Source organism: Daphnia pulex, chromosome 2, assembly GCF_021134715.1.
Source record: "Daphnia pulex isolate KAP4 chromosome 2, ASM2113471v1".
Lineage (NCBI taxonomy): Eukaryota > Metazoa > Arthropoda > Branchiopoda > Diplostraca > Daphniidae > Daphnia > Daphnia pulex.
In genome coordinates this window covers 2266672-2407977 of record NC_060018.1, presented here as the reverse complement: position 1 = coordinate 2407977, position 141306 = coordinate 2266672, and the positions used below count along the sequence as shown (strand labels likewise).

The following is a 141306-nucleotide window of genomic DNA, read 5'->3' as shown; positions in this document are numbered from 1 at the left end:
AATCATCATCACATCTTTGCGCTCGGAGGCCGAAAGCGGATCGCACCAAAAGATTTCTTAGTGTAGCCTACTATTGCACACATAATATCATCCCGTTAAGTGTATAATAACACTAGTTGTATATATATGTGTCTTTTTTCTTTCTTTCTGGTATTTATTTATATATTGCTCTCCGGTGGCTCCGTTGGACTCATCTCGCGCCTTCTGCACTCTTGCCCATCTGCCCTGACAATAATAAACCGAAAAACTTTAAAGGAGACGAAAGAAAAGGGGACGAGCATATATAATATAGAATACAAAACTCGTTTTGATATTTGATTCGCCATCATTGACGACAGCATCGGTCTCGTTGCTCACGGCTCGTAACTTTTGTTTGTCGGCGTTTTCTCTCTGCAGAGATAGAGAGAGAGAGAAACGGAATTACCATGCAAGATGAACCGATGCTTGTGTTACTACCACGAAACCCACCTGTCGTTCATCTGCAGCAAGAGCGCCCAAAAGTCGCGGCGACTCATCAACACGACGGATTTGTTTATTGTTTGGTTAAACATCCTTTTTCTGACGTCTGGTATCTATACGAAGCTGCCGCTGCAAGGCAAACGGAGGAAACGAGCGCAGAGGCGTTAACACAATGCGAGAAGTCATTGGGAACGAGCATGCAGGTCAACGGCTCCCTCGCTCCTCGCTCTATTGAATCGTGTTTATTTATTATTTTTCACGAGTGGAATACAATTGAAGCTGGACACGTAGGCCCTACTGAGAGGCAACAGCAGCAGCAGCAGCAGCAGAGACGAGAATGGAATGTGTGGCGCGTCTGAGCTTCAAGTTGTTGTTGTTGTTTTTCCTTTTTCTTTCCCTATCTCTTTCGCCCCGTTTCTAAGACGCGAGGTCCAGGAGAGTTTGTTATATCCAGTTGTTTGGGCCGGCAGAAAAGCCTGGGGCCGTTTGCGTGCCACAAGACGGAGAAGAAGTAAAGAAAACCATTCCACAGCGTTTGAACCTTTCTTTCTTCTTCTTTTTCTTCAATCAAACAACTCAACATTTTCTCTATTATTCTTCCGTTGTATATACCTTTTTTTTTTCTTTCCAGACTGTTTGGTTTCTTCCTTTCTCCTTCAAATCTTCATCTCATCTCCTTGATGCCTCATTTCTTCCTATATGCCGACTCTTTTATTCAGGACCATATCTCCTTATGGTATACACAACATGTTACAACGAAGGCTGCAGGTCTATATCTCCCCTCGAACGTCAGTTGGTTTTGATTAGTAAAAATGCGGCGAGACTATGTAGTGGAAGGAAACCGCCGTTTGACCGTTGGATATTTAGGCCTATGGTCGCATTAAAACGCTAAAGTCTCAGATAACCTGTTTGGCTGGCCACGGCCCACGAGCCGGGCGACGGTTATGTATTCATCGATGGGTTGCTATGGAATCTCTTTCTGTGTCGGGACCTTTTTTTAGAGATGATGGAGACTTTTGTGGAGTGGCCTTTCCTTATATATTCCACCCCTATATATGAATATGTGCTGGGCTTCAAATAAGTAGCAGAGTTTATTCCTCATTAATTTCTCTCTTGATTTCTATGTTTTCTTTGACTTGTTCTACATGTTTTTATTTCTCCTTTTCCTCTTTGGAGTGGACGCGGAGCTGGTGGTCGGAGTGTATATAGCCTTCCTGCCAAAGAAATGACCCGAGATAACAACCAAACGAGTTAGGAGACACATGAGTGTATAGACGTGACTCCGCGCTCTATACGGAGCAACGGTCGCTTTGCTCACACATGAAAAGGTTTGAGATAACGAATGTAAAAAGCGACCGAAGAAATTCAAAGAAAGCCAATATCTTTGTGCATTTAAGAATGTCTACTTTGTTTTGTTTGTTTTTTTGTTTTTTCAAAAGTCGGAGAAATTGATTATTTTGTTTTCCTGGAAACGGACGACGAGTCAATTGTCTCCCACTAAGGGGCCGGAAAAAAAAGAGAGAGAGATGTATCTCTTTTGTTTTGACTCATATTTTTCTTTAGAATTTTTTTTTTTTTTTTAGAAATTATTTTCCCACGCAATTCATTGCTCGCATGATGGCATGTCTATATGTGTGTTGGTTCTGACGCGGTCGTGTTGTTGTTGTTTTCTGTATATCCCCCGACTCCGTGTCGTGCAGCACGTCTTGTCTTCCATTCTCTTGTTGTTGTTATATTGTTGCTAAGTTGATGTTGGTTGCTAGCCACCGGCCACCACCACCACCACATCTTTTCTCCCTTCTTTTATTTTCCCTTTTTTTTTTACTTTTACAAGAGAGAACACGTTCATAAAAGGAGCAGCAGTCCGTATTTGTGTAATGGTGGTAGTAGTAGTTTCACTTCACGAGTGTCTAGTACATTATAGAAATTCAGTTGACCGAGACGCTGAGAAAAAAACAAAAAACAAAAACAAAAAATACAAGGCTCCTCCCTATCAGCTTGGCCGTCGGTGGGTGGTCGACTAGACAACACGGGGAGGAAAATATAAAAGGGAGTCGTGTGAAAAATTAACAAAAAAAAAAAAACCCAAAAAAATGTACGCCAAACGTGAAAATGGAAAAATCATGTATTTATTATGTCTCTCTACTATCCGCAAACGAAAAGCGACGATATGTCGTCTAGACAGCAGCTCACGCAAGATTACGCCGCGTATGTAAGATGGGGAGGCCGGGGAAACTCACGTGTGTAATACGTTACGTTGACTTATGGTTGCGTCATTAAAAGTGGAAGGATTCTCTTTCGCGGATGTAAGGAGCCGCGCACATCACGACAATCAGAAGAACGGCATGAAATAAGTAATAGGGGCCCGGCAGCGGCCAGCAGCAGTAGCCCCAATGCGAAAGACGAAATCAGTACGGAATAACAAGAGGGTCGCGGCGGTGAATATTGCGCAACATTTCCTCCTCTGGCATATAGCAGCCGAGAAAGGATATTACTATACTCACGTGAAGCACAAGCCAGCAGTAGACACCACGACCATTAGCGCTGATGTGTGTGTGTATAACCGAGGGAAGAGAGATGCGAGCGTTGTCTATAAAATATGGCGAGGCCGCGCGCGGAGTCGATGTAAAGCGAACAACACGCCTTTGCGACACGGAGGCGGATAGGGCCATTCTCCATGCGTGCAGAATGCTTAAAAGATGCACGGCGATCGATAGGAAAGTCGCGCTAGCTCTATAGCCGCCGCCGCCGCCGCTGCTGGATGTGTTATGATGATGGCATATGTGCGTCCCTATTGAAATATTCATTCGATGCGGTCGCACCGAGTGTTTGACCTGCCAAAGATTTCCAAGTCGGAAAAAGCAAGCGAGCCGCCGTCCACACGGCACAGCACAGCACGTGGCGCGGTGGCACAACCGCCGCCGCCGCGGTGTTTTGTTGCCTTTTTTTTTGGGATTTAAATTTTATCGAACCCCCCCAATGAGGACTGGCGCGGTTTCTACCAGCTACTATATACTCGAAATACGTACGAGTAGTAGATCTCAGATGAAATATAAAATAAGAGACCCCCTCTTCTATTTCCTTTTGCGTCTATCGGGTCGTCTACGGAGGCGCTGGCCGTCGCCGCCACCCGCCGCCCGTTGCCCGTTGCGGCCGAAGAAACAATCCGTCGTCTTCGCGCCAGTAGGCGACCCTCTGCTGCTGGCCTGGCCCATGTAGTATTCGCTTCACATAACGAGAGCTATAACTCAAACAGCTCGGTCGGCTAAAAACAATCAAGACCCAAACCGAAAGAAACTCATCATTCACGCACTACCGTGCACCAGCAGCACATTCCGCGCGCTACACCCATCATATTAGTGTATATACATCAGTCTATATATAATGTAGTACATCCGATTTATACCCGCAGATTATTGTTTAGAGTCCTATTATTTAGCCTTTTTGTAGTGCTTTTTGTTTTCTCTCGGAAACTAAACGGCATTTATTCTTATGATACAGATGTGTGTATGGTGTTGTCTTTTTCGCGGGTATGTGCGGCGATGAATCTTTGAGAGTCAACGAGGCTCAACCGAAAACTGCCCCCCTCCCCTCGAGTTTATATTGCGCGACTTCTGCTCGTCCGCCGCCATCACCCCTAGCTCATCTCGAACGATATGATTTCTTGTTATATGCGCAGCACGGGAAACGAGCCGGAGAGTGAGAAGGGGGCTGCGGGCCGGTCGTCTTCCATATGTGACAGAGATGCATAACGTCCGGCATCATCACAGCAGCCACTGCTGGGCTTATACAAAACATGCAGCACAGCAGCAGCAGTACCAACCACCACCAGCAGCTTTTTTTTTTCTTTTTTTCTTTGGGCTTTTTTTCCCGCACTTGGTTACTTCCTTCTCGTTTTTTGTTTATTTATCTTGCCGTCAGCTTTCGGCGCGGCGATAACCGCTAAATAACCGCTGATTAATACATTTGTCAACGAGAAGGGAAAAGAAATATTACGGGTAGATGAGGTGGGGGAGAGGGGCTGAGCGCCAGTAGAGTCGGAGAAATACGAAAACAAACAAACAGAGACAGAATGAGAAATTGGCGAGGGCCGTCGTCGTCACGACTCCCCTCTGTGTCGATTTTGGACCCCCCAACGACTCTCACTTCACTTCCATGAAGTAATTTCACACAACTGCAGCTGAGCGACGGCACACAATAACCACCTCCTCTTTGAACACGTCCTATTATATTTTCGAGCTTTTGTTTTATTCCCCTCTCGTCCCGCTGTATATCTGTCGTATACATTAACTCGCTCTTTTCTGTGTGTGTGTAGTTAAATTCAATGAAGCGTCGCAGGGACGTGTGTCGCCTGCGGTTGCTCCCCCATATGTACGCAATCAAACAAGTCGCAGATATAATAATAATATGCGGCCCTTGTTGTTTTCGTTTTGGCTTTCGCTCATCAAAGACAGACGGCGAAAGAGAGAAGGGAGCTGAAAATTCATCCAATTGGTTGCTGATGAATGATGTCTGCAGGACGACTGCATATCGGATAGTCACGATAACACATTTGCTTCTATGAGAGGGCTGGGTGAGGAACGGCTGCGAGTCGGAGAGACTATAGACGAGGGGAGAAAAGAAGAAAATGGCTATTTAATAACCCCATTTGGAAAATCGTCTGTGGCGGCGCGGGTGATGATGGAGATGGAACTTTAGGGGGGTTCAATGGTTCAGGCCTGTGACCCATCAAATGAAGGAGTTTCTCTTTCCCTCCTCCTCATCAATACCGATTTGCCCGACAACAGTCAGCAGAGCGTCTTAGATTATATTGATGCGCAGCATATGGAATAAGGGCAACTGCCCTAATTTTTTTTTCTTATTTTTCAGTTTATTTTTTTAGTTTATCTCTTTTGTCTTTTTCTTTAATTCCTGCTGGTTATTCTATTCGGTTTTCCGGTTCTGACCTCACTCGCATTCCTCTCGCCCTATCTCACTCTCGGTTGCCTTGCCTCGACTATGGCCGCCTAGAGACGGGCAAGACGTGGCAAAAGAGCCTCAGCCTAGCAACAGCATCTATGACGTCTATATCTTCGTGCTCTTAATTGGATGAAATGCATCAAGACGCGCTCGGTGCTCTCTGACTTTTTTTTTCTTGTGCGCTGCTGTTGCCCCACTTTGTTGCCGTCTCCTTCCATGCCAGCTCTATCCATCTCCATCTTCCCATTTATTCCCCCTTCTATATACAGCACAGGTACTATAGTACGTCTCTAGTGCTGCTGCACGTTGTCATAAGGGCGAAACGCATCACGATGACCCGAGAGTCTTATCAACTTTGATGGATTGAAAGTCATCCGGAAAAAAATTCGTAAGGTTCTTTCTTCTTCTGCTTCTTCCTTGGGTTATTTTTAGTTCGGCTTTCGTGCTGGCTCTAACCGGAGTAGGCTTATATATACGCAATAGGCTATACGCGCAGTTGAAGGGAAAGAAAACGATTAAATAGAAAAAAAAAAGACCAGAGCTTCTCGTTTCGTCCATTTAAATCTTTTGTCGAGTCCCTTCTTTCTTTCTTTTTTCGGTCGTTTACGCTCTTCAATGCTCTTCGGCTTCTTTGTCGATTTGGCTTTTTTTGAAAAGAGGAAGACGAAAATGAAGGAGGAGAAGGAGAAGAAGTGAACAGGCAGCTGCTGTTGCGCGTCTCATCTTGCGTTACGTCAAATAGAAGAGGGACGACGACGAATGGGGAGAATGTAAAGACTCGTGCCCTTGCACACTTTCAACTGCAGTCTCTCTCTCTCCCTCTATACGTATATTGCTTTTCTTTTCTTCGATGTTTTTCTTCCTTTTGTTTTGTTCTTCGGAGACGAGTGAATGTGCCCCTCTCCGCGATCCGCCACAAACCACAACCACCAGCCGCCTACGACCTCCATCAAGGTCCAAAAGCCCAGATGCCGAGAGCTGTCTAAGGTTCGCACCTGCTCCTCAAAAAACCTCTCCCCCCCTTTTCTCCTATAATACACAAGGACTTGGGTCTGCAGCAGCTCCTCCATCTCCCATCGCAACATATAGAAAGCACGCAGCAGACGCTCGCCAGCAGCAGAGAGTTGAAGAAAGTAACTCTCAAATATAGACGATGCTTTGGCTGAGTTGTGTTCATATGGGAGGAAGAGAGGGATAATACGCTCTAAGTCGGTCACGCCGGAAAAAAAACCGGACTTTATCCCTCCTCCTCTACTATGTATTACCTTCCTGAGAAGCGGCAAGGGCGCGGGGGGTTACAAACGAATTTTTAAAAATGTTAAAGTTTTGCGCCAGCTGTCGCACGGACGCGCGCGCGCTGGTGTATACGCCTTCTGCGCCACTCATTTTGGTTGTTGTTGTTGCTGCTGCTGCTGCTATCATTATTATCGTAGCATCCCTTTCTTCCTTCCTTTTCCCTCTGGGAGGTTTACACACAATAACCTTTCGTCCACTCTCAACAACCTTCGTTCCCGAATGGACTCGGAAGAAGGAGAATAAAAGCGAGATCTTGACATACATGCTTCAAGAGACCTTTGGCTGGTGTACGCGACAACAATACACGGTAAACGTTCATCGAGTCCTCGTAATCTCCTGTACATGCTGCCAATGGCAGTTGGCAAACAATCAAATAACTCTTCCTCGTATACGTTTACATCCTTATCAGAGGTGGTCGCCGACTCTTTAAACCACGCGCGGAGAAGAAGAAAATGACCGAAAACAAACATGGGGGGAAGAAAAAGGGAGGTAATAACGTCCCCCACGCCATGATATTTAATTGCTGATGACGGGGTTTCTTCTGTCAAACCACCCAAGAACAACAACAGAGACCAAAAAACAAATGAATTTTTGTGAAAATGACACAATGTCCCATCTTACCTATCCATTAGACCGTTCTCTGATCGTTATTGAATTTGGTGGTAATAACGGTATATAGAAGAGCCCCCAAAACAGTTACTGCGTGCGTCTATCATTATCTTGGATTTTAAAAACAAAAGGAAAAAAAAAAAGGAAAGAAATTGTAAACGGCAGCAGATGGTAAGTATATCTATACACCCAAATGCGTTCCCTTTGGGAGTAAATGTCTGTACACGGTAATGTATCTAAAAAGTCTTATTGTTTCGATGATTCCTCTAATTCCTCCCCCCGTTTCCTTCTTTTCTTAAATAAAGCCTCCGCATGTACATACGTGGTATAGTATAGATCCAGAACGAGGAAACCACCGCATGCGTGTTGGGATTAAATTAGAGTGCAGCACTGGCTGGTGGAAGTTTTCTTTTTTTCTTTTCATTTTTGAAAGGAGAGGTTGCTGTTGTTCTTGTCCATTTTTTTTTGGGGGGGGGGGGGGGTTGTATTTCTCTATCTGTGTCTTTCCAATTAAAATGAAAGCCACACACACAGGTGGTCTCTTTCTCTTTTCTTCAATTCTGCTGCTGGTGCTGTATATACCGTTGGGTCTCCGTTCCGTTGCTTGTTGTTGCTATGCGTCTTTTTTCTCTTGTATTTGGAAGGAAACTGTGAAATCCGGGGACTTCCAAGAAGAGAGCACAACTGGTTCCGGTCACAAAATTGTCTTTGGATAATTTTCTGTGTTTATTTTCCGTTCGATTTCGTGAATTTTTTTTTATTATTATCATTTTTCGTGATTTTTTTCATTTACTTTTTTTTCATTCCTATTTTTGTTCAGTGGGAAGGGTTATTTTCGGCAGGCTATTGACTTTTTGTGGTTTCAAATCATCCTCTTTTTTTTCTATTATTCCAAATAATAATCCGCGCCGCAATCTATAAACGCTAGGAAAACGCAATCAGTTATGCAATATTATTTTTATGCTCTGTGATTCGGCTTCTCTAGCTGAAGCTTACATCATTCGTAGGGCTTTCTGAATCTTATTTAGCGACTCTTTCTATTGGAAGATCGAATCTAATAATACATCCCTAATAACAGGTACTCGGGGTACTCCCCTCCGGTTATTAAGCGCTTCTTCTGTGTGTACACTGTGTTTCTAAACATCCCAAACCCCCCGTGTTCCCCCAGAAGCTTGCGATAATAAATATGCGGCTTCGCGGAATTTCTAAGGACTCCGGGATTCTCTTTCTTTTTATTTCTTTGCCGAAGTTTGAATAATAAAAAGAAATATTTGTCCCAAAATACCCACACCGAAAGGGTACTATATACCACGGCACTAGATGCTGAATAACTAACTAATTCGCGTGCCGTCATTCGATTCGAGTGCTCGTTGGTGTATTCGTTAAGTTTTAGGCCGAAGGCTGTTGCCTCCCTTTTTCTGGCTAATAGCAGCAGCTTTTCCAGTTGAGATTCAAAGAACGTAGACAGACGTAACCATAGAAATCGTATTAACGAAAAGAGAAATGAGCGTATGTATAGAAGCGGGAGAAGACCGGAGAAGACTATGCTGGGTGATGACTGATGATCCATTCGAATTGGCTCCAATATTATACGCTCCTATTACCCAATACAACGTACACCCTAATGGTTTTAGCTACATACAATGTCCTTGTTTAGTTTTTATCCCCTTTTTTCTCGTGTTCTCGCAATAATCCACTTTACTAGATTACATTGTCGATAGATTGGTACCCTAGTCAGTACGACCGTCTAGCCCAGTAAGGAGTGTGTGCTGTGTGTACTTTGTACAGTAAAGGGTGAGAAATCCTACCATACGTACCACGTCCAACCTAAGGCTGCCAGTTTGTTGATCCCTTTTGCGTGACTCTCGGTCTTCTGTCTGGCGTTATCCGATAGGCAACAGCAGAAAAAAGAAATGCGCCAGACATTCACACTAAAAACCCAAACTAGTGTATAGGAAAGCGCACACGTATAGTACGGAAGCGAAAGGACTTTCAAAGTTATTGAATGAGAAAAGAATAATAATATGATCTTCTATGGCTCTCTCTCTGTTTTGTTCTTTCCATTTTATTTTATTTTGTTCTGCTGTTCAAAGTTGTTGTGTAACTGTACTTACGGCCGAGTATACATGTACACCGATGTCATTGCGGTCACAGCACTCCCATCGATCTTATATATGTCTCCACTACATGTCCAGCGTATAATACTTGAGCCGGAATGTCAAGGGGAATATTCATATCAATCGGTATATTGTCCAGCAGCACGTATACAATGTATTATACAAGAGCGTCAACGAAAAGCTCCAAAACAACCGTACGGAAATAAGAAACTTTATTCCGCTATGGGTTGTCTGTTCTGCTGCGCCAGCACTTCCTTCATCGTTTTCTATTTATCTTTCGTGTTTGATTCTTTTTGTTTATTGTGTAGCTGCTGCACTGATCATATATATTTAATTATTTAGTCACCACCATTCATATCGTTCGGTAAAGAAATAAATAGAGAGCTAAAGTATATATCATTATCAAGTACTTGGGTACTATACTGCTCTGCGGATATTAGGGAGAGACGGGATGAATGCAGGGAGGGATGTCATGAGGTTGAGGGACTCGCATGAGCGGAAAGAGAGAAAAGAGAGTTAGTTGCATGATGGTCTTTGCTGGGACAAAAAACGAGTTCTTATGATTTTGTTCCTAAGCTGAAAGCCTTGATGATGTGGCCATCCGCCACAACCACAATATAAAGCGCGGCGTTTGGATAATGTGCCGAAGTTATAATGAGAGCACCAACGAGCTAACGTCCGTTGAGATTTGGGAGTCGTCGAGTCGTGTATAGCCTCTACACACCACTCCAAAATAATTTTTTTAAAAAAAGGAAGCATACCAGCAGCTATTATATGTAGTAGTTCCTTTTGTCGGATCACGCAAATTTAATTTGATGAATCGACCGCAAGTCAGTGTACATTTTGGCATTCGAAGTTTTCCAAGGACGGACTTGGTAAATTTGACAATAAAGAGGAAGACATTTAGAGCGTCTACTGGTTTAGCTTTAATACTATTACGTATATGTAAAGTTCAGGATGTCTTATATCATGATTCTATTAAACAAAAATTACCTTCGATTCTATAAGCGGAGTGCGATGTGTTCTATCTTTTTCGTGTGTTACATACAGATACAGCTATGCACTATCGTTGCCTTGAAAATCCTTCCTGAATAGCTTACAATCGCCTTCGCCCCTATACTTAAACGCAACTTGAAAGACATGATGGGTAAGAGAGAATACAAGACCAATTGGAATTGGCACGCCCGCATAATAAAATCCGCTCAGCAACATATATAGGCATGGTGACTAACACGGCATGTCCGTTTGCTTATAATGTCACTCGACGGCTGAAAAAAAAAGAAATCCTTTTGTTATTCGAGTATGGTGTCTTAGCATATAGTTCTAACTTATATAAGCATGGGTTTCGTTATTATTACCCCACGAACCGAAAGAGGAAGAAAGAAAACGAAGAGAAATGAGAATCAAGAAGGAGCGTGAATATAATAAGAACCCTCCTATATATTTATATAGTATCTCTCTTATAGCTGTGGCTGCAGCACTGCGTCCAGTGGTTTGTGTGTCCGTTTGATTTATACAGTGACTGAGATGGCAATGAGCCGCCAGCCGAGTTTTCTCCCTCAATGTCCATCCGTTTTGATCGTTTTGGTCGCCTTTTCTTTCTTCCGCGTCCTTTTGCCCATGTCATATGCTCCGTTCTGCGCCATGTTTACTGCATATAAATGTATTCATATCTTTTAGAGACACAACAGCACTCGTAATATTAAAGGAGAGAAAGAGAGAGAGAAAGAGAGAAAACACGTCGATATATCATCCATTTATATTACGAATGTATATATGTGGTGCTGTGGCTATATGCATGTACATGGCACACAGGGAGTGGAGTTTGATTACCCGCCTGGACGGCTGTTGCCCGTACGCAGCCATGGTGTCCGTAACGACGTAGTATTTCATTACATCAACCACCACCAGCAGAAATGCGGCCGCGCTATATAGCCGTCTGCGTGGCCGACTGCTGGGCCGCCCGTCTATACTACTCTCTCTCTCTCTCTATGTCTGGGCTTGATATTTGTGTGTGTATCTATCTTATATAGACTGATAGACTATACACATCGGCGCATAGTATAATTGTAGACTTGTAGTCCTGCACCTAATGCACCGATGAGGTTAGCAACGAACCTATAAGAGAAAAAAAACAAGAACAAAAATATACACACGGAGAACTCGACAATGCGCTTTTGTACTTCTTGGTTATACTTGTATAAAACTTATTGGTGTGCGCTGTTGTGTGTGTGTGTTTTTTTCCTATTTATTTTTTTATTTGAGTCGTGTCCTGTTCTTGTTGTTCCTTTTTTTTACGTATTTACTTTGCTCCCGCTGTTGCTCCCCGCTGTTCCCTGCAGTTCCTCCGATAGAAATAAAAGAAACAAGTGGAGGGAACACATAAAAACATAAGTGAATAGTCGTTCCTTCTCTCTGCACGGCCGTGTGACCGAAGATAAAAATCAAGTTGGAACAAACACGGCACACACACATAAACCAGCCACGTTAAAAACAAACAAAATGCGTCTAAGAAATCAAATCAAATCCGCCGCGCCATAGTGAAAACAAATAAAGGTGTGGTCGATTTCATTTTTTTATCATTTTTTTTATTTCTATCGACATCGTATTTATGTAAGGATGCTGATTAGCTGTCAGAAGTAGCTGTTAGAATTTAGAAGAAAATTAGACAAGTGTCGTCTGCTTTCGATTAGTTAAAAATGTCGAAAAAGTTCTAGAGATTATTGGCTTTTGATAACCGTCATACTTCATGCTGTTTGGCGGGTAAATAAAACTACGAATACGAATAGAATGATTGTGGGAGCTATAGAAGAGTTAAACCTGTTGCAATTTGTGAAATGTTACTTCCTGAGTTCTGACTAGCAAATATCATGTAAGCCCCAGGCTGTCGATGCCTGGCATCAGTTTGTTTGCACTATGTAACGTTTTTTTTAAATTTTTTGCAGATTTGAGGCCAGAGCCAGTCATCATAACCACACCACATGCAAGTTTTTCTTGTGCAGTCGTTAAACTGTCACCAGCAACAATCTCAGGATCATCACTTGGGTAATGATTTTCGTTACTTTTACTCCTGCATGACCTGCTAGATATTTTTATGTTGCATTTCCTGCATCAATGCTGTTTATTCCATGTAAACCTTAAATTCTTCCATTTATTAACAATTATAGGGTTTACCCATCAGTGTCTCATTTTCTACTCTTCCTGACTTGTTGTTTCTGTCAATTTTTTTTTTTTCGTAACCCATTTTCTTCTTTTATTTAGATAAAAAGCATCCCTTTGCATTGGAATGCAATCGAATGCATTGGCAATCGAGTTCTCTTTTTCTCCGTGTACGGCTGTTCGCACATGTGAATGTGGGTGTTTCCCGAGGACACCCTTTTGTACCCTATCCCGTCTGGTGGTGTGATTTAACTCTTCAGCCGATGCTGGATGGAGCAACTGTAGATGCCTGGCTGTATTTCCCATGCAAAAAGGTAGGAAAACATTGATCTCTAGTCTTAATTTTGGACAATTTTGGGTGGCGTTGATTATCAATCGTTAAATATTAGTAACAGTGTGTGTTTATTTGTGAGCTAGGCGGTTGAATGCAACTGTTTTCTCTCTCCATTTTTGTTTTTTCTCAGTCAGGGCTAACTAAAAATCTCATTTGTCGATTGACTGCAGATCAGGCTTGTTTTGTTTTTTACCTCACAACTTTTTCTGTGGGTGAACCATCACATTCGAAAATGTTTTAACGTTTGAAGCAAAAGTGCAACAAGACAATTTTTTGACCAAGACCGAGACCTGCCGCAACACTAGCACCTCCTTGTTGTCTCTTATATTCGTCTCTCTCTCTTTCTCCCTCTGTCTGCTGGGTTTGTCTGGTTCATTTGGAATGGGAAGATGCACTCGGTACCCAAACACTTTGAGGAAACAAAGCGGAAGAAACTTCGGGGACAGCACATAGAAAGAGTTGAAAAAGAAAAAGAAAAAAAAGTCGACAGGAGAGCGGAGACGGTAGAGGGATGAACTCAAGTGTTGCGCACTCTTAGATTTCCTCCTCAATCCCGATTTCCGAGTAATCCCTTGTTGTCCAAATGTCAAGGAGATAATACTCCCCCTTATGACCGAGACATTTGTCATCCCACGCAATTTCGCCATGTGACGAGGCGAGGCGCGTAGGAGGGGATCCAACAGCACATAGACTCACCCACCGACTGGAATCTGGATCCCATATTATATTCAAATGGCGTATTTGTCCCAGTCCCCGCGCTAGCGCTCTTTATTGACTACATATTAGGTCTGAAGAACATTAATAACGCCCCCTATAGAAGTACGAAAAGAGTCGATGTTGAACGGTGAATATCAATGAGACAGTCGGCGATGACAGGACTATCAGGTATAGCCAATTAGGGGACGACACGTTCATCTGATGGGAATTTAGCGAGAAAAAGGGGGTTGCGACGACAATTATCTATTCCTCTGCCCGTCCGAGAAAACTCTTGACATTAACGCGCGTCACATGCAAACACAAATTTCGACAGACGGAAAACCCTAAAGAGGTGGCCGGTTCATATGTATACCGTGCGTGCGGCGGACGCATCACGCTTCTTTTTTTTTCGCCCGCCGACTCCGCCACCAACAGACGTCCCCTTGAAACGGAACGAACGAACATCCCCCCTCCCTTTTTCTCTCCGTCTATTTCATGGCTCTGTGATATTGAATGACAAATCCCATCCAGCGGACGACACGACACACGAGACCATCTGGCTCCAGGATGTGTGATGGACGGCAAATAAAGCAAAAGCAAATAATGCTAAAAGGGGGGAGGGCGAGTGAATCCATAATGTAGAGAGAAGAAGAAGAGGAATATATATATCCAAAGTCATCATTCCCCCCCATCCAGCAGCAACTCTTTCCTTTTTTTTTTAACAAATCCGCCAGTTTATATTTTTCTCCTTTCTTTACCGGATATGGCGAAGCGATTGAGTCACCACATCTATAGTAGCGTCTTCATTTGATGTCATCATTGAGATGGTAGATATAGGCCGCCAGCGCTTGTATTGTTAAATCCAATTGTTTGGTAGGACTCAGAATAGGACTGGAGAATTATAAGGAAAGAAATACGAGTTCGTTTTAAAAGGCTGCAAAGGATTTTATTGACCCGATTGAGCTAGACGTCGTAGACTACGTCTTATTCTTCTTTCTCTTGCTGGCACAAAATAAAAAGGGGTTTCACTCGAAGAGACTATTTATATACACTGGGTTATATAGGAGAAAGGGTTGGGTAGGGGGGAAAAATAAAGGGAGGATATAGCGACGACACGCGGAACTTTTTTTTTGGTTTTCTTTTTATTATTATTTGTCTTTCTGCATGGTAAAGGAAGCAGATGAGATCGGAGGTCAACTCGGCGGGCGGTTCTCGCGACGCTACTCCACCCAACCGACCAGACACACACACAGGTTCTCCGGGGCGGCCGGACCGAGTCGATGCGTTTGTGATGCCTGCTTATATATGCGGACAAGACACACACACACACACAAGAATAAGTAAAAGAGGCATATAGCCTAAATCTTTCTCTCTCTCTCTCTACTTCTGTGTGTGTGTGTGTGTGTGAGAGAGAGGGGAGGAAGGTTAGATCCATTGATGACAGTGTATTTAGCCATCCGTAATCCGTTGATGCATCGGCCAAAGAGAAAGAGAGAGGAACTATATAACCCCATATAGCTGGCCTCCCCCAGGAGACGGGAAAAGGGGGGAAACGAGTCAATGCAAAAGAATAGAAATAGAAAGATGAGATTTTTTTTTCCCCATCAAAGCCAGCAGACACACACACACACACACACACACACACACACACGCAGCAGCTAGCAGAGAAAAAGATAGGAGCAAAGATGAAAGGGCGGTTTCAGCTTGTTATCGATCGATATACGTTGCGTAGTACGGCCCCTTATGATGATGACGGGCTGGTGGATTTTTTTTTCCCCCCCCAACTCCGTGTCTGACTGTACTCAACTGTGCTCTATGCGGAATAGCGCAAAGAGCGGAAGAGATGAGAGGACGAGACGGGCGGACAATCGGAAATGAAGCACGCGCGCGCCAGTCGCTAACATCGAAGAGAGCGCAAAAAATATCTAACCCGAAACAAATGGATGGAGCCCCTCTCCGAACGGGAAATATCTTCCACCTAAAAAAGAAGAAAAGAGCGACGAAAGAAGAATCGAGGAATAAGAAAAAAACATCACATCCTCCCCACCCAAACATATAGACGCGGACTATATAGTGTTGCGCATCCCAGTAAGTCTATACGGACTAATTTGTTTACCACAAGTCCTGGCGAAAGAGAGAGCGCGTAAAAATCGAGTCCTACCAAAGGGCTTTACCACATCATATAGCCCATAGCTTTCAAAGAGGACGTCGGTGCGCTCTATTTCTTCTTCTTCTTTCTCGACGATATGTAGGAGGAGGACCAAGAAGAGACGCGGAAGGAAAAAGAACTTGTTTGTTTAGCTGCGCGCTCTCCTCGCCCTTTGCCAGACAGCCACCCAGACGGACGCGTAGAGTTGCGTCGCAGAAAAGAGAGAGAGAGATGGAAGGAGGGGAGGAAGAAACACACGAACCCCTCACAAAAAAAATAGTTCCTATAGGTCGTCGACGAAAGCCATCAATCGATCGGCAGCTCGTATAGACTTGTATATATTGAAGACTCGTCTTCGCTCGTCTTCCGTTTTATTTTTTTCTTCTTCTTTCCCGTCTTTCCACACGACGCTCTGCGCTGTCTGTGACGTGATGTTTCCACATCTCTATAGACGGCGGGCGTCCGATGTCTGGGGGGAGAAAACAAAAATGAGAAATATAACGCAACAGCGCTCGTGTTGCTGAGGCTCCGCTCGTTTGTTTTTTATTTATTGAGCGGGAGGTTCCAATTGGGTACGAGCTACGAGACTAGACGCAAGACTATGTGTGTGCACACAATTATATCTCACGCCGGCCATTCATTCGGTAATACACCTCTGTCTGATGCTTCTGATGATTCCTTCTTGGCTTCCAAGAGGGTCCAGGGGGGTGTTATAAGGGCGGGTTTTCGCAGGGTTTTCGGACAATTTTCGGGTTTTGTGCAAATTTTTATTTGGATCTTGTCCGTCCAGCGTGGGCTCAATTAAATTTGTTGAGACGAACAATTTGATATGAAAATAATCCCGATCATGCGGCGATTAAACCGCTTTTATCTTTTTTTGCGGTTTGGATTTGGGGAAGGGGTCGATTGTTTGGGGTGGGGGGCAGTCGAGGTGGAGAACATACCAAAACAGAAATAGTATTAGATTTCAACGAAAACTTATTCCCTTATCGTTTTTGAGCGGTTTGGATTTTGAAGGGGGAGTTTGATTTTTATTTATTTTAATTATTTCATTTCTAACTTCTATCAAATTATCGATATCGTATTATCGTAAGAATGCTGACTAGAAGAAAATTGGACAACGTCTGCTTTCGTTGAGTTAAAAGTTTCGAAAAAGTCAGAGACAAAGTTCAAGATTTATATTGTTATAGATTTATTTGTTTTGATAACCGTCATACTCCATGCTGTTTAGAGGGTAAATAAAAATAAGAATACAAACAACACGATTGTGGGAGCTATAGAAGAGTTAATCCTGTTCCAAATTTGTGAAATGTTAGTTCCGACTAGCATTTATCATGTGATTACTGTCGATGCATATGGCATCAGTTTGTTAGTACTATGTATAACCTTTTTTCCTTTTTTGCAGATTTGATGCCAGACCCAGCCATCATAACCAAACAATATGCAAGTTTTTCATGTGCAAGTGTTTACCTGTCTCAGCAACAATCTCCGGATCATCCCTTGGGTAATGATTTCCTTTACTTTTATTGACCTGTGAGTGCTGTGACCTACTAGATGTTTGAATGCTGTATTACCTGCATCAATGCAATGTATTACATGTAAACCATTTATTAACAATTAGGGTTAACCCATCAGGTTCTCATTTTTTTAACTTTTCCTGACTTATTGTTTCTTTCAATATTTTTTCGTAACCCATTTTCTATTTCTATTTAGATAAAAAGCATCCCATTGCATTGGAAAACTACTCACGTCAATCGAGTTTCGGATCTCCCTTTTTCCCCTTTCTTGAAATGCCCTCGTGTACGCCTATGTGAATGTAGGTGTATTCACGAGGACACCCTTTTTACCCTATCCCGTCACCTGCCATTTAACTCTTCAGAGGATGGATGGAGCACTTGTGGAATGCCTGGCTGTATTCCCAGGCATAAAGGTAGGACAACATTGATCCCAATTTTTCCTTTTTGGTAATTTTTGGTGGCGTTGGTTATTACTCGTACGGAGTAAGATTATTGCTGAGCTATGCGACTGACTGGGACTGTTTTCTCTTAGCGTTTTTGTAAGGACGAAATTGATCTCTATTTTTCCTTTTTGACAATTTTTTGGTGGCATTGATTATAAACCGTTACGTAGTCACGGAGTATGTTGATTCCTTAAAGCTAGGCGGTTGACTGCCACTGTTTTCTCTTTCCGTTTTTGTTTATTTCTCAGTAAGGATTCACTAAAAATCTCATTTGTCGAACGACTGCAGATCAGGCTTGTTTTGTGTTGTACCTCACTACTTTTTTCTGATGGTAAATCATCCCATTCGAAAATATTTGAACTTTCAAACACTTCAAACATAATTTTTTGACCCATAACAGGGATCTGCCGCCACACCGGCACCTCGTTATTTGGTCTTATTGCTGAGAGATGTTCGTCTAGGTCGGCATCGCCGATCTAATGTCGAGGGGATATATCGAGTCTCCACGGGCGGACGAGTTAGTCCGTATAGACTTGGGTGATGGGTTTGTGTGTGCTATCACAGGTCGTCAAGCTCCCCCCTTTTTTCTTTCCGGATGGACGAGATTCTTTTATTATTATCGGACTAAAAGGACTGAAAGAACCTTCGACGGAGAATGTCAACTATGCCGGGGGAAAAAGTAAAGGGAGAAAATAAGATCGGGGTTCTTTCAGTCACGACCTTTGCGACGCATATATTGGTATAGGGGCAGCAGCCAGTGCCACTGCCTATAACGTCAATTATAACGAAAGGAATTTTTCTCATCGAACGACAAAGGTCCGTATTATATGCAAAGCGAAGAGAAGGAAGACTAGAAATTAGGAGATATAGGAGCTCACTGATCGGTCGCCGCTGGTCTGCGACAAAAGAATGCTGCAGTTCCGTTCCATAAATTTCGAGAAGCGATGAGCTCGTTTGTCACGAACTGAATTTTTGACAAAGATTGGACCTATACGGGGGCAGCTGTCCAGACACAATCTTGATACAAGGTAAATATACGGATCTAAATGCCGTCCGATGTCTGATGGTGAATTCCTTTTGTGAAGGGAAATCTATTGGGCCCGCCGAAAAGGCAAACCACATCTCAATCTGTCCCACAAGATGCCCAGCAGTGAGATGATCCCCAATAACACAAAAGAGAATTCAGGCGACGACACAGAGTGCGGTCCACTTTTTCGGTCCTTCTTCTTCATGGCGAAGACTCTGATGGTATAGACAAACACACGGCCCTTCTCTGCTCATAATTTTGGGGGAATCTTTCAGTTTTGATATCCTAATGGTTTAGTGCCTGGGCTTTTTCCCCGGGGAATCTGTCAATCAGACAAATGAGAGACACGAAAAAAGCAAAGAACACGGAGACCCGCAACACACGCCAGAAAATCGAGACAGCACACACAGCAGCACCATTTGTCCTATAAAGCTCGCACTCGGTCTGAACAAAACATCAGGGACGCTTGATATTCTTTCCGTTCATTTTCTTTTCTCACGACAGGAAAATGATTCCCGATGATCGCCGTTTCTTTTTCTTTTTTCCTACTCTCATGTCAAGTTGTGGTATTATTATTATACATGTCTGCAATGGAAATTTATATACGCTGGGTCCTCGCTGGGTCGGTGGCGGCCGGGTGGTGGCTCATCTTGGCCCATCAGGAGTCCTTGCATCCCGTCGATCTCCCGCTGGTCTACTCTGCTTCTTTTCTTCTCTCTCTTTTGTTTCTGCTGTGCATGCCCAGCAGAAGAGAAGCTTCCCGGCTTTCAGCAGGAGCGTTCGTTCTTTTTTTTTTCTCTCTGCTCAATCCTTTTCTCGTCATTGTCTCTTTGGCTTGGACTGCTGCTCTCAGACTCTTGGAATATGGGGGCTCAAACACGGCTGGGGGGTCTTGTCGCTTCTGCCTCGGCCGTTTTTGTTTTTTTACCAATTTTTCTTTTTTCTGTTTTCTTTCACGACAAATCGAATCAACTGGCTTCATTTATTATATACATATTGATATAGTCTGGCATGGGCAAGGAAGGAGGGCGAGGCGGGGCGAACCTTTAAACATTCACGCATGCTGGGTCCTTTCACCTCCCATTAAACAGCGCGGAGAGGGGCTTGTATGTATACGGCAGCCGCCGCCGCCGTCCCGCGTTTCACTATACAAATTCGATTTACTCCGCACAGACAGACACAGTCAGACAGACACACACACAGCAGAGGCGCATACAAACAAGGGCCGGACTGGATCCCTGATGTAGACGCCAGGATTTGATTTTTCAAATGGCATAAGGGGGGGGGAAGCCCACATATAAATTCGGGAAACTACTATTAGGAAAAGATTTTCGATGCTTGGTTTATCTCTCCTCTTTCAAGGAGCGGGACTATGGCGTTGAAATCAACACATTCAAGGAGCGCCGATGGAACGTCGGACCGAAATGAATGACGAAAAAAAGGGGGGGAAGACGACAGGAAGGAAAGGCTCAATGGTACTTCCTTCTTTTTTCTTCTTTTCGAATGGGAAAAAGCAAATTGGGAATCAAAAAAAAAAAAAAGAGCGCTGCTAAAAGGAGCGCGTGAAAAGAAAAGAGCGAAAAGAGAATCTGGGATTTCATTCACAATCATTCCGGTTCATTTTCAGTCTGGTTGGAATCGAAGAAGAAGGAGGGGGAGAAAAAAAAGTCAAATGAAACTGAGGAGGCAAGGGGTAAAAAAAAAACGAACGGATGGATGGATGGACGGAGAAGAGAAGGAAAGAAGATGGCCGTCTGTGCTCTGCCTTGTATAGTATCATATAGGCCGGGCTCTCTCTTCGGCGTTGGCCTTTGATGATGATCCTTCTCTCTGATGTTTCTGTCTGCCTGTGACGCACGAATCGCGAATTCAATCACCAGAGCTAGTGCACAGTTGAACGCCCCGGCACGTCTATCCGGGATTTCATAATTGCTCTCGCCGCTCTTCTTCTTCTTTTTTTTATCTCGGTGCCATCAAGTCATGACAGGCGTCAAGCAGTGACTTTCTTTCGCCTCCCCTTTTTTTTTTAATTTTTCAAATGGTCTGGTCTGCTGGTATACATCTAGGCTTAGCGCTTCGCTTCCAGGATCTCTCGACAAAAAAACACGGAGCAATATTCATATTAATGATGGCTCGTGTCGCCTTTTACTTCATCTCCCGTCTCCCTCCTCCCGTTGAAAAATCCGAATGAATAAGACAGTGGAAGAAATCAAATCGAGTCTCCTGGGCAAAAAAAAAAAAAGACCAATCATTCTTCCGTTGACTCTGATATCTGCGCGCAGCGTGCTCTACCACCAACTCTATCTAGCGTGAGCGGGCGTATCGATCTGTTGATCTTTGTCGTCGGCTATTATATCTTAGACGCTCTTCTCTCTGTTCGTCCCAAAATTAATTGGCCTCGTTAACGATCTGACCAAAGGCAGCAGCAGCAACAGCAGAAGGGCTCTCTCCGGCGGCGGTAGGAAGCTATTATATAACAACGTTTGAGCGAGCTTGCTGCTGCATCCACCAGGCAACCGACCGACCAAACCAACACAACCACCACCACCACCAGCGTCGAGAGAGACTCTCGCGGCCGCCCGTTCCGACTTATGTATTATACAACCGAGCGACGCGCCTCTTCCTTCCTATTCCTTGATATCTCACCCTATGCTGCCCTAAAGTCTCCTCAACTCTCTCTCTCTCTAGTTCATTCGACCAACTCATTAGTGAACCCATCCGATTCTTTACGACCGCGCAGCGTAAAAATCAGTGCTGCTGCTGCTGCTGCTGCTGAGAGTCCCATATAGACAAGCTAAAGGTATATACATATACATACGGACACGGCCGGGGCGGAGACCTCTACACACAGAGGAATATATAAAGATACCGGTGCTTAAAATATGTGTACAGATAGAGCGTGTATATCTATAGATATACGTATATATTGTTCAGTTAGATACACAAAAGGCCGAGGAATATTTATATATAAAGAAAGACTGCTGGACTATGCGAGGAAACTATAAGAAACTGGTGTAAGATCTCTTGTGTGTGTGTGTGCTGTGCTGCCGTGTTGGGTGGTTTTTTTTTTCTTTCTTTTTCCGCTCGGCTCGTTTATTCTTTACGCATATATTTCAGTCCCCTTCGGTTCCTTCGGAGCACGTCGAACGAGAGGATAGCTGCTGCTCTTGTCCATAAAGAAAGAAAACGACGAAGAGCAGAGAAGAAGACAGAGAAAGACATAAACTACATTAGTTCTTCTTCTTCTTTCTTTTTTTTCTCTTTCGCTCTGAGTAATGCCGATGCCCTCTCACTCTCTTTCTAGTCTCGTTTAAAAAATTGGGGAGTACGTAAGGCGTTTCTTTTTCAGAGGGAATATTCTCCGAAAGATTTTTTTTTTTACCGAACAGATAAAAAGTCCGTCTTGTATGTGTACCGGACCCCCCTGTATATCTTGTTTCTCCATGTGGATCGCTGTCGTTGCTATTACCAAACGAAGACGAAGGAAAAAGTAGATATAACGCTAATGATGTCGGTGTGGGCCTGTACCAGCAGGACGGATCGGTTCAGCTGGTCAATGATCCCGCTGCTGTTGCCACACGGACAGATTTGTGTGATGATTTCCCCCTCCAATTTCTTCTGACTGGGGCTAAAAGGCTAAACATGCCGACAATCTAATGTCTTTCTAGTTTTTGTTTCTGTTTTTTCCCATGGCATATGTGTTGGCCAGCTCTTTTATTCTACGCGTTAGCTAATGTAGATATTGGCTTGGCCAATGATCCGGATGCCGTAGGAGGAGGCCCGAAAAAGGGAGGGAGGGGAGAGACTATGCGGAACTGGGAACTCGGAAAAGAAGAAGGGGGTGACAACGAAAAAAGCAATAAACCTATAATGTACACTAGATGGCTATATTTATACATATGCACTGTTTGTATTATTTCTCCTTGCAGCGTGATATGTGTATATGAGACTGCAGAGACACGGCAACTTCTGAATATATTATTCGTTTCAATATTGAATAGGATATTGAGAAAGAAAAGGAGCGCTATGCAGCTACTAAATATATATATATAGCTATATATAGGTGTGTGTGTGTGTATATATAAACAGTCAGACCGGCAAATGCGTCACAGTGAATAAGAAGTAGGTGTCTGCCGGGGTTGTATATAGCGCGGAGGAATAAGGATCCACCGGGCCGTCAAGTGCGAGTAAATATAAATAGATAACGAATCCGACGAAAAACACCCACAAAAGCGATGAAGAACTCAGCAACAGCAGTGAAGAACATTCACGAGCCAAACGAAATTTTTTATATCCCCCTCCTTTTTTTTTCTTTTTTTTTTTACCTGCCGCCACCGCACACTCCCCGCCTTCCCAACAGAAATAGTGGGCGTGATCTTTTTGAAATTCTTCGAAACCCAATAACCATAAAGTGACGTTGATTTCATTTGATAGATCCCTGGCGGGATCATCCGCGAGTATATTCTAAGAGTCTGGCACACGTGCAGCCGACCAAAAAAAGAAGAGCAGAAGTTTCCGAATGACGCACAACAGCAGCCGCGATAATCCTTAATTCTCGCCATCCATCCATCACGGAAGCCCACACACAGAGTAGATGGGGGAGTGCTACGTATATATACCTTAACTGTAGTAATATGCTCACAGGTTCGAATCAAAAAAGAAAAAGTCGCCAGAGTGTATCGAAATCGACTTGCATATGCATACATCACAGTCTATCTAGCGTTATAGTATACGGTACGCTATTAAGTCTATTACATTAGTTTGTCGGCGAGGTACAACCGGGAGCAGAGAGCCAAATCCGATTTCGGGGCTGCAGCGGTGGCGTTGGCGTACGGTCGACTTTTGGGACGCGAGGCTCGTCATTTTTCCCGTGCTGTTTGGCTACGCTGCTGATGCTCTGCTGGTGTACACATGAAACAAGGAGAGGGGCATTTACTGTACACAGTTAATAGTCTCGTTTACTCCCCCTCCTCATTTTCTATCCGTAATATTCGCGCTGCTGGCCGATGGACTTGTAAGCGGATGATGCTGTATACCGTATGGGCTACATGTATTATCCAGTTTTGCCTCTATATAGACCTTTGCGGTCCTATCAGTCTCCCATGGTGATGCGGGGGGCCATAACTGTTGAATGGGGATGCAAACTGCAATTTTATTGATGTCATCGGGGACGCTGGGCCTGCGCCATTCGACGAAACTTGCCCCCGCGTCACCATATCAAACACTAAAAGACAAAAATATTCTGTGGGGGGGCCGTCCGCGCTTTTGCCCGTCACTTAAAGTGGAGCCCATATAGAGTCCTCATCTCATGAGCACACACACACACACAGCTTGCGTATATGTGGGCGTGTGCGCTCTCTCTCGCTTCTCCCGGTATACACTCGAAAATGCAAATCGCCTGTTTAATGAATCAACAGGCAAGAATGAAACGATGAGAGCCGAGGCTTACTGCATTATTCCATCTACTATATTCGTGTATTCATCATTCTCTCTCCATTTTTTTCTTTTCTTTCATTCTTTCTTTTTTTGGTCTTCGTTAAAAAATTCCCCCGTCGTTTGCCGAGTATGACACACATCACTGTGCTGCCCTATCAGCTCCGCCTATCTTTTTATTCCTCTACTGCTGCTGCGTCTTTATATTCGGTGTGTGGCATATTGCACGGCCGAGAGATGAGAGGCGGGTGGGGCCGCGCCATCACACTTTTATTTGTCTTCCCTTTCCTTTCTATATGCAAAACGCAGTTAAAGATTGATGGAAATGGAAGTAAAAGTTCATGCGCGCGGCTCGGCTGCCGCTGATGCTGCCCGCGGAGACTATGTGCTGCGCGTTTCCCACTTCTGTATTAGATTCATCTGTGCGGCGGGGATATTTAAAACGAGTTGGAAGAGAGATTATTATTCACCTCCGATTTCTATCCGTCTTTCGTCAGTCTATAAACATGTCCGTCCGATGAGGGTCTTCCCTCTTTTCATCTTGTATACAGCTTTACTAGCTTATACCTATATACTGCGTTAAATCAGCTGACGTTCATCTCTTTATACAACAACGCTGCTGTGTCCGCCTGTGTATATCTTCTATACATATAGTAGTTAGAGCTGTCAGCCCGGCGGTGCTGATGGCCAGTTTGGACACAGAATAATGCATGTACATGGGTTTTCTATCAAGTGACTTTTTGGTTTCGATTACGGCTGTATAGCGCACCGCATGTCTACGTAAGGCCGCATCTTGACGTTATATAAGGCAGCAGACTGCCTGTAATGTACGACTTCTCTTCTATATATACGATCGTTCAAAATAATAAATCAACCAACTCGAAACGACGACGATCCATACTGACCGTCTAGACATTTATCGATTTTATCAACGAGTTGGGTTTTTTTTATTCTATTCTTTTAATATATATTTCATCCGGCATTCCTTTGCTGTTGTTTTTTGGTCGTTAAAACAAGAAGAAAGAATTGTTTTGCAATATTTTTCCCCATTTTTCTTTTTAATCCCCCACCCCAGACTCCGCCTTTTTAAAACATTGTGTTTTATTAATAAATGTTCGTGTGCATTGACTATCAAGACTTTTGTTGGCGTGATGTCGGGCAATTACCCACGACGTTTATTTTTGAAAAAATCCATTTGGTTTTTCATGGGATTTTGTCTTTTTTTTGTTGTTGTTTTCTTCTTTTCTTTTTCCTTCGTCGTCTAGCCGCAATGAGGAAAGAGCATCTATTCACTCACCCAACTCGGTCCCCTTCCGAAATTGTTTCTTTTTTACTTTACGGCGTTGCTGTGTGTGTTTTTCTCTCTCCCAAGCCCCAGCCCTTAACCGAGTTTGAAACGACAATTTACACAGACCGGGGGTGTCGAGATAATTTATCGATTTCTTGCCTATGCAACCGCACCGAAAAGCGTTGCCAGACCCTCTTACCCTACACGCCCAAAAGATCAATAAATTAAAAAGCCGTTTCGAATTGGACAAGATCAAATTGCAATGCTGACAGCAACAAAATGAATGTTCCGCCGACAACACGTACACACGTACAGTAGTAGCACATATAGTCGTAGTTCTTTTTTTTTCTTTCGTCGGGATGTTTCGTGTAAGGTGTTGGTTCTCATCGTTTGCTTGTGGTGTCAGTTTGCTTATATTTTCAATTTGTCCGTCGAGTTAACCAAAAAATTAAAAAAAAAAAAAACCTGCGGATGAAGAAAAAAAGAAAATAACAATTTTGGCGTCACGCGAGACCCTTCCCCGCAGGTGACGAAGATAAAACTGTTGCCTGGAAGAAGAAGAAAAAAAAAAACACGGAAAATAGAATCGCGTTTTGTTGTTGCCTACTTTATACAAATCGTTTCGTATATTAAGTATTTGGTTTCGATTCAATTGAGGGAAACATCGCGCCGTGCGATTTCATTCGGCCATCTGCGATCAAACGGACGTTGTCGCAACTTGTCTGTCGCATTTCTCCCATTTTTCTCACGCCCGTCATTGGACCGGCAAACTGAAAACGTTCAGGCGCGGATAGTTTCACTGATCAATCATTAAAGATTCCTCGGGACAAGGTGAGCGAATCGGTCCGTAGCTCACGTTCGGTATTCCCGGAGACAATGTTCATCGATCTATAAAAAAAGAAAATGATTAATATGATCGAGTCCATCCCGAATCTTTTTGGCCTTTCTTCTTTTGTTAAATGTTTTCTTATTGTTGGTCATCACACGGTCGTAGTCGTCGTCGCAGTTTATTACGCCATATTAACAGAGACACAGCGACGGCGTCGAAGAAAGTCAAGCACCGCCTGCGCGGCTCGTGATGATTTTTCAGAGCGTTGGCCGCCCGCTCTCCTTCACAGCTCGAGGAGCTAGCCTTTAAAATGATTATATGGCCTCGCCATCATCACGAGGCCGCCAAACATTTTTCGAATGCTGTTGCCATTTCCATGACTATCAAGTTTTGACGCGAAGTTTTTTATTCCAGCGCTATTGTATTTTGTATGGCTGTAGCGCTGGGAAATTCCCGTTTATTCTTGTTTTCAAGTAACGAACCACGCCCAAATTGTTATGGTAATAATAAAAAAAAAAAAAAGAGAAAAAAAGGCGCAATAAACAACAAGAACAGGATCTCCGTATGGATTGGTTTCCGACTTTCGTAAAAGATACTGCGCGGGGGATTTCCCGCGATATTTCAAAAAGCAATCTAACCAGATTTTTTTGTTTTTGTGTTTTTTTGAAAGGGGAAAAATGCCGAGAGAAAAAGCTCAAGTGAGGAAAATAACAGGATATGCTAAGTGGTTGTCAATGCTTCCTGCGGGTTTGTTGTTCTGCTGTCCCCGTTTGTTCGAACCGTGTCGAAACATTTCCTATTTTCAAGATTAGAGAGAAAGGGAGTATGTACGTATATTATACTATTGGTATAGGAGGTGAAACGCGTTTGTCGATGATTCCCAGACATTAGGAATGTTATGCAGACAGTGATCGAAAAAAAAACTATACACCCGAAACAAAACAAAACAAAATAATAATAAAAAAAAAATCACTGTCTGGCTGTTACGCTCCAATGGGTGTGATGGTCATATTTCATCTTTTGTTTGACATGCAGAGCTCACGAATTGTTTGCCCTCTGTCAGTCGCAATACATCTTCAATTTCCACAATGGACGGATCTAGTTTGAAGAGGCCAAGTTCTTTTTTTTTCTCATTCCGTTCAAGTATGCTGCTGCTGTATTTCTGGGCCTCAGCAGCAGAGCATTCACTGCTGATCGGACGCGGAGAAAAATAAAAGCCCCAAACACAATTCACCCGGGAAGGGCAAGTTGGGCAATGTGAGATGTACAAGTACGAGCAATACTATATATATATATTATACAGTGGGGAAATAAATCAACAGCCGTTTTTTTTTCTGTAGTGTGTGATATACGGCAGGGCTGCCGCCTCTTGTTCCTATATATAATATTACGTGTCTGTAATGCGTTTTTTTTTTCTTTTTTCTCGTTGTAATCCTCTTTTCGATGGCCATCATCGCCCCGTAATGGCGGCAGCTGATGCACCGATGTCGGAGATATAGAAAGGGCGCAGTAAAACGATTGATCATCCACTTGAAAATGCGGTACACACACACAAAAGGAGAATAAATATGTATAGAGGGCGACAGAGGCCAGAAGCAGCCAATTGCAATTAGAACAACAACTACTACACCATTATATTATGTATGGAAAACTATACAGAAGGAAAATCGAACAAAAGAGAGAAAATAAGAAAGAAACAAAAAAATTGGAGAATACAAAAAAGAGAATAAAAACAAGTCGGAAAGTATATAACTACTATATATAGACGAGTACATGTATGCAGCCGACGCGCGGGATCTGATTTCAGCTGGGGGATGTCAATGTCAACCACAAGGGAATGAATTGCCGACCCGACTGCTGTGACTATGGCCTCTCTTCTTTCGCCCCGTATTATAATAATGGACAAATTGTAGACGAGATTGTGTAGCTTTACTTATTCAGTCCGTCAATCGAGACGGCCGCTAGTTCCCAGACCGACGCTCATGCTGCTGGGCAGCCACGCTTCATTGGCCCGTCTCTCAATCCAGAGATGTATATAGCGTAGCCTACATATAGCCCACACAACGCCAACACAGCACGATCGTTCCCGTTAGGAATGAAAAAAATGAAAAAAAAAATAATAATAATAATAATAGTAAAAGCACGCATAGGTTGTACACATTAAAATGTGTTGCTTTTACAAAACGGGGACAACATTTCCAGCAGCCAGTAACAAAAAGCAGCAGCAGTTGTGCCCTGTGTAGTGCGCGCAGCCAGACGAGACGTTAGACAACAGCAGCGACGGCTACAATTCCATGTGGATTGACTCGGATGATGGATGGGCACCCGCTCGAGGGAGCCAGCCTATGGGGCATCTTTTCTCCTTGCAATGGGGTTTTGATAATCACGAGAGAGCGCGCGCATTTTCGACGAAGGGAATCGATTACGACCAGTAAACGAACGCTCCCCTCAAAATAAAACGACGATGATGGAAAGAAAAGAACAACAGCAAAATATGGAAAAGAGATAGCTAGATGAAGATTGTACAATAAAGTGCAGCGATGGGAAAGATACCATCGCTGATGTACCTTGATGCGGAACATGCGTGAAGAGGGAATATATAGCTAAAGATGAGATAATAGCGGGTCCAACTAGTGTACATATCGTCGCAGGCAGCAGCAGCAGCTGGAGAGTTATAGGACCGCGCTGATGGCGGGCAAGTGGACGGACCAGCACCAGGTGTTGGAAACTGGTATATAATACGCCAACATTTTGCCTATATCTTTGACATTGATCTGATTCTTGTACTAAATTCTTTTGCGGGGGAGCTCTGCAGAATTTTGATTTCGAGACCATCAAGTTCCGTCCCGTCGATTTCGCCTTGTCCGATGCGTATCGGTTCACTGTGACAACTCCGTCGCCGAATATACGACTCATGAATTTCTCATTATTCAGATTAAGGTCGTCGATTCTGACGGTTGAAAGGTCACTAGTCCAACTTATTATACCCCGAGTGATGTAATCTTCTATTCTCAAATGAAAAACAAAAACATCTTTTTTCCCTTTCTATCGATTCTAACCCAATCGCAACTTGATCGAACTCGTCGTGCGTATGTGGTGGGTCCCGATTTCAAGATTGTCGACATATTGTTTCCAACCCCTCGTTTTTCTCCGAACCTTTTTCCTTTTTTTTTTCTTTTCTTGTTACTGTTGTTCTGGTATTTGCTTTGTCTTCCGTTGAAGTTTAATTGTCTCTTTTTCCATTAATCGCTCGGCGTTGTTTTACATACAAGTCCTCCTCTTTTATTCTCCTTTTAATGTGAAAGGCCCCATGGTAGGCTGTGCTGATGGTAGAACTGCTGCGACGGTGAACGCGCTCCAATTCTCCGTGTTGTGTCGTTGTTGACATTTATACCGTTATTGTCCTTTGGAAGAGATAGTAAAAAAGCAGCTCACACACACACATTCGAGGAACTCTTAAGAAGACCGAACGAAGAGCAGAGAGAGAGAGAGCAGAAGGTCACAGAGTTATATAGGAATGAAAAAGAAGGACGAGGGGGGAAACCAGTGGATCTGGATTTCACCATCCCATTATTATATTCTTTTGCCGCTGATGGTGGTGGTATAGTTTCTCTCTCTCGATAACTATTACGTGCTTCGTTTTTGTTCTAGGTCGCTGCTGCGACTGTCTGATACGCAGCAGCACTTGCGTCCCCGTTGGTGCGCGCCCAGATGAAGATGGAAAACCCCCAATGAAGAAATACACACACACATTGCTCGGCATCTGCCTTGCTGATGGAGTGCTGATGACGATGCTGGTGCTAGTGGGAGAGGGGGGAGGAAACCAAACCAAACTAAATACAAGACAAATCGATACGAGAATGTTTTTATCGCCCATAGAGTAGCAGGACGTGATGTTGTTTGTTGTTGTTGTTGCTTGCGCCTTCCTCTCTCTCTCTAAACTCTCTCTGTGGGTTTTGTTTGTGTCGTCGTCGTCGTTGCCAAAAATGGAGAACCAAAAGTCGGTCAAGGCTTTTTGGCTCGCGAAAAAACCTCACCGACACACGCGCGCAGACAAGAAAACCCAAACGAAAAAATAAAAAGTTCGGTGGCAACCGCGACGCGCAGCAGCAACCACTTGCCCCGTTCCATATCCGGACAGCGCGCCGTGGCGCACACCGCCGACATTATTATTATTATTATTATAGTGCTATAATTACTAGCTGTGAGAAAATTCGCGTTTTTAGTTTGATCCGTTTCCAAATTCGCATTTTCTCTCGACTTTCAGCTGATGGTGCTCAGTTTTCTATACATATTCGCTTGGCAGAACTTATTTTTTTATTTTTTTATTGTTCAATGTTTTGTTTGGCTTCCTATAGAAATGAAATATACGACAAGAAAAGTGCTGCTGTTGCAACCGATGCCTTTAGAGCGGACGAACTCTTTGGGGTTTTCCGACTGCGGGTCCTCACGCACTCTCGAGCAACAACTGAGCTGCTGCTGTTGGCCAAGGTTGTGCATAAGCACTTGGTTTCTCCGAGCGCGCTCTTGTCTCTCTTTCATTCGCGACATTGACTTTCATTGACACCAATCCGCGCTTCGGTTGGGCTTCAGAATGTAGTTTGATTCCGCAATAGATTCCCGGTTGTATTGTATATGTCGTCGCAACATAACCGAAATGGAAACAAAGTCGAGAGGGAGAAATCGAAACAAACAAATCCAAAAAGAATTTCAAAAAGGGACCACCTTCACGAGAAAGTCGCGGCTCTGTCTAGCTGACGGCCGACCTCTTTGGGTTTCTCCTCACGAGCCAATATAATATATTAGCTGCTATATTTATACATCGAACCTTCCGTTCCCTTTTTTTTTAATCTTTCAGACTCTTATATCTTTTTATATATTTCTTATTTTGAATTTCTTTTGAACGATCAAAGGGCCGCTCCCTCCGGAAAATATTTTTTTGGATTCTATATCCAGAGATTTCCTTGCATATTTTCTTTCGACAAGACATAAGGAGAGAGGACCAGCATCAGCATCAAGGCTGCCAAAAAAAAAAAAAAAATATGTCGGACACGCGGCCCACGTGAGAGAATCTGTCCTCGTTTCCACGCGTCTTATTGAAAAACAACAAGAAAACAAAAACTGCGTTTCAAACATATTTTTTTTTATTTTTTTAAAGGAAGTGTGCTTATGTGCTCTTATTGTTTACAGTTTACACCTCTCCCCCCCTCCCTAGCAGCTCTTATCTCCGCTTGATCTGGAGGAGACAATAGATGTAAAAATGACGGGCAAATAGCCTATGCATACAGCCGTACATTGTCTATTTGTACAGTACATATCCCACGTTTATAGTTTGAAAGAAGAATCAAATACCATGCGAGCGCCTTATCGTCCATCAGTCTATTTTGTAAAAACCCTACATTCATTCATTCATTCATTACAAGGAATTATTCTGTTCTCCCTATTTTCTTTCTCTCACAATTTCGAGTTTAGCGCCTCTCTTTTATATATTGTAGGCTTCGTTTTTCTTTCTTTCATCCCCTCCTAGTTTTACTCGCGCTCAGCCATCAAACGGCAGCCAGACAGGAGGAACAATTCCGATCTCTTATCTCTCACCTTGTAGGCCGCCAAGTATTTATTTACTCCATTATTGAAATGCGCGGTCGAGTGTGATGAGAGGGAAATGTTGGGGAAAAGAGCTCACATCAGCCTTTTATTCTTCTGTCCTCTTGGCTGGTTCTCTTCTTTTTTTTTCTCTCTCTCTCGTCCCCGGTCGTCAGCAATCGCGTCCCAAGTCGTTTGTGGAATTCAAGATGGAAAAAATAAACTTACAGATAACCGAATACAAACAACCAGAAGGAAAAGAAAGGGGAAAATAATACAATCCAAGCGCCACTGCCTAAAGAGTCGGACTGGAATTCGTTTGGGGGAGCCACGTACCGCTCAATCCCATCACACCATCAAAACCCTGAAAGGCGCGCAGGTTTTGAGCAGGTAGCTGTTTAAACCTAATTCCTTATTAGTAAGAAATAGGTCAAATACTATAGGTTATACTATACAATTCGTCTATACGTCGCTATATACACTATCAACACAATCGGCCGAGACGCAGACTACCGAACAGACCAAAAGGAAATGTGGTGATTATATAATAATGAATGCAGACAATTCATTCATTTCTCTTTATCCTAAAATATGTACATCGAACGAAGATTGGACTCCTCCTCCCACGGAATATAGATATCTCTCGATATCCGGCTGTGCATCTTCTCTCTCTCTCTTTATCTTGATGAGTATATATTTGAGTTGTGCAGTACACAAACGCTGACGTCAATAAGTCCCAAGTACACATTGTGAAAGCCGAGAGAGAGATACGACGAATTGAGGGCGATTATAAGAGAGAGTGAATAGAATTGATGGCGACACACGGACAATCCACGCTTGTTGTTGTTTTTTCTCGGGGAAACACAATTGAATGAAATCAGAGTACTGTGAATAGTTATAGTCTCGATCCTTAATGGTTTATAGGTTATACGCACTGTTGCCGCACGTCTTATAGATTTATACAATAGACAATTCGAGAGCGATGGTCACACTTGTTCATTTCGCCGACTGAGCGATGAGCGGCTTTCAAAAGTCCGCCACCAACTTTCGAATCGGACTTGTCGCGCAGCCGGGCGGATATACACGTGAAGCGACAAGCGCCTACACGCATCATGTTACCTACATTGAAATATAAACGCCGTCCGATTTCGCAACTGCAATTTTCCTTTTTCCGACGACCTTCTCGTTTGTACAATGTAGATTCATATACAACATGATTATTATATACCGCCCAAGTCACTTTATTCCGTTTTGTTTAAAAATAACAAACAAAAAACCAGACATTGCGTCTCTTCTTCTGCTGCTCTCTCTCTTTTGTTTTTCTTTGAGCAAATCCTTTTTTCTTTTTTTGAGGTCGGGGGTGTGTGCCGTTCGTGTCTGTCTGGTAGCCTCCGCTATTTCTGCTACCGCAAACACAGCACAAAGATGGGAGTGTCGTGACGTCACCGTTTTGGCGAATCATCGTCTATACATCCTTTCTCATCCATCTGCGAAACCAAATGAAACAAAACTGGGAAGGAAGAAAAGCAAAAGAAATGACGCCGTATTATATGTGCGGCTCTCTCTCTCTCCGCGCCATATAGTAATCGGTTGGTTTTTGTTATTATTACCCCGGGCCGTCATCTTCTTCTTTTAATAACGACCTTTTAAATGGGCACTTGATAGCGGCGCGATGTTGGGCCAACTGCCGAGGGAGGGTGAGAAAAGAAGCAAAGGCGCGGAGAAATAAGCCAATGAAACGTGAAAAGAGTCGAGAGAGAGAAGAGGAAAAGAAATTAAGGAAAATGAAGAGGATATAATGCAGCAGCGATGGTGTGGTGGGGTGCAAAAGGCAATCATCATCATTGTTGATTAGAAATGTTTGATTGATGAGTGGTAAGAGTATAGAGCGCGGAGAGCGCGCTGCTTTCTCCTTCCCTCTCTTTTAGATTCTTTCCTTTTTTTCTTTCATCCATTCCATCCGGACGAATATAATAAACGCCACGGCGCTGGATTTTTGGGTTGATTCTTTTGATATGCCCAACATGTTTTTTTTAAAACAAATTGGAATCAAAAAGGGGAAAATCGATATAAAAGAAGGGCCAAATAAAGGCGAGGTAGATGTGGGTCTAGCGCAACATATCAAACCCCACCTTGCTGCTTCACCAAAAAGCCCCCCTCAACGAAAAAGTCTGTGTCTGTCTGTCTGTCTTTCCGTCTGGCTCGATTTTGTGTTTAACCGTTTCCCCGTGCAGGTGCCTGTTGGTGGTAGTCTGGGATCGGACGAGAGAGGCTAAAAATAGCTGCAACCTCGTCGTAAATCGAAGGCCGTTACGGCGATGGCCCGCTATTCACACACACATTTAAGTATGTATATAAATAAATACACAACATATATTAAAGTAGACATATGGAAAGAAGGAATCCTTTCCCTCTGTCCTCTGTCTGTGTGTCTGTATGGCGTAAGCGCATAGTATAACAGCCGCGCGATGCTCATTGGTGGAGATCAGACCTGACTCTCTGGGGTTTTCTTGGCTTTCCGGAAATTTTTTTATAGGTGCTGGCCGTCTCGCCGGCCGCAGCCTATTTGCGTATCCGATCGTAAAAACGGAACGAAAACAAGACAAAATATGAAATAACGAAAAACACAACAACAACCAACAACAACAACAACAAAAAATGGGCAGGAAGAAACGAAACGAATTTTTTAAAGAAAAAAAAAATAATAATAATAAAAATTAAGGAAACAAAAAATAGAAAAAAAAAAAAGTTTTCCCATTTTTCTTTTATTTTTTAGCTCGTCGAGGTTTTTCTTTTTCTTTTTAGATTTTAATGTTTATTCCTCGGACGCGCTGTAGACCAAACCGCGCCGGCCGACTGTCTTTTTGAGTCGGCAGTCAAAACTCTTGAGCCTCAAGGGAAAGAAAGAGGAGGTGAATGGGTGGGTGGTGTGTGGGGGGTTATGACGGCGACGTCGGCCACAATGACGACGACGACGACGACGATAATAACGAAAACGCCGCGGGAGAACCGTGAGAAACGGGCGTCGTTCGAGCAGCAAATCGCATTCCGCTGCGCATCGCAGTCCCGCGGCCTTTTCCCTCCCCCGTCTCTTTTCTTCTTTTTTTCTTTTTAAAGTTTCATCCGCGTTCTTCGTCGTTCATTATTATTATTTTTTTTTTTGGGTAAATTCATCATGACGCATTTTCATCGTCTTTATCCAATCTCGGATGTAAACACTTGCGTCATCGAACCCCTCGTTCCACATCGTTTTCCTTTTGTTGTATCGCCCGTCCGTCATCAGCGGTTGGAAATTCTCTCTCTATTCTCGTTGATTTTGACCTATGCCGATGCAATATCAATTCAAAATTTATATTGGCATTTCCGATGTAGAACAACACACGAGCGGAAATAGAGCAACCCAAACAAAATAATAAGCGTTCGAGGAAGGTAATAGGTGGGTGGTGGGTGGGCTTTTTTTGGGGGGGGGGACTGGAGTTATATGTACATAATAACAACGATATCGTGTGAAATCGACGAGACTTTGTGCGCGTTGGCCTCCTCCTTTTTTTTTGTTGTGTCTGGGTTGTTGCGCCACCCCAGACGGAATGGTCGTTGACTGTCTATAAAAACGAACGCTTCCTTTTATATTCGGGACTGGTGCGAACTTGCAGACGCTCCAGACGTCCGACAAGGACAAGACGCAACAGACGGGAAGAATAAGAAGAAGAAGAAGGGGGAAAAACCCCGAGAAATAAAGAAAAAAAGAGGGCGAATAAATGTGTATAAATAAAACGGGGATAAAAGGTAGATTTAACGAAAAGCCACAGGTAATAAAAATAAAATGCTGCCATAGCTGTGTGAACGTGATGATGATGAAGAAGAAGAAGAAGAAGAAGAAGAAGAAAAAAAAAAAAGGATTTGGCAAACAGGAAAGAAAAGAAAAGAAATAAAAAATGGATGAACGCGACAATAGTTGGGAGGAGAAGAAGAAGCAACGAACGGCCTCGAAACACGTCATGGTAAAATCCCGCTTCTTTCTGAGCGTCCTCGGAGAAGCTCGTGACGACGCGATATGTTCAATGTCTATACACAACAGAACAAAAAAAAAACCTTTCCCAAGTTCATTCACTTTACACGGCCAACGGTTCTCTCTCTCTCTCTCTTATGTACGTCTATTTATACGTCTACCCGTTTGTTTGTTTTTTCTTCTTCCTCTTTTTCTATTTTGTTTTGATTGCATTTTCGGTTGTTGTTGTTGTTGTTGCTGGCCCACGGAAATACCAGCGAGGCCGAAAACGTTTGCTCAGAGGTGGCAGCACGCTACAGCGTCTCTCGTCCCTCGCCCAGCAACAACAACAACAACAATCTCGTCGTCCCTTCTTCAAAATGTGTTGATATTTTCGTCTAGCCCACCAAGTGTAGAGGAGACGCACGGAGACGAGCCAACGAGACAAAAAAGAAGGTGAAAGGAATGTATGGATGGGTGTGTACTGCTGCATGCGCCTCTTAATGGGTTTTGGGGGGAGTCCATGCACACACAGTTTCGTCTTATCTTGCAGTTTTCCTCTGTTTTAGTGAGGGGGGAAAAGAAGAGAGAGACGGCCAAAATGATGAGGGAAGCAGATAACGGACCAGAGAGAATGAAGGACGGAGGAGAGCAGCGCTAGACAACAATTTCCAGCCAAAACAGCAACAGCCAGCCAAAGCCAAACCAGTATGGGCCAGCCAGTCATGTTGAGGCCCTTTTGCTACAGTCGGAAAATGGGAGGGATGCTCGTCAACGAAGAAGAAGAAGAAGAGGCTGTGGAACGTTAACGAAGAGTCGAAAACATGTTGACTGCGGCTGGCGGATTTTATGCTGGGAAAAAAGAGAGAGAGAGAGAGAGAAGTAGGCTGCTGCTGGCAGCGTGGGTGGAGTCAATGCGTCATCCGTCCCGACCGACATTGAGTCACAGGGCACGCCAGCTAGACCGGCAGAAAAAGGGAACTAAAACTTCAAAGGGCGAGGATCAACTCTCTCGTTCGACTATACCAGCACCACTCCCTTCCGCCATAGTATCCAACTACTTGACTTGGCATCCAGCGCTTGTAGACAGGCAGCAGCCCAATAGGACTCTATATATGGAATGGAAGCAGCAGCAGCAGCAGCAACGTCATATAGAATCCCCCTCCATCCATCCATCTATTCATCCCATATCCAGAGACGACGACGGAAACCAATCGTCTGCTGACGAAGACAGACAACTTGATCCTCGCGACTATGCCGGTCTCGTCACCCGTCAGCTTTATCTTCCCTTTATCCTCCCGCTATCCCTTTATTGATGTTTTAACCCTTTTGGGCCGCTATTAGATGACTAACGTGTCATTCTTTCGACTCCTTCCAGCTCCCGTCAATCTCCGATGGAAAATCACCAAATAAATATATAAACCTGGCGAGAGCGCAGCCCGCATGTTAAGGCTGGAGAAACATAGAAAAGTCACATTCTGGTCACATTTAGGTCTAGACGGGCATATAGTCTCCCTTATATGCATATCCTTCCCTGGCGGATTTAGCCTCTCTTCCATCACTAGTCTATATATCGTAATGCTGTTATGGCTATATAGGCTTCCAAGAAGTCCTGGAGGGTCTTATTGCGGCGGTTCCTCGCAAATTTTTATTTTTATTTTGTTTGTTGTAAGTGGGTTCGGTGTAACTTGATGAGACGAACTATTAGATACTAATATAATCTCGATCCGTTCAGCGGATGTCGAGCGCTGGTGAGAAAAAAAAAAACCCGCTTTAATCGCTTTTGAGCGATTTGGATTTAGGGGGAGGGGTCGATTTTTATCTATCGATATTTTAACAAGCACGGCTAATTAAAAAATTAGTGTCGTCTGCTTGTAAGTTTCGACAAAAGAGGTGAAGTGATTTCTGATTAGTGAATGATATTGATATATCTTTGAAACCAAACGATAATTTCTTTGGAACGTGGTTGCACAAAAAATAGCACAAGAAAATATATAATAGGCTACTAAAATGTGGTCCTCGTGTGAACTCTGGTTTCGGCTCTTAATAGAGTAGCATAATGCACACTGCATGCTTTTTAGCAGGTAAATGAACTTAGAATATGAACAGGAATGATTTTGGAAGCTGAAATAGAACAATTAACTCAATTTACTGTTCTAAATGTGTGTAATGTTATTCATGACTATCATTTATTATCTAAGACCCCTGTCAATGCATGACAGTTTGTTTTTGTAACCTTTTCGTTTGTGCAGATTTTAGACCTGAGCCAGCCATCATAACAACTCAATATGCAAGTTTTGCTTGTGCTGTTATTGCAGGGAAACCTGTCTCCAGCAACAACCTGTCTTCAGCAACAATCTCAGTACTTGGGTAATGATTTTCGTTATCTTTATTTTTTCCTCTTTGACCTGCTAAATATTTTAATGATGCATGAATTGCAGTGAATAACATGTAAACTTTAAATTCTTCTGTTTATTAACAATAAGGGAAATTAATCACCATCTTATTTTCAACTTTTTCTGACTTGTTGTTTCTATAAATATTTTTCGTAACCCATTTTTTATTTTTTATTTAGATAAACATCATTCCCTCTGATTGATTTGAGAAACTAACGATGTCGGTCGAGTTCTTCCCCTTTGTTTAAATCCCCTCTGCCATCGTGTACATCCATGTGAGTGTGGGACTGTGGGTTTATTCAGAGTCTGATGATACCTTTTTCCTATCCGCCTGCTGGATTCAACTTTTCTACGGATGGAGCACTTGTGGATGCCTGGCCGTATTTCCCAGGCTTATTAAAGGTAAAACAAACGTAACTTCTTTCTTCCTGTTTGACTATTTGGTCACATTGATTATAAATCGTGACATTCGTTGTACGATTATTCCAGAGCTAGGCAGTTGATTGGAACAGTTTTTCTCTTGCCGTTTTTTTTTTACTTAGTCAGGTTTTTCTTTTTAAATAACTCAGTTTTAGAACGACTGCAGATCAGGCCCGGTTTTGTACCTCACAACTCTGTCTGTGGGTAAAAAATCAAATTCAAAACTATTTTTGCCACACCGGCACCTACTCGTACACATCTTTGACATCCAATTTACATTACAAGTTTTTTCTTTCCCTTCTTTCTTCTTTCTTAAATTTCCCCTCTTTGGTTTTTTTTTATTAAGACCTACCAAAGAGCTCGTCCAGGCTAACGGGGAAAATACGTCTAGTCCTGTTGCTTCTACGTGATCAAAACGGAGCTAATAGCGGGGAAAGAGGGAACATGTTGTCGCTGCATATAGAATGGGAACCCCTTCTTCATCTATTCTGGTCTAACTTTGATTTTTGATTATATCTTTGGAATGCTTTGTATTCAGCTCCAAGAAAGGAGAATGCGCGCTCACATGGACCGTCACCTCGCCGACTAGACCTCAAAAGACCAAGAATAGGGGGAACAAAATTTAGAGCCCGCCATCGTATATTGTCCATACAAGCGTAATAAAAAGAAGAAGAAAAAAATACGAATCCCAGCAGAGCGCTTGGGCCGCATATTATAATATATTAAGCATTTAACGCAGCGACGATGTATATCCAAAGCGGCTAATTATCAGTTTTTTTTGGGGGGTTAAGCTAAAGGATTCGACCCCCCATCTATCTCTATATCGCGTCCTCTCTCTCAAATTCACAATCTTCTTCTCTCCTATTTTTTCTTGTTCTCATCGCCAGCTTTTGATCTTTTCCCCTTTGATAAGGGGGAAAATAAGAGGGAACGAAGAAAACAGTTAGTCCGTCTAGATACAATGTTTGCATAAATAGCTCATTACAAGGCTGGCGTGCCTGTTTAGAAACTCTGGGAATTATCTAATTCAAGATTTTCCCACTCTCTCTCTTTTTCTTTTCGGAAGAAATCGGGTTGTTTTACGAGTGGATTTACTTGCTCCTATAATACTTCAAGTGTATATACAACGCTCTTCGCTTCTTTTCAATTTGTATCCAGCGCCTTTTTCAGTCTAAAGTGTTGTAAGTGTCGTGTGTAAACACGGTAGGAAGAAAAAGAAAAAAGAGCTCGCGGAGATATTGGGATTCGTATTTTGTGTTGTTGTTGTTTGTTTGCTGCTGCTGCTGTGTCTTCCCAGAAAGAGGAGAGATGTATATTATGTTCATTCTCTCCTTTTCGTTCTTTTCTCGCTCCGTAACAGAATAACAAAACACACACACACAACAACAAAAATACGGGACTCCCCTCCGATGCTGCTGTAAACATCTATCGCAACAGTCTCTCGTCTCTACTCTCTTTTTCTTTCCCCCTTTTCTTCTTCTTCTTCCTCCTTCCATCAGCATAATCGTATTCATCGATTCAAATGCTATTCGCATTCCAGACGGATCAAGAAAAAAAAGAAGAATAAGACGGCGGCGGCGGCGGCGGTGGGCGGGGCGCGGGACATATAGGCTATCGGAAGTGAAGAAGAGGGGCCTTTCTTTATTGTGATTGTTGTTTGCTTGATGGAGACGCCAAATCTATATACATACAGGAGAGGGAGAAAGAGAAAGTGGGAGTAGTAGAAGGATAATATCGTCTCTGATAAACTCCTGTCGAGCGTCAGCAGGGAGAATCCGTCTCCTTGGTGAGCTCTCTCATCCGGAGAAGCGCCAACGCTTGAAATTCCCGAATGAACGAGGTCGATATACTTTAAAGGACGCGTTCACGCATATAGATATACAATGACGTTAGAGCGTCGTCTCAAATACGTCCCGTCCTTCAGAACTATGTAACAAAGAAGATGAAGATAGATGTACAATGTACGTTGCGGGAGGAACCCCGTTGATCCTTAATTGAATTTTTTTGAACTGTTATCAACCCGCCGTATTCTCGAATACTTTGCTCTCTCTCTCTCTGCTCAACAAACTTAAACAAAAACGAATAGATTTTAAAGACGGAGAAAATAAAAATGCAGGACAAACGGAAAAAAGTGGAGGCGGCCCGTAGCCACTTTGAACCTTTATTTAGGCAGAAAACAGGATTTGCCTCTCTTCTATTCGCTGTATGTTGCTTATACGGTGTAGGACTTTCTTCTTTTCAATGGTTCTTTTTTTCCTGCCATAGTTTCATCCCGCGGGAATCGATGAGAATGCCAGAATATAACAACAAAACGGTGGAGAAAAAAAAGGGGAAAGAAGTTGAGGACGAGAAAGACGTCAACTGTCGGCTTTGTATATTTTAAATCCTCTCAGCCATCGGCCGCATTCCCGCACGGATGCTTTACACTAGTCCTATCCCCTATTTGTTTTTTGTTTTTATTTCTCTTCGTTTTAACCCTTGAAAATGCCTTTTTTTTAATTTTTATTTATTTCAACATCGCGCGCCTTGACTTCTTTTGGGTTTGACCAACATTTTTCGTTTGAAAAGGAAAAAAAAATCTGGTTTTCCCGCGCTCTTCGGTTGAGCATCGATCGGCCCAAAAAAGGAAAGAAGCTGAATGAGGAGATTTAAAACGCTGATTGTTGGACCGTGACGGACGAACGGATGGTCGAAAGCTCGGGGTATTTTTTTTGTTTGTTATTGGAATTTATAGGCACACACAAAGACGCACGGTTCTTTTTTTTTCTTCTCCGTTCTTTTCCCTTTAGGTTGCATCATTCTTTATAATTTTTTGAAAATCCTTTTCTGGTTCAAACCGACGAAAAAGACTACGACTTTTTTTGAAATCGTGAATGTATATGCAAGAAGACGGAAGCGGTTGACTAGAAAACGCAGACATTGTGCGCAATGAAATGTTTTCGCTCGCGCGGCGGGAGAACGAGGTGTCAAGAAAATGTAGCGGTGCGGCATTGGCGGCGGCGGCATTGGGAAAGAAGCGGGAATGAATCAGATGGAGACTTTGGTTGGGTGTCGGTAGAGCTGTTGGTGGTCAAAGGAATTCACGTCGTAAATTGAGTGGTTCACAAGTGGGCGCCAGTATAGTTGTAGGTAAAACAGTACAGCCACTTCACTCTATAAATCCTCACGATATTGGATGGGAGGGACGATAGAGAACGAAGCGTCTTGTTAACTTTTTTGTTTTCTCGTTTTCATCTTTTCCTCTTTTTTTTTCATTTGGGTTGTTGTTGCCAACCCTCCAATCTCGTTGTTTGCTACGATATTACGCTTGTGTTTGAAGATTTATTTTGTTTTTCGAACCGTTGCTCAATGGTAACTTGTACGCCATCTAGCGGTGATTGGAGAATGAACGTGGTCTAAACGGCTGCTGGCGGGATTGTTCAACGGTCGTTCGATTGAATCCCGTTTCACGAATCGGTACATGTCATGCCATCTGACGGTCGTTTCGCTCACGACGTTGTAATTCAGCGCACAATTCGTAATTGCGAAATGCTTCCATTCTCGGTATTATTATGTAGGTTTCACTTGAAATGGGCAATTGGATCGATACAGTAGTAGATTAAATTCAGGGCCGCGTTCTATTAACCACATCTCGTCGATCTAGATATTCAACTCCCCCCTCCCTTAATCGAGAACTTGCGCATAATAACGAGCGTCATTGACTAGTGCACGATTTTTCGGAGCTTTCCATCAAAAAGTTGCTTACTCAAAAAATTCCGGTCCAATCCGCCCCCGCCAAAGTTGTTATGTTGAATGATGGAAAATAAAAAACACGCACCTCGCAAGCCATTTTTCATTATCGTGGTAAGGGATGTCACGTGCGGTTGCCCGCACCGAATGCGAGTCGAAGGACGGCCATGTTTCCAGTCGGCGTGAAGCTGTTGCTTTGGAAATTCTTGTCGGGCTTCACCGCCCTTATCAAACGAAAATTGCGTGAATATAAAACTACCGCAAAAATTTTTCCCTTGTCGATTTTCCCGTGTACTACGCACGCAGACATCAAATGGTAGCATCTAGATGATTGTGTGATTGATTCGCTCGGTCCATTCGGTTCATCGCCTTTTGGTCCGCCTTTTACGTGTTCCTGGACTCCGTCCGTGATGCCGGAATGAAAACACCAAAAGACGATTGATGATGGATAGGACTAAATATTTGGCTGTGTGATATTGTCGACGCAGTAATCTACGACGACGGGTCATTGTTCTTCCGTTCGTTGACTTTTTTTTATTTTTTCTCTCTTGAGAACGGTTCACTTTTTATTAGCATCAGCTGCTTTTCGACATTTTCACGTTGCCCGACATACCAGACGTGAGTTGTCGTGAATTTCTTGTGACACTCTAGAAGTTGGTTGATGGTTAACTCGTTAGTGTACAGAAACAAAGCAAATAATGGCCGCTGTCGCACGTGTTTTGCTGTTGATGTCAACGTTAAATACGACGACTGGCTAGCCTTGTCGCCCTGCTAGAGTCTGCATCGTGCGCCAAAAAGGGGCCGACTTGCACCTTTCGCCGACAAAGTTCTCCGCTCCAAAATACACCTCATCAACGGCCGGCCGACGGAGTGACTCTCTCCCACTTCTCTTCAGCGATCGAGGTCAATGGGAAGCCCTCCGAGTTGGGGTCCACGTCGTTTGTCATTCTATACTCGGTATTATTTATAACCACTGAGAAGGCGTCGTGACATTGCCAGTTGCCACTGACGCGGCCTGTCTCCCTCACTTTCGTCCACCCCATTTCTCCCTGCCATAACACAGAGGGGAGACGGACGAAAGGAGCTGGACGGAATGGAGAAAAGGTAAAGAAGGAATCGAAGGAAAGAGTGAGAAAGAGAGAAAGAGAGAGAGAGAAGACATTCCATTTGAGAAAAAATAAAACCAAGATGAGTATGTCCACGAATAGAATCTTTTCTTGGCAAGGCAGCCGTTTACCGATGAAAACGAGAGCCTCTTGGCCGTCTGAAGCGTTGCCGGACGTATCCCGAGCCCGCACCAATAGGGCCGCATGCAGTCAGTCCTCAAACCTCAAACGGTTTGAGCGCCGACATCACAGCCTGCGCTGAGAGACATTTGGTCCGACACCAGCAGCTCAACTCCAACACACGAAAAGTGGGTCAGATTCTTTATCCTGGCCGGCTAGACTAGACTGTCGATTGTTCACCGGAAAAAAAAAAAAAAAAAACTACAAAATTGTTTGTACGTGTGTTATTACAGAAAAGGCGATTGTGCTAGCGTCCGCTCGGCGGCGGTGTGCGATATCCATTCAGACGTTTCCCGTTCCATTTTGGCAATCTCATCAACTCTGCTGCTGGACTGTAGAGATTATCGGCACGCTTTGCCGTGCTGATACGAGCGGCGATTCCAGCATGTCGTTAAGAGGCATTCGATCGCGATTGCGTCAGGGCGGCAGTGGCAGCGGCGGAGGTTGCGATTCCGATCAAGGAAGTCCCTCTAGATCAGCGTCTTTCTTTCAACAGCTGGCGGCTTTTTTGGGTCCCGATGAACCGACTTCCTCGAAAGGATCCTACTCCCAAGAGGTGTTTTTCCATTCTTCTTCTTTTTACATATATGTGTGTGTGTGTTTGGGGTTCTTTTTTTTTTTTTATTTTCCTATCCATTTCCGCTGCGCACATAAACTTTCGCTCGCGTTTTTTTCCGGATAGATATCCGTGTGTTGGCAGTTCCCGTTTTATCTGTTTTGATTGATGATACACACACACCAAACTAATGTATCAACCTACTACGCTTTTTTCTTCTATCTATGTGTCAACAATGCGCGCTGTGTTAAACACATGGGGTGCGGAAGCGCAGGATGACGGCGCCAATCCAGGCGGAACAAACTTGGAAGACCAACTCCTGTCGCTGGTGGTCATGGCCAAGGGTAAATACATATCGTCCCATTTTTCGACCTCATCTCATTTATCAGCGCGTGTATTATATATACGTGTACATGTTCTTCAGTATTGTGTGCTGCATGGTATATAGTTACTTGCGTCATAGATCTTGCAATTTTCGATTCCCGATGAACCGGAATCGAGGTTGATCAGTTGGACGCGGGCTGGAAGGATGCTGGCGTGTTTGTTATTGACTGGCAATATGTAGCAGACTAGCAGTATATACTTCGGGCTTCCTCGAAGAGGGCATGGCAAATCAAAAAGTATATTTATACACGTGTGTTCGAGGTGCGTAGGAGGGAGATCGTCGGCGGCCATGGAGACGGACGCAGCCGGGACTGCCAGTAGCCAATCGGATACGTCGGAACCCAACAGCATCGAGCAAACCAATTTTCAACAGCAGCAACAGCTGAAACAAGGTAAATAAGAGATGACGGAAAAAGTAGAAAAATAATAATTTCATTAGGAGTCGACCTTAATGGTCAAATTAGGAATTCAGTGCGCTCTAAATCAGTTCTAAAATTAGGGCAATCAAAGCAACACTCAAGGCAAATTCATAAACATTTTATACGTTTGAGAAAATGGAAAGGCATGCCGAGTGCTTTTATGTATGCGCGCTCATATTTTATTATTATTATATGTACGTTTTGTAGCCAACGCAAGCCCGGGATCACAGCACAAGACGGTCCATAGATTGGTCAACGAGAGTTCAGTCGATTTAACGGGAAGCGACCGCGATACAGACAAGGAAGGGAGTTTGACGGACTTGAACGACGTTGTCCGCCCTCGCCGTTCGGTGGCCCAGAGTATACGACGCCGAGCGATGCAGTCAGCCAAATCTGGCGCCGAACTCCAGGAACAGCCGTCGAATTCCTGTCCTGGACAAACTCCTCGAAGGTTTGACACATACAAACATTAATCTCGTTCTCTTGTCCGATCGGACTTTGTCCGTTTTCGATCTCGTTATTGAAACGTTATTGTTGCATTCACCCGCCCACCCGATCGGTCCAAATACGCGAACGACGTGTGCCGCTTCCTATCGATCCCAAATCTTCTTTGATGTGATGGCTGACACTGGATCCGTGATGCAGGAACCGGTTTGCTCATCGCGATAAGAGGCGATCCGAGCGCAGCATATCGCTGGATCGTTCCGTCAGAAGCGCCAGCATCCCACCATCCCTGGACAAGGACGACACTGGGTCCACTCTGACAAGTGAGTCTTTTTGACGCAAACACGTACTGCAGCCGTTTGGTCTCACGTCATCTGCCCTATAGGCTCCTGGCTCCTTCTATTCCTTTTCCTTTTCTCTCCATTTTAGATTATTTCCTAGACTTTTGATGTTTATTGGGAAGGATTTTGTTTTGTTTTGTTGCTTCGCACAGGGCGCAGACTTTTTCTTACGTACTTTATTGTCCCTCTCCTCTTAATAACTCTCTTGATTTAATATGTAATCTATTTAATCTCTCACGAGGCGGCGAGCTTATGGATTTTCTCGATGCGCCCGCCCTCTCAACTTTTATTACGCCTCCGTCGTCATCACCCTCCGCACTCATATATTATTCCAGCATGCACGGCCAGTAAGTAGCCTAGACTCTCCCTCTCTCTCTCTCTCTGCCTGCTGGATGCAGTAGATATTGAATATAATAAGTCGGTATATATCACGCTCTCTCCTCGGCAGCAGACTACTGTGCGTTGTAGTCGTATCAAAAGAAACAGATATTAATTACATGGAAGGCAAAGTCGGGATTCGGCTTTGGGTGCGAGCTTTGTTCACGAGTGTAGGACGGAGTTAGCAAGGTCATGAATCATGTGTGTAGGCTGGCTGCTATATACCACACACACACATAGACATAGAGGGTAATAACCTAGGGGGGAAGTCAGGGGGAAATACCTCGAATATCAATTAAGTATGGTAATAATAGAGGCGTGAGCATTCGTCTGAGATGATGTAGTACTCGACTCGACTCTCCGCTCTTTATGCGTCAAAACAAACTCGGCGCGAGAAAGAGATGGGGAGAAAAAAAGGGGACAGTATTGATTCGATCGATTTGTTTTCTTTTGATGTTTGCAATAGGAAATGACGAAATGTCGCAGACGAGTAAGGAGGCTGTTGGCAGTGGAGACACTTCATCCCGGCTGCCTCATCATCGCATCGCCGCCTGGGCTCGCGAGCTGATGGACGATCTCCAATCGATTGAGGATGAAACGGATCAGGGACAGGGTTCGCCCAAAGAGAATAACGCCGATGATCTTGGAGACAGTCTGGCTGTCAAGAGGTAAAATATCAATTTCCATATTTCAAATCTATCCGAGCTGTATCTTTGATGTCCTTTGCGCTCGCGATCCCTGCGAAATGTATACATCTAGTATATGAAAATAACCAATTTCTCTCTCTTTTCTGAACTTGACATGCCGAAGCGAAGGTTGAAGAATAACATTTTGAGATTTGGACGAATCACTGGAGCTATTTCATCCTCTTGCGATTCAATTCAGTCGATCCGCCAATGGCAGTCACCCACAGCTTCCATCTTGTTCCTTCTGGTATGGGAGACCATTTTTCGATTTCTTTTTTTGTTTCGTTTCTCTGCGGTGCCTTTAGATATATATGAAACGTGTTATGTGTCTGAACTAAAGTGAACTGTGAATCAAATTGGATCTCGTGATGGATCGCCGTTCACACTCTGCGAAACTTTTGATCGCCCCCGTTATATTCTGCGTATACGTTTATCTTGGTTCTTCATATATACTTATTCGATCTTATATATTTTTTTATAGGTTTCCTCTTACGCCATATGGCATGGTTTGTTTCTCGTTCTAGTCGTCGCTGCCAGTCTGTGGAAGTTGACGATAAATTACCTCACTTCCCAGTAATTACAAATATATCCTAATCAGTGTGTGTTTCTTGTTGTATAACGAAGACGAATCGATGTAAGCTCAGAGTGTTGTTCCCCTGGCCGTCTGCCTTGAAACTTAGTACTATAATTTAGCTGTTTTTACAAAGTTCGTTGTTCTTTGGTTGAATTGGCAGAGGCTGGCTGCGACACTTTGGCTGGAATATGGGCGGAGATCATCAAGATGCAGACGAGTCGTCCAACGACGGAAACAAATCGTCGACCAGCGTCATCGAAAGTGTTTCCGTCATCCTCCAAGTGGCTAGAAAAGTTCAAAATCAGCTGGGCAACGTCTGCGACGCTGCGGAAAAAATCAAAAAGTCAGTGATGCATATAATAACTTTCTCTCTCTCTTTCTTTACGTGCGCTTTTGATAACTTTTAACTCGATTTCATTCGACTTAATGTTGTATATTTGTTGTTGCGAGTCCCCTCATTTGGACGTGAAATCCGATCAGTGTAGTTCCGTAGTTACACGGGAGATCCCACGGGATCGTCACTGTGGAGGGACACAGAGTATTGAGGGGGAGAGAAGGTAGACGACTGTGATCTCGTCCATCTCTTTTAAGACCGTTGTTAAGTTCGTTGTTAAGGTGACCAACGAGGGCACAAAGAGGATTCTGCTATATGAAAAAGGGGGGAGTTAGTTGTTGTCGGTCGAGCTCGTGATTATATTCCACCATCCAGTTGCTGACTCGACCATCCGAGAAAGAAGCACTGGTCGATGGAGTAGTAACGCAATCGATGGCGGTGGGTGGCTCCATCTCAAGTTTCATGGGTCGTGAGCTGTTCCGACATGCTTTGCCATTTCGTTTATTTCTTTCCGCTTTGCTTGTTCCCGTTTTTGTTGTTGTTGTTGTTGTTGCTGTTGTTGCTGTTGGCGTTTCTCTGTTTTCGAACTGGCCTTAAAATTCCTCGACAGCCGAGTTCCCCGGCGATTATTCGGCAATCCAATTTCTTTTTCATGGGGAACGAAATGTCAGAGATAAAAAAAATTTGCGGAAATGATAGAGCTCGAGACTCGGGGCAGAAATAATGAATGAGAGGCCATTTTTCGAATCAATCCACGTGCCACACCCTTGGCAGTTGATCGATCATTTCAGGTCGTAAATCAATGAACGCGTCATCTTTTGTTGAATTTTTTTACAACAAAAGAGTTCCCCCTCTTTTGTTTCCGCTTAAAAAATAAAAGAAATGAGATGGAAATTCCGTGTTAGATATACTGATGTATAATTCGTTGGTTTCCTTTTACCATTTATTTTTATTTTGTTTTTAACATGTTCAAGTTTGCTCATGTGGCGTCACGAAGCCTCGCGCCGGCTCTACCTGATTCTGTGGCTGGCGCTGCTCGTAACTCTTCTGGTGCCGGCAGCTCAGCTCTCCACCTTCGTTGGCTTCTACCTGCTCTTGAAAGTAATGATAGTTGACTACGTCTTCTTCAAGTTCCCGCGACTACGTGCCAAGTACGACACGTCCTCGCTCATCTGGCAGACGCTGCCCACCGACGCCGACTTGGACGCTCGTCGCAAAGTCGAACAGGTATAAATAACACCCCCCTTTGCCAGTGTGTGTTATTGTCGCTCCTGTCGCCGATTTTGTTGAAAATTCGCATGCGGAAAAATTTTCCGCTGGGTTGAACCCCCCATAACTTGACAATAAGAAATATACATATCCCTTTCTCTCCAAAACAACACAAGGGCTTGCGCAACGCCGCAGCGTCAGCAGCCAATGCAGAGACGCGAACTTTCTGGGAATCTTTCAACCTTCCACCCAACGAGCATCCGCTGTCAGGTATATATACGTCGGATGTGTACAGTCGAGTGTATGTAGTATGTTTCGCAGTGCAGCGCACATTTATAGGCATACTAATGAGCTTATTACAAGTTGTCGGTAGATATATGAGAGCTGGCCGAAACTTTTATTTTATTTATTTTTTTTATTTTGATGTTTTTGAGAGGGAGGTGCACTTTTTCTATATCTTCAATGAAAGCTATAAAAGAAAAAAAGTAACTCCCGTAGTAGTATATTATATATACGTAGTAACTCTATGGATCTCTTTTGTCTTGGCGTTTTCGTGTCGGCACTGCCCTGCACGCACGCTCGATCATCGTCTCCAACACATACATGCAGGATGGCAAAATGGGTTGCGAGCAACACTGGTGAACCGGGACAAATCACTGACGTCGTCCTTTAAGTCCGGCCGGCTCTTTCTCACCCCCAGGTAAATTCCTTCAATCCATTTAAAAAACGAGTTGAAAGTTTTTATGGGAATCGTACGTATATAAAATTATATTGGTTGGTTTTATTTATTTTTTTTAGTTATCTTTGCTTTGAACGGTCCAAGACGCAGCCGGGCAAGAACGTGGTTATTCCGCTGGACAGGATCATTCGTTTGGAAAAGGGCAACCAATACAGCTGGATACCCGGCGGTGGAATGATTATCGAAGTTTTCGTTCAAGGACTAGATCGGGTATAGACGAACGCTTTTCATTGTCCGCCTTTTGCGACAATTATTATTTAGTGTAGACTTTTTTTCCGGCCCCCTTGGGGGGCGGCAGGAACGCGGATGGATGGATGGGTTTGATCGATACATTTCTTTTGTGTGTCTTGCATTATTTTTATACATATATGCGTGTGGCTGGCGTAATCACGCAACACTCTTCACCCCGCCCTCCGTTCACTGCTGCCCGACATTCAAAAAAGGCCTACACTTTCGGCGCCATCATGAACCGTGACGATGTTTTCAATAGCATCCGCGATGCGGCGGAGGGACTCGGCTGCATCTGGCGCGAAGACAACAACAAATCCGGATCGTCATAACTAATCTCCAAAAGACTCGTAAGCCAAAAGACTCGCTGGCACCCAGTGACGGCTCAACATCTTCCTCGAACATCTCCTCTTCTTTCTTCCGATTTCCCTCCCTCCCCCTCGTGTTTTGTAGCATCCGCAGACTAAATGAGCTTATTTATCCCTCCTTCCTCCCTTCTCTCAATATATATACACACACACACACACACACACACACACACACACACACACACACACACACACTACATAATACATCATATGTGTATATATGTATACGTTGTACCCAGTGTAAATACAGAAATTGCAAGGATTCGACGGACGGAAGGGAGCAGAGAGAGCCACAACACGTCTGTTTCCACCCGGAAAGACTAACAATCGCGCACTATATCGCCTTCCTCGTGTCATACGTACACAAAGGGGGAGATGACGCCGCCGACGACCTATGGGCAAAGTTGATGTTGCTGCACTGGTAGACGTACGTACGTACTCGATGTTTCAGAACACGTCGCACTCCCTCCGGCTTCGATCGTGCAGTCTCCTCTCTGTTGGTCGACTTCCCCACGGGCCAGCCTGCTGCCCTGCCAGTCTGCCACACAGTCTGTACTCCTGTGGCGGCCGGAATCGATGACAGACGGAGTAAGAGCAGAGCTTGAGGGGGGATCTTCAGTCAACCAGCTTTTTCTTCTTCCTTCCATCAGCTCCGCCGATATCTGCATTGGACCTTGTTGTTTGAGTCAACATTTGCCTCCCTCGATAGAATTTGGCTTTGCCCTCCTTGCCCTAGCAGCAGGGGCTTATGTAACGTCTGTTCGAATGTAAACCAAGCTCTGTTGAAGGATAGAGTCCCTTCTTTCCTTTCAAGTTCCGTTGCTTTAACTAAGAGCGGCTAGAAGATTTTTTTTGAAAAAGATTTAAACAACAAACTGACCGCCCAGGATGTCCAGGAAAGCCGAAAGCTTAGATGATCTATCCTCCACTCTATCTGTTTTCCCGGCAGCACGTGAACGAACAAGCACTGGCATGTTGTTGTGGGGGCTGGCCGATTGACCTTTCTCGCGGGCGACTAGATAGTCTACCACCACTTTTCATGTTAGTCCACTTTTCAGAGGGTAGAGAGAGAGAGAGAGAGGAATGCCGCGGTATGGGGAAAGTGACGAGAGTTCAGTTGAACGAAGTTTGAACGTCCCATCACGTGAGAGTGTACTGGGTTCGCTTTGATTCCCCCCAACCCCTTTTCTCGCTTGCTCTCTTGCTGTATAGACCGCGGTGTAAAATTCGGAAATTATGGGCGAGATGAGTCTCTCGTCTCTGCCGGCCAATGAGAAACCGACGTGAACTTTATGAAAACAGCCCGGCCAAAATTCCCAATTTGCTGAACTGTCGTTTCTTTACGGCCTACGGTGGTGTGGCGGTGGTGTGCGCATCAAGGGATTTCTTTACAGTTCGGTACTGTTGCTAGGGCTTCCTTGTCACACGGCCAAACGACGTCAACGTGCTGGCGCTCCCGCTCCTACCTCTTTGATGTTGGTTGCCGGGCACTAATTTCCCATACTGGTTCATTTCACCGCGTTTCTATTTAATAAACATGTTTTTTTTTTTCTAAAAACAAAAAAAAAAAACAAAACAGGAAACGGACCAGAGGTCTATCAACACCGATGGAAATGAAACCAAAACGCGGAAACAGTTAACTGCGTTTATAGGTTAACGGAGGATCTTATTGTGGGTTTCATACAAATTTTTACTTTTATCTGGAGTGATATGGAGGGGGTCTCATAATAACTTACGAACGATTTGATACTCAAATAATTCCAATCCAACAGCGAACGTCGAGCGCGGGTGAGAAAACCGCCTTTTTTTGTTTTTTGAGCGGTTTGAATTTAGGGGGAAGTGGAAGGGGGTCGATTTTTAATCATTTCTATCGATACCTTAGACGAGTGTGTCGTCTGCTTTCATTTTTTGAGAAGTTTCAGATCACGTTTTGAGAAATGTACGTGGTTGCACGAAAAATAGGGCAAGAAATAAGATTACAAAAATGTGATCTTCGTGTCAACTGGTGTAGCCGCTCTCCACTCTATGCTGTCTAGCAGGTAAATATAACAAAGAAAACAAATGGAAATTTAAAAGAGTTAAACCTGAACTTCAAATTTGTGAAATGTTAGTGCCATGGCAGTTTGTTTGCACTGAGTAACCTATTCCTTTGTGCAGATTTCAAGCCTGAGCCAGCCATCATAACCACAAGCTATGCAAGTTTTGCTGGTGCTGGTATTGCCAAAAGCTGTCATCTGCAACGATCTCAGAATCATCACTTGGTTGGGTAATGAATTGTGTGACTTTTTTTCCTGTGACCTGCTAATTATTGTAATGATGCATGACTTGCACCAATGCAGTGTAAACCTTAAATTCTCCTGTTTATTAACAATTAGGGTTTAATCAGTGTCTTATTCCCTTGTTGTTTGTGTAAATGTTTATCGTAACCCATTTTTTAATTTTCATTAGATAAACAGCATCCCATTAGAGAAACTACCGATGTCGTTCGAGTTACAGATCTCTTCTTCCCCATCCTGTAAATGTCCTTTACCTTCGTGTACGCCCATTTCTGTGTGGGGGTATTCACGAGTCTGAAGACCTTTTTTGTTATCCCGCCTGGTGTAACATTCAACTTTCCAACAGATGGAGCAATTGTGAATTGCTGGCTTTATTTCCCAGGCTTAAAGGTAGGAAAAATCTATCTCTATTCTTCTTTTTTTACAATCTGTGACTCGCGTTGATTCTAAATCGTTACTGGGTAGACTACGATTATTTTTGAGCTATGTGGTTGACTGGAACTCTTTTCTCTTACCGTTTTTGTTTAGGCTCAATCAGGGTTCATTAAATAATTCATTTGTAGAACGATTGCAGATCAGGCCCGGTTTTATACCTCACAACTTTGTCTATTGATAAACAATCAATTCGAAAATATTTGAACTTCCAACACTTTCAACAAGCAAAGTGCAACTAGAAAACTGTATGACCAAGAGGAACCTGCCGCCACACCGGCAACTCCTCGTTAGGTGAACTATGCCAACCAATAGGATATATAGTGCCGGTGAGTTTTATTTTTCGGTCAAGAAACAAGTCGCAAAGGGAAAGCGAAATTTCAGGTTCTGGACATGTCCGTCAGATTTTCCGCGTAACGAACACTATTTATAGATTAAACAACATGTTTAGAATATCTCTGCTGGGCTATCTGTCTCTGTTTCTCTCCCCGTCTCGCACGCGCGCACTCTTGCATCCGCATTCCGGCACTGGTTAAACAGCAGCATTCGCCTCTCTGCTGCCTCCTTACCATATCGCTCCACTCCGTCTTCTCGTCTGCTGCGTCTAGTCGATGTTATGTTGAAGAGCCAGAGGACTGAGGCAAAAGATGTAGTCCCGTACGGAAGTTGGGAGGGCTATACTTACGTGAGCATCAGCGGATGAACGATCCGCAGGGGATATGAAGAGCTGGTCCGCAGGCAACCGGAATCGCCTGCCAAATGGAATACTGAACCGAAACAAAACGAGGAAACGAGAGAGAGAGAGAAACAGAAATAAAAAGAAAAAGGATTGGGGCGTCGCAAGATGGGCAAATGGCTGCGGCTCGAGTGATATAGAAGCGCCAACTTCTCTTGTAATGACTCTGGGCTCGTGAGTGGAAGCCTAACTAGACAGCACAGAGATAATCAAAGTAATTTCATGGAAGCTAGGAGGACAATTTATGTTATTTGATATTTATTTTTATTCTCCCCTGTAGCGCCCCCCAGTTTCTTTGTTTACCAACGACGGCGCTGTTTTTGTGTTTTCTCGAGCACAGCAGGGCCCTGCTGCTGCTGTTGTCGTCTCGGCAGCACCGGCTTTTCACGGCGCGCAGTGTAGTGCGGACTCTTGATGATGCGCCGTCCTATCGTTCGTTCCTTCGCGTTCGCGTTTACGCGCAGGCGACCCTCCCCCTCTCCTATCTCGACAAGAGGGGGGAGGACGGCAGACATGGAAGCGAGCCCTAAAATAAAAAAAAAAAAAAGAGTCGAAAGGAAATTTTTTAAAAAAAGAAAAAATAAGAAAAAAAGGAGAAAGAAAATGTAAAAGCGAGCGAGTTCGTCTACCGTGCTCGTCAGTTCGCCTGGATCGAAGCTGCGAGTCATCCACGCTTTTATATAGACCAGCACTCTTCTTTTTTTTTCGTCCTCCCCCCGCACACATATACTCCATTACGCTCTCTTACACTCGACTCTCTCTCTCTCTCTCTCCTGCTGCTGCTGCTGCTTCTATGCGTTTTGGGCTGTGTTGGGGTTCATTCAGAAATACTTGCTTGACATCACGCCAGTAGTGGTCGCGCTCATCGACGTTTCGGTTCAGTTCGCTTTTAGCTAGTGCTGCAATTTTTTCGGTGCGGATGTCGTATTAGTGCAGTGCGCTGGTGGAGCTGTTGCATCGTGGACTTCCGGTCTTTCATTGTTCCGTCCCCCCTCCCATTCTCACCACTTTCTTAAACAGTGATTGAAATCATTCCGTCTAGAAATCCCGTCGAATATAGTAGAACGTTTCTGTTTAATTCTTTATAGTAGGCAACAATCTCTTTGCAACTCTACAGCATAAGCGTTGATCCCGTGCCAGTGCCAGTGAACGCTACAGACGACACACATACCAGGACATTATAAATAGAACTCTTCGCTGTCGACTTATCTTTTGTTTCTTTTAACTCGTCTTACGTTGGGGGCGGGGAGTGGTGGAGACGGTAAAAGGTCATTTGGATTGACGTCGCCTTGTATTTATTGCACGGTCGCGTTTCCCGCTATCTCGTCTCAACCAATGTTGTCATCAAATCACCAGGTACCGTACCGGCTTTCGCTTTCACGATTAATAGCTTTCTCCTTCACTCTCTTAAAGAGCTACCCCCTCCTTCCTTGTTTTTGTTGTTGGTCTTCTTTGAAACGGTTTTTTTTTCTTCTTCTTCTACTTGTAAACGCGAAATTGTGCTGTATCGACTTCGTGACAGAACGTAAAGCGCCTTTGACACTCCGCTCGGAATTGCCAAAGAGATTGCCTTTTCCTTTTTTTTTTTTTTAGCTTTTCTCGCAATTCCAAATACTTTGTTATTTAGTTAGCACTTTTTTTCTGTCTTGCCTTTAACCGGCTTTAGCGGTCGATGGGCTGACGTCGTGACAGCACGAGGACCGGGTCTCAGACAGCAGCCAATGTTGACGCGGCGAAAGAACGGCGGGTGCTGGGAGGTTTCAAATGGGGAAGAGGAATAACAGCAACCAAAGTGGGCGTATGTAACACTTTGTTATTGCATGTGTAGGCCTATACGGCCCTCACTGCTGCGGTACATATTATACATAATGAATAAAGCTGAGTGCAGCTGACTCTCGTGTGCGAGCTCATATGACTGCGCCATGTTGTTGTTGGCTTTTGTCTTGGCAATTTTGCTATCATCTTCAAGATGAAAATTGACATTCTGTCGGAGGGATTTATTCACGTTTCCTCTTTATTGGAGAACTCGCGTCGTGTAAGTATCGCTCGTGTCGAGGTGACAAGGTGCGAGGGTGTCGGGGTGTCGGGGTGTATCGTGTCCAAATGAAATTAAATATGTTCTCTTAGCTTCTTATAGAAATCTTCGTGCTTCAAAGGAAGGAGTGGCATCAGATGTGAAAAGAAACTAATTCCACACACAAGAAAGTGGGAAAAGCGAACGACGGAAATAGAAAACACGGCAAACAATTGGAGAGTTTTTGTGTGTTGGTGTGTGTGTGTGTGTGTGCTGTATATTTCAGTTAACGCTTGAGAGCATATCAGCTGATGGTGCACGGACGGTCGCGTTCCGAATACGAGTTGGCTCATTTTCTCATCTACAAACAAGAACAAAAGAGAACAGATGAGAAATAGTTTGCCCCTCTCGTCTCTTTTCTTTTTTCTTCCTCTTATAAGTTTTCAGTTACGTATATTACTTCATATCGCTTTTCCAGTCTCCCGCGCCTCTGTCATCTCCGTCTATTCTCATTCCACTCGCCTCACCATAGAAACATTTAAATATACGCCATTCGGCTTGTGCGCTCGGCCTGCTAGCATTCAGACGTCACTCAACCCAGCTGCTCCCTCCATTTCCGATTTCACGGATTCTCGGCTAACGAAAAGGCGGCGGCGGAGGAAAGTCTCGTCTGTATTGTATAGGCTGGGAAACGAATAGGCTACGAAACTCGACTCCGCCAACTCCCGCCGCCGCGCATACACAGCACCATTACGTCGAATCATTTATCCATGAGGGGAGAACGGGGCGTTTTAGATGAAAAGAGAGGGGGTGGTTACGTCAATTGAAAAAAGGAAAAAAAAAAGGATTCAAAGAAATACAGAGGCAGCACAGGAAATCGGTTTTTATCGGAACTGGTGCAACCGACAAGCGACAACACTTACACAAAAAGAAAAAAAAGAAACGAAATCGATTGCCATCTAGTCATTGTATCGAGAAAGATCTGCACAATAAAACTAAACGAGGATTTAGTTTGGCAATTTATTAACGGTTACATCATCGCTCAGTGTCGACATTTTCGTACCAAGTCGTACCAACCCGGGCCGGAGGAGTATTTTATTTATTCCTCGCGCGCATTTTTATGTCGTTTCATCCGTTCACACGTACGGCTATGTATTGTATGGTGATTATACTGATTGGTATAGTGTGTACCAAGAAGACAACCCAGAGCGTCTCCTCCCCTACCCATGAAAAAAAAAAAAAAAATGAGAAAATGCTGCAGCGTGCGCGTTCGGCATACCGGAACTGATGACTTGATGCAATCATCATCATCCCCTTATTTCCCAATTTTCTGTCTTTATCTCTTTCTCTGTCTCTTTCTTTCTCTCTTTATCTTTCTTATCTTTCTTTCTTTCTCTCTTCGTCGTCGTCGTCGTCTGTGTATCCAGCCCGACGACTGCAGAAATCGCAAGTTCTTTGTCCTGCTGCCCTGTAAGTCACTGCTCATCGTTTTATTCCTTGTCTTTTGTATGGAGGGAAGCAGAAACGGTCGACTTGATTCGGTTTCCACCGGTCATACAATCATGTCGCAAAGTACGTGCTGTATATTGTACGTAGGAGGACTGCGTGCTTTTCGTGCTGAAGACAGTGCATCTTAAATAAAGACATGAATGATGAAGGAAGAAAGTCGTCGAAAATCCGGGAACAGAAGGAAAAGTTTGGCAACCGCGTGGGCTGAGATCACAGCACGGAACCTTTCCGGCTCTCACAGGGACTCTTAAATATATTCCGCAGAGACAAATGGAGAAACAGAGAGAAAAAAACACACAAATTTTATTCATTCATTCGAATCTAGCGTTCTTGAAAGGTGCTGGAGCAGAGATTCTGTCGCTTAGCTACCAACATTGTACAGAACTTTCTTGGTCGACTTTTAACTTTTTGTGAGGACAAATGTCTTCCGCTCTGTTATTGACTCGACTCTTTCTTGGTATTATTTTTGTTTTCGGGATTGGCTTGTGTTACACAAGAAAAGTTGACACGAACATCCACATATGCCGCACATATGTCCGTCTGCAGTAGCTCCGAGCGACAGTGATGCGGCGATACGCCGAGTGTTTTTTGCGGTTGAACGAGCCCTGACTTTTTACACGGACATATTCGACTGTCGCTTGATATCACGAAAGGTTTTTTTTCGGTAAGGCAAAATAGCGTTTAACACAAACTCCAACGACCGCTCGGGCTCACGTTTCGGCTCGGCTACACTCTCGTCTTCGTCTTGTCAGAAAAAGTGAATCATTCTGACAAATAGGGGCTACAAAAAAATCTCGGCCGTCGTGACCCTGTCCGCTCCCGCAAACAACTGTTTGTTTTCTAGGCTGATAAGGCTCAGAAAACTTTCGTTCTCGCGTGCTCGTTCTAATTGTTTGGTGCGGATTACATGTTACTCGAGTACGTACTACTTTGAAGATTCGTGGCTTACTGCAAAACGCCACCCAATTTTTCCAGATCGCGAAGCCCAGATAGGCTAGCTGTGTTGTTCCCATTCTCGCGCTGCGAGGTCGTGGCGTGCCCATTATTCTTGACAAAATCGCCCTTTTGCAGTCTCTTTCTCTCTCTCTCGCCCCCGACCGATAGACCGTTCGAGCATGTCCTTTCACACATTTCACTCTGAGCTCTTATTCATTCCCCTCATTTTCCCTCTCACTCGTATCTTTTTTCTTGTGTGTGTTACGGGTCGATCAGTTTTACAGTTTGGACAGAAAGAAAAAGAAAGAAATGCGTACCGCTTGCGGTTTTCTCGGAACAGACTTGAGTGTTCTTTGTTCCCCACTTGAATGGGCAAGGCATATTGTACTAGCAATAAATACTCATAAAGCCGGTCACTTCTGACAATCTTTTATGAGAAATATTTGCCGCGTTTGACCATTATTGCTGTCAAAGATCAATATACACTCGGGAGGGCCAGGCAGGCCAGGGACGTCAAGGGCGTACAGAGTTATATCGAGTTGCGTTCTCTTTCACTCTTGTCGTCTAACGCGAAGTTCATGGGGCCGGCGGCCTGTGCATTTTCGCACGCACCGCGTGACATTCTTCTCCTCTGGCCGACATCCATCACCTGTTGGCTAGGCTGGGTCCGTGACTCGCTAAAGACTAACAGAATCGGTAAAAGGGAGGGATAAAAAAAAATGACCCCGAAAAAAACAAAAAAACAATTACTTTGTTCGTGAGTGATACCCGTCAAGGTATTCGGGCAATCACAAATAAAAAAATCCCTCCTCAATTTTTACAAATAATTCGGATTGCGTGATATCTGTTACGTGCGGCAGCTGGTGGATTCCAAGAATCCATCTTAAACCACCTTGTAAACAAGATGTAATAATTCCACGACTTTATCGTGACCGAGATAATTTCTATTAATGTAATCGTAGACTTTTACTTGCATGGTCATTTTCGCTTCGGGTAAGTGGAGAACAGAATCGTCCTCTCGATAATCTAATTCTCCATTACAGACGGAATAGATTGAAGTGATCCCGGTCTCTTGATGCCGCATCCTTTTTCGACTTAAAAACAAAAAGAAAAAAACTTGACGGCCGGATGAGAAACGAGGAGGCGTCTTGAAGACAATAACACACTGACCTGATTCACAGAAAGCTATATAGCTTGTTTTGATATTCGTCCGCTGTACCATGTGATTTTCGCCGACCTTCATCAGGCCGCTCCCATAGTGTACGCGCCGCTCCTCAGTTAGTTAGTTGGGTTCAGTCTTTGAACTCGGTCACCTGGAACCACAGCCAGAAGAGAAAGTGTCTTTGGTTTTGGGTTTTTCTTTTTTTTACGTTGATGTCAGCTTCACGTGATTCGGCTTCCTCCCTCAGCGTGTCTGCAACGCACGCTATATACACTGCCTGATTCTAAAATCTAGACCTGTCGTGGCCAAGGATCGTTGTTTTTGTTTTTGTTTTTTCTCCCTTTTTTCTTCCCGCAATAAAACAGAGAGCCACTCAACGTCAGTTTGACGTCATTACATGAAATGTGATGTACGGCTGGTTCTTGTTTCCAATCGGCGCTGCAAAAGCAATGCCAATTAACCGCATGGGAAGAAGAGTCGGCAACTAGATCAAGGTCTTGCCACGCCGGAGCCGCAAATAATCAAGATTGACGTTCAAAACACCAGACGTACTAGAGAAAGGCGAAATAAACGAATGGCAAAAGGGAGGCAAAGGAACTATGTGGGAGCTCCTTGTGCTGCAGAGTCGTCTCTCGTGGAGGAATAATCAGCAAAAAGTAATTAAAAACTGTTGTTAGTGTAAAAAGTTTAATTTCTTACGGACAATTTTTAATTGGAATGAGTCGTTTTGGGATCACCGTGCAGATACTTCAAACACAAGGAAATTTTCCTTAATAAAACAATAGTTTTAAGTGTAGGTATTCTTCTACGATATTATAATTGTTTGGTTGTTGGGCGCACTGCATCAGTTGGTTTGTTGCGTCGTTAGATTATTGTTTTGCGGCCCATCTGTACCAGGCTATCAGTTGTTTAGAGTAAACCGTATGTGCTGTCTGAGAGCTGACATTGAATTGTCTTCTCTGTGCAACTCGTATCAAGTGCTGCTGCCACAGCACATTCTGAATACTCAGAAGCCTTATCCTCGGGGAAAATCTAGATTAACATCCGAAATCAAAACGAGAACAGCAAGCAAAACCCCCCAAAAAGAACGCCGGAAAATCAACCGAAAAAAAAAAGAACTTTGTTCCCTTGTCTGTGTGTTTTTCCGTCTATTTAAAAAAATTTAAAACAAACAAAAGATTATAGAGTTCGAGGGGAAGTACTTTATACCTGACTCGATCTGATAAGAAAAGCTCAGCGGCTGCCTGATGAGTCGCTGCGCTTCAGTTGCTTCGTGAACCCTGGCGTCGAGTGTGCAAGCTCTCCTTAAACTGTCCGTCTCTCGCTTCCAAGTTGTAAGAAACTCATTTTGCTTTTTTCCTCGGCTTTCCTCGTTGGCTTTTTCTTTCCCCCATTCGTTTGACTCAAGAGCGGTTTGTGGGCAACCCGTGACGGTAGTGGTTTTCACGATACGCGCCTTTGAGACAGCTGTATACACACGACAGCATAGTACTATATACAGCGTGCAGTCCCGATCAATAGCTGGGTGTAGGGGTGGGTTGAAAGCGAGCACGGACGAGTGGAGTAAAACTTAAGCTGGACATATTCTTGTTTCCTAGAGGGACAAGAAAAGGTTACGACGTCCATTGATCAAACGGTATTGAATCAACACGTAGCGTGTAGTGAACGTAAACTGAAACCCGACAAAAAGGTTACATGGTGTTGGCGGCGGAATGCATTCGCTTTTCTTCGCAACGCGTGAATTAATGCCATTAATTGTTTTAAAAACATGACGATAAAGAAAACCGTTTGTCCTCTAATGTGTGTTGTTTCGTCTGGCTCCATGAATAAGATAAACCCGTCATATGGCATCTGTGACTCATTACTTATGAAATGTTATCTAGCTTGGAAAGGCGATTAAGCGCATAGCAATTGAGCAATCCTACGCACACGTTTTTTTTTCTCCACAGGGCATTTTTATCTTTTTTTTTTCCTATAACTCTATTTCTCTTTTCAATGTTCTCATACATCAATTATATTTTGCTTCGTTTGTTTTACAGAATCATAGAGATCGAGGGTGAAGATGGTTCCGCGAGCGCCGCTCTCTAAACTGGCGGCCGGCCTCTTCTTCATCAGTTTCCTCATTTACGTAGTCATCATCACTCGGCTGGAAGGCGGCCAGTTTGGCCATGTTGCTGATCCGGCTTCCTTCAGTTCCCGAATGCTCATGAATCATCCGGCCAGCGGTTCGGGAGATGGCAGCATTCTACACGAAACCATCTCAAATTCAGGTGTCATCACTGCTATTGACAATATGGTCAACCAAATTGGCACGGCAGGGACGGAATTGACCGAAAATCGGGTCAAAGATATCAGTAATGAAATCGCAAAGCAGATCGCCGATTACGTCGTCCAGAAACTCGGCAAAACCGCCACAAACAGCAATGTGTGCTACGGCTGCTGGAAGCACGGCAACACCACCGGTATCCAATACATTCTTAAATTTTTTGTTAAAAATCTAATCTATCTAGAAAATCACGGTAGATATTTAATTAGAGTCCTCCTCCCTATTTCTAGATTTGCCCGTTATCTATCTGGTGACACCGACTTACAGGAGACCCGAACAGATTCCGGATCTGACACGATTGGCCCAGACGCTGCTCAACGTGCCAGCCGTCCACTGGATCGTCGTCGAAGATAGCAGCACTCTCTCCCCTGCCATCGCTTCCCTTCTGAAACGCTATGGAATACCACATACGCATCTTAAAGGTATACATTATAAGGCTGTGCTCCATTTACTCGAATGCTCTAAACTTAATAGAAGCATTCACTTGGGAATTAAATAAATTCGGTTTGTTCTGGCGGAACGGGGAGGAGGCAACTCCACCTATTTATCGATAATGTGGGTAAACGAAACGGAGCACCGCGTATGAACAAAGAGGGCGTTTTTAAACGACATGTGATCCTTGCCCGAGTTAGTCCACAGCACCGAAGGCTGAATGTATATATGCATACACTGTTTGCCACATCTTTAGCAAACATTTGGTGTCCTTCGTACACCGTTATCCGTTAAGATTAGGAAAAAAAAACTGATAGAGAATATTGGGTGTGACGTGTGTTGTGAGAAAAAGCGCAAACATACCATCTTGTTGGTTTTTGACTTTTTACCATGTCCAATTGTGCGATTTCAGCTCAAATGCCTGAAAAATATAAAAAATCGAAGCTCAAGCCACGAGGGGTCGCCAACCGGAACGCGGCGCTCGACTGGGTGCGTAGCAATTGCAAATCGGGCGTGGTTTACTTTGCGGACGACGACAACACCTACGACATCAGACTTTTCGAAGAGGTATTTGAATATGCTTTGTTAACATTTCGTGACACGTCAGAGTTGTTTTTAAAAATTACGAATGGTTCTCCTCGACGTCCCGACTCTCGACATTTAATCCACGCCATAACACATTGCCTAATAATAACACCTCGGTGTCGGTTTTCTTCTTCGCCAAAACTCTCCGACAGATGCGGTTCACCAAGAAAGTGTCGATGTGGCCAGTGGGGCTTGTGACCAAAGTTGGCTTGAGCTCGCCCGTCGTTAACGAGAAAGGCGTCGTCGTCGACTTTTTTGACGGCTGGATGGCCAATCGAAAGTTCCCCGTGGACATGGCTGGATTCGCCGTCAGCGTGCAGCTCGTCCTCGAGGTATCAATCAATGACTCTTGAAGCCAACTAAGCTCTAATAAGCTAATGAGTACGACGTGCTCACCACTTATACACCAAATTCTTTTTTTTTTTTTTTTTTTTTTTTTTTTTTTTTTTTTTTTTTTTTTGGGATTTATTTAGAAATCCGATGTGTACATGCCTTACGTTCCCGGTCACGAAGAGGACGGCTTCCTAAAGAAACTCGATATCACGCCCGCTGATATTGAACCAAAAGCGGATCGGTGCACTCAAGTGCGTATAAATATCAGACCCTCATTTTCTATCCCCACTAAACTATATTTAATGAAAAAAGCAATATCGCCTTTTTCTCTTCTTATTATTCGGGCGACTAATTTAAATAATGAATTTATGTCCGATCGCGTGGACGCCAACCAACTAGATCTTCGTTTGGCACACGCAGACCAAATCCAACAGCCCGGCTAACAGGACAACGGCGGCCGGAAAACGGTACAAAGGAACGAACATTGACATGTTGCAGGAATGGATCGTCTGAGATTGGCGCTTCCCGGTGCCGCCGAACTCAAATTGCTGCTCGCGTGTTTATCTGAATGTGTGAGTGTGTGTTAGCGTGTGTGGGTGTGTGTTGAGAAAAAGAAAAAAGTTGAAAGAGAAATCATCTTTTCCATATCTCACGGAGGTGATGAAAATAAGACCGTCGTGACGAATAGAGAGAGAGAGAGAGAAGGAGAGAAAAGGGTATTATACATATATATACGAACGAGCAGATTTTGTGCGTGATATGCGGTTTCCAGATTCTATCTGATGTCGCAAAAGCAGACCCCCTCCTCACTATTAGCCCCATACCAAATCCGCAGGAGCAAGCCATTCGTCTTCCCACTGCTCTCTCATTCTCTTTTTATCGATTCTTACATATATATACGCTGCCGTCTCTCATTCACTTACGCCCTGCATCTTTTCTCGTTCCGCTGTTCTTCCTTTCCATACATCCACCATATCTCATTTAAACTGGAACTCGGTCCGTCGGGGGGTGGGTTTCCAATTTTTTAACTCTTTTAAAAAAGAAATTAATTCATCCTCTGGTTCCTTATTGAATAGCCTTTATATCTTGTACTATATATTCTATCTGTCCTTGTAGCTCTTCAGCCAAGTCCTCACATCTTCAATAGATTCCCCCCCCCCCTGTCCCTGCTGACACTGCAGTACTTCCCATTCAACCCCCTTTGGAACATGTTCAAAAAGTGTCTCCTCCTTCATCCCTCTATTATTCAGTGTGCCTATACATGTACATATTTCCCTACATGCAGTTTTGCGACATTTTTGGGCTTCTTCTTCTTTTTGATATGACAGTATATCTACCTGTAGTCTTCTACCAATGCATGATATTGAAATATATTCAAAGTGAAGCTTGGAATTCACAATCCAAAAACACCTTCCGGTTGCATTTGTATCGTATTTTTTTTTTCAATATCAAAAGAATTTGGGATTACAAGGAGTAGGGAGGATTGAAGTATGATGTAGATTATTTCCTTTTGGCTTCCTAGAGGTTCGGGTCCTGGAGGGTCTTATTGTGGCGGTTTCGGTCGGAGGGTTTTATTTTGTCTGTGATAGGAAGGCTCAGTTATAACTTGATGAGACGAACTATTAGAACTATTACATACTAAAATAATTCCGATCCGTCCCGCCGATGTCGAGCGCGGTGAGAAAACCGCTTTTATCGTTTTTGAGCGGTTTATGAATTTAAGGGGAGGGGTCGATATTTAATAATTTCTATCGATATTTAAGCCAAAAGCTGAAAAGCATGGCCAGAGGAAGTCGTCTGCTTCGTTTTGTTAACAATAAGTTCGACAAGTGAGACGAAGTTCAACATTTCAAAGAAAACTGAACGAAAACTTTTTGGGAAACGTACGTGGCTGCAAGAAATATAGCCCAACAAACAAAATTACAAAAATGTGGTCGTCGTGTTATTAACTCTGATCACGTCTCGTTATAGAATCGCTTAATTCACACTCCATGCTCTTTAGCAGGTAAATAAAACTAAGATACTAAGAGAATGATTATGGGAGCTGAAATAGAAGAGTTAATTCCAAATTTTTGAAATGTGACTACAGTGACTAGCATTTGTCATGTAAGCCCCCTGTCGATTCATGGCAGTTTGTTTTCACTATGAGTCCATATAGTCTTCTTCGAGTACATATTTTCCTTTGTGCAGACTTGAGGCCTGAGCCAGCCATCATGACAACACAATATGCAAGTTTTGCTTGTGCTATTATTGACGTGTCATTAACAACAATTTCAGAAACATCACTTGGGACCTGTGTCACTTTTATTCCTGTGACAGTCTGCTAAATATTTTAATGATGCATAACTTGCACAACTGCAATGTGTTAGGCTACATGGATACCTCAATTCTCCCATTTTTTTTAAATTAGGTTACCACTGTATTGTTTTCAACTATTCCTAGTTCCTTGTTGTTTGTGTAAATATTTTTCGTAACCCATTTTTTATTTTTATTTAGATAAACAGCATCCCTTTGGATCAACTACCGATGTCGGTCGAGTTACGATCTCTTCTTTCCCTTCCTGTAAATGTCCTTTACTCTCGTGTACACCCATGTGAGTGTGGGCGTATTCACGAGGACCCCCTTTTTGCTATCCCGCCTGGTGGATTCAACTTTTCAGCGGATGGAGCACTTTTGCGGATGCCTGGCCGTTTTTCCAAGGCTTAAAGGTAGGACAAATCTATATTCATTCTTCCTGTTTTGCCATTTGGTGTCGTTGATTATAAATCGTGACATCTGGAGTAAGATTATTTCTGAGCTATGCTGTTGAATGGAACTTTGGCTGGAACGTTTTCTCTTGCCGTTTTTGTTGACTCAGCCGTTTTTTAAAAATAACTCATTTATAGAACGATTGCAAATCAGATCAATTAAATTCAAAAATATTTTAAAAACGCTTCAAGCAGAGTGTAACTAGAAAATTTTACGACCGAGAGGGACCTGCCGCCGCCACAGCAGCAACTCCTCTATGATACGTTATGCTGCTGTATAGAACAATGTTGATAGCTAGGTTAGGAATGAGGAACAGTAGGAAAGATCAAGGGGTTGTCTTGATGTTTTCCCCTTCGTTTGCTCCCTCTCTCGAGAGCTTGCTGCCGCTCGTGATTGAGCTTTTGAGTCCCAAGTTCTACTGATCTTGGCAACTTCCTTTGATTTTTCATTTTCTTATTGTTTCTTTTTCTTGTTGCACACAAGTCGAACTGAATCTAGCGTTTATATCGCGCGTGCAAGAACAGCAATAGCAAAGCTCGTGCATGATTCGTTTAGTACTCGTATTGATTTTGTTCCCGTTGCGAGCGCGTCTCTTGCAGTTGCTTTGTTGTGTGTCGTGCCGAGTTCCGACGATGACGGCGGTATACGTTGTCTGGCCGCCACAACAGTAGTATAACGTCAATAAAAATAGGAAAACATCGTTATACCATATAATACGGACGTCTTTGGATCCCGCTATATCATAATTGGCTACTAGATGATATTACAGAACTGGTAGTATAGCTTTTTGTTTTCTAGCGACAATATTATACCAGCCCAATTTCTGTATACTTATGTACTCAATGCCTTCTTGGCTTTTACCCTATTCACCGCCAGCAGTAGTACTTGTAAAACCCGTTTCTAAAGAGTATAGTTATATGGGGGATTGAGGCGAAAAGCAAAAGTGAGACGGACGACCAGACTGTACAGCCACCGAGCGCGAGTTGACTTTGCTGGCTTTCATTTTCTGATGTTCGATTCAGCGGGAGCGTGAACAATACGACGGCGAATATCCGGTGCAATTGGTGCTACCAGTCAGCACTCTTGCTGGTATAGTAAAAGTCGTCGCCTTCTCCAGTGATCCTTCCCTTATCTATCCTATACTGGCCGCTTCTTCTTCTTCGTTCCTATAAAACCCGGCTCCCCCTCCCGCTTTTGTTGATTCTCCGCAGCATAGACAAGAATAAAAGGCGAAAATATCATCAATGCGTCTTTCCGTACTGCGAATTCTCTCTCCCTGTTTCGTCATCTTTTATATTTTGCCTGCCTCTTTGTGATATGGCGTTCTGCTGCCCCATCTGTAGTTTGACAAAGAGAGCTTAGCAAAGCTACTAAAGACAGAAAGAAAGAGAGGGGGGAATCGACACAGATATACATATTCAGCAGTATTGCATTGCAGTAGTCAGTCTTAGATTTCCTTTCTAAAACAACACGAGGTCGCGCTGCAAACCTACAATCCTAAATCTAGAGTGTAACGTATAACGAAGGTTACGTGCTTTTTTAATATTCACAAAAACGTTTTTTTTTTTTTTTTGCTGCCAATTTGTCTTTTTTTCTAATTTATTTCAGCGTATTCGTATTTGGGGTTGCTGTTAAGTGGAACATTAAATAGAACTCCTCTCGCGAATTGTGCTTAATGCAAAATACCGGTATACTTTTTTTCATTTTTGGAATTTGTATAGTTTCAATCTCGACTGTTCAATGTCTGATGGGTTACACCCCGATGACTAAGATAATATCTGTGCGATTCGGTGAGAGGCAAAAGAAGTGAGCGGAATTTTATCTGTCTGCTTTGATTTACAAATGTATGAATCCGTTTATTTCAGTCAGAGAATTGTTGCGATAGTAAAAGCTCCCAAAAGGACGAAGGCCAAAAAGAGAAACACTAAGCCGTCGGTTCGGTAATAGTTGATTGCAAATCGGGCAACGCTCTCTGTCTCTTTTCTACATTACTTCTCTGCTTTTCTATATAGTTTATTCTCATACCCGTTGGGTCCTATTTTGGAACCCAGTCTTTCAGCGGAACTGTCGTCAGTTGCTAGACTAGAACCATCATACTGACAGAGCCGAACAAGCTCATCCGAGAAGTTCATCCATGTGTTGAGATCTCGGCCGTCTATTTCGGCAGCCGTGAATGATTAATGGCGCGTTGGTTCCTTCCTGTCGCTTTCCGCTGATCGATTGGAGTCAAACTCTTGAAATGTTCGAATTTGCACGAAAAAACGCGTCGCGCTGCGATAGCTCGTGAATCCGACAAAACGACAGACAGGTCCTTCTTTTATCACACACTGCGTGGTCTCTCCATGAACTCTAGGGCCTTGTCAATCGAATCCATCCGATCTTGATCCGATGCCAATCCAGCGGTTTCACGATTCCAGGGCGATTCAACCGGCATTTACGTCAGAACTTCTTTTCACGAATGAGCCGTTAACTACCCGAGCGAAGATCTTCCATCTCCTGGGCCATCTCGATCAAGCTCAGAGCGCTTCTCGGTTTTCATCGATCAATTTCTGAAGGGATGAGTATACCCTCTTGAAGTGGCTCGTTGTCGTAATATGAACAGCGTGTAATAACTCGCTCCAGGTTTTGGCCTCTAAACACCACCCAGCCCACCCCCTCCTTCGAGCGTCAACTAAAGCGGTTAATCGATCACAATCATGTTCAACCAAAGCCGGCGATGCATACAAGTATAAAGACTAGGCCATGATGTAAGTACTGTACTTTCTTTTGCGTTATTTAACGAAAAACAACGAGCTGACCTTCACGAAAACATATTTCAGAGCTCCGACACCGGCAGGACGTTGTTTCACACATAGCAATTGGAACCGAAATATACATGGCAACAGCTGAAAGTATACACCAATCTAGTATTAATAGAAAGGGAAAACTGGATTTTTAAAGCCAAAAACTCTATTTCTTCTTTGGGTTATAATGTAATTGGAATTGATCGTCGGACGATGGGACCACGCCCCGGAGGCGCAGTACCGCAACTCGGTCACAAATCCTCAGCGATGTGGGTTACAGCGTTTCAAGCTATAAGCCAAAGACCGCCAAAGTATATATTTTGCCAATGCTGTTGCTCCAAAAGATATTGAACTCGGGGAGTAACAGAACTATAAAGCTACGATAACACTTGAAGATCACTGACGTAAAAGAAAAAAAAAAAAAATCCCCCGCGGTTATTCTGTATTCGGTTTACCATTGGTAAACACCACCCTCGATCGATACAATTCTTGTTAGCGTGTGTGTCTCACCAAGCCACTGGTTAATCTAGAGAAGCCTGCCCTTTTTCTTACTTTTTGGCCGGCGACAGGACTATTGAAACGATGACGGTTCAATCAACTCGTCACTTCCTTCCATTGAGTAATAAATATACCGAGAGCGTTCCATCTACGGCCACTTCGTCGTCGGCAGTCATCGCCATATCACACACTTTATACGAGCGAGAGAGGAAAAAATAATGGGAATTGGAAGAGAAAAGAAAAAGAACGAGAAAGAAAAACGAGGTGAAAGTAATCATCGTCTTCGTCAAATGTAAATAAAACCTATAACTGTAATGGATCTTCAAAGGGATCTTTTTCTTTTCTCGTCCTTTTTTTTGTGGCTTTCCTTTCCACATCGGCCTTCAAACACAATTTGTTCAAAGTGTATTTTTATTTTTCCCGCGATGCTGGGAAAAATAGAACTACCATGGAAAAATTCAATGGAATTGAAAAATGTGATCGCTCGAGGAGAAACGGCAACACCCGAATCCTATAGCGATGGCATTCTAAATGATTATTTTGAGATGAGATGGCGGTGGCTTTTGAAGGACAGCTTGGAAAACAATTCGGAAACTTAATTATTCTTCGACGAAACATGTTAGCTATTCGCTTTTTCATGACTGAAGTGGAAAAATCCGACTTATGCCATGTATTATGTTCTAGGATGTTGTTTGGCTTCCTAATCCTTGATACATATATAATAAGGAATGTTCAAAACATATTTCCAGGACCGCACGCATATATTTGTAATACAGGAAATCCTTTTTGGTTATTCAGTGAGGTTTTAATTCGAAAAACGCGAAATAATAATTAAAGAAATCCCAATCATTTAATTTGATTTTAAGTAAAATTTGTAAAAATAGAGCACGTCCTTCATTCAAAACTGTTATTGGCATACTATAAAATTCTGCAGTTATTAGTTGATTATGTTCTTCGATTCCAGTTTCGTATTAATAACTCTGCACATAAAAACCTTAAGAGTTCATAAAACAGCTCTTTCGGTTGATTCGGTATACAGTTCAGTGATCTAGACTGTTACGGCTCGACGAAAGCCAAACGATACACACGTACATACTCCCGTCATTCGTGCCTACTTTGTTTCTTAGCTCAGTAGCCCGAATACTCTTTTTCTCTCAAATCTACCACGAACGATTAAGCATGAAAAATCTAAAATCTGATCCACAGTTTTCATTTGTTGGATGAAGCTAAGTGTAGCAAACGTATCGACCGTCGAGAAATGGCTGGCTATTGGTTTTTTATGTCAAACTGATGTGATTATTGCTCCTTGCATCTAGGATAAAAAATCACAGCCAAGTTAGAATCATGGTGTGCGATTATCGTTGTTGAGAATAAGTTCCAGCTGACTTAGGTAGCGTCCATAAATTACGTTACGCACTAGGGAAGGGGGTCATGAATTTTGTGACGGACGTGGGATAGGGGTATTTTTTGGTTTGTTTAATTGGTGGGATGGGGGTATGAAAAATGTTGCGTCACGACCTACAGTCTGATGAAAAACTTTTCTTTTTCTTACAAATTTTCGAAAATTGTTTTTTAACAGTTTCTTGGTTGAAATGGGAGGTAGGGTGGTTTATTGTTACGTTATTTTCAAGGTTGCCTTTCTGACAAAAGCCAGCGAAGAAGGGAGGGGGTTCAAAGTTGCCAAATTTTGCGTGACGAAAATTTTGGGCGTCTAGGATGTAGTCGTCAACTTACCTGCATGTGCAGTGCTTACTGTGTCAGTCTTTGTGGCCTATTCTAGCGGTATTCGAGCATAAAAGAAAGATGGCGTTAAAAAAAAGTTTTATGACAGTCAAGAAAGTAAATATTGTTTGCCAAAACGAGTGAGATTTATTATTGCCTTGTAATATAGACTTTGCTTTGTGTGACCGTTATAGCGTCGTATCCGTATTGCTTCGACCTTCGTGCGTGAATTGGTCATTTCCGTTAAAGGTAAGAATAATTTTTTAATACAGGCACGTGCCCTTGTCGGTTATTCTTTATTCTCGAATTGTCACCCACCGACTATTTTTGAGACGTCAGTACGTGTAAATGTCTCCTGAGCTCTTGAAATCCTTATCTTGACTGTTTATGGTATACACTACCAAAGCATTGTTAGTGGCTATATTTTATTGCTACTTTTGTGACAGCCACTTTATATTTAAGTTACTAGGAACTCTCAACTGCAGAACGTCCACACTCCACAGTCTTTGTCTTTTTCGTGTGTATAAGAAGCGAAACGCTGTTGCTGAAATGACGTGATACATTATTGCTTAGCATTTCATTTCACAAAATGTCCTTGTGTCGCGAAGTACACTAGGCTTGTGATCGTTAGATATTCTATGCTTTATTTCTTCTCAGCTCCGGTGCCGGCTGGCCTTATATTAAATGAGGCAACAAAGACAAAATTTTGACGTTGAGTTAGAATTTGTTTTTATATGTCCGGAATTAGTCCGTTAAAAGTTGAATACTTCTTGACGTTACTTAGCAGGCCACAGTATTTGAAATAAATATTAGATATCCGAAAAACTTTCCCCGTTTATTATCACTACTCGAAAAGTAGAAGACAAGCAAGTTTGTTTCCTAATGACTAACCGTAAGACAGGTTGTAAAGTGTCGACAGAAAATGAAGAAATTTGAATTGCGCAATCGAGCTGTGCTTTGTATAAACGGTAATTTTGCGCCAGATTTCGTCGTACGTACGGTGTATTTTAGTTCGATTTCAAATTGTGGTAACACGCGAATACAGCAACCTCTATACGTTTCCAAAATAAATTGTGCGGGAGCAATGACATTGTTTTACTGTCGACACTTTTAAAAGTACATTTGCATGCAGTAAAAGGGTGTTTACTCAATATCCTTCACCACCATTATTGCATAAAAATGACCCCAGCATTGCAAAAACTTCTTCGCACGGCTAAATCGAGACAAATAGCATAGAATGTAATGAGCTTGAACGTAGTACTCGATTTTACTCTTTTCGTACCCTTTCTTACTTATTATTTAGACAAGATGGGTTTCATGCACCTGACGAAATGGTTCTATTAGAGAGCACTTTCCGATTTATGTAGAATATTTTAAAAGAATGTTTTACTTACCCAATTTTCTTTGTGAAGAAAAATCAGATTTTAAAACAAATTATATTTTAAATTATATTATATATTTTGTTTTAATATTTTGGTCTCAACAGATTTTTTGAAAATAATTTATTGCGTAATACGGTGTGTAGATATTTCTTCAGACACACCTTCCCTTATTAAGAGTCGAGAATTCCTTTTAAATTCATATCTAACTACCGGAATATAATCAATGTCGTCTACATTTTTATCGATCGCTCTACATCGTTCGTCATAATTGGATTAGCCTACATTATTTTTTTTTGGTCGTGAAATCTCTGACGAAACAAGTCAATCCAGCTATTGTTCTCATTCCGGAAAGAAATTTCGGGAATGTCACAAATCACAACCTTATGTAATCTGTGCTCCTTTAGCGACTAAACATACAAACTTTAGCTTAGCTCTGATTTCCCCCTCGTTTTTATCACCAACTGGAAAATGAATTCTAGTTCATGGTATCAATATTTACTATATGTGTCATTAAACATGAAATTTATTTGTAAGATATTAAATACTTATCCGGTTTGAACGTGGGAATTCTTCTCGATTCATTTTTACTATGGAAACGTGGTAAACAGTAAAACCTACTTTTTTATGTAGGTTACTATAACGGTACAATTTCTAATTTAGTTTAAGATGAGCATTTTTTGTTGTCAGCCGCTGTTTATTAGTTATCACATGTAAGCGTCCCTAGCGACTGCACGTGGATACAAGCTTAATAAGGGGTTTATTGGTTATTCTCAGCGTCTTCCCGGGAATTGCTTCTTACGACCTTCAGTATCGGGATACGCCCATCCCTTGAATAACTCAATATAGAAGTGAGCCATTGTCATTTTTAATCGTCGGGAATCTACACCAGATTGCGGATTGTCTTCTGAGTAGACAAACACTTTCGTTTTTTACAAGCAGTGTTTCGATTAGATATATCCATTTAAACAGATATGGGAGATTTCTTGTTTAGATGAACATCATGTGTGACCTTATTTTATGTCCGTGAAGAATTCTCTTCCTTGTCCGAGTTTTTACCTCTCATTCAATTCGTAACTTGTTTGTTTGATTGCCTGAAGCTGGGGCGTGTAATCGGCACTCAGCAACTTAACTAATAAGGAACGCGAGCGTGAATTTTTGGTCATCCATTGCCAAATTTATTTTAAAAGCTCAATCTCAAATAAGTGCAACATATACGTCTCAGACGTTACGAAGGTTGTTCATATACCACTTGATCCTTAGGCGAAGGCGAGCCAGTAAAATTGTTTTTGCCTTTCATTCACTCTACTGCTCGACTGCTCCATCACTTCCATGTTCTTGTCTCCGATTCCTCTGATTTATGCATTTCGATCTTAGAATGCAGCGATGCACTTTTTTGTATATGGTCACGATTGTTCGGAATATGTGATTAGGCATCTCACGATAGTAGAAAGACCGGCCTTGGCGTTTGAATTTGCTGGCCTTGGCAGCGTGAAGGGAGGTAACAGAGATGCCTTTTTTTTTACACCGCAATAGACAAAAGAATAGTTAAAAAAATCCTTGGGTAGCAAATGCCGAACTTTCCATGATGGGGAGGTCTTCGTCCCAAGAACCCAAAGGCGTTAGCCTAGTCTACTTTCACTGTATAGGATTTAGCTGCCAGATCTGCGCACGTCTCGGTCATTTGATTGTTTGTCATTCTCCGTGCTTGATCACGAACAAGTCGCGCCCGTTCAAGTGAAATAAGGTGTACCGTGTTTTCTTTTAGACTGTCTTGCCGACAACTGGATTATTTCTCTTCATCAACATGAAACTAACCGCCAGCTTATTTGTCGTTTCGTTGTTTGTGATTGTCTGCGCCCAACCTGACCGGCCGAGGACTAGAGCCATTTCAAGAGGTGAGATTACATTTAGTGGCAATGCTAACTTTGGCGAGACGTCTAGAATTAGATCTAGAGTCGGTGTTGATGCTAGAATCAGTAGAGTTGATGCTAAACCTAGCAATGTCGAATCTAAGCCAAGATTTACCGCCAAACCCAGAGAAACTAGAGTCGAACCTAAACCTAATGTTCCAGCTAAACCTAATGTCGAAGCTAAACCAAGATTTACTGCCAAACCCAGAGACGCTAGAGTCGAAACTAAACCCAGAGAAACTAGAGTTGATCAACCTAAACCAAGATTCGAAGCTAAACCTATTAGAATCGAACCTAAACCTAATGTCGAGGCTAAGCCAAGATTCACCGCTAAACCAAAAGCCGAAGACAAGCCAGTCCTCGAAGTAAAACCAAAAGTCGAAGAAAGGTTTATAGAAGAGGATTTCCCCATTGAAGAAGATGGCACTAAGGATAAGGAAGAACCTAGCCTCCAAACCGAAGGTAAACCATCGATCGATGTCGATGACAACACTGTGACAGGTTAGTTGCTTTTTTTGCCAACATTTGAAGGTAAGTTTTTTAAATGTTGAACTTACATGTATGTTTCTCTTTTCGAAGGTAACCCATCCACTGAAGTCAGGGGTAACGTTATGACAGGTTAGTTTCGGCTGCCAAAATATTTTTTGGAGGCTATCATAAACTTATCAATGCGTTACTTTTCCAAATTTTTTATGGACTTCGTTAAGGCAATCCATTGGTTGACGTCAGTAACGCAGCAGCAGGTTAATTTTAAATTTTTTAATACTTCGGATGCAAAATATTGAATTTTTTCTTCCCAACCAGTCAACGGAAGTAACTGTCAACAAAACGATTTACTCAACCGCTTATTACTACGAGTGCTTTTAAGCTCTATGATGACGACAACCACCCAGAATCCTCTAATGGAAAATATCAACCGTCTGTTTAACATAAATCCGACTTCGACGAGTCCAACAACAGTGATTACTTCCACAGCCGTTTCAACTGTCACTCAGCTCTTCTCTACTATTGTCAATGTATTGGAAACCAACAATTACGCTTCTTCATATTTTACTGAGAGAATGAATGGATGATAATAGTTTCGTGAACTCCGATAGGTGATGTTCAGAAACCGGAAATTACCGACAACAATCTATTCCAGCTCAACTCTAGTGGTGACGGAGATCCAAACAGTAACCTCCACCTTCTCTTCGGTGGAACCTTCCGCTCTTTTCCGCTTTAAGCGAGATACTGAACTAGTTGACGAAAACCAACTGCAATCTTCACTTCTTGAATCAACCTCAGTCTCCAAACTGAGAATAGAACCAACACAGCCGTTGTCCACATCATCCGACTTTGCTTCCCACCGTGATGCAATGGAACCGGCAATTGATATTGGTAATGTCACTTACAGTGAGCAATCTTTGACAAATCCATTAATTTTTACGACCTGTTTAATAGATCGTTTAATGGCCGCACTTAATCATCCCGATATCCGGGAAGCCTGGAATAATTTCTTACAAGTTTTGTTTAGATTTTTGGAATGAGGCATAAGCATTGAGAATATATCACCTCTGCACAAAATATGAAAAAAAAAAACAACGAAAAAAAACAAAAAAAAATATATAAATAAAATAAAAACAACAAAAATACCGATTATAAAACTATTAATAGAACTGGAAGTAGATGATAGAATGTTTTTTACGTACTAGTACTTCGATTGGTCAAAATGGAAGTAACATTGTGGGCATATTTTTTGTTCTCGACAAAGTTGGAGTCCAGCCCACGTTGTTGAGCGGAAGCTTTAGTTGTCCAAACAACTTTCACTCATTGAATTTTTTCCTGATTGTAGCCTCTTTCTTGATTCTGCTGTTGGAGGTCAACCTTTTAGGTTAACGGACCGTGACGGCCCTTCTCCAGGGTTCGAATGAATGGTTTCAGGCAAATTCTTCTCATTGATACCTCATTCATAAAATTTAATAATCTCAAAATAACTGATTGAAAGACTCCTTAAACAACTTTTTTTTATTTGAATCGAACTGAAAGCCCGAAATATAATGTTTTTATTGAAAATCGAGCCACACGCAAATGGTGCTGTAAACAGAAAAAATATCAAGTGAAAGTTTCCATAGTTGCAACTTGCAAGAGAATGTTTCATACGAAACTATAAATATTTTAAAGAATGCTGCCAACGATTGCCTAGGGCCTCTCGCATCCCGGTTTACCGGCAACTAGCAACCTCTGTCTGCAGGCACTGTCTGACATAACGGTCACGAAGGGAGCGCACCTGGAAAGAAAGAAATATCCCTTTCCATTTTACTGCAACGCTAAAGTTCAGTAATCGGTTTCACGAATAATTCCAGATTAAATGGAACATATTTGAAATTGTAAATAGAATTTACACCTTGCACCAATTTAAAAATTTTATTACTCTATTGTTAGCTGGATACCTTAAATGACGAGTATTGTTCATGACAAATTGAGCGTATCTATCACGTCATGCTGTGTTTGACAAACATTTAATAATAAATGCATTTGGGTGGTACATCTTACGATCTTACGCTTATCACGACTCATTTATTTTACAAGAAAATATGTGCTGCGTAGTAGATCCTACATAACTTTGGAATCACGGGAAATTTACAGATTAGAAACGTTGGTAAAGGCAGCGTGTAAAACGCCGTCTTTTTACATTCGCTAACTAGCGGCTTTGATCCGGCTTCGATGACGTAAACTTTATATCGTGTATTCTTCGCATGCCACGAAAGGTGACTGCCCTGTTTATTTCGTTTAAGGGCGTGGAGCCTAGTAGATTTTCTGTCTTGTTTATAGCTTTCAGATACCTTTAGTTGTTTAGAGAATTCTGTTTTAAAAACGTCTGAATTCTTTACTGAACCGTCTAGAAAGTGAAGTTTAAACGAATTTTCGGTTTTCATTTTTTCCCCATCCTAATTCAATTGTCAAGCCGCCATAGCTTGATGTTTCTTCTTATTTTGTATGTATTTGTCTTTCCTTTTACCCCAATTTGCAGGAGTTATTATTATTATTATTATTATATGATTAATCCCAGATACTGACATGCTGATTGCTGAGTTGAGTAGTTGACAATGGTTATTGCTTGGACACTGGCTGTGGACATCTGGCGGCCAGATTTGTTTTCAATTTCGGGGCATAAGCTACTAGCCCTTTAGCCCCTACCTTCTTCTTGGTTCCCTGTCAGATGAAGCGTGGGTTTCGAGAGTAAGGATGTTCTTCGTTGGTTTCTTTTTTTTCTGTTAGCTGGGTATGTCTTATTGTCTTCGTGAGGAAGAAATATTTGCCATTTGTTTCCGAGACGCTTGACTTCAAAGTGTATTCCAAATTCATTACGGAATTAAGGTGTCGATCTACATTTTCAGCCATTAAATGTAATTGGTAATGCTAGTTTGGATTTCTTAAATTCAATTAATCTTTGACGTCTCTGTCTGAATTTACAGGTAATCTGGCATATAATTTCATTTGGCCAAATATGATGACGTGGGTCGAAACTGCTGTCCAATTTGTCGAAATGTCGGCCATATTGTTAGCTGTACGTCTCATTTCGTGCAGAAACAATTCAGAGCTAGTGAAGTAATATTGTTGATCAATCTCTCTGCAATAATGCAATAGGTTTTATTAGTTGATTTTCAGGTCAGAGATGGAGATCGCTTTTCTCAACTGTTGCAGAAACTTAGAACACGACAAAGTCTGAGCTTCATGGCTGTCGTATCATTAATGTGGTTTTGTTGCAGCCAGCTGGTGAAAAGTGTGATCGAGATCCGTTGAGCTGCAGCTGCTGCATGCAGTTAATCGAGCTGGTGTTATCCAGTGTCACTGCAGGAAAACTTCTTGAATTGGTAATTTGATAGATATTATTGGTTGTAACTTTGGAAGTCTTGTGTTTTTTTTTTTATTTGTTTTGCATTCAACTGACAAGTTTAACTCTTATGTGATGTAGAAAATTAAGGGTAATATTTCTTCCTTATAATTGTTTCTTCAAATATAGCTGCATTGTTGGTCAGCTTTCATTGAGTTAACAATTTCCTTCCAATCAAACTAGAAAAAAATTCTCACTTCAGTATTACCAAGTTTATAACACATTAGAAGTATATGTACAGAATTCTTTTTTGGTTACTTTTTCAATTGAAATTATTGTTAATTTTAAATTAAGTAAATTTCATTATTGGTACCCTTTTTCACATTTTAAAATGTTATTGTTTCATTAATGTTATTTTACTTTGTAGGAGTTCATGGCCAGTTGGAGCTGTTTACGTTGTTGCTGTTTGGTGTCCAGTGGTTTTGCAGTCCCTTTCCAGTTGAGAGATGCTCTGAAATGGAGTTTGTGCAGACTTGCAGTTCAACATCACACTTAAATGTGTCATTTATCTATGTTGGTGTCCATGCAGTATATGCAGTGTTGAACGGTTGGGTAAAATAGTTCATGCTGCCTGATGGCTGTCGGCCTTATTTTATCGGTTGCATTTTTTCGAAATGTCATCTCTTGCTACCTGTATCGGCGTTTAGGTAATGCTTGATGTTTCGTTCAGTTATTGACTTTTAATCAAAATCTCTATTCTTTTTTCAGTTGAATCGTTTGCTGCCGTTGCATAGACTTGATCCATTGGTAAAACTGAGGAGAGGTTGCTGAAATTCAAGACTCGTCAATAAATTATGTAGATGTAGAAAAATTACAAGTGCATATCTGGGCTCCCTTCTTTTCTGTGCCCCGTTTCCCTAACTAACCACTAACCAACGCCCGCCGGTGGTCACTCACCCGCTGTGAAACCAGGAGGAGGGGAGGGCTCTGGTTGAACGGGGACTTGGAAGGCGCATGATCCGACGAAAACTTTTTGAGGGTCATGAGTCTAACCCGGAAGCCTATTATGACTAATCGCTCCCCAGTAAAACTTGCCTCGCACTCTTCTCTCTTCTTCCATTTCCAGGTAATCTCCCTGGATCTACGCCGACACTGCATGTGCGAGTTTTTTTAGCAAGCAATCCGCCACCCAATTTGACAAAAAGTGATAGTTTGTTTTCACGGAAATTTCGTCAGACGGTTACAAAATTTCTATTTCAACAATCTCATGTAGAAATTTGCATCTAGTCTACTGGTGCAAATTGTGATTCTAAGCTTGATTAATTTAGGTGATGTGTTGAAAGCAAATGTGGGTAGCTAAACAATTGAACTAATCCACTTTTTATGAATATTTTGGTTTTAGATAACTTTGTTGTTTTTAGATTTTCTTGTGATCTATCTTCAAAATATTCTGAAAAAAGCGAATTAGTTCAATTTATTGGCTACTCACAATTTTTTTAACACATCTCCTATTTTTTTAACACATCTCCTAAATAATCAAGCTTAAAGAATCGCAATTTGCACCAGTAGACTAGATGCAAATTTCTACATGAGATTGTTGAACTAGAAATTTTTTAACCGTCTGTCGCAATTTTCGAGAAAACAAACTATCACTTTTTGTCAAATTGGGTGGCGAATTACTTGCTAAAAAGGCTCGCACAATAACAATTGACTCGTACCGGACGCTTTGTTTAATGAATTTTTTATTTTGTAAGTGTTTCAGAATAAATATGAGTTCTACATGTTACATAAGTGTTTTATTTTTTCAACAATAACATTTACATATTACAGATATTTGTGGGGTAACGGGGGTTTAAGGAATGGATGTTGGTGGAAGTTATGGGGTTTAAGGAATGGATGTTGGTGGAAGTTATGGGGTTTAAGGAATGGGTGTTGGTGGTAGTTATGGGGTGTGAGGAATAGATGTGGTTTTATGGGTAGGCTTAGGTATATGGATGTGATAGACAAAGGTTTTATTTTTACCTTATTAAAACAAACCACGACTTCTTCTAGTTAATGAAAATCAATTGCCCCCCCCCCCAATCTCCTCCTCGCTGATTTTCCAATCGCGAAGGCATGTTTATTATTTGCTCAACGTAAAAATTCCCCGTATTACTATTTTTTTCATTCTCAACATATCAACGGTTACTTCATAGACGCAAATAGCAATTAAACAAAATACTGGATGTAACTTATGTAGCACAACACCAGCGATTCAACACCAAGGAACTTTTCTGTTCCTTTTCAACATATAAACGGTTTAACAACATTAAAACTGGATGTAACTTTTGTGCAGAACACCAGCAGTCCGGCACCAAAGAACAGCAACAGCATAACTCGATGCAAAAAATCTTTCACCAGTATAGGCTGCAACAGCCATATTGGACAGCAACATCACTGCTACGTAAACATAAACCTATGACCAAAATGAAATTAATGTTTGATCAATGGAAATGTTGTATACAATTTAAAAAAAATCACTTCAAATGGAGTTCACCCAAATATTCTATGGCAACACTATCTGATAACTATAGTTTAAACCAAAATTTACATGAAACCACAAACTAGATGACTCATTTAAGATTTCAATACAAATCCATTTGAAATTTGTAGTGCTCTGCAGCGAAACAAAAACATTCTTCTACAGTATCTGCCTATCTTGTTAACCAATTCCTCTTAAACAATCCATTACTCAATTTACATATGATCGAAGGAAAGAGCTGTTGACATGATGAAATCCCCAAATGTTAAAATTAAACAATCTAAGCAATTATAGTAGTCCAAGCATGATACTTCCCAAGTTAGAACTTATAATTTTTATCAAATTACCATTTCAAGTAGTCTTTTTGCAGTTCTACTAGATGTCCAACATTTCGGCAACCACAATGCAGCATGATCCAGCGTCAACTCAGATATGGCTGATCCCAGAAGACTTAAAGCATGGGACTCTCCCACACTCCAGGACAACATCAGCACCAAAGACTGCATGCAACAGCTCAATTTAATCACACCTTTCACTGGATGACTGCAACCAATCCATGTGCACATTAGACTGCAACAAAGAAGCACAGACTTCACCTGGCTATTGAAAAACAAAATCAAGTTCAAATTACCAATTCAAGAAGTTTTCCTGCACTTACACTTGGGATAGCACCAGCTCGATTAACTGCATGCAGCAGCTGCAGCTCAACAGATCTTGATCACACTTTTCACCAGCTGGCTGCAACAAAACCACATTAATGATACGACAGCCATGAAGCTCAGACTTTGTCGTGTTCTAAGTTTCTGCAACAGTTGAGAAAAGCGATCTCCATCTCTGACCTGAAAATCAACTAATAAAACCTATTGCATTATTGCAGAGAGATTGATCAACAATATTACTTCACTAGCTCTGAATTGTTTCTGCACGAAATGAGACGTACAGCTAACAATATGGCCGACATTTCGACAAATTGGACAGCAGTTTCGACCCACGTCATCATATTTGGCCAAATGAAATTATATGCCAGATTACCTGTAAATTCAGACAGAGACGTCAAAGATTAATTGAATTTAAGAAATCCAAACTAGCATTACCAATTACATTTAATGGCTGAAAATGTAGATCGACACCTTAATTCCGTAATGAATTTGGAATACACTTTGAAGTCAAGCGTCTCGGAAACAAATGGCAAATATTTCTTCCTCACGAAGACAATAAGACATACCCAGCTAACAGAAAAAAAAGAAACCAACGAAGAACATCCTTACTCTCGAAACCCACGCTTCATCTGACAGGGAACCAAGAAGAAGGTAGGGGCTAAAGGGCTAGTAGCTTATGCCCCGAAATTGAAAACAAATCTGGCCGCCAGATGTCCACAGCCAGTGTCCAAGCAATAACCATTGTCAACTATCACAGCATGTCAGTATCTGCGTTACCAAGCAGCAAAGGGCTTTTTGTGATTTTTTTTCCATTTAAAAAATCAAAATAACATGTGACCTATAAAAGTTTGGAAAAAAATTTTACATTATAATAAATCCGACTAAATCTACAAACGACTAATATCCTTTTCATTAAGGACTTAAGGTTTAGTTCAAATTAAAATATCTAGCCTGTGTCACTGTGTGTGCTTATAAACAGCATCACCACCATGGTTGCATGGTACATGGTGCACCATAATTGCATTACACTTGGTCTCTGAATTTCGAATTTAAAAAAAACTTAAGTCAACACGTACAATAACACTGCGCCACTACTTGTCCAAAAACCTTCAATAGATCGAGTTGCTGTTGCACACGAATGAAGTTTAGGTATTTTACCCGGAAGTTTTCTTTAAATACCTTATCTCCCTGGTCGTAGTCAATCAAGGCAGTGTCTCCCCCCGTCTTGATTTACTGTATGTGCAAGTCAGCAAAGCATAGCCATTTTTGCTTACGGCCAGTGATGATTCGGTGGAATGTAAACGTTGGAGATGTATGAAAAATTTTTAAATTGATCAACATGTTTCAAGCATTAAACAACTAGTAGAACACACTAATATGGGATCAATTTTGGGCAAGACTTTTGGGAAACAATTGCAAACAAGAAACTGAGTGGGCCGCTGTACATGGCTAAAATTTTCACGTAAAACTAACCAATCAAGTTAATGAACACAATTTTAAATATCAAAATTACGTTTATTTCTACGAATTAGTATTGCCAAAATGGCGTCCGGAAAATTTTGTTGAGGCATATGATTAAAGAACGTTCCGTTAAATGTAGTCAATGCACACAGTCACTTACACTTAATTTGTTTGTTCACATAAGAACATCGTTTTATAACACTTTGGCTGATGTAAGAAACGTCATGCTGTACACTGTACAACCAAAAAAAGATAGGGAAAGTGAGACATATTTTTAAACAGCATTGAGTTAGTTTGTTGTCGATAGCGCTGTCATCCGCTAAACATATAAAAATATGTTCCGAGTTGCCTCCCCTTATTTCCCTAGGGATTTCTCAAGAACTCAAGTATCCCCACAATAGTGAAGAATTGCGTTATCTCCGTGCCGATGCCAGTCTAAATTTTGTCGATCAACTTTGGCATGATCCATGCATCCAACAAAAGCTTCATAGTACGGGGAAGGCAAGCCGGGAGGGAGTATTGAGCTGCCGCCTGCATCCAATTGATACAATTAATGAACAACCTAGCTACAGAATGTAAAAATCTTCAAATTTAAAGAGAGGCAGTACCAATCCAAAGTTTCCCGTTGCTGTTGAGGATAGTGGCGCCAGGATCAGCCGTAACACGAATCGGTTTTTCTCCGTCTACAGCGATGCTTCCTAAACGTTTCTTACGTTCGACGACAACCGTATGCCAATGACCGTCACTTACATTCACCTTCATGAAAAGGAAATCAGTTAAAATTCACAACACCAAAAATTATGTGTGACAACTTACCATTGATCTGGCGGAGAGAAACGAAGATTGTTTTCCCAAATTAAAACTGAGCTCCAATCGCGAATGAACGATAGCTAAGGCAAAATAGTCGGCTTGTAGCGAATGGCCCCGACTCAGCCACAGAATCAGCCCATTTTCTGCTTCCGTTCGGAAACGTAACTCAAACTTGTTGGACCGCTGACTCTTGCCACTAAAACGAATACATTTTTTCATGCAAATACAAACAAATCAATATCCACAGAAAATATTGGCAAATAGAAACCAATTGGTCACCTCTCATTAGTATAAACATAGTGCACATCATAAATGACATCATCTAAGCCTTCGAGAGTAGTGTTAGCATTGTTAGTATACTCTGAGAGCTCATCAGAAGAATTGTTAGTCATCCACAAGTTTTGCGTTGTTAGCCAAGAAAAATGAGATAAATCCAGAGTTCTAGAAGAAAAACCTTTAGACAATCAAAAACGGAAGAAGAAGGACTTCTAAGACAGAAGAACAAAACTACCGAGAGAAGCAACAATGTAGCAACAACTTACACATCTTTCAATTGATTGGGATATTTCAAAAAAGTTTTCCCATCAAACTTGATCGGGCGTGTAATTTCCGCGGTGTCAGTGCCTGCAACATTATGAGTATTATATCGATGTTGAATTAGAACAGACAAATTAAATGATCTCTTTATCTATTTACGTACGTTTTTCGCATCGTTTTCCGAGAAATCCCGACTGACATTTGCAAACGAAACTAGCCAAAAGTGGTTGGCATACGCCACCATTCTGACAGGGTGACGATGAATCTTTACCGCTGGTAGGATAAGCGAAGATCCGGGAGGACGATGGGTGAGTGGCGGGCATGTGACCGCATGGTGGGCCTCTGTAGACGGCCACATTATGCTGTTCCATTTCACTCTCCATCAATTTTTCAAAAACCTCGCCATTAACAATAACTCTCTGAACGGCCCCTTGCAAGTTTTCCAACTTTGGTACGTCACGAGGCAACGTTAAATTATGTCTGAAAATTATGACTCGATTAGTAGAAGATAAATAAGAATAACTGCATCTGATAGTTTACCTTAGCCCTCCAATAAATAGAGGAATATCTAAGTTCAACTCGGAAAGAGGTCCTAAAGAACGTCCTTCACTCGTAGCACCATCATCTAAACGGATACTGGCTTCTTTACCGCGCCTGCTTACTAAAACTCGGTGCCAATTGAACAAAGTGACCCGTTCAGAGGAACTAAAAAAAAAACAACAATAAAACTTTGGCTTAATTCCAGTTCTTTTCTAGTTAAATAGATTTTTGGAGCTACGTGACAATGCCGGCCCCGCTGCCTAGATCCCAACGGAATTGTACGCGGCCGCCAATCAGCGCTAGCCAGATGAAGTCTCCACGGCCGTTTTCATCACGTGCCGAATAGGCAAGCATTCCATCAGATGAGCGACTGAGGAACCAAACCTCCAAATCTAAGTTCTGACTGACTTGAAAGGAACGCGCCACTGAAACGTAACTGGAAGCTGACGTCGGTGAATGCACTATATTAAATTCTGGAACAAGAATCTCATGTTTCATTCCGTCATCTGGCAAAGATAGAACGAAAAAAGCTTCCATTTAATTAAGTAGAATAGTATGGAGATAGTAGATAACCTACGCTGATCGCAGAGAAATCCTTTCTTTCCGGGAGGGCATTTGCAAGTAAAACGATTCTTTGAACTGACGCAAGTAGAGCCGTCGCCGCAAGGAGAGCTAGCGCAGAGGTCAAGAGCACTTTCGCACGTGAATCCTTAATTTCAACAGAATGTGCAATGAAATGTTAAAAAGTAGTCCAGAAATATTAGATTTTGTCTGATGTACCTGTGAATTCCGGCCGGCACACGCAAGTGTAATTTTCGCCAGTCTTCCATACACAAGTGCCCTGGTTGGCGCATGGTGTTTTCCAGCAAGGATTCTCGCCGCATTGTGTTATGCCATTCATTTTTACCACGGTCGATACGGTTGACTTGTTTATACCGTCAATTGCGTTTCCCCGTCGTTTGTTTTCGTCAAACTGTCGACCTCGTCGAGACACTTTTCGTCCTTCTGGAGGAACACGGAAAATCACCGAGCGACGACCAAGTTTTACCCGACGCATACAGCCCACGAATCCCGAGCCCGTCCCAATGCGATCATAAGTTCTGTGCAAAAAAATAAGAGACAACTTTGGTGTCAGCCAAACTTTCAAGGCTAAAGCAGCTACGCTCAATTATGGATGTGTACCTGGCTGTGGCCAGATGAGAAGGTACGGCTCCGAGAAAGGAGTTGGTATCTAAGTCAAGAGTAGAATGTTCTCCGGGTGACGTGGTAGCAACATCTTCGTCATCATCCAAGCGAAGCCAACCGTCTTGTCGGTAGCGCTGTGCCACAACACGATGCCAATGACCCAGCCGAATCGGTTGCAGGGAGCGAAGTACGATTGGTCCATTACCGAGATTGAAACGTAATTCTACGTGCCTACAGTAAACAAATTAGAGAAGCCACGTATAATCAAATAAATAAGGAAACAACACAATTCATTATTAATTACCCCGCTATGATTGCCAGCGAGATGTAGTCAGCGTCAAAATCTTTCCTCTGCTGCGCGTACAACAGGATACCATCCGTCAACAGACTCTTAAACTCGATTTCCATTGCGAACTTGTCCTGGGCTTTCATTTTCTTCAGCTCGACGAATGATTGACCATGAAAGGCAGGTGTCTCAGCTGGAACAATTTCTTCGTCTATAATTTCAAAATGGATAGGGTTTTGTTAAACAACTAAACGTATAGTAAAAATTTGCATTTCCATTCACCTGATTGAGAAAGGGCGCGCTCACAAAGCGATCCGGTTCTTTCAGCTGGACAAACACAGACAAAGGATTCCATGCCCAATGGTTGGCAAGTTCCGCCACCCAAACAAGGAAACGAAGAGCAGGAAGATATTTTGGCTGGTCCAAATTCTTCTATTCCGGAAACTGTTGCGACGTTGGCTGTGCATGAATACAAAGAAAACCATCATTAAATAGTTCACGAAGATTTCTTGCAATTTAACGATAAATGACCTACCGACGCAAGATTTGCTGTTCGAATCTTCGGCAAATCCATCCGAACACTTGCAGACTCCAAATAAGCAGCCACTATTTGATATCAACTTGCACTGGCTATCATCGATGCAAGATTCCCCCAGATATCCATGGACGTGGACGCTAGCTGCCGTGGGCCTCCAGACCGGCTGCGAAAAACCGTAGTACTCATTGGCCTTTTGCGAGCCGACTTGACTGAGAGAAACGATGTCACGACGACCCCAATCGAGTAGGGCCACGTCCGTCTCTTGCACATGGCGAGTTGCCTTCGAAACAGCCATTTCCGACTCGGCAGCCATAAGCGGCGAAATGCCAGCCGAAGTATGAATAATATCGTCAGAGCAAGGGCCTTCATAGGCCATGACAACGTTGAGTTGTTTGCGGCAAGCAGCCAATCGAAGGTCGCACTCCGATCCGTAACTAACGCCGTCCGATCCGCAAACTGTCTGCTCGGCGCTACTGGCCACTGGACAGTCCATGGGACACACGCAAACTGCCTGACCCTGCAAGTCTTGGCAGATGGCACCAAAACGGCAAGTCAGATCAGAGCAGTGACGTGATTCACTTTCAAGCGCGTCGTCGGGTCCGCTTCCTGTACCGCCGTTTCCACCGCACCCTCCTGGCACTTTGTCCACCAACTGTCCGTCCTGACAACGATCACATTTAAGGCCAACGACATTTGCTCGACAGACGCAACGCCCTGTCATTTGTTCGCAGTCGGCACGAATCGATCCCAGTCGATGACAATCGCAAGCTGCAACGCAACAAAGAACAAATGAATAAGAAATGAAGAGGAAAACTCATTAATAATCAAAAAGCTCAAAGTAGAACATATGGAAGGATGGATTAAATCTGCTGTTCCGTATTAGGAATTGGTAACGGCAGAAAATATCGTTTCTTTTTTCTCTTTCGTTCGGCTTCATTAGTCATTTATAGCAAATCCATCTCCGGCATTAATGTCCAAAATATTGAGGTCACATTCGAAGAGAAAAGTAAAGGTACATTGACGTCGTGCAAGTGGAAGATGGTAAACTTACGTTCGCAACCGTTGGCATTTGTTCCAATAGAGTGGATGCCCCAGTACCCCGAGAGACATCGATCGCAACTCCTGCCGCCCACTCCAGCCAGACAGCGGCACTGCAACGTGACTGGGTCGCAAGCTCCATCCAAAGACCCTGAAATTTTTGAAGACCAGTAAAATTAATACTCAGCGCTCAACCACAGACGTAGAAACCCGCACAGCATACGTGTAAGAAATGAATGAGCAACTCCTAGAGCTAGTGTTATCTTATGTACCTTGCTTGTTGCAGTGGCATTTTCGAGCAACTGTATGGTGAGGGGGATTCGAAAGGGATGTAGACGAATCGTGATAGTCTGAAGCGGCCAAAATTAAATCAGCCGGAGGAGTCGGGCAAGGTCCCGTGTGAAGTACCTGCAGCACTAGCCCATGATCGCATGCAGCACGCTGCATATGGCACTCTGTTAAGTAGGTACGACCATCGCTGGCGCAAATTCCCACGTCGCCGACACTCTGCGGGTCCGATGGTTCAATAGGGGAAGGGCAGTTGGTTGGACACACGCAGATTCCGTCCTCGCATCGGGCATTGTGTTCGCAGTGAACTCTTTTACACAAATCTTAAAAAAAAACACCAATAATTAAGATGCGACACAAAGGAGGCGAATCGTAACGAATAATTAAGTAGAACTTACCACAGTCGCCTTTCGAAGCCACGACGATGAACTGTTGATTACGGCAAGCGGCCTGCTTTAACTCGCACTCATTACGGTAAGTGATGCCGTCTGTGCCACAGACTTCGGTAATGGCCATCTATAAGCAGTATTCATAGAGGAAACCAAAAAGAAATGAAAAGTAACCAAAAACTTTTGTTAATAAATTATTGTGACAGGAAATTTCGGGCGTGGGTTCCGTCTGTCATCGTCAATCCTTTTTTTACGTGGAATGTGTGAAGTTCAAAACATACCTTGGCGCAAGCTTTGGGACAGACACACTCGGCTCGGCCCATTTCGTCCGTTTCGCAAGTGGCGTAGAAATCGCATCTCTTCTTATCGCAGCCGTCTGCAAGAAAAGTTTAAAAGAGTTCGTCAGTAAAACATAGAGAAAGAGAACGTATCATGCGACTATGCGTATAAGTGGAAGAAGAACAAAGGCACATGTAAGGCACAATTGTACATCATAAAGGTCGTGAGATTAAATCGGCCGAATGCGTGTGACATGAGAACGACAACGAAAATCAGCTAAGAAACTAAAAAAAGAAAAGAAATACTTTAGATTTCAAAGAAAAACAAAAAATTCGTCTTGAACGTACAAGTCTAAACTTAATTCCATATTGCAAATAAGTTATGTATAACCACATACACGAGCACAGAATGAAATGAAAATAGCCAAGTTTTGGGGGAAAGTTCTCTTGCAGAATAGTTGCAAAACTTGTAAAGAATTATTTTGAGTTTATTTAATTTCTTATCTGCACAAAATTTACTAAGGTTAGTTTGCTGAGGTAGTCATCTACTGCGGTCTACTGTTCATCAAAGTTATACGAGCCTATGCAGTGTCACGACAACTAAAATAGAACTTTGATCAATGCACGACAACAAGTACTTTGTGGGTGTCGTTACCTGCTTGTTTCGTGTCGTCAATCAAATCTGCAGCGTACGCGTCAGATCAGAAAAGAATTTAGAAGTTATGAGAATAGCAATAAAAGACACTATGAAGGAGAGACAGAGTTTGACATAGTTCCTGTGTAGACCGTGAATGCATACGCATATAGAAACAAAATTACCATTACAATGTAGTTCGGATGAAAGCCAATAACAAAATTGAAAAATCACATTGTCGTGAATGGGACGCGCACTGAGAAGAACAAAGAGCTTCACTAGCGACACAGGGAAAATCTCTCTCTCTCTCTCTTTCTTGCACGTGTTTGGGTTAATGGTTAATTTAGCAGCAACATCTTTACTAAGCAAATAGAATATATTGACTTACTGCAAAGGCCCTTGTAGACAATAGAGAGGCTCTTGTTGTGGCGACAGGACTCGTAGCGCAGACGGCACGGGTTCGTGTAGGTAACACCGTCCGTGCCGCAAACGGGATCCCACTCGCCGCCGCATAGCGGACAGTGGCAACTCGGCTGACCCGATGCAGTTTCGACGCAATATCCGCTCGTTGGGCACTGGAAATTGCTGCACGCCTCTGAAGAACCTAAAAAATAAAATAGTAAAAAAAAGACAAAATTTAATCCAATTAAATCTCCTGCCTTGTGCCGTCCTTTTACTTTGTGTGTGCCTTCAGTTGGAAAAGACCATGAACAGTTGAAAAGAAGAATGAGAGATCCCCCACACGTTCGTTTGAACAGTGTCCGTATTTCAGAATTGCGGAAGAAAAACTAACAGAATCAGAATGGAAACTACTGTCTGTCCCCTCTATATGTGGAACGAATGGCATGCCGCCGAGCACATAATCGTATTGTCGTTAGGCATACAGGGATTTCAGCTTTTTAACAAACAGGAGCAAAAAGGTTAAATTTCTTTTCTTTTTTTTTAGTTATCTCCTTTCCCTGGCCCTCATACGTAACAGTTCCTGCTCACGGCAAGAACGAGATGCGTAGGAGGTTTTCCGGCCCTACTTCTTAAATAAAAGGTCAACTTAAAAATAACGAAAGTACCGCAAAGGCCCCAATTTCAAAATAAGGCAGACGGTTGCGTGCCAGTACGGCTGCAAACTTACCACAAACTCCTTCGTACAGCAACTTGATGCTTCGCTTCTGCAAACAGGATTCGCGCTCGAGCTCGCAGTTGGATGAATACGTCAGCTGATCCGAACCGCACACGGGCCGATGGATGGGCGGGCAAGGTCCCTTGCACAGGCATTGAGGCATTCCTTTCTCGTCGACTTGGCATTCTTCGTCAGGTTCGCAACCGGCCTTACTGCATGGGTGCACACCTGTCATGGTGCGGATAAAACCAACGAGGAAAAAAATCAAACACGATCCTTTATAGTAATCATCTATAGAGTGAGCGATATTATTGTCACGCTGTATAGCGGAAGGACAGCCAAGCTTAGGTCAGGAATTAGCGAAGAAAACGGACCCAAAACGAAACGAATAAAAGCTAACCGTCGCCGTCCAATAGCACAGGACTTTGGAACAGGTTCTCCGCACTAATCCGATTGGGTAACTCTTTGTCTATTTTTAAGAAAATTTGGATTTCCTCATGCCGCATCTTCGGTTCTGATGGCAAACAGGATTAGGCAACAGTATTCCCAGATTGCGTGCAATGTGTCAGATGGGGTCGACGGCTATTTCCCTCTGCATGTTTTTTGGTTGCCTTCCATTTCAAATACATGACACGATAAAGGCATGACAACGAAACGAAATATTCGGACTCGTTCACCCGGGGTACGTCCACCAAAACCGAGACTTATTTTTTTCACAATCTTAAAAAGATCACTTGAAAACCGCTGTACTCCAAGGTTTCTACAAGAGAATTTCTGTTTCCCCCAGTTCTAACACTTTCGTCGACCATGGTGAGGACGGTAAGGAGCTTGAAGTTTCGGTCTTATTAAGCTGATTACAACGTACGTAAGTTTTACATGTTTCCTCGCGGTGAAATCATAAGTTTTTTATGGTGAAAATCTTGACAGTTTCGAGAGGTTAACCCATACGTACCCGATTCACAGAGGCCCTTGTAAAGAATGCGCAAGTGTCGTTGAGACCGGCATGCTTCTTGTTGCAGGTGACATTGCGAACTGTAACTCCTTCCGTCTGATCCGCATACAGGCTGGAAATCCGACGGACACGTATCGCCGCATCGGCAATGAGGTTTCCTTTCCGAGTCCAAAACGCAAACGGAAGGCGACAGGCATTCCACCGAAGCGCACGGATCTGTTTGTGTTCAAACGAATAATATTTTCCTCCGTCAAGTGCGCTGTAGAACGTGATGACAATCGACTCAAACGGAAATCAATAAAGATACTTTGTCCGGTTGGCAACACTGCCGTGAACGACTCACCGCAAGATCCTTGAAATTTGACGGCAATCATCCGGTTTGCCAAGCAGGAGCTCTTGTGCAGTTCACACATGTTGGCGTAATCTTTGCCATCGACACCGCAGATGGGCCGCGAACCGACACTGTCACCATAGCTCGAGCACCTGAAGTGAAAGATGTAGAGATAATTTTGTCATATAAAACAATATAAATGCTAGTGTTTACTAAAAAGTAAACAAGTTTTATGATGGAAATAATACAGACGACAACGACGGAAGTTACAGAAAAAGATTTTAATAATAAAAGGCATGTGGGTAGTTGTAGGACGGAAGGAAGATGAGGCGATATCCCCCGCGATCGTTGCAAAGCCGTCGTCAAAATTCGATGAATTCGTGAGAATGCAATGACGTCTTTCTATCGAGCAGTCGAGTCGAGTAGCAGTAGGAAGAGATTGTCGAAGGGAGGCCTGAATTATTTGACTTTATCATGCACGCTGTGTGTGTGTGTGTGTGTGTGTGTGTCGAAGTGGTAGTTCGTGTGGGAGGGACACATTCATTGGGGAAACATATCCAATACGGCAGCAACCCAAAAGGATAAAGGCAACACGAAAAAGTAAAGGTGCGTCTGCCCGGCTTAGGGGCACCGATCAATAAACATGTACTAGCCTGGCGGCCTCGTTTTCCCCCTCTCTCTCTCTCTCTCTCTCTCTCTCTCTCTCTCTCTCTCGCTCTGGTTCCTATTTCTTATTTTTCTATTGCCTCGATCCAATCATCAACCATCTATGACGTTAGATATATTGCAAAAAACTGGTAATCAATTTGGATGCTGTTGCTGTTTGGTGCTATTCGTTATTTCTGCTACACTCCATGACGTTTCTATTTTCTTGTTTAAGTTGCCGTTGAATGAGTGTACACTAAGTCAGGGTGGGTGGCTCCGGCTCACGACAGCGGATGATCTATCAATTTTTGGCATGTCGCTGAACAGCAAGGAACGTCGGTCGATCGACGGAAAACGAACGTGAATATGTGTGTCTCCCGTACTTTTAATGTTGTGGGAGGGACCTAACCTGATTCCCTATTCAAATCCGTGCGATTCCAACTCCAACGTAGTAGCGCGCCATCCTTTTCAAACGGTAAAAAAATCATCTGACTGATAAAGAGACAAAATTGAAAGGTTGGCTGAATTTCTTCTGGTTGTCATATGAACGTTTGGCCAGAAATGGCAAAAAATGTTTACTAACTTAATAAAACAAAATCCTGAGCAAAAGATTGCTTTTCGTGAATCGGTGAGAAAGCGAACCAGAAATAAATCGAAAAAAAAAGTTTCCCTTGAAAATGTTCACTGAAAAAAAAAAAAACTTTGATCTTTGGATGCCGGTAAGCCAAGAGAAGATGATGGGATTACTTGGGCTTCCTGTTTTCAGTCCGCCGCGCCCGTCACCACGGGAAAGACTTGGCGAGTAAAAAGGAAACTCCGTCGAACCCGTACCTAACACGGGCGAATAGAGAACTTAAAGAGCGCTCTTAATCTTAAAACAAACACGACTATTGCCTAAACCCAATAATTCAGTGTTGTTTTTCCGTGTACATCATAGCTGCTTTAATCGCAAAAAGGCAGTAAACTTTTGATAGACGATGTACCGTTTGAATGTATTATAACAATTCCAGATGTTGTCAATAAGCGTTCGCCTGCACTACCTTCCTTTGTGATTTCACATATCAGATTGTCGATTCGTCGAAACGTAATCAAACATTGGATGATTCAAGATAGCGGAGGACGTGTTTATTACTATTTCCGCTTCCCCTTCGTCATAGCGACGCTGCCGGGAGAGAGTAGAAAGTTAAATAAAAAGAAAAAAAAGGGCAAAGTTACGGGAGCTCCAAAACATTTCCGTTCCGTTGGGTTTATCAACTACCGTTAGGCCATCAAGGGAACTCTGCTGTCGAATCGGATCGATCCCGAGCGTTGATACGCGTCACACGTACTTCGCGACATTGGCATGGAAGTTTTCAAGGAAAACGTTCGTGAGATATTCTGGAAAAAAAAAGACTGTACCAAGTACAACGAGTTGGTGACGGGAAAAAAAATCTTCCTTTGCTCTTTTCCTTTCATCTTTTTTTTCCCCGGTCATTTCTTTTCTCACTTTCACGAAACGAAAGATATACTACAGAATTTAAAAAGAAGCAAAAGGGGGATAAAGAAGCGTTGATACTACACAACCTGGATAAAAGTAAGCCATAAAGCTTACAATTGAGGAGGTATTCATCTTGCAGGGGAATAGTAATAGGCGAAACCGAATTCAAATAGTACCCACCTCTTGCAATTCTTCCTCTTTCTTTCGTCGTGACGTTTACGTAAAAGTCGTGTAACAAGGAACGAGGGAGTCGGAAGGAAAGGAAAAAAAAAAGATTCCAAACCCTTCGAAATTGATGGGAAACGAGGTCTAGAACAAACACCTAGATGGCTACTCTATAGATTCGATCCTTTTGGGAGTGTATTTTTCGGCGTAACCACTCAACGATATTACCGCGTTGCCTCTCTTCCCAAACTTGATTTAAAAAAACAGCGCTTCACGAGAATGGTGCGTTGCGGTACGAGAAGCTCTACAACGATTGATTGTTTTCCTCTCCATCGACCCTGGGATTTTTGTTTTCGCGAATGGTTGCATTGGCTAGCTGTCATATAAACTAAAAACTATCGTCGATATTCGGATTAGATCCATGCACGGTGACGCGAGCTTCACCGGAGCACTTCCTTCTCCAAATGTCATTTAGAATAAAAATAACTTCTTTTGTAATAGGAATTTAAAAGAAAAGAAAGGAAACGCAAATTCAATTCCGACGAATGAAAGAAATCAACGAACGGAAAATATTTTTACAGACAAAAGGAGAGGGAAAATGTGATGTAAAAATAAACACTTGTAGATGATACATAAATCAATATTTTGAAAGGAAGCCGTGAAAACGCTAACGCTAATCTGCGTACAAGAGGTGATGACAAAAATGTCAACATATCGTATCCTGTATTACTATTTATAATTGGAGCCCTACGGCTTACCAACTACAGTGCGATGTGTCCAACTTTACACAACAACCACTCGTAACTTGGGAAACGAACATGACAGTCAATGCGAAATTGAAGGTACAAAATAGTCAAGACTTACTTGGTTGGGCACTGGCAGGTGGCTGAACTGGCGTCAGGGGTAGCAATGCATTTGGCTCCTGGTGGGCACTTGAGGTCGGCGCAAGGGTCCGGTTTGTCTGCGGGAAACAGGTAACACGAATCAGTTGGACGGCTAAAAAACATAAGGACGGCTGCCCAGCCACTGAAGCACGTCCAACACAGAAGGAATGACAAAAGAGCACGGAACGGAGCAGCCTTGGACACCAACATAGTCCGGCACCGATCAACACGTTTCTCGGGAGATTTTGTTTTGTTTTTCCACGAAAAGACAGCTCCGACAATCTAACACGCACTCATCGGCGAACGCGACCGCCGCGACAGAACGTTCACCAACGACGAACAGTCTGCGCCGGAGACAGTTGAAGATCGAAAAGAAAAAGGACGACGGAGAAAATGCCAGAGAAACGCGATACCAATAAAAAAAAAAAAATCTCGTCACATTCAATGCCGGTGGGTTTTTCGAATAGGTTTAGGAGTAACGAACTGATCCGTAGGCCGGCCGCTTTGCTTCTGGGGAAGTTAGGGAGTGCACAAGTAGAATTCACTTTTTTATTCCGACTTCACCTTCTTCCTTCGTCTTTGTCGGCGTTCAAGTTTCTTTTAAGTTACTTTTCTCTCTTTTAGAATTTGTTAAGACTCGAATCAAATATCGATCCAGTGCGGTGTCGCTACTAACAACAGAGAATCAAAACAAAAAGTAGGATCGACTAGGAGAAGAAATTACGAAAAGTGCACAAGAACGAAAACAAATGAAGGGAAACGATCGCGACGTTGTGCAAGTTAAAATGTAGTCCCTCGTCCACATGACACGATTGCTGGATCGTTTCTTCTGCCCGTGTGGATGTTCGTCGTCAAAAAAGGGGGGGGGGATCGTTTTTCAATGGATGAATGATTCTGGAAATGTCGGTTTTCAGTCCATTTTCCTGGAAACGGCTCCCACGAGAAACTTTTTTTTTATGCGGTGACCTATTCCTGTTGAGGCTTGTAACCTAAAAAGAAATACACGCGAGCGTCAACAAGTTCCAGAGCGTATAGACGACACAAGATTCAAGAGTTCCAACTTGCTCTTTGCCGAACAGAGAGCCGTTGATTGCGCGGTGAGACCATGCCCAGCAAACGAACGCGCATCGAACTCGGTGAGCCGGGTCGCTTCGTTCGGGTTGAGCCGACTTACTAGACTAACGGCTGCCTTTCCTTTACCCACACACTAGGTCGGTCTTCCCCCGGCTCTTTTGTTTTGTTTTTTTGTTTTCGTCCCTTTTTTTTATTATTTTTGGCGTTCCTGTCACGAAAGGACCGGGGATGTGCGCGCGCGCGCGCACTAGGCAGCCCGCACGGTGCACAAGAGAAATGGAGCGTGAATAAAGACGGACGTTTCTGGCGGACAAGCGATGTGTGCGTTAAAGATTTCAAAAGTTGAAGGCGGGAGATGGGAGGAGGAGGAGGGAGGTTGGCGTCAACGGTGCCGTCGTTCAAACAATATGAGGTGTCCTCCTTGCAGTCAAGTGTCTTTTGTTGGGAGAGGGTTTCACATGGGGATAGTTGGTGAGAGAGAGAAGGCCTGTCTACTTGGCCGTTCTAGACAGACACACACACACATGTGTACGCGTACAGAAAACAAAACACTCCTTTACACCCGACAATAGCTCCGTCGGGTGCGATTCTCGGACCCCGCCCGAGCTCAACCCTTTACTTTATTCACTCCCGCCTTCATGAAGGAAAGCAGCAGTTCTTTGTCCACCCAACCCCCCAACCCTCTCCTTTAACCTCATACATACATCACGCGGGAATTGCTGGCAGTTGGGTGGCGCTAAAAAGAGGCAACCAGACTGGGAAAGCTAGTGAACGCTTCAATTCCTTTATCGCCCTGCGTAAGTCGTCGATGTATACATCGTCGACGATGTGCGCACAACTCACAACTGGCATGGAAACACAAAGAAACCTCTTCAACACTGGGGCGATTTATGGGCCCGCATACACAGTATATCTAGCAGATAGACTGTCTACTCTGTTTCCCAGCAATTTCAAAAGTTGGCGCTTATTTCCTTCTAGGCGATCGAGTGCGTAGTATGTGAGAAAAGAATCGCTGAATAAAAAAAAAAGCGGCTAGCACTCGACAGCCGATATCTTTTTATCGGATTACTGCACACATCATCAGGAGCAATCGAGCTAGGAGAGCTAGTTTCCAAACTGGCGATGCTCCGCAAACCAATACTCTGCAGACAAGATATCTAGTCCCCCCCCCCCCCCAACACACACACACACAATTCAAGTGGATTCCACCCGAGAGAACAGTGGCATCGATTGCTTTTTCCCTCCTTATCCCAATGTTCCGTGTCGTCTAATCCCATTCGATATTGGCGCACGTTTCGTTTGATTTTTCGGCCCACGCCCTATTTTATCTCAATTCTCGGTGGACCGGCCAAAGCCAATGTTGACGAAAAGCCTGCGAAAAGCTTGCGGTCTGAACACACCCTGGGCTGAGATAACAAACTCGGAAAAGGTTGAATGTGTTAAGACTTAAGGTGTTGCGGGATTGGCACTATCTTTTTTTTTCCTTCGTTTTTAGAAGAAAACGCTTCGACTTTTAGAAGAAAAACAAAACGTCGAGCGCGTGAGCCGCATTGGGGGTACAATCGATTAATGCGATGCGGTACAGGGAAAGGGTGTGAAGACTGTCGGGCGGAGTTGATGTTATTATCGCAGGCTAATTACTGAGCGCCGGTTTCTTTGGTGTGGGTATAAAGGATTAGTTCCTGTCAGTGTTACTGCTCTTCTCTTTCGGTCGTATTGCGATCATTAAGACGACGTGATAAAGAGAAAGAAAAGAGACAAGGATCACTAAGTTCTCTGATCGAGAGAGAGAGCGAGAGTGGGAAGCTGGCTATATACAAGACGGGAGTTGCGGTATACATTATACAAAGAAATTAAGACGCCCGACCGTATTAGTACCGCCACGAGGACAGAAACAAAGTACTGTGTATATGTACTCTGCTAGTCTCTTTGCCGCATTTCTTCGACTCTTGGTCCCGTTTTCTTTGTCTAACAGCACGCCGTCTTAGCCCTTTTTTTCTCCCCCCTGATAAGTGAAGTAGAAGGAGGGAAGGGCAATCTTCGGCATGATTGAATCATCAGCTGAGACGGGCAGAGGAGGCGGTGGTGTGCTGGATGCGACTTGCGAGCGGAAGAAGCCGGCTTGGCCAGATTGAGATTTTCCATTATTATTCCCATCAAGACCAAGCCTTGTTTCCCCCCTTCCTTGCTCGACCTCCAATGATGTTCCCACTCACTAAGTCGCCATAAATTCCCCAGCTGATGAGGAACAACACAGAATTAAGAGAAGATATAAAAGAAGATCCTGATAAATGTTGGAAAAAAGACGGGTAACTTCCAGATTTAGAAGTACGGTCTGGTAAATAATAGCCAAAAAATCCAACTTCATCCCAAAAGTAAGGATTTTCATAGCCAAGGGGAATTAACGTCGTTGAGCCGGGGCCTTTTTCTCATTAGGATGAGCAACGCAAAATGGCGAGTCTTAAGTTGACAGACAAAAAAAGAAAACGTCAGCCAGAAAGTTGAAAATAACTGGACCGCAATTCTTTTTAAATTCTTCATCCTCTCATCTTTCATTAGAATTCCACGCGAATCACGTTTGACTCGATTACGTTAGGTCTAGCGAGACCAGGGGAAACAAGACTAGTTTTGACTACTGTCGTGACTACGTCAGTGAGCAGACAAAAGTTCCTGAATATGAAACAAACAAACAACAAAGTCAGCCCACAGAAATGTGAGTAGGATGATGAATCCTGTTTGGAGATATCCTTTTGTTGCCGATATTATGTTGAGGTTTAACTTAACTAAAATTGTTGCTCGCTAGTCGCTGAAGGAGATATTTGATGCGTTAGTGCATTAAGTACTCGGATTCCTGAACGAAATTGCTATCATGTGCGCATTGTACGGAAGTACACGCTAGAGATTCTGATGGAGGGTCGAAGAACAATAAATACAACAGTAGGGATATATGTTGGTTTTGAGCTTATTCGAGTATGCCATCGAGTTGAATAAATTGAGTCTCATCTTCTTTTGTTTCCCGTGGTCCGTAAATACCCACCCTCCCCGTTCTCTTGTCTCTCTCACTTATTCAGAAGGACCATAGGATCTCGATCAAAGGGAATTTACGGGGTGGAAAACTTTGTGATTGCGTCCTGCATCACAACACAGCACCAGACAATTGGTAACGCACCGTAAACAACCCCCAATAAGATTCTGCTGGAGTCACGGTAAAATTGACTCATAGGAATAAAGTTGATGACGTCGTTCGCCAAACGAGAATTGTAATCGTGTTATTCTGAGTAATTCAAGTGAGCTCAGCAGATATTGCGTTCTTGGTTCGTTAAAAAACAAAACAAAAAAATTCTAAGTGCTAGTTTAAATAAAATAACATCGCTTACTAATCAATACCAGCACCTTCTTTTTGCCTTCTGGTGCACCCAAAAGAGTTCAAGGGAATTTAGTCGCGTTCAAACCGATGATAAGAATAAAAGAAATTTCGAATGAAAAGAAAAATCTAAATTTAAAAAAAAAACTATAAAAATTAATGGATCACGACTAACCATCAAGCACAGCAACCGGAGATGCAGCAGAAGCAGCTCGACTGTCGAATGGAACATCTGCAAAGGCAAGAAAGAGAATATAAGTTAAAACAAATTGAATCAATTATTTCAAACTGATATTCATATGCTGGCAATCAAGATAAAAGGGTATCCATTGAATGAAACCGTCTCAGTTAGAAACAAGTGCCAGATGATTTAGTATTTTAAAAACGAAGCAACTGGGACGTGAAATGTTCTTTTTTCTTATTCTTGAACGCTTTACTCTTATTTCCTCGGGTAAAATTTCGATCTGGCATTTTCAATGTTCACGTTCCGAGGCTCAAGGAAACTCACACCATAAGACTCATAATCATGTCAAGTTCGGTCTACTTGTTCCCACTTCAACAAATTTCGAGTAGACGCAATAGGTTCACGCAATCGTTGCGCTCATATCCTTGAAATTGAATTGTCGATTCTGAAGAGGCAAACAAACCAAACGGAAGCGATATTTTGTAACTCACCGTCTCTTTCACTCGAGAGTTTCCAGAAAACAAATAAACAAAAATGGAAATAAACTCGGGGAAACGTTTACTCTCATGCTACGTGACGTTCAAAACAAACAAGGAAACTTAATAACGAAAGACGACGTGTACGTGCATTGTTCCATGTTGGGAGAGAACGGACGTTTGAAGTGAAACCAAGCAGCGCTTCTCGACAGATAACAGAATAGCAGAGTTCAATAAAGAACATGGACGTTCCTATACCGTTGTTGATGTACGAAATAACAGCATTTCACAACATCCGAAAAAAATTGGTGAAATCAATACGTGTCACTCTTTTGTCCCTTGGTCATATTAAAATGCAAAACTAATACAAAAAAATAGGACAGGGATCAAGGCGTTGCTTAAAACAAAATAGAATACTGCGATTCTCGTGCGCAATTTCAAGTGCATCATGACTAAGCGAATTCTCGCGTCACTTTTTCTCTGCAGCGTGGCGTTATTGACCCACCATCGATTCACTGACACGTTCTAGATGACAAAACAAAGCCAAAGAAAAAATGAAATGGATGGATCCCATCCCACGCACCAAAAGATGGCATTTTTGGGTGATTGAGATTTTTTGAAGAAATCTGTGCAGCGCTATACCGTCGACGTTCGATAAAACTCACGGGCTCCCCCTCTTCCAAGAGTAGTGAGGTGACAAAAAGTGGCACTGAAAGGTAGCTAATCCAATTACCTACGCGTCACCGACAAGACCGTGGAGTTAAAGACGCGCGCGCCTCACCGCCCAAAAAGAATCGTGGGCGGACATGAATACGTCACGCTTTTGAAAATGACTTAACAAGGTACAAACGGAACGCATGGAAAGTGAAATACCAACAAACTTAGTTCACTATCGAGCAGAATAAGACAACAAAAAGGCACAAAGCTCAGCGAAAGTCTCCGATACTAATTAAGGATGAAAAAGGGAAATATTTGTCGCTGGTTTCGTACGTTTCTTTTATGTTGGGCCCCCCAGTTATTCCTCTCTTTCGGTATCGACCGAACGAAAAGCAAAGTCTTGCTTCTCGTTTCTACCTTGCTTTTTTGTTTTGCTATTCAATAAAGAAAACTCGTAGAAATAAGGGAAGAAATCGGCGTAGGAGGAGTGCAAGTTAATTAGACATTCCTTTGTAGAGGGTTTCAAAACACTCCCTTTTCTAACGCTATATCCTCCATAAAATATCAAAAGAATAAAAACGATGGGCTTCTTTGTTGTTGTTTCTAAAGGACGAAATCATTCCAGTACTGACCAGCTCTCGTAGACCAATAGCTGGGCCAATAACAAAAGGTTGGGGGAAAAAGTAAACTCTCATCGATCAAAAACCTCGGCTCGAAGGAGCCAAACGATGCGACCTCCCACTGTGAGAAGTGAATCGAACTCGATGGTCGACGGCGACGTCGCGCACTCGAACGGTTCGCACAGCAAAAGAAAACGTCAAAAAGTGAATCCAAGTGACGAGTGAAAAAGTACAAAGTACAGCACAAAAGAGTCAACTGTTCGCCGAATCGGCGACTAAGTGGAACATTCACTACATTTGCGCATACAATATACGAACTACTATAGGGCCTGAAAAATCCAAAAAAAAAAAAAAGGAAATAATAAACGATGGGCAGATGGGGAATAAAGGATGGAGCGCAGCGGGTGGTACAAATTGGACCATTAACTTCATCTGCATAGTGATTGTTCACCCGACAAGGGGGAACATAGGTAACTCCCCTTTCGTTCCATCTTTTCAACGTCTAAACTCTGAAATCCTGGGTATTACCAGGTGATAGATCCAAGAGACTCTTTTTTTTCTGGTTCTTAACCAATCACCATTCAAAATGCGATCCAATTGTGTCGCTGAGGGCGGTTGGTTGTAAAGTTACATAAATCGGCAATTGTTGGAAACCTCTCTGTCCCACCGCCGTCTTTCATTGATTCATCGATTGACGTTTAGAGAGCTACATATACGTACATTGTTAATTGAAAAAAAGGTTGCCTAGGGATTTTTAGTGGAGTGAGAGAAGTGTATACGTAGGAGTCTGTGATTGACGACGTCACGCTGAGTGAAGAGAGCAAGAAAACAAGAACAAGTAGAACCAGAAAGGATTTTGTTTTTTTCCTTCTTCTTTTCCCCTCTTCAAATCACGTTGGTGTTCTGTCGTCGAGACTTGACGTGGCAGCAAAGCAGATGGATAAGGTCGTGATCGATGGAAACAAAGAAAGGCAAGCATACTATATGCACGGGAATCTGCATGGGTTGTCTGGTTGGCAGACACGAGCAGATCAAACCGCAAGTTGATGGATGGTTCGATCGCACCATCGACCACCTGCCGATACGCTCACGAAACATGGCAACTCATTTTCTTTTTGCCAAAAAGAAACAAAACTCTTGTGGCAGCGCTCGTATGTATCTTCATATCCTTTCCCCTTCAAATAATGGATTCATCATGGGAAATGTATGTGCAGGGTGTAGTAGGTACAGCTGGGAGCACACACACAAAAAGTAAGGAGCAAATAACGAGGGTTACTTGTTCCTTTTATGTCAGCAGGAGGACAAGATTGGAGCAAACAATAGCGGGCGATCTAGGCCCTGCCACCAGCGGCCGCGGGGGCTACAAACTCCCATGTTGCGAAGACAAGAAGAATCAAAGTCACGTGGAGTGGGGGGTTACGTTTTTATTTATTTGGAATAAGAAGACGAAAATTGAAAGGGGAAGAAATGTCTGGACGCGGATTGATGTATTGTCCAGATGGCTGCGCTATAACCCCGTTGCCCCCCTGCCAGCAAATCAATGGTCTAGTCTTATCTATAGGATTTGTATGTTTTTGTTTTTTTCCTTTTTCAATTCTTTTCCTTGGATTTTGTGCGTGCTTTGTTTCTTCCCCTTTCAAAGAGTGCCTATACCTCCGATGGATGTTACACAAGATCCTCCCACTGTAATTCTTCGTGGGGCCAAGACGGAAGAAGAGACTGCCAAGACGCTGTGCAATCAGCAGCAGTTCCACTGGCGTTGAAAGGTCGCCAGTCGGAACTGTCAGCTCCCGCTCATATTCTCCGATAAATGGGAAGAAAGCTCATGTTCATCCGTCCAGCACTCTGGCCGGATGCAGCGGCCCTTACATCCGTATAGTGGTGGCCGTAAATACAAACGAAAACGACGATTGTGTATACGACTCACCAAATAATCTTTTATGATGATATTTTGTCTTCAACCTCCTCCCGGTTCGGGAATTTTTCTTCTTTTTTTTTAATAGTCGAGACTGACGGCGTTTTTGTAAAACAAAACAGGCGAAACCAACGGGGAGAAAAAAAATAAGAAACTGACGCTGATTAAAAAACGCGATGGCGCGTAAGGCGTGCCCATATTCGGTCACGGGTGCCAAACGCCCTCGTCGTGATTGTTTCTATCTTCTCTCATGATTTATCTGTACACGGTAATAACAAACACAAGTGGGGCCACTGAATTCGTTCTTTTTTTTTTGCAACCCACAGGCCTCTCCAGATTGAAATGAAGAAACACGGAATTTAAACCGGTTTTTTTATTATTATTATTCTCCCCCTCTCGCTCTTTTGAAATCACCGCGGCGTGAGACGGTGATTGCGGCGACGATGAATCACGGTGGCAATCCTCCTCATCCGTCGTCGCTTCCATTTCGATCATCTCTCCTAGAGACATGTGTCAGCGTGCGGACGGCTTCCACACATATATCTGTACCTATGGCGAAGTTCTGATTCATTTGAAACTCGAATGAAGCTCGTTTCCCCGAGGTGATTCGCACACGCCGGAAGCCGTTAAAGAGGGGCGTGATGGAGTACGTGAAGCAGAGAGTATTGTGGAAAGAGATAGAGAGGCGTAGGAAGGAGACTGCCTTTTCAAACTCAAGTATGATAATTCACTTCGTCTTCCCCTCACTCATTTGACTCGGTACCCCATGCATTTCGGGGCGCTTCACGTGTACACGGAGGAAGTTATTCCTCACACATTTAATCAATAACGACGCGCGTACGGTTGGAAACTGTCGTTCCGAATTAACGACTATGTTTACGTCCAAGCGAAATTATCTTCATGGCCAAATCATTCCAAACTACAATCAAAACATCTACTGGAGAGGTCGCGTTGGGTTCTTTTCGTGTGTGAATGTATAAATGACAAGTGAAGGTTGGGCAGCCGTTGCGTAATTTTCGTTTCTTTTCCCCATATTTTCCCGTGTAACTGCTTTCATAAATACTGTGACTTTTGGAGACGGAGAAGACGACAAGGACCCGAAGAATAACAAGAAAATAACGAAACACGGCTCGAGCCGACGGGGTGGATGCCTTCACTACTGCGAAGGTAATGGATTTCCTCGTAAAAACACCCTTGTTTTATTTGAGTTGAGCCTTAAACCCAAGTTCAAAATCATGTTACGAAGGCATGGTAATGGCTAGAAAAGCGATAAAATTGAGAAAATACAAGAAGAAAAAGGAAAGACGCAAGGGAAACGAAACTAGGCGGGCTCTGATCTCTCCCTCGTTCATTCTCGCGATGTTATTTAAACTCCACTCGTTTGATGATGAGAGAAGCTCATCCCCAAAAATTACCTACAGCACAAAGGAAGGCAGTTAAATAATAATAGTAGCACGTCAATAAGAAATGAAGTAGAACTTCTTCTCCGGAGCTAGACTGCATGGCTAAAACAGAAGTTTCGACTTTAGTCCATTCAAAGAAGAAAATATTAAGAAAGCTTAGCAACGGTTATATCGGGTAGAAGTGTACATGTACACTCTCAATGTTTTTGTTTTTTTTCGTTCTTTTCCTCTCATCAATATGTATTTATTTCTCGTGATCGGTTCGTTATATATTATCAATGCCGTGGAAGATGACTCGGCCGGCTGTTGCACGCGCGGCCCCGTCAATTATATGGGAGGCAACGGGCCGCCATCTCCCGACGTCATTAGAATGATGCCCGGGCCCATTATTGACACGCCATGACAACTCCATCATCAGATAAACGTCGGCCGGGCGGTCAGCCGATACAAACATCGCCTGTATCCAACAGTCAGTTCCAAGTGTTCCGGGCTCTTTCTACCATTCTTCCAACCCACTTGATTCTTTCTGATGGATTCCAGTCTCTCAAAGTGGGATTGAATTTCCAGTTCTTTTTTTATTATTATTATTTTCTGGCCGTTTGATCGAATTGATGCCAACGGGCAGTTGATGGGTGGAGCTCATTCGGAGAGGGGGGGGGGGAGAAATTTCAAAGTTTTATAGAAAAGTCAGCTGTCCGAATACCTTCAACATTAAACAAGAGGACGTCTAGCGCCGTTAGCACTTGATCCATCCACACGCCCAAATAACCTGTTGCAGCATCGGCCATCCAAAACGTATTGGCATCCGTAGTCGAAAAAGAAAGCGGTCGTTCTATCGATGCCTATGCCCACCGTTCATCGAGTATTGAAGGTCTTAACTTTAATCTTTTAGGGAATAATATAACAGCCGACTGCGAGTGCCAACAGCACCAAATCATGGGAGAGAAATTGAGCTAGCGCCGTGAAAAGATTAGCGATATTAGGACAGGAATAGTAGCGCTTATTTGTCAAAGGAGAATATTAAACACGGTTGTTCCTGAGACACATACGAGCCATAAACGAAGAATGCGAACAGAAAAAAAAACACGGGAATAAAGATTAGTCCGTTTGGACGATGCCATCTACAGGGTCGGTAAGCAAGTGAGGCGTGGGACGGGGGGCGGTTAGGACAGAGAAGAATTTCCAAATGATGCGTCATTGTTTCACGTACCGCACGAAAAGCCTTCAACATTACGAGCCTATAAAAAAAACGGGGGAACCTGGAATATCATCCAGCGGCGGTGGTAATCTTTCCGTATTGTTCGACGGGAATCGTAAAACGGATACGTGACTTCGGAGGCCAAGTAGCAGATCCGATACCGAAATCCCGTCAAGTGTACCGACTACAACAGAGTCTTAAACGACAAATCGTAAATCACTCGTTTTATAACTTATAAGACGCTATTTTCTTGTCTACTAGAGCAACGAACGAACGCTGCCAGCCAGACTATAACAGAGTGAGTCGGAGCTGTTAGCAAATTTCCCTGGAGAAAATGCCAGGAGAGACACAAAAGAACGAGCGAACGTCTATCAAGACATTCCTCGTTGGCTTTTGTGATATCGAGAAAAGACAAACGATCACTCTATAAAAACGTACGAAATATATCCTTTTCCATTCGTCTCTTAGCGAGCTGGGGAAATCGTCTTTCAATCTTGCAGCCACGCAACCGGGCGAGTTATCGTTACTGCTCCGACAGAGCTGTCTTCTTTTCTCGATTTGAAAATCCTTCCACTTTTGTGTCATCCAAACAGACAGCAGACCAAAGCCAGCCTTATCAAGTTTCAATGCAAATGGCTCCCGCTGCTGCCGATACGAGTCAACTCTCCCTCCCAGAGTCTCGACAAGGGAAAAAGCAAACTCGATTACCAGTATCTTTAAAGTCGTTTTATACCTAAATTCAGTCATAGTTGTGGGCAAAAATAAGACGAAGAAAAAGACAAGATTGTCAGTGTTGACTCCTAATAAAGCTTTCTTCGATCCAAGGGCACTGGACACCCTGGACAGTGACGAGAGAGAGAGAAAAAGAGACGGACAAAAGTTCATGTCATTGGCTCGTCTTATTAATATTACAATCCCACCAGTGAGCTTGTTTTTGGTGGAGGGCAGTTCAACAAACCACCCATAACCAAAATTTAAAAAAATAAAAATAGAGAGATCACTCGGCGTGTCTCAAGACGAAAGTGGAAGTTGCGGTGATGGACGGAGGGAGACAGAAAAATGTTAAAAAAAAATATATATACCAAAAACAACAATTTCTACCTTTGGTGAATGCCCGTAGCTGCTGCAAGTGACGCAAACTGACGGACATCAAACTAGAGTTGAGTCGTAGTCGGATGGGCGCAGCTGAATCGATCGGCGGCTGATGGTGGACGGGAGCCAGCGTTTCATCGTCATCGAGGATCGTGGGTGACACGGGCTGATTGACGTAACTCGCCAGGAAAATGCGCGTGTCACGGAGCCGGACGCGGCTGGGACAGATGCGAGGGTCCCTTAGACCTTCGACCCGCACCCGACGTCCTTCCCACATCCGATCAAGTCCCTTGACGACTTTTTTTATTCGGACGTTAATCGCCAGATTGGGATCGCCTACAATCGGCTGGTCTTGTGACTGCTGCATCAAATAGCGCTGACAAAGCTCTTGATCGTCTTCGACAGTTTCACCGTCGATGCTGCCAGACTCGCTCGTTTGGCACGATTCAATCACGGCCGTGAACACCACCTGCGACCGATTTTGGCGCTCCTCTAGTGACCATTTTTCCAGCGGACAAGACCAGTCGGCCGGGCTGAGGCTGCTGTTGTTGCCATTGCCACCTTCAGCGTTTGATTGAGTAACTCCCGTCGCGCTCGTCACTTTCGCGGTCGTCACCCAGAGCGCTAACCAACACAGCCATGGCAGTCGTCTCATCATCACAGGCGCCATCTTTATGACACGAAGCCGGCGGGCACGGCAACGACGACGACGACTATTTATAAAACAAGGTGGTGGTATAGGACTCATCATCTCGACCGAAAGGCGGCGGTAGTAAAGCGCAGAATATATAGATTATATAGCCCCACACATTTCAAAAAGGAGAGTCCGTCCGAGTCGAGCGGGCGGCTGTCTGCTCGGTGCGCCAGAGAGATGGCGCACTTTCACGAAGGCCGATGCCAACCGATTCCAATCCGAAACACGGTCAATGGGATGGACTGATTTACATCAAATATTAACACCTACAAGCTATATAAGACATCAAACGCTTTCCTACTCTCTCTATCTCTCCTATTTTATTTTATTTCTTCATTCTTCTCGAAATTCATTTTTGGTAGAGCCAATCAGATTCCCCAGACGATTTTCCTTCATTCTGATTTCGATTCTCCAGTCTCCAATCGAAACCTATTCAACTGGACAAAGGTTTGTCTAGCTAGCTAGTATATTACATGATTGTGTTTTGACAAGCAAATGAAACGAAAAATCAGCGATGACCAAGGAAAGACGTCAGAGAAATCTAGGATGGATCCTAAGATCGGCTTTTTCATCTTCGGCGCAAGGTAACTCATTGATATGTAGAATAGACTTTTTGTTTCGGGCTCGTTTAAGAAAATAGACAAATTTTTTGAAGAACAAAGAATGTTCTTTCTCTCTCTCTTTTACAGATACAATAGGGACTACACACATCTCATCTTCCCATCTGATTGATCCAGACGCCGGGCTTTTATCGAAAACTTATGCAATGTTCTAGCAAGGCTCTATTTTAATTTTGTGAAGGCAAAAGAGAAAGAAGAAAAGAGTTTTTTTTCTGGCTGATTTGTTTCCTTAGAAATTCTTTTTCTTCGTCGTTGCGGGATTCGTTGAATTTACCATTTTTATACACTTCTTCTTTGTGGTTTCGTACACAGTCGATTGAAGTATCAGTCACGCTTTCGAGGTGCGGCCAATTCAACGCGTCCCGCGTTCCCATCAGACCATCAGAGAATCTCTGCCGCTTATTAATGAGATGATGAATATTAAATTGAATACTAATTACGTTGTTGATAGATTCCCCAATGAACGCCAAGGAGACGAAGGGACAGCAAATGCAAAAGAAGCGTGATTGCTAATCAAAATTATCATGAAAAAAAACCATTGTGATTGCTTCACGCTACCGAAAATGATGATGTTGATGGATTCCGAGAAACGAATCACAAATACAATAAGGATAATTGATGTTAAAGATAAAGCGAGAAAACTTGTGTGGAAGACAATCAACGACCTAACGTCTCTATTATTTCTCATTCGAGAGAAACGTCAACAACAACAACAACAACCCTATATACGGTCTAAACAGCAAAATAGAAACAAAAGAAAAAAGGAAAAAAATGTTTGGTTAATTGGAGATTCCAGTCTCTTAGCTGTTAAGAGATATGCCATTCTTGGCTTTGCTGGTTAAACCGGGTTGTCATTGCCCTTGTCGTTTTCAATAAATACAGAAATTTGTTCGACACAACAACTTTCAAAGACTATTTGAACGCTGTATAATGTGAACGAGCTGCTCGGAAAGAGAGAGAAAAAAACCGGGGCGTCGTTTCGAATTGGAACGGGAAATCACGCAAGACGAGCAGACAGCCTTCTTCGCCACAGACCCTGGGCGCCACTCCTTTCGTTTGAATTTCCCAAATGCATATCAACAAATTTAATTAGAATAGACAAGACGAACCAACCGCGATTGTGTCACCGAACTTGAATTTCCCTATTCAAGTCCGTACGTCCCGTCCTAAAAACTAAACAAAAAACCTGTCGAAGTCAACTGACGAGATTTCAAATCACGCAAACTAGACGAAAATCAATCGAGCGAACATCAAAGAAAAAGCCAAGGGGTTAAAATGTCTGTGCGATGGCGACGAACTGATCAAAAAGTCCTGGAAACAATTTCTTCTGAACAAAAAACCGAATCAATGGCGCAGTTTCAAAAGCTTTTAAAGTTGTCACGCGGGAGTACGAGGGGCACGCACGCAGGTTGGCGACGCAACAGGCGCAAAGGCGCACCGATGTTGCGCAACACTACGAACAGAAAGCACATCAGTAAGGCACACTGGAATCGGGAAGAGGCAAACAAACACTTTGAAAGAAATCCGGAACACTGTGAAACACCAACAACAACCATCAACTGATGGAGAGCTCTGCGGGGATCTGCTCAGGACGGAGGGCAGTAGTTCACTGAAATCAACTCGGGCGAGTAGCACCGGTGAGACAAGAGGAAAACCCATAAAAAGAAGGGCCAGCAAGCTTCAAAAAAACGGTGCATACATACGCCAGAGTCCCCCCACCGTTTATCTCCACCAACCAGAGAGCAGAGAAAACGAAGCAGATAGACCTGGCTCTCTCTCTCTCTCTCTCTCTCTTATTCTCTCGTCGTTTCGAAAAGACACATACTCAACCACACCCCTCTCTCCCTTTTTTCGCCTGAGATGGTCGATCTTTTATGGCCGTCGTCCAGCAGCGCCAGCAGAGCTCTCGGCGGAAAAAATAGAATATATAAATCGTAACGCGGCGAAACTCCAATTTTTGTCGATTTTCTTTTTCTGCACTCGGTCGTCGGAGAGAACGACGTCAACAAACAACGGGAGCAGCAACAAACAGAAACGACAGCGAGAACTTGATTGCCGATAAAATACCGAAGTGTCCGGCTTCAGTTGGCGACTTTGGTTAGAGGCCAGCAGCAGAGAGGACAAAAGGGACGGACCTGACGAGACCACACGAGACGCCATCTGGCGCGCTATTCAAATGGGCACCAAGGACGCAAAGTTAGGAAACAAAAAAAAAAGCCGAAGCTACCGCTGGAGATTCCACCAACAATACACGAAATGACCCCATATATACGTGTGAAGGTAACGAAAAGGAAAAAAAGAGAAGGGGCAGAAGATGAGACGATGCTGAGGGGGTCGCAAGCGATTGCATCCCGTGATAATAATTGGCGCGGGAAAGTAGTCAGGTTGATCAATGACCCGTTCGCGTGCGCCATGGGCTCGGTAGAACCAAGACCCTATCAGGCTCAAGCAGCGGGGTGGAAAACGAAACGAAAAAAAGAAAAAGGCAAAAGAAAAATATTAAAGAACAAGTCAATATCAAACCTTCTCAGCTGATTCCATCATCAACCGAGAGCCCGTTTTGTTTTGACCATCTTTCCCCCCCCCTTTAAATGGGGAGATTTCTCGGTCCTTCCACATCGAAAATTTTTCCTGGGCCTCTTTTTTTCGATTTTTTCCAAAATAAATCATGGCACGCAAGTGAAGCAGGAGAGGATCTTTCAGACTTCAATGGAACCGGAATATTCCTCAAGCGTTCGAACCGTTTTTTGAGAACGCACGCGGAAGAAGAAGAAGAAGAGCCAACACACACACACATTTGCATACAAGGCATCCTTCCTCCGCCCATTAAGTTCCAGTTCCATCTGGGATTGGTTCGGACAGAGGGGTTTTGTATTATTAGTAGCCCCTTGATTAGAGCCCCAGCCGCACCAGATCACCCGGATGATGGGGAGGAGGGATGAACGAAGACGTCATTCATTTTTGATTAACAAAACATTCCCTCGTTAATAGATGAGAGGGAGAATAGAAGGAAAAAGTTGAACTTCAAACTCCCTTTATTGGATAGACCCAATTTCACACGGTCAAGGGAAGAAGAAGAAGCATCTTTTGGGTTGTCTAGTTTCCATTTTGCTATTTCATCTTCCCCTTAGTATCGCAGTAGTTAAACCGAGGGGGGAAAGAGCGAAAAAAAAACGGTTTAGGTAACATTTCAATCGATTATCTTGGCATCTGAAGGACTCATCCGTTCCGAAACGGTCAAGTCTATTAAGGGTAGACAGAAACAGACACAAAAAGAGATTTGTACGACGAACCCTCTAGAAACATATAAAGATAACTTGTCTTATAGACACTACAGTATATATATATACGCAGCGGCCAAAAGGTATACGCAACAATGTGTACCAAAGGAAGAATGAGAAGAAAAGTGTTTCCACTAAATTCTTTGACCGGGTGTAAGAGGAAAAAGGGGAAGAAGAAGAAAAAGAAAACGTCGAACCATCCGGCGAAAAGATAGTATTGGAAACAAGGCACGATCGCCTCCCATTGATAGCGCACACGCCGCGTCCGGTTATATAATACATTCTTCAACCCCCCTTTCTCGCATTGACTCTACCATCCGGGGGGAACCCATGACAGGGGGGCTACTATAGACGCCGGTGCTTAGCAGTTCCGACACTCGGCGCAAACCCCAAGACTTTTTTTTTTCTGAAAAAAAAAATAAAAAATAAAATCCCAACGTGGCCACCGCTGGAAACCCGTGAATCAACCGTGGGCCCCTTCTGCACCACCTTTCTTGCTCTTTTTCTTTTCTCCCTCCCAACGACCATCTTTATATGTGCCTTCAAAAGTCGTTCCTTATCGGCTGTTCTTCTTCTTCCCTGCTGGAGCCGTTTGCCTTGACGTATTCCATTAGCAAGTTCATAACATGTAAAGGCTTTTTAGGAGCGAAGAAGAAAGAAGGTGGGCTCCCTTTTTTCCTATTCTTCTCCTGGTTATACAAGGGGGGAAAAGACGAACCAACAAGGAGGGTAGTAGTTCGTTATAAGGACCATTTTCATGCAGATTGCCGGAGCAACCTGCTGGATTCAGAATCGTTCATGCAGCATCTTCTTCCGTGCTATGCGCTCGTTCAGTTAAAAAAAAAATAAAATAAAACACGGCCTCTTTTGTCCTATTTTTCGAGTTTCCAAACTGAGAAGAAGAAAAAATCATAAACGATCATCTTCCCCCCTCAACTTTTTTCTATTTGGTTTTTGTTTGACTGACTGTTAAAGAGGAAGGGGGGTGATCGACGGACAGACCTCCCCGTTCGCGCGATGGGCCGCTCAGATAATACGACGGGCCATTTAACGGACTTGAAGACCGCAATTTGTCTTGTGGTCAGGTCACGTCAGGTCGCAGTTTCTTCACGAACCCCCCACCCACCCCACAAAAAAGTCCTTTTCTATGATATGCCGCGGTCACTTTCTCAGTCGCATACCATCCTTTTGATCGTGGGGACTATGTGGTCCTGATGTGTGTGCTGGGCGGGGAAACGATGCTATAAATAGCCGGGAAATAGTAGCGACAGAGATAGAAATGAAAGAAGAGAGGTGGCCCCCGACTTTGAACCAGCTCAATCATGCAAAACAAGACTTTGGTCTCTTAACTGACGGGTTCCACTGGCCCAGTGATTTATCTCGGACGAGCCCCACAGCCACAAAAGCTCACGTGCACACCTCACTGTGTAAACAGCCATCGATCGTCGGAGGAGAATCAAGCGGCGACGGCCGGCCGGCGGAAGGAATTTGAACGGTGACAACAGTGGCCAACCTTTTTGATGATCTGTTCTCGGCTTTTTCTCGCATAACTAGTCCGTCTGTTGTTGGGTTCGCCAGCCTGTCTCCTTCCAGCTGACGGTGATGGACTCTGTTTGCGTAAGAACGACGCCATTCATCACTGTTGAAAGCCATTACGGAATTTTCCGTCAACTTCCCCGGGCGACAACCCACAAAAATGATGATAGTCGAATGAAAGGCCAACAGATTGGGTCCGACATTTTTCCAACGGAACGAGGCCGCAACGAGAAACAAAACGAATTGGGAGCGAAATAAAGAATAAGCATCAGAATAATACATAAGAGAGCGAGAGAGAATGAAAAGATGATTTCTTTTGTGTTTCCAATCTAGCAATCCGGTATAACAATAACAGTAAGTCAGCTGTTAAAGTCATTTCTGCGGCAAAAGAGGAAAACAAGACGTTGCAGAGAGAAAGAGAACTCATAACTCATTTGGCGCCTGCCGCTTATTGGGATCGCCATAGGTCGCCCAATAAGGAAACGTGAGCGTGAGTCGAGTGTGTGTGTACCAGGGGCCGAGACGCACGCGGATACGCAGTCACACAAGGCACACATCCAGAAAAAACACGAACGAGTCGAGAGAGAAAGAAACGAAACGAAACCAGAAGGCCAACTGTTGTTCCTGCCCCTCCCAAAGTCTCTTCGGTTCAATCTAAATCTCGCGCGTCAAGCCATTCCAGTCTATTACTTATCTATGGAAATTTGTAGAGCTCAAAGTTGGAATAGCTTATATAAGAGACTGGAGCCACACAATTTTGAAAATGACGACGTCGATGATAATGTCGTCAACGTGTAACTTCCCCCCCCCCGTAGTCTTCGCTTACAATCAAAATACCCGTACACACACACACACACACCGGTTTTAATTTGATTTTAAAAAGAGTTTGGAACGTATTTTGTTGTTTTTCTTTCCTTATAAAATCATCGATGTCTTGTTTTATATGGTCACGAGCTCAATTAAATGGAGAGAGACACCAAGATAGATTGGAACACGTTACACACACCTCAAAACAAGTCTGTACACACCAGGAGGAACACTGGAGAACATCGAGGTCGGAACTCTCTCTCCTTCTTGTTTTGGACAGCCATCAACGGCACGAGCCGAGACAGGAATTTCGATTTATTGATTGCTGCACGATTCTTGTGATGCTCATGAAGATTACCCTTCTCTCTCTCTTTCTCAAGATATCGGTTCCATGACTAATACATGGAGTCGTTTGGGCTAGAAAATTATCATCGAACGCCTCTAAACATAATATTTCGTGCATGAATAAGGACGAAGAATATAGTATCTATAGAAGATATCCTTGAATATTTCATTCGGGGGGTGAGGACGCTTTATTACGTAATTTATGACAGTTTTCTTTGAGAGAGGGATTCCGGACTGATGAAAGACTTCCTGCCAGCGACCCTTTCTCTATTCTCTACCCCCTTCCATCCATCGACTGAATACAGAAGTACCACGTTATAAATATAAAGTGCGTGCGTCGGGAGCGGAACCGGCAGCAGCTCGGTCGGTCGGTCAATCAAAGAATTCCTAAGGAGCTCCGAGATTTTCATACAAACAACAACAACGAAACTGTCCGTCAACGGGTGGAGGTTCACAAGGGAAAATAAAACAATGTCCGAAAGGAATGATGATGATGAATGAATGGAAAAAAAGGACGCACCATATGTCTCTTTGATGAGGAGGAAATGATCGCCCATATAGTCCACCGCCTACCAGCGGGAGAAAAACGGGAGGGAACTGGAAAAAAGAAAAAGAAATGAAAATTTTTTTTCTTTTTTTCTTTTTCGATTTTTTTGGGATTTGTAATCTTTTCTGTGAGGCGCCACTGTGCTGAACGACGACGCTGACAAGGGGAAGTTGATGGTAAGAGAGTCCATCAGACAGCCCATTTGCATACGGATGCGGCGGATGGATGCGCCGTGATGCATTAGTGCCCTACGTCTAACTGTTTGTGCTCATCCTGCTCTTTTCTCTACAGGGTGTTTCGTTGTTCTTTTCCCTTTCTCCATTTCAGCTTTCGTTCGGGAGGAAAGAAATGACTCGACAGACAGACGGACAAGAGACCAGCGCGAGCACACCCACGCCCATTAATGTTTAGCCCCAAAAAACACGAAACAGGGAGGGAGGGCAAAACAACCCAAAAAACTAAATCTTGAAATAAAATCATAATAATAAATTAAAAATAAAAAGGGACGAACAAGACCAGACTCTATGGCCGTAATTTCATGATATTATATAACCCCCTTTTGAATCTTAAAAAAAATAAACTCCAGAGCAGTATATCAAATAAAACAAAAAAAGAGAACCATTAGAGACAGATTCATCAAGAGGTTAGACTGGGTTGGAAAACGGTCCGCCTCTTTCGTGACGTCTCCATTTAACAGCGAGATGGAAAAGGTGGAAAAAGTATCCGGCTCCTTCTCACACGGATACCCTTTCTCTCCTCTCGGGCTCTCCACACATTGTCCGATACGGATCGATTTCAATCACGTCGTCGTCGTGAACTAAAACCTCCCCTCCCTCTTTTTCGTTTGTTTGTTGTTGTTTAGTGTGTGCGTCTCTCTACCTGTACGTTGTAAGCTATCATATCCCCGGCGACGATAAGAACTTACCTGATGATGGTGAGCCGGGCGAGGTGTGGATGAGTTTCAGATTGCGCAGCGTGATACGCAACGGCGCCGAGACGAGGTGAAGTGTCTGATTGAGCGGATCGATTTGGACGAGAAAGAGAAGCACGTCGTGCACTCGGATGCGGAACTGGGGCACGCACGAATTTTCGCGGGCGTCAAACAGATCGTGCAAGATTAGCTTGGCTTTGATCAATGGACCGTTGACGGCGCCCACGGCCGGCAGCGGATCCAGCGCGTTCGATTGTCCGCCGCCGCCACCTGTCAACTGTTGGCCGCGCGAGTGCTGAACCAACGAGCCGACCATCGACCATTCGGTGCCGTTGACTAGCGAGCGGATCACCCTGCGCATCGAGACGCGGATGGTTCCACGATCTCGGTCAATGTCCTCGACGGAGCCGGTGAAGACCAATTGGCAGTATCGATACCACTCTTCCAGCAGAACGCTGGCCACTTGACCACCGCAACTTTTGGCCAGTCTCGAGCGGGTTCGTCGATTCGCATTCGAACTGCCGTTTTTCCGCCGTCTGCTCGTCGAGTGCCACCTGCGTCTGGGACCGATTGGTGAGCGGATGATTCCGCCGGAAGCATCGAAAACACTTGTCGATACGGATGTCGAGTTTGGAGAACAGTCGATGCTCTTACAAGCCGCGAGAGCAATCAGCGTCCACAGGAGCCAGCGCATTTTTCCGCGAAAAAGTTTGAAATTGGCGCCACACTAAATCACTTGAAATGTTTCAATCCAAAATGTTTGTTGGTTTGTTTCTCTTGCTTTCCGATTTGTTGTGGTTGTCCTCGCTGAAAATGCGCTGCTGGTTTATTGCCAGCCAGGTAGGTACTGAGTCGTGGAACCCGAACGTAGGCCGTCTTTATGCAGCTTCGTCGGCCACCATTCGCTTTTCCTCCCCAAGATGGACTAAAAACCAGTCCCCCTGGTACCATAGGCTCTTCTATCTACTTCTCTCTCTTGTCTAGCTCTCTCTCTCTCTCATACCTGCACTATCACATAACCCTCCCACATATGCAGAAGGCCCTTGTAATACGTTGGGTGTATACACAACAGGCAAATGGGTGATGCCACCGTACCGACACTGGGCTCTCTCGTGGTAAAAGTAAGTGGTGGCCTAGCGGTACGCATGTAAGTAAGCGGTGGCGGCCGCACAAGCAACCAACAGGAGGTAAATATAATATAGAGAAAAGAAAACATCATGGACAACCCGCTGAAGCAGAAGAAGAAGAAGAAGAAGAAGAGGGAAGGAGAAAAAAAAATATAACTATCACTGGAATCAACAAATAACCAACAGGAGGCAGTCGTTGCTCATGTAGTATCTTTCAAAGTCTATTTACCGATACATCCACCCCCCGAGTGTATCTATTATTGCGGCGTGAATAATAAACGAAGAGAAAACCACGGACAATGCAGGGAGGAAGGAAAAAAACAAAACAAAATGAAAGGTACTCTATAACAGCGGCGCAGTTATTGTGCGTACCGACAGATGAGGGAGAAACAATCACGGCGCAAGTCGGACGGAATAAATTGTAAAGACAATCGGTAAAACAAAGTAAAAAAAAATAAAACAAACTCGCGAGTTTCGTAACGGATGAGCGATTCGAATCCGAAATGTATTTCTTCCCCCAAATTTCATAGATAGATTTCGGTTATTCGTTCTCCCCTGGCATATGGAGAATAGTCGCGCCAGTGTGTTGAAACTCGAAAAGATGAGAGACGGAAGATATTGTGAAAAACAGTGGAGCGGAATACTCTGGCCAGTCCATCCGACTATAAGGACTGGACAACAAAACAAGTCAAAAGAAATGACCTTAATTGGAAAACTGTCAAACTAGCGAGCTGCTCATCGTCTGCTCCCCCCATGTGAGCTTCAAGTTGCTGGACATGGTCCTGGCCAGTCGGTGCTGATATTTTGTCAGCCAGAACCATCAGCGGATCTTTTTGAAGTCGGACTCGGGACGGTTGAATGTTGGATAACGCCAAGTCCGTCCTTCCGAGTCCAATCTGATGTGACATTTGAGAGAGAAATCATTTTCTCTTTTTTTTTCTCGATTCCAAGGGAAAGAATAAAAAAAACAGCTAAATGACGGCACCCTTGGCCATCTCGCTCCCCCCTCTTCATATTTTCTGTCAAAGAAGCTGCTCCCCCCGGAAAAAAGAAGAAGAAAAAAAACACACTAGACGGTCGGGAAATGTAAGATGGGGGACTTTTGGCCCAGCATGCAAGAGAATCAGAAAAAAAAAAAGAATAAGGGAAATAACTCTTTGAAGAAGAAGAAGAAAAAAAGAAGAAGTCTCAAATAAAATTATATACGACATTTGAGCCGATCGCGCGCTAGGCGACGTGCTGTGTGTCGCATTGAAGTGCCAATGGCCCTGAATAGAGACGGATTAGCCGGACCATTTTTGGATGTCCCAAAACGCATTTTCTTCTTCATCTTTCCCTACGCTTCTCTTTCATTCCAACTGGAAAACCCGTCGACCGTCTTTTCATTCGTCCCTTTTTCACTGTTAACTTATACGACGTAGACATATATACACGACGAGGAGGTACGGGCGACAAGAGGCACGAACACACGGGGTCAGGAATTTCAACTACACACACATATATATATGTATCCAGCTGGATCCCGCGCGGACCCTGCAACAGTGACGGGATACTAGTTTTGCCCCTTTTAAACTGCCCAGCCGCCCGCTTCGTTTTTTCTTTTCTTTTTTAAAGGTGAACAAGAAGCTAAACGGAATAGAAATCGACATCAAATCAAACGTTTCAACAACAAGAGGGGGGACAAAAAAAAATAATAATTCGAACGACTCTCTCCCTGTCGTGTTGGACGTCATTCAAAGACATTCCAAGTCATCGGTCTTTCGTCAACTGCAGTGTCGTGGGATATGGGATTCGATTTTGAAATTGTTTGTTTTGTCTGGGCCGTTTGAAAATTTTTTGAAACGACGGGGACGACAATGGCGAAGAAAAGAGTCGACCGAACCGAACGGGAGAAGTCATTAGCGATCATGGGTCATTAAAGTATAATGACGGCGCAATAGATTTGCTGGTGGCATTTGGAGAAGGGAGGAAAAAAAATGTAACGGGTCACTGGCCGTTGCCGGTCGACGGCAATGACTGATGAATCGATCAGACATGACACATACGTGACGACTGCTCCGGGAAAGAACGTCGAACCCTCGTCTCTCTCTCACCCGCGCAGTACAAATGGAAATAAGTTGAATGTTGATGTTGTTGCTCCGCTCTGTTCTTTCGATTGTGAAAAACGCGCAACGCGAACGAAAAACGTCTGGCGAAATCGTTGCGCCAACGGGAAAAGAAAAACGAAAAAAGAAAAAAAACGAAGACAGACGATCCCTCTTTTCTTTCAGAGTTTATCTTTCTCTCACTTTCGTTCCGCTAAATCCACGCTAGAGAAAGCCCCAAAAGCGCGGAGAATCAAATGTCTCTTCTCTATAAAGAAGCGGAATGCGGAATGGAAATAAAACAAAGCCGAAGAGAAGACTCAATTGATGCCCAATTCGTTTCTATTGTCTCTACTACTACCAGTTGGTCACATCGACAGATAGAACAGCAACAACAACAACAACCAGAAAAGACGAGCTAGAGAGAGAGAGAGGAGAAGGTTGGACGGACGAGACCGACGGACGGATGGATGGACGGTGATTGATTTCAATCGTGTAGAAAACACAGGAGAGCGGAGGGGGGAAGCATCCTGCAGACGCGCGCGGACACGAGATGGAAATCTATTGGCCCCTCTGACTGACGAAGACGAAGAGGATAGTCCCTAACTCGGTCCGGACAACAACTTCAAAGTGGAGGCGCGCACATATCCCCACAGTCGGCACTGAAGTTGGGTAGTTTGAAACCATTCTTCGCTTGATTCCTTTTGGTTTTTTTTCTCCGAAAAACAAAAAGAATCTAAAACAAAGTGGGGGGAATGCAAATGAGTCAATAAAAACGTCATTACAACTCGCGTTCGGAGCGGATCACCAAAGAGGAGAAGAAACAAAAAAAGGGGGAAAGAAAAATGTAAAAGAATAAAACACACACCCAAAAAGACAAAACCCGAAAGAACCCCCCCCCCCCCCCCCCCGAAAAAAGCTAACAAACAACAAGCGATCCATTCGAGAAATCGTTATTTCGGATCGACATTTCCAAGAGCGGAAAAAAGTGTGTGTTGAGCGGTCCCAATGTCCGATCGGGTCGGCACAATAAGGGCGCCATATCGTCCGACCCCTTTAGTCCCCTTTTTCTTTTTATCTTTTATTTCATTCAACTGTAATGACCGTGGCAGCTCAGACAAGTCGAAAGAAAGCGACAATATAAGGAATGGAAAGTGAACCATCGAATGATGACGTTATTAAAAAATAAATTTCACCCTTTGGTATTTCGAGTCGCACCAAATTGGAGAAAAAAATGGGGGAAATAAGGAAGAAGAAAAAAGAGTGACGAACGAACGTCATCAATCTTATCTAGATTTTTTTTTCTTCTTCCTTCTCTCCTCTCTCTCTCGCCTTGTTTTGAAGCCGAATATATATCAAATGGCTTTTTCACGCGGGACGAGCTGGAGAGCCGAAAAGAGGCCGTCAAGTGCAGCCATCGTGACAAATTAACCGGATCACCATCCACACGACTTGTGCCCCTATATATATATATCCACTTATAAACTCAAACACGCATCTCTCACACTCTTTGACTTTTTCCCGTCCAGATAGCGTCGATTGGGGCGCGACTTGGTCACGACAATCCCATCAAGGGTCTCTCTCCACGACGAGAACCAACAAAACTACAACAGCAACACGAATGTGTAGTGTAGAAAAGGAAAGAAGAAGAAGAAGAAGAAAAAAAAACCCACACACACAACCCCGAAATAAAATAACCTTTGAAAAAAATTGTGATGGACGTTTATAAATTTATATAAATAAATAACGCAGATATACGAGTTAAAACCGGTACGTGTGTGTGTGTGAATGAGTGAGTGAGACAACCTCCAAAGGTCTTCTTCCATTTCATTCCCCCAACGTTCGTGCATTACGTGTCGGCCTACGGTCGCACACAAATCCTTCCGCCCTATTCTCCCTTCACACCTTGTGCGGAGGAGTTAATGGTTCGTCCCCAACCACCCCACCAAGATTTTGTCGAATAGGTGGTGAGAACGAGGGTGGCTCTGGTCGTGATCTGCTCTGGGCTCCTCAGACTCACGCTCTGCGCTGGGCTCCTCTTTTGTTGTGTGTGTGTGTCACAGGGCGATATGGCCGCGTCATGTCCACACGATTAGGGGGTGAGAAAAAGGGAGGGGTATAGAGGGTTGTGACAGGAGAGGACCAAGATGCAACGGGAATCGAGCAATCAGTCTCCCTTGTCAATCGTTGGGTGATTGTATATACGCTTCTCTCCTTAAGAGAGACTTGTCGTCGGTTCTCCAAAAAGCTGATGGCTTTCATCAACAGGTATAGGCGTTTCTGGGTGGACGAGGAGGAGGGTGGAAGTGAAGATAAACACTTTTTCCAACATTTCAACCGGAGGCTGAGCCTCTGCTTTTCTCCCATGATCCCCATTCGTCGACCCTCTTTCTGTCGTCATCAACTCACGTGGAAATATCGGAGAATAAAAACCTCCCCACCGAAAAATAAAAGTACATAACTTGTCATCGTAAGCGCAACATAAAAAGCCCATTGGTCTGCGGGCGCCACGACAGATGAAAACATTTTTCTCGGCCCGTCATTGAATCATCAAAGGAAGAAACTTGTTGCAACTCGAAACGAAAAGTTGCCAGAAACATTTCTCTTCGTCAAAAGAAAAAATATATATATATAAGGACATTATCCACCCCGAGGCCAGAAAAGACCGGACTTCATCATCAATAAGGTCCGTCATCTTTTAGATTGTCGTCATTCAAAGAACTATTTGACGTGAGCGCGAGCGCGCTCAGTCGGCCGCTCAAACTTTTCAATTAGCGAGAGATTCGGTTAAGGAAAGTGGCGCTGGAATGGCCGATAAGTGCAGTAACAGTTTTTTCTTCTTCCTTCTGAAAGGAGGAGAAGAGAGAAATGAAAAGGTTGGACGCCGTTGACGACGGAGGAGGAGGCGGACCTCCTGGCGGCGACGGCCGCCAATGTGTGTGTGCCCGCGTCGTTAAAGATAATATACAGCGGGAGCGAGTGGTGTGTGCCGTTCGTCTCGTAAAATGAAACAAAACGAGAATAAATCTCAGACGAAAAGCGGCGAAAAAATAAAAATAAAGAATAAAAAGAAGGAGCGAAGAGCCAAGAGAAAATGTAAGGAGACGAGCGACACATGTTGCGTGAAGTTCGGGAGCAGGAGTCCCGGCACGCGAATAGACCCCGGAGCCACCGTGCCCAGAAATGGCGACGACCGTGCCACCTACAATTTCACGCTCCAAAGATATCAAGACGCTGCTGCTGCATAGACCAGAGAATTAAAACGGTGACAGCCACCAGTTGAATGTCTAAGCCTCGAAAAGAAAAAGAAAAAGAAGGAAATATATGGTGGAAATTATTATTAAAGAGGTCATTCGCTTTAGAAAAGATGAACGTTTCCATGACAGCGGCGGATTTCCCGATAAAAGAAAGAAAGAAGAAGGCGCCGGTCCTTATTTTTCTCTAGACTCGGGGAGGTATATTAGTTTTATATTTCCCTCTCTTAACTCTCTTTCTCTATGCACTAATAAAGCAGTGTGTGCTAGTGCCATAGACATTTCTACTAAAGGTAGGGTAGGACTGGTGCAAAGCTAAAAAGGACTGGGCTCGTATTCACGCCGAACTCTCGGCCGCCAGAAACGCAACATCGAGAAAGAGAAAAAAAAAGAAAAAATTCCCATCGACCTGATCCGAGTTTTTATTTGAAAAATCCCCGAGCGGCAGCAGCAGCCCTTCATCCATGATGTCCTTATTCGTTGTTATTGCCGTTTGGTTTCTGCGCTATGCCTTGAGTGGAATCTCTTAATGATCCTACTGGAAAAGAAGAGATTTACACGGCCGGACATTATCGCTTAATTAAAAGAGAGATTGTTGGCGCTCTGTCCCGGATAGAACGAGGACGAAAAAGCAAGAAAAAACGATAGAGATTATAGGAACGAAAAAAATAACCACCTGAAGGCAAGCCATGCTGAAGAAGAGACTGCCGTCCAATCAGTACACCCCATACGGCGCAAGTTTGAACAACAACATCAACAACAACAAAATATTTCTCCACTTGGGTGTTGGTATACAGTTGGAGGAGGAGAAAAAAAATAAGGAAAAGATGAAAAAATGAGAAAATGCTTTTTTGAACCATGAAATTTCTTTCCCCCCCTCTAGTCGCAACATCCCAACTGGCTGTGTAGAAGTCAGCGCCGTTTCATTAATCTTCAACTGACAGATGGGCATTTGTTTTCGTTAGCGCTTGCCCTTTCGATCTATCGACTGGGAGTCTCTCCATCTTTCTTGTTTGTGGTATTTATTTACTTGCTGGCCTCCAATAACGCAGATACACGACCAACAAGAAAATGAAAAAGAAACAGGAAAATAAATAAAAAAAAAAAAAAGAATTGGATAGCCCATAGAAACGTCGACGGCGGCCCAGGTTGTACACAGTCGTCTCCGATTCGGGACCCAACACGACAAAACTGAAAGATAAATGCTCAGATGACTAAGAGCCCTCCGGGGGTGGTGGTCTTGCTCTCCTTTAAACCAGAATTTGAATTCAGTTTTTTTTTTTTTACATAATTCAGCGTACACGTTTTGGGAATTCGGGAAATCGAATTAACATCTGCGACCAAGACGTCGCGTGACTCTAACCCAAAAGTTCACTCTTCTTTTTTATTCCGTCGTTTTCCTAAGTGCTTTTTAAGAAAAACGTCCAAGTGGGTCGACTCTCACCCAGGGAGGGCCCGGCCCAGGCTTTTAAATATCGGTCATTTTGATTAGCATCGGAAAAATATGAAGAGACTGTGACCAAGGCGGGGAGGAAATAGAGACAAACACACCCTGCAGTCCTACGAGGGGCTCGCTATAGCAGCTGCTTGTATACCCACGGCCGGGCTGCTAGCGGAACGTGATGATTGTCCACGATAACACATTGCTGGGCCTTTTTCTCTCTGTGTTGAAGTTGTTGATGCTGCTGACCGGTTGCTTACACACATACCAAAAGTTTGGTGTTGTCTGAATAATATACCTATAAGAACCAAATGGCCAGGTATAAGAAAAATGTTCCCCTTGTCTATGCGTGTGTGTATCTATAAACAGAGGAAAGAAAAATATAGAGACGGACATGTGCGACCGAGACATTTCGACTCAAAACATGCTGATGATTCTTTTTTTTTCTTTTTTACCCCCGTCAAATGAAAAGAAATAGAGGGGGGCTAACTAATACGAGGTTTCTTTTGACACGTGGTTGTCAATTTGATTCAATCTGTTACAGAGAGGCCGCGTTTTTCTTCTGATTTCCAGGAGGAATGCCTTTCGGTTGGTTTCTTCTCCCCCCTAGTGGCTTCTCCGACCATTTCCAAATGTCTTTCCTCATTTCTCTTTGAAAACGCACGGAGAGATAAACTACACGTATACGTAACATCGCGTGCGCTCCAACCACCACCACATCATCGCCTCGACAAAAATACTTGACGTCCCCGTTCTGAAAAGAGCCCACCATCAGAGATCCAATTTCACCTGGAAAAAAACAACAACGATTCCCGATTCGAGACGAGATCAAAGGGAGAAAATTTAACGGTCGAATTCATTTGCAATGGTAATTCAACCAAACGGAGTAGCAGCAGCAGCGTGTAACATCTTCTATCTAGTGAAAAGAATGTGCCACGCGCGCACTTTTGGTCAGCCTCCTCCTCCTTCTCGCATCGCCCACTCTTTTAATACCCTCAATTGATGCAATCGTAATAATAATACATCACGAGAGCCAACAAGCGCCTCGAAGGTTGGACTAGAGGCAACACGATGATGGTAAAGGAAACCAAAGTCTACGAGGACTCGGAGGTCCTATCCAACACGCCGCTCGCTCGCTCTCTCACTCCGTTATTATCCTACAAGAAGAAGACGACGTCTAGTGGAAATCGCCCATCCTGGAGGGCGAAGCAATACCCCTCCAAAAGAAAAAAAAACCTTTCAATTTTTTGTGTGCCTTGTTCTTCAAGATGGAACGAAAGAATTTGTTTTAAAAAAACACAGAAAGAAAAAGAGACACATGAGTAGAAAAATACATAGTACTACCTAAATAAATTTAATCCTTTGATGGATTTTTTTATTTTAAAATAAAAGGAGAAGAAGAAAAAGGCCGTCCTTCATTTTTTTGGCATTTAAATAAACGCGCCAGCTTCAAGGAGAGGAGGAAAATTCACGACGCGATGGATGTATGGCCAATTTGCACTGCCTCTATTTGGACAGAAAAGAAAAGATGCGAGGTGCTTCTCTTCTTCTTCTTTCGGTGTGTATTAAACCTGTTACTGCGAATTTATATGCCCCGCTAGATCTGGCGGGCAAATAAAATGGAGGGGAAATCAGAAATGGAAAAAAGCCAATCTCTCTCTCTCTCTGTCTATCTGCAGTATCTTATATATTACAAGTCCATCCGGGAACGATATGATAATGGGTTCGTAAAAAAATAAAAAATAAATCTGCACACACCATCTCTCTCTTTTGACTCATCGTCGCCACGGCTGAAATCGCCACCACCACCACGACCAGCCGATCGCACACATAGTCTAAACACAACAACAAAACAAACACCAAAAAGCAAATGTTGGGTTTCGCCATGTTGCAAGATCGTTCATATTCATGAGTCTCTTTTCACTCTCGAGATTAAGTCACTCTCCCGCGGGTGTAGCAGTGCCACATAACTCGCGACCCCACCTGACATACGCCAAAACATGGGAGGGAGTTGCAGCGCGGCTTTTATTTAACGATGGCTGGACTCGCGCTTCGATTGGCGCCGCCAGACATTTGATTAAACGACATCCCTTTTTGAATTTGGTAATTTTGTTTTGTTTTTTCCATCTAGTCGATGGCGTCCCTATTTTGATTTTATCGTACGAGAAAACAAAACAAACGTAAAAGCGACGCTGGCAAACGTTTTTGGGTGGAGTCCTGGCGCCCGCTCACGTTGCACGGTATGTTATTATTACGTCTATAACACTGTTGGCATTGCACGGCGATTAAAACTCTGCGGTCGTTTTTCAAGGCGCATATCGAAAAACAGTAGACGAATTGTGAGGAAAAGATAAGAGCCAATAACAGATCAGACAGAGAAAAAGAAAAAAAAAAGAGGGGGGAAACAAGACGGCCATCAACCTGTCGATCGATCGGAATCGGGACACAAAAAGAATAAAACGGCTGGTGGCCGTAAAACAACTAGCCAGTGCCAGAGAGAGAGTCCCCTGGCTTTGCTTTATTGGCAACTTGATACCAATACAAGCCAATGGCCTGTTTGTCTTCGCGTCTGTATCGTTTTGTTTTATAGACTCTGAAATGTTTCCCTTTCGTCTCCTTCCTTCTTCTTCTTTCCCCTAGCTGGCCAAGGCACTGTATTATCTCCCTCCAAACTTTTGTCAGCGGTCGTGAATCTGCTTTTCACGATCGCACCGTCGTTGAGGCCGGACGGCCGGGTAAGATAGCCCTCGTGAAACCTGTGCACGCCCGTCCACATATGGGCTGTAACAGAGATACATTTATTTTCTAGGGACTTTTTCTTCGGGAAAAAGAAGAAAAAGCCCCAAAAAACGAGATACAAAAAAAAGGGAAGTCTGAAGAAAAAGGCATACGACGCTACGACCTGCCAAAGAGTTGTGTTCTAATTCACTGGCTGACAGACCTCACAAGAAGAAAAGGAAGTCGGGAATACTAGAAAGAAATAGCCCCCAAAAATGCAAATGGTCCTTTATTTTATTTTTCCCTCGACTGTTTTCCCTTTCAGGTGAGCTCATCAGAGATTTGAGGGGGGAAAAAAGATGGACACTAGTCCGACACGAACGGGGCACCCTCGAGCCAAGATAAAATTCAAGAGAGGGTTGAACAACAAACAAGTCAAAAAAAGAATCATAAAACTTCTTGACAGGCCTGCTCACCCCTTTTGTCTCCCAACATTGAGAGTTGCAGGGACCGATCCTTAAACCTCCTCCTTCTCATTCCTTCGACGAGGAATTAGTCTGGCAAAGAACCAACAGCTTACCAATTTTATCTCGCAACAGACAAATGGACGACGCGTTTCGTCTCTCTTTTTTTCTTTCAGAAACTTATATTGAACGCAGAGCCTGGGCCCGTCATTAGACCAAGTAGGGAGAGACGAATAGTTGGGGAAAAGTGCATTTTTTCATCCTCCTCACTCGGGAGGAAATACTTTCAGAGGGAGTGGACCACGCTGAAAGCATCACAATAATTCCACGTCACCTTTATTCCGACTTCGGGTCGGGTCATCTCCAAGATCGTACTCCATTTCTCTAACGGCCGGGCCAGTGATAACTCACGCAGTCTCACACACACACACAGAACGTCATTGTTGAAGTTTCGTTCTCTCCCCATATATTTTCTCCCCTTTTTGTTACTCTGGTGATTCTGTATGCAACGATTGGGACCCACGAGGAAAAATCCAAAAGAAAACGGGTCATCTGATCAAAGATTCCTCTGATTTTGTCAGATAAGAGGTTCGTGTAACACGGTAAGATCGTACAACATTTGGTTCGACACTTTGGTCGACTGCCCAGTTCTCGATGGGTTTTCGTGGCCAAATTTGGGAAAATGAACGTTGACGGTAGCAACGGTGAAAAAACAAGCATGTCGACCTCAGAGGAATTGCCATTACGCTACATATACGACAAGAGTTGAGAACCAGATTGGTCACTTACTATTTGGTTGTATGGGGGCTCAAGATCTCCAGATTGGGATGACAGTTCCACGGCAATCTTGTTTCCTGGAATCAATCCAGTCTGCTGCTGAATGAGTCACTAACGAACGACGTGATGCCCAACACACCTGTCCACTCGATAACAGATCAACAAGGTTCTCTCTTTTCTCTCTCCAAAAAGTCATTCTACACAATTAATTTGTCTCCAAGTTGTCAAACACGTGGCGAGCTTTCCTCGAGAAAAATACACTGGAATATTGGCAATGTGCTACATCACTTTCCCGAGGTAATTAGTGCAATGACAAATCGGTTGTAAATTTTTGTTTTAATTGCCGTGAGGATTTCACAGTGTTGTCAATTCATCATCTCTCGTTCAGACACACACCGCTGCCAGTTGGCAAACGTTGACAGCTACTCGTTAAATCCAGCGAAATTTACATTCAAATTTAGCCGGATGACCGAAATCCAGTTACAGGTTATATATATATATAATATTTATTTTTATTCGTAGCTCTAAATTTGGCTGTTAGTTTTATTAGTTCACGTCAGCGCCGCATATGACTGTTAGAGACTTTGGACTCGTTTGTTTTTATGTGCCACATTCCAACTAGCAACGATGAGGCGTTCTGTTCATATTTAACGTCGCTCCCGCCTTCCGTTGGAATGCCGAATGATCGATGCCCAATATTCAGTAAATCAGTGGTTCTGCTTTGGGTGCTATGAGGAACGACGCAGTTACACAACAGAGAGAGAGACAGAGATAGAGGGGAAAAAAATGTCTTTAAATAAAAAAGATGAGAAAAAATAAAGATGGCTCCACCCCTGCTGTGGCCATTGGGGTTTTCCTCTGGATACCGCAAGAGAATTCAAATGTATCTTCCTTATTTTATTTTTTTCCTTCTTCTTGTTCATCTCAACTTTTCTCTTTCCTACGGCATCTCAAAAAAAAAAATTTTTTTTTTTTTAGATGATTGATCAAGGATGTAATATTAGGGGGGGGGGGGACCGTGATTTGCCCTGATTGTCCAGGGCGTCCTATCATCTAGGAACCTGATTACCATTGATCGAGAAAAACGATCGTCGGTTTCGACGATCGTAAGAAGAAGAAAAAGAGGAAAAAAAGATTCCGGTCGTAAAAATGTTTATGGCACTACTACCAAAAATGAAATCGCCCATATCCCAAAACGTTCAGGTTGTAAACAGAAAACCATTGAACGTGAGCATTTTCTGATTTTTTCTTTCTTTTCCTCGGAAGAAATTGGTAACAAAAGTTATAGGAGAGCCTATTCTTCCCGTAGAAGGTGTTCAGTTCATTTCACAGTTCGAGGGAGAATAAGTAGACCGAGGCACTTCAATCCAAGGTAGCTTGGTTTTCCCGTCCGCTGTCGATCTGAGTAGCACTCATCTTAATAGAGACCTATCGACAGGTTAATGAGACAGATGGATAAAGCGATTCAATCAGGAAAAGAAAAAAACGTCAGTCTGGCTGAGCCGTGGAAGAGATGGGCGATTGAGAGGCTTTAAGCAGCGCGATGCAACTCCACCCTTTCGGTGAGAACGAAGCCGGCCGAGAGAGTTCTGGAACTCGGCTGTTGTGACGCCACTGTGGGATGAATAGCAATGCCTCTATCTCTTCTTATACACACACACACAACCAGCACTCCTCCCCCGTTCCCTCATTAAATTCCCTAACACTCACTGTCGAAGCCATTAAGTATGGGATAAAAAACTAAAGAAAGAACAAGGGAACTCGGAGAGGCCTAGTTCATCTTCGCTGATCTTTCCAGTGTTATACGATCCTTCTCCGTTCTATAAGGCGGCGTTTATTTTTCCGATAGTGAAGACGCAACTCCTCCTTGAGACTAATGAGTCCCGATGGAGCTCGTTGATTGAAAAGGGGGAAAGAAAGAAAAAAAAAAACAACTTTTCGCTGCGTGAGAGAAATGATCTCCGATAACCTTTTCGAACCCCGAGTATAGTGGGGATGCAACAACGGGTGGTTATAGGTGATTTTGTGGCCCGATATAGGTTTATTGTTTGTTGTCAGCCGAGTCGGGACTCTCTCTCTAAAGTTGGTTCAATAATATCGAAAAGAGGTTTTAGGATTCCTGGAATTTCAGTCTGATCAACTCTTAACAAAGGTGGGCGATTAGTCGAGACAATACCCTGGTCGGGATAAAACCGAGCGATATAGAATTACTAGCTGCCAACATGGCAAGGAAAACTCTAGACGATCAAGCGAAACGAGATATACATTCGCTAGAATATAAAGTTATAGCTGCCGAATGCTTCAAAAAGAGATATACAGAAGCGAAACACAAATTGGCTCCCAGTGTATAAGCTGCACATATCGGGTAAGCCATCAGTAGCAAGTCAGACAGGTGATGGCTGTCACCAGAAAGTCATCGTCACGGATGATCAGCTGCCGGCCGGCAGGATATTTTGTCGGTTGGGGGCCAAAACCGCAGCAATAACAACCCACCCACTCACCTATGGCCCTCTTGAAAGCCTCCGAAATTTTCAAGGCTCGGCAACACAACACGAAGAACAAAAACAACACCGCGCGCATGAAGGTTCGGAGGTGTGTGTTGAAATCAAATAAGGCTGTCAAAACGGCCACGTTCGATGGTGGACGGCGATAATACCGGTATATACTATGCATGCTGAATCGGCGCACTCCAGTCGATCACACGGCTGAATAAGTCCATTGAACAGTCTCCATTCGACCTCATCCGTTATAGAAAATAGAAGAGAGACAATCACCAACAATCGTGGGCTGGTTGGGTCTTTTTTCGACGGCCTGGACTTTTGATTACGATCTCCCCGACCCAATAGCGAATAGCGCTGGAATGAATAGGAGACTTGATTGGGATCGTCGGAACCTGGTTATCTTTCAAAGGAGCGATAGAGCGGCAAAGCCCTGAGAATGTGTAGAGCTACAATCTATTTATTTAAAAAATCAAGTAAGAAGAAGAAGAAAAAAAGGATATATAAAGAAGGACGACAACAACAACAACATCCCACAAACTAGCCAAACCGGGTCAGTAAACAAAATTGTGACATGTGGCTATTTTTATCAGGAGGAAATATAGTGAAGCAAACAAGAATTTATTTTTTTTTCTTTCCTTTTCCCAACGGAAAATGAACAGTCGCTGAGAGGTCAAATAGTCCAGCTTACTCGTTATTCAGTCGGCCGCAGGCTCAATTTTTAATTACTTTCAGGCCAAGGAAAGGTGTCGGATGCTTTAGATTTATTTATTTATTCAGGTTCCCTGTTCTCTCCTGTTTTATTGGCTTCTTCGGATTCTTTTTTCCTGTCCAAAGAGGAATCCTCTCTCTCCCTGCATGTTGCACGGCTTGATAAACACACACACACGCCCGAAATACATACTACACGGACGGTTACCGTGTTGTGACCGCATCTGTGTATTTACTGGCGGAGGACAGCAGCGGCGTGGCAGTCGCCGTGATCCGCCGTGATTCCGATCATAAAACACGATTTACGGAAAGAGCACCTGGGTGGGAGCGCGCAATAGGCTGTACGAGCCGTCGCGCTCGTTTGAATATATCGCGCCGGATAGAAAAAGCAAAAGAGAGGGAGAGAGAGAGAGAGAGTTAAATAAAAATAAGTTTTCCAACCTTTTCTGCCGTCAGTTGGGAGAGCATTATTTCTTCCCGCCAGTTGCTTAAGTATTTGAATTACGACGGGAGCTTACACGATCGGACAATGGCACACTAACCGATTCCCGTTTCAATAAACAAGAATTTTAGTAGGGGGGAAAGAAAAAGGGACGAAAAGACTTCTATTCGGGTTTATTTTATTAGAATACCCCGTTTTCATTTTTGTTCAAAAAACGTTTGGGGGAAACAGTTTTACACCTGAGAGAAGGTTGATCTGCTGATATGTCGAGCTGTCAAGCCTGTCTTATTTTCGTGCGCCTCTACAGGACGTGTGGTAGTCGTAAAAATGATCGGAGATCGTAACTCTTTCCCTCGTCCTTGGCGAGGCGTTCGCAAACCAACGATCCGACAGTTTCGACTTAAGCGGCGAGAGAAATATATATATGCACCGACGGGCCGGAGAAATATTCGTCGCCAGGCCCGTGGTATTCGCCGAAGTCTATCCTGGCCATAAAATGAGAAGAAAGGTGTCTCTGATTGTGTTCGACAAGAGTCAAAGAAATGGAATAATGGCCAAAGAATAGACCGTCGCTTTGCAATTGAGGAATTGACTCTCGCCAGTTCAAATTCTGCGGTACAATGAATTCGCACAAAGAAAGGAGTGCATAAAAATTTCAAAGCCCAAAAAAAGAAAAGTAAAAAAAAAAGAAAGAAATAATTTAAAGAAGGGGGCGATCTAAGAAAGACCGTCGAACGAGCCGTTTCTTTTTCTGCTTTATTTTTACGACTTTCTCTTCCACCCGTGCCGCCGAATGTGTCGCTCATTCGGCAGGGGATTCCATTTCGGGTACTGGTAGTTATTTTTTTCTTTTCGGCCATAGTTCCACATAACCGTAGTGGAAGGTTAAATGTATTGAGACATTCGATACATAAATATAACCCTCTTTTCTTCATGAAAAGAGAAAAAGAAAAATGCCAGAAAAATTGAAATAAATTTGTTTGAACGCCTTCAAAAAAAAAGGATAGACCACCCATAACGTGTCACGAACACGTCTTTTTGGCATATAAAGAAGAAGAAGAAGACAAAAATGTGTGAAGAAAGAAAGGGATAAGAGGAACTTACGAAAAAGGAATGAACATAGAGTAAGAGATAGAACAGGACGAATAAGGCTCGATATAGCCGGCAAATGAAACGCGGCTAATTGGCGTCCCGGAACAAATCATAGATTTCCTGGCGTTGGCAACGCATGTAAATGGAGTCCCGCTGCTGTTATATGGAGTCCCGCCTGAGCGATAAGACCTCGGTTAATAGGCAGTGCGGGAGTGCCAATATTGAAATTATCGACTGAATCCAGTCACGAAACAGAACCATGTAGAGACCAGAATGAGATGCAATTCAACTCGAAATCGTGACTAGACAGGTTCTCGATTGCATAATTTGATTAGAATACATAACTCTCTCATTTACAACGCGTAGTAGGAGAGAGGCAGAACAATTTTCCTTTTTTTTCTCCAGCCAAATATTCAATAAATGAAAATGAGGGCGGCACTTACTTTTCGTTGAATTCCGGAGCTTGATCAAGATGGATTTGGTGATCTGTATGTGAGTTCCGAGAACAGCGGAGGAACCGTACGCCCGAACGAAAAAGACACGCGAATCACGCTGTCTCAATTCAGTTGGGCCGTAAGAAAAGCAGCCGGCCAGGGAACGCTGAGGCATCGACCAGTGGGAGGTATCCTCTTTCTGCGGCTGGAACTCCGGCGATGACGATTCAAGTTGTTCGCTTGCCAACAAAGTGATACTGGGAGTCTTCCATTCACCTTTAAAGACCGATTTGATCCGGATAATGATCAAGCGTCCACCGTTTGTAATATTGCCAACCGTTCCGCTGAAAACCAAGTCGTTTCGACTCAACAGCTCGTTCAAATGCCGTCCATACTGCGTTAAAACAAACAGGTTAATTTGTGTTGAAAACGGAAAATAAATGAATGTGTAATCACTGACCGCTTCGCTATTAGGACAAAAGAAGCCCGTTGCGTGACTGCAGCTAATTGGCAACAAAAACAAAAACACCGACAGCACTAGCACAAATAACTGTGAATAACGTGAGGCCCTCCTTCTACGCACTGTCGTCATTTTAATTTGCTCGATGCGGGTCGCCTTCGTTTTCTTTTAATCACCAACCAGCAGTTTATTAAACGCAACCCATATTTATAATCGGGCAGATGCAATTAATCACGTTTTATTTCCAAGACTAGCCAATCAACGGACTCCCGCCGACGATGGCCGATGATCGACTGAAGCAATCGACCTGTCCTTCAAAGTCCTCAATGGCACACAACTCATATTTTATACGAGAATAGAGAGACGATAAAAAAATAGATAAAAGTGAAAAAAAACATAGAAAAAAAAATAAACAAGGCGGGATAGGGCGGCGGCCTATTTTTTCCCCCCTCTTCCTTACTGTTTCAGGTATGCTCTCTGCACTCACTCAGACACTCAAGCCTTTAAAGCACTGGACAACGAACCAGCGATTTAGTTCTCTCTCCTTTTCCCACTCAGTGTCTTTGACTCTTTTTCTTTTTTTTTTTCATTCTTGTTGGTCTATGAGAGACGACGACGTCCGAGAGGTTTTTGGATGGGCCGAGAGACGGCCAGGGCGGCAGCATCGAAGCACTTCAGGGGGAAAACAAATGACCAAGCCCGCCGCTATGTTAGGGAGGAGTACCTCTATTCTCGCGCCGAATAGTAAGGCTGAAGAAATGGGATTTTAGCACCTGGTTTCTTTTCTTACGACCTATCTACCTATTTGTTTATTCGTTGAGTTATCTCAGTCGTGCGCGCTTCCCCCCTCGAAAACTCTTCTATAGAGTAGCACAGTTATACGATGCACGAGTCGTGCAGTCAATATTAGACATAGAGTACCAAGATGAAACTGAGAAATCCGGGTGGGTCTCTATCAGAGTGCAGTATCGGTTTATTCCGCAGATCGTATAACCCCGCATATCTAGTTCGAATCGGAAAATCACGCATCAAAGATGTGTGAAAATCGTTAGCCGCGTTTCACGATAGATCTTTTGATCCTTTTTTAGCACCAAGAGGATTCTGTAGATACGAGGTCGACCTTTAAACAAAGCTCGATCTGATACGGCGTGAAGTAAAAAAAAAGCTCCGAGCCGAACTGTTCGAATGTGTATACAAGGCCATCACAATAAGAAAGTCTGGAGAATGGTGGCTCATGCGATTTACATTTGGCGAGATTGGTTTTGGGATTCATCGGTCACGGACCGAATCGTCGTCCCATTCGTTTTCGAGCCAAACAGCTGTAAAAACACTAAATCTGCTCGAGACTAGAGCTAGAGGGAAACTTTCGCATCTGCTCAACGTTCCTGGTCGGTCGGTAGAGATGAACACTACACTGCGTCAAAGGTCAGATCAATACAAAGAGATTAAACCATTAATCGAATCAAAATCGAAAGGGCTTCTTTATCGCCTTCTTTCTTCATCGGTACCTAGTGCCTTGATACGGCGAAGAATGGTTTCTCAATAAAAAGCTATAAATAAACGGGTGCTGTTTGTTGGCTTCTTTTACCGATTTTCCCTATCAAACGGAAAACAAATAGAACTCTATATCTTGTGTTATTTTCTTTGTGTACGTGTGGGTTATGGTTTGACTGTAACACGTCTACAGGTATCTATCGCTGACTTGCCCAGGGGCTCGCTCGCTCCTTACAAAGGTGGTTTTCTTTTCCTAAATGGCACAGAATATTTCTTTTAAGGCGGAACGGGGCGCAATCCAATGATTTATATCATTCAAGTCATCCCGACTTAGGGAATTTCGAATCATAAAGGAAAAGCAAAAAATGATAACTGTTTCAACTGCTCAATAAACATGTTACGTCGCGCCTTCTTAGCGTGTGCAGAGCTTATTACCTAGCTATAACGCATGTCCATCCATCAAAAATAATCCTAATCGTTCTCGTTTCAACGCGATCAATGCGCATGGAATAAAAAGGATCTTCAAACGGGCTCACTTTTGACGAATTCTAATTCTTATTTAATGACTTTTTCCCAATAAGATTTGCCACCTAGTGGCCAACAACATGGACTTATTTACCACTACACAACACTGGAACGCTGCGCATCAGTAACAAATAATGTTATTCATTTCTTATGTGAATTCTTTTTGTGAATCTAATAATCTTCGGTCGAAAATTTGTCACTCCAACTTGATCACCATGAATGCGGTAATTCTTCTTTAGACTTTCTTTGAGAGAAGATAGACGTCAATCAACCGATGTTGAGACGGCGAATGGTCCGCGCCACAATAAGACCTAAAGCCGTAGCGGCAGCTAATCCCACGACTGCTCGAATCCAAATAGCGCTGGAATTTCCACTTAACATTGATGGTCTCCACGATCTGAAATTCCCGTGACAAATGATTCACTTGACTGTACATACTGGACTGTAAATACTACTGCCATTTACAGAAAGGAAAATCAACGACTTACGGAAAGGATGACATGGTCGCCAGTTTGATGTAAACATCACTTTGTAGTCGACCCGCTTTAGCACTAAAACCGTGAGGTGGAGGTATTCTATGTTTGCGACAAAATGTTTCGGGCTGCTGCAGATATTGCTGGCGCACAGGGCCTGATTCCCATTTTGAAGCAACGATAAGGACTGGTATCGAAGTTTCGGCAAAGTACTAATTTCGATAAGAAGAAATCACGTTTTACAGAGTTGCAATGTCTAAAACCTTTCCACCACCACTCTTACCTTTAGATACAATCTGGCGACGTGTTCGAAGCTGTGCTCGTCCGTTGCATCGTAGACCAAGCATGCCACATCGCAACTTACTTGCTGCGGGGAGAGCGAATCAGCTCCGAGAGCATCGACGTCATGAAGGAGGAGGATCTTGCTCTGCCCATAGACACTCAATTGTCGTGCGACGTATCGGGGCAGTTCACACCACAAGTTTGAAGTGTCAATTTCCTGCAAATACTCCAGTTGTTATTTACGCATGTTTATGATTGGCATTAAGTTTGACAACTTACGTCGATGGTTCTGCCGAGTAATCCTTGGCAAAAAGTTGTCTTTCCCACGCCAGGCGGCCCAATGACGTGACCCATAAAAACCGTGCGTGTGTTTCGCTTCTTGCTGCCTCCAGAACGTTGCGCTTTTGTGACAGTTATAGCTGAAAGCTGATTGTCCGTGCCAGCGGTGTGATAACCCAGGTACGCCAACAACTCACACGTCCGGCGGACGTCCAAGTATGTCATCAGGCTCCATTGAGCCATGTAACCTTTCAAAGTTGGCCAGCCCTGCAACGTAATGGTCAGTTGACATCAAATCTTAAAATCACAACATTATTTTATATTGAGGGTTCCATTACTTGGGTGTTGGTAGGTACCGAATACTTTAGATTTTGACCCCAAGGCATTATTGAGCAAGGAGAAAAAAGAGATGCCAGTTCTTGTGTGTTAAGAGCTCCATCCTTGTCCTTGTCATGCTGCTCAAAAAGCTGGACAAGAAATGCCCAACCTGAAGCAGAGAATTCCGTGTTGCATCCTGGAGGAACTCGTAATCTAAAATCAATCATAACATTAATGATGAATCGTAATACAACAGGAACATAATTTAAAAAAAAAAAAAGGCTACGCACGGTGGATGTAAGTAATCTCGACTTAGGTTTAAGTAATCATCGTAGCCGAATTTTCTCAACACCGTCCAAGTGGTTTCATGTCGTCCTCGTTGAATAAATAAACGATGAAGGAACAGAAACCCTAAAAAATTTAAAATAAATAAAATAGAAAAAGGCGGGTTTATCTTCCCAATGAGATAGTTCAACGCACCAGAAAGTGTAAGACCGTTGGAGCCTACGCCGTCATTAGTGTGACGACGTACAACGTTACGTACATCTTCAAGAGCTCGATTTTGCAGTGATGTTCCAAAACATCGCTGTTGAAAAGCATTCAGCTCAGCGTCACTAAGGGAGCCATCACCATCACGATCACAAATGGCAAATATTCGTCGGAGAGCCCGCTTACATTTCTCCGTTAACTAACCAAGACAATAAAAATTGAACAAAACCGATAGAAAGCCTTGTAGAAGTAAGCTAAGCTTCACCTCTCGATCTTCAGCGATGTATAATGGGGCAGTTGGATGAAGCACAGCTTTTTGAGCATAGTAGAACATCTCTGAAATGTTGCGAAGAGTTCGCGCTGAGCACTGAATAGAGAAAGATTGACAAACGTAACACAAACAACTAATACAAATTTTTCAAAAGGCAAACCTCAACACAAGTTTCGATCTCTGCATAGTGGTTCATGATTGGCAAAACAGATTCCATGTTTCCCTGCTCGAGCAAATCAGATTTGTTTCCAACCAAAATTATTGGAATCGCAGACACAATTTCCCCACTTTGACTTTCTCCATCTTCTTTGGAAGCTGGCCTCAATGACTGAAGCAATGGAAGCCATCTTTCAGTAATTTGTTGCAAAGAATGGGTGTCATCAACAGCATATCTAAAATACAATTTGCAAACTGGCATTAGATACAGCTTTCTTAGAAATATGCATGATGATGTAATACATACACCAGGCAAACTACATCAGCACGCTGGACTTCCCTGGCAAGATCTTGTTCTGTTTGTTCACTTTCTGGAAACCAAAATAGAAAAAAAAATAAACAGAATTTAATAAATTTGTTAAATGTTCTTGAAAAAGTAGCACAATCTTTGTTGTCATTTGTTGTCCATGCACAGGAAGTGATGTATAGGGCACACCACTGTACAACAGATTTAAATATTGTTATAGTAAGACAGCAATAAAAAAGAAAGCTGTTGATGCATACCAGAGAAATCGACGATATGTGTTGGTACTTGCTCTGGCGTGACATCGGCCGGTATAGTGATTTCTTCGGCACGAGGGGGAACAACATCTGGGAACTCTTCACTGACTAACGACAAAATGAGTGAGGTTTTCCCAACACCTCTTTCTCCTAATAACAAAATTCGCACATCTTGCCTCCCAAAAGGGCCCATTTTGGCCACTGCTTTTAACAAAATAGTTTGTAACGAACTTTTGTTGTTGAGTTAACAATCGCTGAACTCAGCAGTCATCTGCTTCTGCTTCATTCATAATCATAAATGGCCACCTAGCGGCCAAATATAAAAGCCTCAAGGTTTAGTAATTTGACAGCTAAAGCCTATAGCCTTTGAGGCTTTCTATGCCTACGAGCTTAATTTACAAGTTTGTTTACAAAAAGTTGTGAGTTATGTAATTGAGGAAGCTGAACCTCTTGTGAAACATTCAAGTACCCTGAAAGAAGTACCGATAAAATGAACAGTGAAGCAAACAATCAATCCACAGTTCCTAAAAAAGGGCCTAATGATTTCATTTTCGGACGTGTGCTTGGAGATGGGAGCTTTTCAACAGTTAGTATTGTCGTTCTCATTTTCTTTTCAAGACAAAGTGTTGTTTTATACATCTGATTCTAATTTAGGTTTATTTGGCTAAAGATATACAAACAGGAAAAGAATTTGCAAGTAATATTATTCTTATCAACATTTTAGGAATTTATCATATAATTAATTTTCGTTTTAGTCAAAGTATGTGAAAAACGTCACATCATGAGAGAGAAAAAACAGCAGTATGTTAAAAGAGAAAAAGAAGTTCTGATGCTTTTAAGTGACAAAGTTAAAACCTCAGCTCCTTTTTTTGTGAGACTCTATTGTACATTTCATGATCATAGTTCACTATGTAAGTATTTATTACTTTTCAACAATGTTTCGTCTTGATTTTTAATTTGTACACCTTGTATTCATAGATTTTGTTCTCACACGTGCTACAAATGGTGATTTACTAACCTATCTTCAAAAAGCAGAGAAATTTGATGAAGAAGTAGCACAGTTCTATACTGCAGAACTGGTCCATGCAGTTGAACACATGCACCTATTGGGAGTCGTTCACCGGGATCTAAAACCCGAGAATATATTGCTAGACACACACAGACATATTCTCATTACAGATTTTGGTTCAGCCAAAATAATACCCCAACCTCCATTTTTACCAGGTAGGGAAACTTTTCTTTGGATGGAAAACGATTTCACTTAAACATAGGTACTCATTAATATAAAATATTAATCTGTTCCTGGAATAGATGCAGATAATTCTAGTGAAGGCACCGCTCGACGTAGCAGCTTTGTTGGAACAGCACAATATGTGTCGCCCGAGATTCTTACTGACAAGCGTTCTTCACCAGCATCCGATTTATGGGCGATCGGATGCGTATTGTATCAAATGCTAGAAGGCAATCCTCCATTTCAAGCAAGGTATTAGTGCAATGGGTTCTTTTTTAATTAACAAAATTTATTTTGAAATGTTCCTTCCTCCAGGAGTGAATATGCCATCTTCCAGAAAATCCTCAAATTGGAATTTGAATATCCCGCTCTTTTCCCGTCCGTTGCCCAAGATTTTATTTCAAAATTACTAGTAAGCAATGAAGATTATACTTTTGTCGTGTGAACTTACAAAAACAACATTTTTCTTAGGTGATTGATTCAAAAGAAAGGTTGGGAGCCCAAGATTTTGGTGGCTACCCTTCCATCAAACAGCATAGATTTTTCCAGTCCATAGATTTCGAAACACTATATCTCAAAACACCCCCTTGTCCAAGCAAATGCAGGGATACTGTAGATTTGGAGTCTGAAGCGAGTGATCCGTCCGAATTCCTAAACGCAGAACCAGGTCTCAGTGGACAACAGTTGAGCAAACTACTTGGTCTCCACCTCAACGATGAGTCCTCAGACGCAAGTCGAAAGTCCGCCCCAGAACCTTCTAGAGAAACATCTTCGTCAATAAGTAGCACAACTAGTGTGCCTCCTCCACCCGCAAAAAAGGGTTTAATCCATTTTCCAGAAAATGAACAACAACTTCAAGCCAGACTACTTCAACAACAAAAAACGCAGCCACAATGGCACAATTTGGTTGATAAAAAGCTCATCTTAAAACAAGGGCTTATCGATAAGCGAAAGGTATAATATTGAGCTTATCAGCTTCATAATGACATAATGTATTGTTACTATGATTATACTACATTAGGGTCTATTTTCACGCCGAAGAATGTTTTTACTAACACTGGGGCCTAATCTTTACTATGTGGACCCATCTAATATGGTGTTGAAAGGACAAGTTCCTTTTGGCTTGACGTTAAAGGCGGAGCCAAAAAATTTCAAAAACTTTCACATTCATACGGTAAGAACATTTTGTCAATTTCCCCCATTTCTTTAAAGTAACTCTTTAATTCTATTTTCAAGCCTGGAAGAACATACTACCTTGAAGATTCTGAAGGATTTGCATTAGAGTGGTGTAAAGCGTTAGAAGAAGTTCGAAAACATTATTACGACTGAATATAATAAATAGTCTGTGGTAAAGATAAACCTTGTAAAAATAAATTGCAAAATTACTAATGTTCCTTAACGTTACATACACTGTTCCGAAATCATATTCATCAATTTGATGTTCTATTCTTCCTTTGAAAACAAGATTTGTGTGGGATGCTTTTCAAGAACGTAGTTGAAATGTGCAAGCGTGTGAAAGAAGGTCGACATTTTTTTGGCTAATGCATGACGTAAGAGATGAATGATGTGCTTCACGAGATCTCAGAGCACGGGACCTGCGCGGCGCGGTTGCGCCATTCGCCCATTCCGCTTGGCGCAAAAAAAAAGACCTATTAATGAGTGCGTAGAATTCTTAATTTAAACTTGGCAACGGAGCGCTTCAAGAAATAGCGCCAGTCGTTTGACTGTTTGATTTGAAGAACAATAATTCAATTTAGAAGTAAAGCGTGCGGAAAACGCTTAAAAACGTCTTGCATAATAATATATTGTTGATTGTTGAAGAGTTTTTTTACTTCATGAGTTGGACGCGTTATTATTCGTTGAATTTAGAGAGCTGCGGATAGATGTAAACAACCATTCTATGGAGGACCACCCCAAACAACCGATGAGCGCCATAGAAAATCTTAGCATTGATAAATCCTTACAACAGATGGCACTTAGAAAAACCCACGATTCAATCTTTCAAATATAGTATAAATGTAAAGAGACTTGAGGGCCCGAGAAAGCGCGATCGTTTGCGCATGATGCGTAACAAAGCCCAAACGCAGGGACCCAACTGGACGAATGAAATTAAGAATGAAACCTTGGACCATTCGTGACCGTTCGTATTAAGGTCATCGCCGATCGAAGAGGAAATCGGAGCTAATCATTGGGGAACGTAAAAAAGCCAACGAGAAGCTCTTCAATTAACAGCCATCAATGATTGTAGGTGGGTTGGAGGGTGTTGCTCAA

General features: G+C 43.1%; 6 protein-coding genes and 4 long non-coding RNA genes across 36 annotated transcripts; 6 read left to right on the top strand and 4 right to left on the bottom strand.

Moving 5' to 3' along the window:
• Positions 1–12706: 12706 nt before the first annotated feature.
• On the top strand, positions 12707–17702 carry LOC124209577. The gene is made up of 3 exons (XR_006880977.1): positions 12707–12913; positions 17184–17282; positions 17492–17702. It is a non-coding gene; the product is annotated as an uncharacterized LOC124209577 (long non-coding RNA).
• Positions 17703–23850: 6148 nt separating this feature from the next.
• Positions 23851–29755, top strand: LOC124209569. The gene is made up of 2 exons (XR_006880972.1): positions 23851–29046; positions 29131–29755. It is a non-coding gene; the product is annotated as an uncharacterized LOC124209569 (long non-coding RNA).
• A 7546-nt stretch (positions 29756–37301) lies between these two features.
• On the top strand, positions 37302–50639 carry LOC124209521 (GRAM domain-containing protein 4-like). Of its 4 annotated transcripts, XM_046607556.1 has the most exons (16): positions 37760–37970; positions 38139–38256; positions 38462–38684; positions 44548–44617; positions 44927–45049; positions 45284–45527; positions 45722–45843; positions 46706–46907; positions 47055–47172; positions 47407–47498; positions 47660–47842; positions 48808–49060; positions 49219–49312; positions 49652–49742; positions 49841–49991; positions 50225–50639. In XM_046607556.1, the coding sequence occupies exons 3-16, from the start codon at positions 38592–38594 to the stop codon at positions 50339–50341; spliced, it is 1953 nt and encodes a 650-aa protein (XP_046463512.1). In that variant the 5' UTR covers positions 37760–37970; positions 38139–38256; positions 38462–38591; the 3' UTR covers positions 50342–50639. The 4 variants fall into 4 exon arrangements, with proteins under 4 accessions (XP_046463521.1, XP_046463512.1, XP_046463501.1 ...); XM_046607565.1 differs by having other exon boundaries at positions 37302–38256; XM_046607553.1 differs by lacking the exons at positions 37760–37970; positions 38139–38256; positions 38462–38684 and adding exons at positions 41480–43845; positions 43951–44273.
• A 1028-nt stretch (positions 50640–51667) lies between these two features.
• On the top strand, positions 51668–64527 carry LOC124209545 (galactosylgalactosylxylosylprotein 3-beta-glucuronosyltransferase P-like). 4 transcript variants are annotated; one of them, XM_046607599.1, is made up of 8 exons: positions 51668–52643; positions 52826–53043; positions 61482–61904; positions 61999–62190; positions 62613–62767; positions 62938–63117; positions 63259–63369; positions 63518–64527. In XM_046607599.1, exons 3-8 carry the CDS (start codon positions 61505–61507, stop codon positions 63629–63631), a joined length of 1152 nt encoding a protein of 383 aa, XP_046463555.1. In that variant the 5' UTR covers positions 51668–52643; positions 52826–53043; positions 61482–61504; the 3' UTR covers positions 63632–64527. The 4 variants fall into 4 exon arrangements, with proteins under 4 accessions (XP_046463555.1, XP_046463533.1, XP_046463548.1 ...); XM_046607577.1 differs by lacking the exons at positions 51668–52643; positions 52826–53043 and adding an exon at positions 54436–55177; XM_046607592.1 differs by lacking the exons at positions 51668–52643; positions 52826–53043 and adding an exon at positions 60010–60098.
• LOC124209563 lies at positions 59015–60758 on the bottom strand. Its single transcript, XR_006880960.1, has 4 exons — positions 60652–60758; positions 59451–59593; positions 59251–59374; positions 59015–59172 (listed from the first exon to the last, which is right to left on the bottom strand). It is a non-coding gene; the product is annotated as an uncharacterized LOC124209563 (long non-coding RNA).
• Positions 64528–73203: 8676 nt separating the features above from the next.
• On the top strand, positions 73204–76685 carry LOC124209513. Its single transcript, XM_046607533.1, has 6 exons — positions 73204–74662; positions 74741–74779; positions 74869–74904; positions 74966–75177; positions 75259–75538; positions 75602–76685. The coding sequence occupies exons 1-6, from the start codon at positions 74056–74058 to the stop codon at positions 75685–75687; spliced, it is 1260 nt and encodes a 419-aa protein (XP_046463489.1). The 5' UTR covers positions 73204–74055; the 3' UTR covers positions 75688–76685.
• Positions 76686–80162: 3477 nt separating this feature from the next.
• Positions 80163–81883, bottom strand: LOC124209500. Of its 5 annotated transcripts, none has more exons than XR_006880934.1 (5): positions 81591–81883; positions 81396–81528; positions 81155–81335; positions 80844–81096; positions 80163–80430 (listed from the first exon to the last, which is right to left on the bottom strand). It is a non-coding gene; the product is annotated as an uncharacterized LOC124209500 (long non-coding RNA). The 5 variants fall into 5 exon arrangements; XR_006880933.1 differs by having other exon boundaries at positions 81155–81346; positions 81598–81883; XR_006880935.1 differs by having other exon boundaries at positions 81155–81346; positions 81401–81528; positions 81598–81883.
• Positions 81884–82649: 766 nt separating this feature from the next.
• Positions 82650–133256, bottom strand: LOC124188618 (agrin-like). Of its 17 annotated transcripts, none has more exons than XM_046581369.1 (28): positions 132957–133256; positions 132506–132890; positions 99324–99380; positions 99162–99191; positions 94691–94787; positions 91552–91691; positions 91209–91424; positions 90269–90484; positions 89528–89743; positions 89161–89187; positions 88509–88603; positions 88237–88354; positions 87823–88161; positions 87564–87701; positions 86510–87280; positions 86257–86433; positions 85993–86185; positions 85686–85919; positions 85284–85603; positions 85081–85212; positions 84742–85009; positions 84504–84668; positions 84127–84443; positions 83969–84050; positions 83706–83867; positions 83433–83622; positions 83225–83372; positions 82650–83147 (listed from the first exon to the last, which is right to left on the bottom strand). In XM_046581369.1, the coding sequence occupies exons 1-28, from the start codon at positions 133086–133088 to the stop codon at positions 82999–83001; spliced, it is 5514 nt and encodes a 1837-aa protein (XP_046437325.1). In that variant the 5' UTR covers positions 133089–133256; the 3' UTR covers positions 82650–82998. The 17 variants fall into 17 exon arrangements, with proteins under 17 accessions (XP_046437325.1, XP_046437322.1, XP_046437321.1 ...); XM_046581366.1 differs by lacking the exons at positions 132506–132890; positions 132957–133256 and adding exons at positions 106703–107406; positions 109117–109736; XM_046581365.1 differs by lacking the exons at positions 132506–132890; positions 132957–133256 and adding exons at positions 106703–107406; positions 109121–109736.
• Positions 133257–134982: 1726 nt separating this feature from the next.
• LOC124188619 (mitochondrial Rho GTPase-like) lies at positions 134983–138100 on the bottom strand. Its single transcript, XM_046581379.1, has 11 exons — positions 137808–138100; positions 137551–137614; positions 137248–137479; positions 137082–137183; positions 136808–137015; positions 136618–136738; positions 136348–136540; positions 136010–136276; positions 135732–135947; positions 135464–135660; positions 134983–135372 (listed from the first exon to the last, which is right to left on the bottom strand). The coding sequence occupies exons 1-11, from the start codon at positions 137995–137997 to the stop codon at positions 135243–135245; spliced, it is 1920 nt and encodes a 639-aa protein (XP_046437335.1). The 5' UTR covers positions 137998–138100; the 3' UTR covers positions 134983–135242.
• Positions 138101–138139: 39 nt separating this feature from the next.
• LOC124188620 (3-phosphoinositide-dependent protein kinase 1-like) lies at positions 138140–140461 on the top strand. Its single transcript, XM_046581380.1, has 9 exons — positions 138140–138390; positions 138459–138501; positions 138560–138715; positions 138783–139028; positions 139116–139287; positions 139351–139447; positions 139507–139989; positions 140057–140209; positions 140272–140461. Exons 1-9 carry the CDS (start codon positions 138295–138297, stop codon positions 140362–140364), a joined length of 1539 nt encoding a protein of 512 aa, XP_046437336.1. The 5' UTR covers positions 138140–138294; the 3' UTR covers positions 140365–140461.
• Positions 140462–141306: the final 845 nt, after the last annotated feature.

What these genes read in the sequence shown, in the direction of transcription:
- LOC124209521 (XM_046607545.1), top strand. Translation starts at nt 44,103, where the DNA reads ATGTCGTTAAGAGGCATTCGATCGCGATTGCGTCAGGGCGGCAGTGGC. An exon ending in CTTCCATCTTGTTCCTTCTG is followed by an intron (nt 47,173 to 47,406) that starts GTATGGGAGACC and finishes ATTTTTTTATAG; the next exon opens with GTTTCCTCTTACGCCATATG. An exon ending in ATAAATTACCTCACTTCCCA is followed by an intron (nt 47,499 to 47,659) that starts GTAATTACAAAT and finishes TTGAATTGGCAG; the next exon opens with AGGCTGGCTGCGACACTTTG.
- LOC124209545 (XM_046607599.1), top strand. Translation starts at nt 61,505, where the DNA reads ATGGTTCCGCGAGCGCCGCTCTCTAAACTGGCGGCCGGCCTCTTCTTC. An exon ending in ACCACATACGCATCTTAAAG is followed by an intron (nt 62,191 to 62,612) that starts GTATACATTATA and finishes GTGCGATTTCAG; the next exon opens with CTCAAATGCCTGAAAAATAT. An exon ending in ACATCAGACTTTTCGAAGAG is followed by an intron (nt 62,768 to 62,937) that starts GTATTTGAATAT and finishes ACTCTCCGACAG; the next exon opens with ATGCGGTTCACCAAGAAAGT.
- LOC124209513 (XM_046607533.1), top strand. Translation starts at nt 74,056, where the DNA reads ATGAAACTAACCGCCAGCTTATTTGTCGTTTCGTTGTTTGTGATTGTC. An exon ending in CAGGGGTAACGTTATGACAG is followed by an intron (nt 74,780 to 74,868) that starts GTTAGTTTCGGC and finishes GACTTCGTTAAG; the next exon opens with GCAATCCATTGGTTGACGTC. An exon ending in GGAACCGGCAATTGATATTG is followed by an intron (nt 75,539 to 75,601) that starts GTAATGTCACTT and finishes CCTGTTTAATAG; the next exon opens with ATCGTTTAATGGCCGCACTT.
- LOC124188618 (XM_046581362.1), bottom strand. Translation starts at nt 116,148, where the DNA reads ATGCGCTGGCTCCTGTGGACGCTGATTGCTCTCGCGGCTTGTAAGAGC. An exon ending in ACCTGCCAGTGCCCAACCAA is followed by an intron (nt 91,692 to 94,690) that starts GTAAGTCTTGAC and finishes CTTTCACTTCAG; the next exon opens with GTGCTCGAGCTATGGTGACA. An exon ending in CGGAAAACGATGCGAAAAAC is followed by an intron (nt 84,051 to 84,126) that starts GTACGTAAATAG and finishes ATAATGTTGCAG; the next exon opens with GCACTGACACCGCGGAAATT.
- LOC124188619 (XM_046581379.1), bottom strand. Translation starts at nt 137,997, where the DNA reads ATGGGCCCTTTTGGGAGGCAAGATGTGCGAATTTTGTTATTAGGAGAA. An exon ending in ACATATCGTCGATTTCTCTG is followed by an intron (nt 137,615 to 137,807) that starts GTATGCATCAAC and finishes TTTGGTTTCCAG; the next exon opens with AAAGTGAACAAACAGAACAA. An exon ending in GCGACCATGTCATCCTTTCC is followed by an intron (nt 135,373 to 135,463) that starts GTAAGTCGTTGA and finishes CGGGAATTTCAG; the next exon opens with ATCGTGGAGACCATCAATGT.
- LOC124188620 (XM_046581380.1), top strand. Translation starts at nt 138,295, where the DNA reads ATGAACAGTGAAGCAAACAATCAATCCACAGTTCCTAAAAAAGGGCCT. An exon ending in ATTTTATTTCAAAATTACTA is followed by an intron (nt 139,448 to 139,506) that starts GTAAGCAATGAA and finishes CATTTTTCTTAG; the next exon opens with GTGATTGATTCAAAAGAAAG. An exon ending in AAAACTTTCACATTCATACG is followed by an intron (nt 140,210 to 140,271) that starts GTAAGAACATTT and finishes TCTATTTTCAAG; the next exon opens with CCTGGAAGAACATACTACCT.